The sequence below is a fragment of the Mauremys reevesii genome, linkage group 20 (assembly GCF_016161935.1).
Source record: "Mauremys reevesii isolate NIE-2019 linkage group 20, ASM1616193v1, whole genome shotgun sequence".
In the NCBI taxonomy this organism is placed as follows: Eukaryota; Metazoa; Chordata; order Testudines; family Geoemydidae; genus Mauremys; species Mauremys reevesii.
Window position 1 is genome coordinate 24,098,419 of NC_052642.1, and position 103,250 is coordinate 24,201,668.

Genomic DNA, 103,250 nt, shown 5'->3' on the forward strand with positions numbered 1-103,250 from the left:
CCCCTGGAGACCCTGCATAGCACCCCCCTGCTCCTGCCCCTGGGGTGCCCCCTGCATAGCACCCCCCTGCTCCTGCCCCTGGGGTGCCCCCTGCATAGCACCCCCTGCTCCTGCCTCCTGGAGTCCCTACATAACACACACCCCCGCTCCTGCTCCTGCCCCTGGAGACCCTGCATAGCACCCCTGCTCCCGCCCCCTGGAGACCCTGCATAGCACCCCCTGCTCCCGCCCCTGGAGACCCTGCATAGCACCCCCGCTCCCGCCCCTGGAGACCCTGCATAGCACCCCCTGCTCCCATCCCCTGGAGACCCTGCATAGCACCCCCGGCCCCTGCCCCTGGAGACCCTGCATAGCACCCCCTGCTCCCGCCCCCTGGAGACCCTGCATAGCACCCCCCCCGCGCCTGCCCCTGGGGTGCCCCCTGCATAGCACCCCCTGCTCCTGCCTCTGCCCCTGGGGTGCCTCCTGCATAACACCCCCCCTCCCCGCTCCTGCTCCTGCCCCCTGGAGTCCCTGGATAGCACCCCCCTGCTCCCGCCCCCTGGAGACCCTGCATAACACACACCCCTGCTCCTGCCTCCTGGAGTCCCTACATAACACACACCCCCGCTCCTGCCCCCAGGGTGCCCCCTGTATAACACCCCTCTGCATAGCACCCCCCTGCTCCTGCCCCTGGGGTGCCCCCTGGAGTCCCTTTGGCTTCTCTAGAGGGTTTTTAACTTTCTCTTTATCCAACAGATAGTCCCAACAATCATAACAAACCAAATTGTATTATTAAAATAAGACAAATGAGTGAATCAACACACTCCATGCTTCCTTGAAGTTGGTGGGACTGAGAAACAAGCTTCCCAGCAGTGTGAGAAAGATGTCTCCCTTTGCACCCTTTTGAGAACCTTTTCTAGCTTTTTAGTGGAGTGGTGCATGGTGACCATCACATTTTTACCTTGTGCCTCCACCTTTTAAGGTGCTGTCTTAAACTCGGGTGCACTATTCACTGTTTTAACCCAGATGTGTTTACCCTCAGAATGATGGGATTCACCTTTATATAACATGTAGGCAACGTGAACAGCTTGCACAGAAATATTTTTAAACACAAAGTCGATGTTACGCCCCAAACTGACCTGGGAATGATGCCTGGCATTACAAAAGGAATTAACCAAGGAATGGGGACACCAGCTTCGAACACATGGGCATAAACAATGGCTGAGCTATTATGACTACTTGGCTGAAGACTAGTGACATGTTCCTTGGTCCATATTTACACAGATACAAGGACCCTCAATAAAACCTGTGGTACATGTATAGCCAATACCCGATTCCCAATTGCAGGAATTTAGGTTGACACTATTATATCCTGCATCATCTCTGTGCACCCATGTAGGACTATTGGTACTAAGGGCTACACCCACCTTTCACTGGCATTGAGTATAGTTAGTATCTATGTGGTGGTTATGTGGGTTTCCGGGTCATGCGAAATTGACAGCCTGCCACCCTGCCTGGTGGACTGCTTCAAAAGAACTAACATTTCTTAGCAGTAGTTGCTTCAGCTCTGAAGGGACGATTCCATTGAATCCATCCTTGAGAATGCTGCTAGCCGTATTGAGCAGCCAGGATTGGGCTTGAGCACAAGTTAAAGCCCATGAGAGGTTGCCCTGTAACACCCCTACGGCATCTATAATTTGTTTATGATCCTCCTCTTGCAAACCAAACCATTTTGGTAGGGTCTTAACAACTTCATATTCCAGACTGTTCAAGAGGTTTAATGAGGAGGTCACTGGCTGGCTCAGTCATCACATCATGCCCCATACTACTGATTTTTCCAGCCAGGATACTGGCATCAATTGAATTTAAAATACCTACACTGGTATCAACTCCTCCTAACACCTTTGCCACTGCACCCCTTTTGACCCTATTTGGCTTGGGCAAGATGCTTTTTACTGAAGCTTCCCATCTGAGATCAGTGTTTGGACCTACAGTGCACACTTAGGGTCGATGCTGCTTACTGCCACTTCCAAGGCACAGTGATCTTCTTTAGAGAAGAGACTGGCTGGAATTATCCTGTCCTAGCACAGGACTTACATTGCTCATATCAGGCTCCAGTACCACTGCCACTTGTCTGACCTCTCTGGCTCCAATTACAACCCATCTGCCTGTGTCACGTATGTTGACATTCATATTGCTGATACTGTAACAGTTGCACATTTTACATCTACTACATTAAAGAAACTAATTACTAAATGAATTAAACATGTCCTTGGTGTTATTGTAACAATCCAGACTTCTGCTATACACACATTAGAAGAAGTATGTATCTTTATATTTAAAGCTTTTCCACAAATTGCACTTGCATGGTTACCTTTACCTTAAACACTCCCATCTTTAATACAAGGGAATATTTGAACTGATGCTGACACATCTAGATTCACCTCACACTCTTAACACCTCTGAACAATTGCCCAAGTGGTCATCATTAAACTCCCAGTTGCAACCCTTTTCCCATTTGTGAACCAAGCTTGTCTGGTCAGCGTTTTTTTGTCAGCTACTACAAAAGGGGGGTCACACTCATAAGTTTGCTGTGTGAAAGGGGTCACCTGTACAAAAATTTGAGAACCACGGCTGTACCCCACATAAGGAAATGTCTCAGTGGTGGCGTTGGCGGCGGCCAACAGCACTTATATGGTAATAGCTGACAAAAACGGTGACAAAGATCCCTCATTACTTCTCCTATGAAGCGGGGGCCTTGATCAGAGTCGATCTCGTCGGGCAATTCAAACCTTGAGAAAGTTTGTTCGAGAAATTTCTTGTGGTGGTGGTGGTGGTCGTATTATTCTTAGCAGGATGCACTTCTATCCGTTTGGAGAACGAATCCACAATCACTAAGCAGTGTTTATTGCCATTCCCAGCGATCCTATAAAATCTGTAGTCAGGACCATGGGCCCAGATCTGGATTATTCTCTGCGCAATTCAAGCAGTTCTGCAGGTGCTTCTCCACATCTCTGGTTAAACTGGGCCACCAAATCCACAGTCAGTCTGCTCACCATCTTTTCTAAGCCAAAATGGCCTTGACTGTGAGATAATGCAATGAGTTCTTTCCTTACGCTTACGGGAACTACTAAAACTGGGTTTATGTTGTTTAGGTCTTTTCTTAAAGCCAGGGTTAGTTCATCCTTGGTCTGAAAGATGCTGTAATTTTGATGCTGTTCCTTGACTAAGAGATCTTGCAACTCTTTCTCCTGTTTCTGCAGTGCAACAATGTCCTTTTGACCTTCTATGTCAGGTTTTTTTCCTGAATTTGATATGCCCTTAAATCAGATTTGGTCCACAGTTACCCTATACCTTGCAGTGCGGCCTGTTTAGCGAGTCTGTTGACCTTCTTTAATTTGGATCCTTCAGCTTGCTCTGTCTTATGGGCTTTTGCCTAGAACAGGTAAGTATCCCCCTTGCTGGTTGTTACTCATTGCCATGCATGCTTCAGGTATCGGCATGTGCTATTGGCTTCCCATCTGCTGAAGTCACATCCCTAGGTGACCCAAATGGGCATCTGTTTGGTAAGTGCCTTGACCACGGGGTGACCAGATGTCCCGATTTTATAGGGACAGTCCTGATATTTGGGGCTTTTTCTTATACAGGCTCCTATTACCCCCCACCCCCATCCCGATTTTTCACACTTGCTGTCTGGTCACCCTACTTGACCACCCAGTCAGAGTGTGAACAAATAAACAAGCTTCTGAGGCAGCTGCATCCAGCGTGGCTAGGCAGCCACCACCTCTGCAAAGGGCACTCGTGGTCTTCCCTGGGTTAATAACGCACAAGGGATGGTGACAGATGTGGTATTTTGCTGACTTCAATATTTTTGTTCAGTAAATTTAGGGTCCATCCTGCCAACCTGGGGTTGGAGTCCCTTCCATCATTAATCTGTCTGGATAGAACATACACCTGTAAAGTATGTGTTGTCTTGAGCATCACTGGTGATGTGCCTCTCAAGTACCCCCAATGGTGCATGGCCCAGATCAGTGCCAATACCTCACACTCACAAGGGGATACCTTTGCTCAATGTCACTCAGTGTTTTTGCCATTGGTTTGGGTCCATTCCCATTATCTCGAAGAAGTGCAGCACTTAATCCTTTCAGTCTTGGCTAACTGTAGCTGGAATGGTTTGTCCCACCTGGGATAAGCAAGTGCTGGTGCTTAGTTAGCGCCCGATTAAGTTTGTTGAAGGACTCCATGTGTTCTTCATTCCATTTCCACTCTTGGCCTTTTCGCAGCAGTTGGTAGAGTGGGCGGGCGATCTCTGAGTAGTTCTCCATGAAATCCTGGGAGAAAACCTGTGAGTCCAAGCAAGGATCTCAGAGCCGAGATATCATGTGGGGCAGGGAGCTTATATATAAGCTGTATGTGTTGGACATCAGGTCTTCTACCCTCTACTCCAAGTTCCACTCCTCAGTAAGTCACTTTTTGTGAGGCCTTTATAGGCTTTATAAGAAATCCTGTTGGCTTTACTTTTTCTGGGACTACATGTAACAGTTTTAGATTTTCTTCCATGGTTGGTGTCACAGTAAGGATGTCATTGACGTAGCTAATTATTTTATGCTTCTCTGGAATGATGTTCCACATTCTTGTGACACTTGTGGCAGATGGAGGGTGCATCGTAGAACCCTTGGGGAACACAGATAAAGTCTATTGTTTATTATCAAAGGTGAATGTGAACTTGTATCATGATTTGGGGTGAAGTGGGATAGAGAAGGCGGTGTTCAGTACCACTGCGCTCCTGTTGAGGTTGCCAAATACCAGGACATCACAGCAACAACCACTGGAGTGAGCTTAGGTGTCACTTGCTTGAGCAGTCGATAATCCACAGTTAATCGCCAAGTGTCCATAGGTGCGTCCCTCTTGGTGGGGCAGCGCAGCCTAATGGCTACAGTCAATTTGCCCCAGTGAGACAGGGCCAAAAGGCCTAGCAGCCAGAGTCAATAGATTTGCCCCTCTTGGGGGGCAGTAAGGCATAGCGGCCACAGTCAGTAAAGTCGCCCTTGTCGGCAGGGCAGGAAGGCCTAGTGGCCAGGGTCAGTCAGGATGGGGGCCACCATGCACAAGAAAGGGGATGGCAGCCCGGGTAGGGGGGTCAGGGCCCTCCCTCTGCACCAGACCCCAGCCCAGGGCCCTGGTCGTGGCATTGGCGTGTGCCACTGAGTCAGTGGGAGAGGGGGCGGTTCCGACCAAAACACTGACTCAAATTTCCAGTTCACAAACCAGGCCCCTATCAAATACTCCTAGGCTGCTTCCTACAATAGTTCCCGCTGTCACAGTCTGAGCATCTGTTATCTTTGGGTTCTCTGGTCTATGCTGTCCCTGGGGACTCCAGACTCAGCAAGGTCTCTGTAGGTACCTTGGCATTGCCTGGCTTACAGCGTCTCCAGCTCCCATAGTCTTGGGCTTCGGCTGCTCCTTGGATGGAGCCAGCGGGTGTGTGGGCGGGCGGGCGGGCAGGCATGCGTCCTCCCTGGTGGGCAGCCCCCAACTGAGCTAAGCTGCTCCCTTTTATACCGGTGCACCTGGAGCAGGCCCAGTAGAGTGAAGGGGGCGTGGTTTCCTCAGCCCACAGTGTAGGGTTAACCCTTCCCCGTCCATCACACTCCCCACATGTGCCCCCTGCCCATTGCTCCTCCTGGCTGCCTCCTCTCGCCACTGACCTGGCCTCCTCTACAGAAGTGGAAAGAGTAGTAGAAAGAGCTAGAAGCCTCAGGGACAGGACTGGCACCCTGTGCCCCTCCAGAGACTTCTGAAGCTGCAGGTTATCCTGGCTTCCCTAGTGTAGCGTGCCCAAGCCTTTGCTACTAGCACTTCCTGGGACTCCAGAAACTTGGTAGCAAACATGGCCAATGCTTTGTTGGCGGTGTAGTCGGGCAAGTGGTTTTATAACGGTGCTGGGCCCTGTCTGGGCTGCATGGGCGTCTCCCCACTCTCTGAGGGGATGTGTGTCCATAAGGCCAAAGGAACCATTAACAGGGATGGCAATGACAACACCTTCAGAGGGTCTGGTTCTCAAGGCCCTGCTCAGAGATCTGCCTCCAATGATCACTCCAGCCTGGTTTAGCTGTTTGTCAGAGGAACGATCCTGCTGTACGCTTGGCACCATGTGTTGACAGAGAGGGTTCTTTGCCCATAGGTGTAATAATTACAACAGCCCCTCTCCTGCATACTCCACCCTGGAGTGGGCCTCCCATCGCCGCAAAAAACAACGTCTGTTCTAGAGGCTCCCTCACAGTGAATGGCTTCCCCTCTCCAAGGCTGGGCCACACGGCAGGTTACCTGAAAGGGACCACTGCTAATGGGTGACTGAAGGTCCCCCCTGACCTGCCAGTTCCCTAGCACCCAAAGATGGGGTGTAGGGTGACCAAATACTGCCTGAGGGGGCCCCCTTCCTTACATGAGGCTGCAGCTTTCCTTCACCACACACGACTCTCTTCATACCTGCCCTCGGGTCCCGACCCCAAAGCATGTGCCAGGACCTACTTGCTCTCAGGGCACGTTGTGATTTCAAAACAAGTTATGTAAGTGCATAGACAAGGCTGCTTCTCCACAGCACTAAACGTCCTCATGGCCTGTCCTCAGCCCCAGCCCCGTCTGAAGGGAAAGCAGCTCTTCCACGACTGCCCTGGCTGGAGCAGAGACGTGCTGGGCACATTGTCATTGTGTGGCATGTCACACCAGTTGGACAGAGTAACTTCCTGCAATCACCAGAACCCAGAGTAACCTGTCTCATCCTCCTGCTATTTAGAGCCCTAGAGAAAGGTGGACCTGCGAAAGCAATTCATATAGCCCTAACCAACTAACCCTCTCCCTCAAACCCCAGACGGCAGCCTGACACCCCCTCTCAGCTGTGCGCCACAGAGCTCTGCTGGAACAAGCTGTCTGGGAATGTTCTGATCTCGAAATCCCTGGATCAAGCGCTCTGGGGCAATGGACCAAAAACCCCATCAAGGAGGGTTTCAGGACCAGCTCTGGCCATTGCTGTGGCTGCAGCGCCCCCAAGCCCTTCTCTCTCATCCCCTCCCTTTCCTTCCCCCCCCCTTAGGAGGCTGCTGTTTTGACACAGTGCACTGACAGGCATTCAACTATCTCTGTCTGTCAAGCTCAGGATGAGGTCAACATGCTCAGCAGGAGCCCTCCCTGTCTGATAAAACCAGGCAGGTGTCAGGATCCTTCAGCCATGGGACCCTGATCCACGTTGGCTGGATTCAGTTAATCCAGCTATGTCTGTGACATCAGCATCCAGCTGTAACCTCACAAATGGGAGTGTGCTCCAGGGAGGCACAAGGGCAGGAAGAAGGGGCTCCCTGGAGACCCACTTCACCACACCCCGGGATGCAATGTCACTGAGCGACTCAGGCAGCAGGAAGAGTTTGGCTGGAAAAGAGAAAGATTTACATACAGAGCTCCTGGGCCGGCAGTGATGGGGCACGAGAGAGAGAAAACACAGGCCCGTTGGGCAGGAGCTTTGGGGCTTGATCAGGGTTTGCTGAAGTGCACCAGGGCCTCTGTCACGTTCCCCACCTGGCTAGTGCTCAGGGCTCTGCTCCCGAGCCCCTGACTGTTATCTCTAAGGCCCCCCTCACAGTTCTCATAAAGGGGCCCCAGTGGGCTCTGCTTCTTGCCTCTCCTAAGTCCAGAGGCTCCACTCTCCTGCAGATCATCATGTCAGGGGTGCCTTAGCCTACATGCTGGGCCCGGCAGTGCACTCTGAGGACACTCCGGCTCAGCTTCCTCTCCCCGTCTGGTCACTGCACAGGTGAAGGGCCGTCTCTCTGGCTCTCAGCCTGGGCACTGGAGCTTCACTGCCCCAGAGGAGCGGAGCTGTCCCAGGGGATCTCCCTGCTGGAGCCCCGCAGGCCTGGAGCCTCTTGCTGGCGTCACACACTGACACACTCGCTGCTGCATTTGGACTTCTCTGACATTTGATTACAAACTAATTAAATTAGACCTTCCCTCCCCTACACAGGTTGAGTGACAGCTGCACCACACACTCCCTTCCCTCTGCACTCTGTCTTACTCAGTGCTTGAGTAATCAGTGCCTGCCTCACTCTGGACAGACTTTGTCCAACAGTGGGCTCATCTCACACCCCCATTTCACACCATCCCACCAATGTGCCCAGTCCCCTCATTCTCCCAGGGCTGCGGAGGGGTTTACATTTCAGGCGAGTACAGTCACTGGGCTGCTCCGTCTTTGGAAGCATTCCCAGTGTGTGTGGAAAGAACAGTAACCACACGCGTGCTGTTCACATCGCAGACTCAGAGACATGTGGGGCTGGAAGGGACCTCGAGAAACCATCTAGTGCAGCTTTTGTGCTGAGGCAGAACCAAGTAACCCTAGATCGGCCCTGGTCTGTGTTTGTCCAACCTGTTCTGAAACCCCCGCTGATGAGAATTCCACAGCCTCCCTCCATAACCTGGTCCAGAGCTCAACTCCCCTTAGAGTTACAAGTGCTTCCTCATATCTAACCTAAATCTCCCTTGCTGCAGATTAAGCCCATTACTTCCTGTCCTGCCTTCACTGGCCATGGAGAACAATTGAGCACAGTGCTCTTTAAAAGAGCCCTTAACATATTTGACAACTGTTTTCAGGCTCTGGCTTCTTTTCTCAAAACTAAACTGCTCAGTTGTCTCAAGCTTTCCTCACCGGTCACGTTTGTTACATGCTGGGTCATTTGTTGCTCTTGTTTGGATTCTTTCCAGTTTGTCCACAATCAAAGCTGTATAGAAGGCAAATCACCCCAACTAGTTGGCCAAAAACTCTCTTAGCTTTTGGGTTGACAGAGACTTTATGAAGCTCCCAAACTCTAATCTGCTGGCCCCGGCTCCCTACCATTCTCCTCAGCAGGCCCTTGGTGGAGAGAATTATTAGTGACTTACAGCTTCCAACCTGAGGCCCAAATCTATCTTTCATTCTTTGGTGTCTGTGTGCTCAGACATCTCCTGGGAGGCCTGTGCCTGCATCGCATTGGGGGTGTGGGGGGATTCCCAGCTGCAAACAGAGAGAGGCTCTGCCATGCTCTCCACTCTCTTGGCTTCAGACTGAACTTGCTCCAATACTCAAGTGCAAAAATGCCTCTGTAAGAACTGTCTGACTTGCAAGGTGGAATGAGGCTGGTGGGAATGTGCCCTGTGTTCTCACTGATCACACCCCAGGCTGCTGACTCTGGTTGGCTCTCACATCTAATTAGAAAGTAGTGTGGAGAAAACGAGAGGGGGAGACAGAGCAGTGGGGAATGGGCTAAGAGAGGGAAAGAGAACAAGGGAGGAGAGAAAGGGATAGCGAAGGAGACGGGGAAGGGTGGCACAGAGAGATCTACCCAGGTGACACGCCCCTGCGCCTTTCCCTGCAGACATGCAGACTGGAGCCTGGCTCCCAGCTGGATCCAGGGACCAGCAGGGGCAGGTGACACTGGGCCCAGGCGACGCGCAGTGACAGGGATGCAGGGAGGGTGCAGCGCATGCAGGCGCTGCCAGGCGGATTCCTAGCTTAGCGCTTAGCTGCGGTATGACCGCACATGGTGCAGGCTCGGGCCCTCCTCCCTGCAGCCATGGGGAGGAAATGCCAGGCGCTGGGGGGCCTCGGGGTGTTCGGCCCCATCCGCAGCTCTGGTTTTCCTGAAGGGTCCAGATCACCTGCCCAGGGGCTTCCCCCTAGTCTGTCTCCGCCGCCGGAGGCAGCCCCGCTGCCCCAGCCCCACGTCCCGCCCTGAGGCTGTTTGAAACGGGCCTGGCTCGTGCCTTGGAGCAGCCCCGCCCCGGCTCCCAGCACCCGCGGCCGGCCCGGGGCTCCAGGCAAAGGGCTGCAGACAGGCCTGGCGCGCCCGGCTCCCCCGGGACTGGGCGGGGCGGGGCGGGAGCGGCGCGCGCCAGCGCATCCTGCGTGCCGGGGGAGTTGGCTCCTTGCGTTGCCATAGCAATGGGGAGAGGGTCTTGCCTGGCACGTTGTCATGGTTACAGCAGCTGTCAGTCAGCGCGAGGAGCGCCCGGGCAGCCCCCTCCCCATCCTGCAGCCCCTGGCCGGGCGCGCAGCCGGGACTCGTGTCTCCCGGCCCGGCCCTGCGCTGCGCTGCGCTCCCCGGGGCCGAAGCTCCCCCGTAGGGAGGCAGAGGCTCAGCCCAGGGCACCGAGAGGCAGGTGCTGCCCCCCTCGGGCCACCCCGAGCCCCCGTGGCCAGAGCCAGGGGCAGAGCTCCCGGGGCAGAGCCGAGGAGGGGCAGGGTTCGGGTCTGAGGCCCCTGGGGCGGGGCAGGGGCCGGGTCCTCCCGGGGCAGAGTCCGAGGCAGGGGCCGGTTCCAAGCCCCTCCCCGGGGCAGGGTCCGAGGCAGGGGCAGGGTTCGGGTCTGAGGCCCCTGGGGCAGGGCAGAGAAGGGGGCAGAGCCCGAGGCCCCTGGGGCAGGGCAGGGGGCAGAGCCTGAGGAAGGGTCCGGTTCCGAGCCCCCCCTCCGGGTAGGGACAGGGGCAGAACCTCCAGGTCAGGGTCCGAGATCCCCCCGGGGCAGAGTCCGAGGCGGGGCAGGGGCCGGTTCCAAGCCCCTCCCCGGGGCAGGGTCCGAGGCAGGGCAGAGCCCGAGGCCCCTGGGGCAGGGCAGGGGGCAGAGCCTGAGGAAGGGGCCGGTTCCACTCCCCCCCCAGGCAGGGTCCGAGGCGGGGCAGGGGCCGGTTCCGAGCCCGCCCGCCGGGTCAGGTTCCGATACCCCCGGGGCAGAGTCCGATCCCCGGGTCAGGGTCGGAGGCGGGTCAGGGTCCGATCCCCCCCGGGGCAGGGTCCGATCCCCCCCGGGTCAGGGTCGGAGGCGGGGCAGGGGCCGGTTCCGAGCCCCCCCCCCGGGTCAGGGTCCGAGGCGGGGCAGGGGGCAGAGCCCGAGGCAGGGGCCGGTTCCACTCCCCCCCCCAGGCAGGGGCCGAGGCGGGTCACGGGCCGGTTCCCAGGCCCCTGGGGCAGGGCAGGGGGCAGAGCCCCCCCGGGTCAGGGTCCGAGGCGGGTCAGGGTCCGAGTCCCCCCCCCGGGTCAGGGTCGGAGGCGGGGCAGGGGCAGAGCCCCCCCGGGTCAGGGTCGGAGGCGGGGCAGGGGCAGAGCCCCCCCGGGTCAGGGTCCGAGGCGGGGTCAGGGTCCGAGCCCCCCCCGGGTCAGGGTCGGAGGCGGGGCAGGGGCAGAGCCCCCCCGGGTCAGTGGCCGGGTCCGAGCCCCCCCCCCGGGTCAGGGTCCGAGGCGGGGTCAGGGTCCGAGCCCCGGGTCAGGGTCGGTGGCGGGGCAGGGGCAGAGCCCCCCCGGGTCAGGGGCCGGGTCCGAGCCCCCCGCCCGCGGGTCAGGGCCGAGGCGGGGCAGGGTCCGAGCCCCCCCAGGCAGGGGCCGGCCGGGCGGATGTGGGAGCTCGGCAGCGAGGCACTTTCCCAGATGTTAGGTGGGAGGCGGGAGCGACGGGAGGGGAGCGGCCGGGCTCGCCCAGCCCAGCCCAGCCCAGCCCAGCCCGCCGCCGCCGCCGCGGGAGGAGCCGGGAGAGCGACCCGGCGCCGCGCAGCCCTTTATAGGCGCAGCCCGAGGGGTGGGGGCGGCGGCGGCTCCAGGCAGAGGGGGGCGGCTCCCCCTAAAAGCCGCCGAGGGGAGCGAGCGCCCGTCACAGGGGAGGGAAGGAGGGAGGGAGGCAGCACAGCGCCGCCGCCCTGCGCGCTCCGCAGCCCGGACTCGGCTCCGCTGCCCGCTCGCGATGCCCCGGCAGGGGCTGCCCCGGGATCCGGCTCCGCGCTCTGGGATTAGCTGCTGCCGCCGCCCGCCCGCCGGCCCCGGGCTCTGATCGGCGCCGCGCCGGGGCTTTCGCCGCCTGCTTCCCAGCGGCACCGGCTCCAAGATGCTCCGCAAAGGTGAGTCCGGGCAGGGGCCGCGCCGCTCCGGAGGGCCGGGTCCCGCGCCTGGTGCCCGCCGCCCGCCCGCGGGGCCTCAACTTTGGCACTTGGCTCCGTGTCACCAAACTTAGGAGCCGCGGCGGGAGCGGCGGGGACGCGCCGGGGCTCCGGGCCGCTGTCCAGGGTGCTGCTGCCGGGCGCGGCGCTCGGGGTCCGGCGGCTCCCCAGCGCCGGGGGGGTGGGGGGGTCGGAGCCCCAGGCAGCTGCGCTCCGGGCCGGGGAGTCGGGGGCGCATCGCCCCAGCCTCAAACTTTAATGCGAGGAAGAGTTGGGCGGGGGGGGGGGGGCTCACGGGACCGAGCTGGGGGCTGGAAACTCGCTGGCTTTGTCTCTGCCCCTTTGTTCCTCGCGGTCTGTGCCCCCTGCCCCTGCCCGCTCCCCGCCCGGCCCGCCGAAGCGTCATGTTCTGATCCAAGCCCTCTGGGAGGCCGAGAGCAGAATCAATATTTCACAGCCCCAGACGCGGGGATTATAGGACTTGCCAAGGTAGCTCATTAATTTTCCAAAGGCTGGAGAGTTGGGTCTTTTCTCCTTAACTCCTGAGGCGCCGGGAGCCGGGCTGCGCTCCCCACCGGCCAGGAAGGGATCGCTCAGTGGTTTGAGCATTGGCCTGCTAAACCCAGGGTTGTGAGTTCAATCCTTGAGGGGGCCACTTAGGGATCTGGGGCAAAAATCTGCCTGGGGGTTGGTCCTGCTTTGAGCAGGGGGTTGGAGGAGATACCTCCTGAGGTCCCTTCCAGCCCTGACATTCTGTGATTCCCCTTGGGGAGCCGCTGATGATGTAATTCCCTGGGTGCTGGGCGAGGCGATCGGCGCCTGGGCACGGTGCTGCTGGAGCTCTTGCTTCCAAGAGGGGAAGGGGCGCTCGTCTCAGCACGCCCTTGGGCCTCCTCTCTTCCCCCCGGGGAGCAGGGGAGAGGGCTCTGGGACTGGCGGGTTGCTTGGCAGAGCTGTGCAGATCCTTGGCACAGGCTGGTTTTTAATCCTAATGACTGGCCCGGGGGGAGGGCAATAAAAGCACAGGAAGAGAGGGCGGGGGGGGGCTCTGTTGTAAGAAGGGGGCTTCTGGGACTGGCAGTGAGCTGGGGGAACCTTCCAGCTAATGCTAACGTTTGGTGTTATTCAAGGGAAAAGTCTCAGCTCCCCTCACATGTCCCAAGAGTCCCCCCACAGCTGCACCCCTCTGTGCCTATGTAATCCTGCAGTTGTCACAACTCTGGGCAGGTGACATCACAACTATTTCCATGGCAACAAACTAGGACATCATAGGGCAGGATTTTTGACATCACTACAAAGGAAGAAGCCAAAGTCAGGGTCCTCTCCCTCCTCACACATGCACCAATGCCAGCCACTGGCTATGCAGAAAGTAGTGGCTGGGCAGGCTGTGTGGCATGGTAGAGGCCTGGGACAGGCCAAGACTTGGTAGCCAGGAGGCCAGGAGCTGGCCAAAGTCTGCACCAAGCCCTGAGGCTCTGAACCAGGCCACGGGTGGCCACTGAGGCATCCTGGGGACTTGGGCAGGTTTCCAGGGGCTGTGGCTCCACTCCCTCCTATTGGTCCCCTCTTCTGGGAGTTCTTGGCTGCAGCTGGCCCACACTGAGCAATTGAGCCCTTCCACTAGGCGCTCTCGCCTGCCCTGTCCGATGCAGGGGGAGTGTGGAACAGGACAGGGCAGTGGCACCAGGAGGATTGGTGCTGAGGGGTGGTCTGTGCCTGCCCCTCAAGGTGCCCAGGATCTGATGTGTAGGTTAGATATGCGCCCGGGGTATCAGGAATAAAGGACACTGGGCTTGTCTCTCAGTGCATAGCTGGTGGCACCAGCACTAAAGCTTGCCCAGGGTGAGGACTTCCTGGAATGCTGCACAGGTGAGAACTTGGGATCCCACTTGGAGAGCCTGGAGCACAGGAAGGAGTTCCTCTGCTGGGCCGTAAAGGCACCTTGCAGTTGCAGGGCCTTGGGTTCTGAGCCTTAGTTCTCTGACTTCCAGGTGGACTTTGTGCAGCTTATTAGTCAAAACAAGTTTGTTGTTGCCACTGGGGTTAGGTGCTCAGTGTGCTGTGTCCTCTGGCGAGCACCGTCTCTGCAAACAGACCCCATCAGAAAACAAAACTTGCTCAGAATCCCAAGTGTGCCAGAGCTGCTGACAATGCTCAGAGCAGAGAGAAATAGCAGCTGCCCTGGTTTTCAGCCCCTCCATCCCCCAGGCACTCCTGGGGATAGCAAAGCACTGCCCTGGTCTGAAAAACGGAGAGGAAATGAGATGCAGAGACTAGGTGGAGCTGCTCCCCGCAAACAGGAAGGAAGGTCTGGTAAAAGGGTTTCATTTCACCAGGACTAGCCTGTTAAGGTCAAGATCTACAGCTCTCATTTTCAGAGCTAGAAAAACAAAATGCAAATCAACAGCCTCTGGGCTAATACAGAACCTATTCTTAAAGTTTTTGTCTTGTTAAGCAAGGAAATAGAGTGCCAAATAGGCTTTGTTAAGTGGCAGTCTAATTAATAATTTAAAATCTTGTAGCTGTCTTTCATTAGAATTTATCTGTACATCAACCACAAAATCAGTCAAACACACTCATTTATAAGTTAATGCCATCGCTGAATAATTCAACAAGCAGCTAGATTAAGGCCTGCATTCCTGCAAGATGCATTCCATTCTCTGGGTTTCTGTAGCCAGATGGTCCCTCTATGGCTGCTTGAATAGGCCCAATTCCTTGGCAAGTCTGCAGTGCTGTGGCACAGGCAGGCTGGTACATGTGTACAGTCCCGAGTGCTTCCCTGGTGAGGCCATGTAATTCTTCTGGAAGGAATGAAACCAAACAGACCCCACGAGACTGGTTGGGAGTGTGTGCGCAGTGCGCAGGAGGGGCCAGTCTGCCCATCCCCACAACAAGAGGGAGTGAGGAGGCGACTCTCAGGCGCTCCCTCCCTGTGGGGAATGGCTGAGGGAAGCAGGGAACTTTCTGCAGAGCACTAGAGCCACGCTGATTTCCCTAGGGCATCAATGCAGCTGGGAGCTGGTCGTGCTCCATGTCAGAGGAACGTGGCAATTTGGAGCTGGCGTGGGCTGTGGCCTCCTCTGGGTTCCCCATACCCACTCCATGGGATGTCTCAGGAAGCAGCCAGCAGGCTGTGGCCAGGGACAGAGAGGTTTCTGGAGGCCATTCCAGGGGCCAGGAGAGATGCGCTTGGGCAGTTTCCCTTGTGTGTGAAGAGGGTTAAATGGTGGCTTTTTGTTTTGCCTCCCACATGACAGAGCTGGTTGTCACTGCTGGGGTCCCCTGGGGATGCCAAGGTGGAAATCCCTGGGAGGGAGTTTATTCCAGTCCATGACAATGCCCCCCAGTCTAGCACTGCTGTTCACAGTATCCTGTTCCAATGTGTGCCTCCCGGAGGCCTTGCTGAGAACAGCCTGGGGCAGATAGCGGGGGATGAAGGTTTCCAGCTGAGATGCAGCAGAAGAGACACAGCAGGTACCAGGAGCAGGAACAGCAGAGAGAAGGCTCTCCCCGACTGGCCAGACTGTGGGCAGGGACACTGAGGAGGCCAATGCTAGGGGAGAGGTGGGTGAGGGGATGGGCTGGCACAAACCTATCAAGGGTTTTAAACACCCAAAGGGAGGTTATCAGCTGGCTCTTACAGTGAGCAGGAGCCAGTGGAGAGGTCTGAGGAAGGGATGTTGTGTCATGTGACTGCACATACGTGAGCAGGTGGGACAGTGTGTATAGTGGGGGAACTCAGAGCCATTGAACCAAACTGTAAACCCTGCGTATGATGGAACCACTTCAAGCCGGGGGGGGGCAGCACCCCCCGCACCCCTAGTTCCAGCACCCCAGTGGGTGGCAGCATTCCACACAGACCAGAGCTTGGAGCTACAGAGCAGGGAGTTACAATTGTCATGGCAAGAGGCGAGCTAATCTGTAGGAGCATCTGAGCTGCTCTCTTTGCCATGGTGTCCCAATGCCTGTGAGCTTTTTGGAGTAGGGACATTGACAGCGTTATCAGTCTGTAAAGGGCTAGGCACTGCAGGACTAAATCATAGTAACAACGTAACGAAGGCCTGGTGAGCATGTCAGGAGAAGTGGAGCGAAAGCCATGCTGTATCTGTGCGTTCTTCCAGAGGTGGCAATAATCAGATGTGCAGACTAGGAGACTGGGGAGGAGAGGTGAGTTCAAGGTCAAGGAGGATGCCAAGACCATGGACAACAGAGTCCAGGGGTTGAAGTTGTTCATGTGGCTCGTTCAGTCCATTGACATGTCTTTTTAGCTCCTCTCCTGCTTAGCTGAAAGCTTCATGCGCCAGATGAGCAGCAAAATGACATTAAGTTAATTTCATGTTGTTGCTCAGCTGGTACATGGAAGGGAGCCAGGAAGACGCGCAGGCTGGAGTTGCTGGGGTAGGGAAGGCGCTAAAGGGGCCAATCTGAGCTTCTGCCCATTTCCCTTTGCAGAAGGCTCTTTTTGTTAATAACTTGCAGAGAGAAAATGACTAGGATCAATCCTTGTTCATTCTGCATCAGAGGGCCTGGCTGCAAAGGGGAAGGGACCAGACATTTTAGTCAGTTTCTCTTTACAGCCAGCTTCAGATGTAAAGAGACTGAAGGAAAAGGGATAATCCTGGGCAGTTTTCCTCAAGGAGGGGAGAGGGATGGAGCTGAGCTCAAGGGCTATTTTCTTGCCTGGGACCTTATTTAATAACAACATTTTCATCAGAGTAGAACATAGGCCTCATTTGGGATCGGGGACCCATTGAGCCGGACCTTGGACAAACAGCTACTAAAATATGGTTCTTGTATGAAAGATTTCAGAGATCTTTCTGCCTAGGAGAGGTCAGTTCTGTTACGAGAATTGAGAAGAAGCCACAACTTTATTTGTTCAATGCAAGCTGAAGCTTGTCAGGTGGGAGTCATTAGAGGTGTCGGAATGTGCAGAGTGGAGGGTCATCACTGTGAAGTGGCCAAGAAGTTTAACGGTAGAGCTTAGGTGAGTGTGAGCGAGAACAGAGAATTGACCCTTGGGATGTGGCTAGCTAGTTCTACAGGGCAGCAGTAACATTCTCTGCTCAGACATTGCTAGGGATACCTGTAGTCTGAAAATAGTCCCTCAGCTGCATTTTGTGTCTCCTCCCTAGATGTGGCACATGACACCGGCCGGTTCCCACCATGGCCCTTACACTAAGAAGCATCTACAGCCATTTGCTCTGCAGAGCACAGGCTGCTCGGAACAAAGGCCCACTGTCCTGCAGACCAAAGGTAGCTGTATTTCGGTAGATCACCTATTTTGCAGCAAGATCCATTTGCTAGATTATGCAGCATGTGTACCCACGGCCATCTCACCTGCACTCAGCCCACTCAGCCATTACTGCAAGACGATTTAGAACACTCCAAACTTCTGAGTGGGATCAAAGAGCTACATTAAAAAATACATCAAAATAAAACCTGCCCCATGCCAGAGAACGGCTTCTCTCTTTTAGATGTTTGCTTTACTCTTTGCTTCCAAGTGATTTTCAATACACCTTCCCCTAGCATGCTGGTCTTGGAGAATGAACGCCTATTATCCATGGAGTAGGTACAACATGGGTGTTTGCGGAGCAGACCTCCCTCATGGCTCTGTCAGGTGTACAAGGGAGTACAGTCTCTGTCCGATCCACTCAGTCTCTAGCTCTTCTGCAGAGATGTGGATAGGTGGATGCACAACTGGCTGAAAGACCATACTCAAAGAGTAGTTACAATGGTTTGCAGTCAAACTGGGAGGACATATCTGATGGGGTCCCATAGGATCGGTCCTGGGGTCAGACTATTCAGTATTTTCATTCATGACTTGGATAATGGCGTGGCGAGCGTTCTGATAACATTTGAGGATGACACCAAGATGGGTGGGGTTAGGAGCACTTTGGAGGACAGGGTTAGAATTCAAAATGACCTTGACAAATTAGAGAATTAGTCTGAAATCAACAAGATGAAATTCAATAAAGACAAATGCAAAGTATTCCACTTAGGAAGGAACAATAAAATGCACAATTACAAAATTGGGAATAACTAGCTAGGTGGTCATATGCTCAAAAGGGGGTAAAGTGGATCACAAATTGAACATGAGCTGCAAACAAGGCTAACATCATTTTCAGGCGTATTAACAGGAGTATCGTATGTAAGACATGGGGGGCAATTGTTCCGCACTACTCGGCACTGGTGAGGCTTCAGTTGGAGTCCTGTGTCCAGTTCTGGGTGCCAACCTTTAGGAAAGATGTGGACAAATTGGAGAGAATCCAGAGGAGAGCAACACAAATGATCAAGGTTTACAAAACCTGACCTATGAGGAAAGGTTAAAAGAACGAGGCATATTTAGTCTTGAGAAAAGAGGAGGACCCGATAACAATCTTCACATAGGCTAAGTGTTGTTATAAAGAGGATAATGATTTATTGTTCTCCATGTCCACTGAAGGTAGGACAAGAAGTAATGGTCTTAATCTGCAGCAAGGGAGTTTTAGGTTAGATATTAGGAAAAACTTCCTAACTCTAAGGGTGGTGAGATACTGGAACTGGTTACCAAAGGAGGTGTGGAATCTCCATCCCTGGAGGTTTTTAAGAATAAGTTTGGACAAGCTCTTGTCAGGGAGGGTCTGGGTTTATTTGATCCTGCCTCAGAGCAGGGGTCTGGACCTGATGATCTTTTGAGGTCCCTTCCTACATTGCTGTGATTCTATGACGTGTGCCAGTTCTGAGGTGGACATTTGTCCTCTAGGAACTGCATTGGGACTTCCTCTTACACAAGCCACTGAACAGCCTTTGAATGATAACAGCTTTTGACAGCTAAGAACTTGAGCCACATTTGAAGCAGAAAGCTGGAGCTGAAAAGCTGGAGCTGTAACCCATTATCAATCCCCTGAGCCATCCCGTGTGCAGACTTGATTGTTAGATATGCTCCTTCACTGCCTAACCAGCTACAGGGACCCACCCAAGACACTCAGCTGAAATGTGGGAAGAAACCATCAGCCTAGACTACACGTTTAGTGTCCCGAGATTACTAGGCTTATCCCTGTGTAAACAGCCTGCCCCTGAATAGTACAGTGGAAAAAATTATTTAAAAGAAGGGAATGAAATAAAAAACTGAACAAAGGAACAAGCAATGTCGTCTGTAGGAATGAGCACTTTGCTGGGAGCCAGGATACCTGGGTTCTTATTCTGCCTTTGCCACCCCTTGCTGTGTGATCTTGGGCAAATTGCTTAATGCCTGTCTCTTAGTCTGTAAAATGGGGATAATCATTCTGACCTACCTGCCCAGGGTTCAGAGTGAGTTTCTGTACAGTGTTTGTAACATGCTAACTGGTTCGTGTCTTGCACATTGTCTGAGGCACACGGTATGAATACCATTGGTCTGAGCACCGCACTGAGCCGGCAGCTCCTAAATTCTGGTTCCAGCTCTGACACTGACTTAATGGGGGGCCTTGAGTAAGTCACTGAATCTTCCATATGCCACCTCTGTGAAACAGGGATAGTAACAATTACTTTACCTGACACATAAAGGAGCTGAGACTCTGTCAGTGTTTGTGAAGAGCTGTACAAGTGTTTAATATTATTAAACATATAAATCAACTAGAGTTGTCAACTCAAAATTTAGAAACTATATACGATTATCAACTAGAGATTTTTCCCTTCCAGCTGTGTGATCGATCAGTGGATGGCACTGAGGCAGTGATGGGTCTGTGGCAGAGTGCACAGTTCATTATTATACTGTATTTCTTTGTATTGCGGATTGGGGCTCTGGGGCGCTAGGTGCTTTACAAACATACAAATACAAACAGGCCCTGCCCTAAAGAGGTTACAGTCTAATTTAAGACAAGATGCAACAAGTGGATGTAACAGTGTGGGAGGGCGGAGGAGGGCAGCAGTTATACGAATAGCTGCACAGGCAAACGGTGTGAAGCCTGGTGATTTTACTGTCTAATCACTCTGAGTACATGGAGAAGCGAAACTGAAACCACCCAAGTTATAGTTTGTTTAGAAAAACAGCTGCTAAGTAAGGATTTTGGCACAGTGTGTGTGAGCGTGCATGTGCCGTGGTGCCCATGGGAAAGGTCTGCGTAGAGTGGTATATTAGTGTAATGCACCCACTGCGAGCACAGCTGTTGCAAGGTACTGAGCGTGTGCAGAAGGGTGTGCATACACAGCTGGAGCACTGGCCAAGGGATTTCATAGGCATGTACAACAGGCAGACTGACACATCACAGCAAGTGCAAACCTGGTGGTATTGGTGAGCCTACAACACCAAGGGTAAGCTCAGAGGGCAGGTTAGCACCACTTCTTGTAACAGCTCCGTTTGCCCCATGCATGACTCAGAAAGGGAGCCTCTGAGTAGCCATGACCTCACAGTGCATGCGGGAAAGGTGCGAGATGTGGATTTTCATGCTGGATTGTACCTCCAAAGAAACCACCCTGGCCAGATTCCCAGTTAAGGATGCTTTATGGAAACTCACCATCCTTGTGCATCGTATCAGAGGTTAGCCGTGTTAGTCTGTATCCACAAAAACAAGGAGTCTGGTGGCACCTTAAAGACTAATAGATTTATTTGGGCATAAGTTTTCGTGGGTAAAACATAATTTCTTCAGATGCACCCTAGGGTCAAATGGACACTCCCAGGAATATTCTGTTCACTGATCACAAGTGACTAGGAAGCTGAGGTTCCATTGCTGATCCAGGCCGGGAGCCTGGCTCTGGGCAGACATAGCTCTGACAAGCAGCTGGGTTTTGTTCCATTCATGGGACGGCTTGTGAGGCCAGGCCAGCAGAATGCTGATCTGGGCAGTCTTCTGAGCTGGTGCTGAATGCTTATGGATGGGTGTGACATGAGTGGCGGATGCAGGGCAGCAGTGGCAGGGAGATATTAGAAGACAATCTCCTTTGCGCAGAGCAGGATTGAAAAATTATGAAACAGAAAATGCTCCATTTGGTGCAGAAGCCTCTTTTTTGCTCCCTGTATTTTTAAGCACCTACAGCTGTTTTCTGTTTGCTTCCCAGTTTGTGCACCGGCATCATGGGCTCTGGAAACGGTCTACCTGGCCTGGCTGATGTTTCTGAGCTTGCCTTGGCTTCACAAGCAGCTTCTTAGGAGTCTTGCAGAGGAAGCCAGGAGGGCTGTTCTGCCACCAGATTCCCAGCACGGACAGGGAGGGTAAGCATGGGGCTGCATCACTGGTCCATCAGTGCGGAGCTCCATGTAGGTGAGCAGGCTTGGCTGCTGCGCAGTAGAGAGGCTTGTTGGGTTTGAAATGGAGCAGACAAACCCCTGAGGCCTATTTGGTACCTGCCATAGGACTGCAGGGGGCTTTTGCTCAGGTCATCAAGTAGGAGACCCTGTCTACTCCTTGTGTGTGCTGGAGTGGAGGTTTATCAGTGCAGAGGCACTGCCGGTGTCCGTGTGTGTGTGTGAGATGCAGGCATTGTTCCAGCCAGCAACGGACTCTAGGAAGAACAGCACCTCTCCAGCACTGCTTGGTATTTAGAGAGCAGTGGTACCGACCGAGTCCTGCAGGCTCATCGGGTACAATGTCGGGTACAATGCAGCTGCCAGGGGGTTCGTCCCCTTAAACCCGACACTGTATTTAAGTCTCTAGTTAGAGGGTCTCAGACCACTTGCCTCCGTTCATGATCTCATAACATCCCTGTGGCAACTGCGGCCGTTGTTTACATGGGAAGTTAATATTAGGGAATTATTTAACGAGTTCTAGCTTCTTTCAGTGTGAAGTAGCATTTGAAAACAAGGAGGAGGAGCCAGAGCCATGTGATCTGTCTCCTTTCCGTGGGTACACAACACATGTTGCATGGGCTGCAGTTTGATAACCTGGGCACTGCCAGGACTGCATTAGTGACAGAAATAGCAAGTCGGGTTGGAGTTTTGGTTTTGCTGGTCTCATTTTTATAGACTCCAGTTCACGTCATTGACCCAGTGGAAGGTGAAAGCCTCTGGAAGTGTGTGGACCTTGTAGTAATTCCTCACTTATTTGGGAGTGAGCACTCAGCTACCATGGTGATAAGCGTAGCCAGAAAGCCCAGACAGATCTACCTGGAGGTCCCAAGGCAAAGTGAGAACTTGCGCTGCGGGGTTATCAGGTGGCACCCACACCCGGGGACGCTGGAGCAGGCTTGGACTCCCCTCACTGTGGAGCTACCTGCTCAGGGGCGCAGGTTCCCTTGCTGTTGAACTTAGCAAACGAGAGACGTGTGACTTCACAGACACACAAGTTTGTGTCTTTGTTTTATAATTATTGAGTGAATTTTAATACTCATGGAAGTGAGAGACTGCAGGCAGATGCTGAGCAACTCCGTGCACAGCTCTGTTAATCATCTCCGTCCTGACCTGCACTCTCTGGCTCCCTAGCCCTGCTCAGCCAGTGCACCCCAGTTCCGTACTGAGCACCCCCGGCTATAACTGCCCGGCCCATTCTGAGCAGCAGCTCTTGCTGTGATGAATACAACCATGCTGTAGGTTGGTGGTTCTCAATGTGGGGTCTGGGGGGGAGGGATGACACGACTCAGGCTGTCTTGGTCACAGTGGTGAAGGATGCGCAATGGAAACAAGAGACAGTCCTGCCCTGCTAGACTATTTCAATCGTGCATGTGCCAGTCTTCAGGCAGAGCTCCCTGCCCGCCCGTCACGGCTCCCTTGTGTTCTCCTGCCTGTTTGGGTTCCTGAACAGGCGTAGAAGCCTGTTAATGAGACTCTCTTTATTGGGCATCTCTTTGGTGTAAATTTAACTGATCAGATTTGCTGACAACAGCAAGATGGACGAGGTAGCAAACACACAAGTGGCAAAACCCGGCTGCAAACGGACCCAGAGAGACTCGAGTGGATGGGCTGCGAGTAATGAGGGGAGACTTGGACCAGCAGCCAGGGAGTGGAAATAAACAGCCCAGACCCAGAACAGGGGCACGTAGCCAAGCAGCTGCACTCAGCACAGCGAGGCTGTGTATTTTGATCTGTCCTAACATGACTTTATGTAACCAAGCATTAGATATGCCACAGGGAAGCTACAGAAACGGGAAGTCTCTGTCTTAAGAACTGGCCCGCACCAGGAGAACGTTAACAGCCGCTGCACAAGGGAGTAGGCTGCTGAGTCCATAAACTCGCCTCTTATAGGAGGTTTTTAAATGTAAGCCCAGGTCTCTGGAGGACAGAGGTCTGAGCTCGAGTTTCTTGTCACTCCCCCTTCGCCGTCTGCATGCAGACTGGGTCCCTTTTCACTTCTCCACAGGAGGGTGCTCTCCTTGGTGGCTCCAAGGGTGCCACTGATGAGTGTGGAGACCTTCTGTCCGCTCTGCCACAGCCATGCAGCTTTTGCCATTGGCAACGGTCTCCTTGGCAGGTTTTAGCCCTTACCTCATCAAAACAGAAAATGGTTTCTGGTCGAGCTCCGCAGCAGGGGCTAGGAATTCCCGCTGTCTTTTGCCAGAGCAACTCCCTGGAGGCAGGGAAAGAGGGGACCTGTGAGATCAGTAGGGTAATTAACAGAACAAACCATCACCCTGGAAATGTGAGAGCTTCTTAGAGAAGGACACAAATCAGCAGCAAGGTCTGGAGATTTATTTACTTGTGGACAGATCCTGCTCAGTGTCCCTAGTGTAAATCCAGAGTCACTCCAGGGACTTCCCAGAGCAGATCCCTGTCAGTCCTGTCTCAGCAGCCTGAGTGCAGTACAAGTTAGCACATCTGGAGTCTGGGCATTTCAATCTTTGCCCTTTTGTGATGGACTAAATCAGTTCCTTCCCCAGACCAGGTCCTTCCCTCTCTGTTTGGCTGAGGCGGGAGGAGCTGGTTTCGCAGCCCCTGCTGGATTCAGGATGGGACTTCCAGCTGTCCAGTCTCTCACGCTGGGGACGGACGAGGCTGTAGATTTTCCCTATCACTCTCTAGAGCAGGGATCTGGAGGGATCAGTAATTCTCTGGGTATCAGGGTTCTACACTTCTTCCATCATGGTCCCTCTTTCTGCAAGAATTTGCCGAGTGTTTCTGCTAACAAGCCCAGAATATTATAATTTCAATTGGGATTTAAAAAACAAAATAGTCCTCACACAAATTACTCTGCAGTGCCTCTGCCAGGCCTAAGATCTGCTGCTATCTATTTTTTAATAATTGAGGGTAATAAATATGTATTTCTTTCTCCTTTTTTTTCCGCCTTCCGCAGCTTGTCAGCGCTCTGCGTCTCTCCTCTGATCAGACCGCATCTTTGCTGAGAAAAAAAAATCCTTTAAGCAAAAAGGATTAAAGCCTTGAAAGTAGGTCTGCCTGAGACTCCTCTGCTCACCCCCTCTTGCATGCAGTGATCCTCTTCCAGGGCAAGGGAGGGGCCCACTCAAAGTGTCAGAAACCAGGGAACCACTGCAGAGGAGGAAGGAGGGGAGAGAAATGGGAAGACAGACAGAGAGAGATGCAGAGAGTGGAGGGGAGACAGAGAAGGAGAGAGGGAGGGAAAGAAGAGATGTGGGTCCAGTTCTCCTCCAACCAAGTTTTGCAGCAGTGGTGCTGCTCTGACTTCAGTCCTGATTCACATCAGGATGAGCTCAGAGTCTAGCCCCTGAAGCAGGGGAAAAGCACACACTGGGTAAGGGGGATTATGGAGATGGGCCTCCTCTCTCTTCGATGCACTACCATCCTGCCAACTTGTTGAGAACACATTGAATTGGCACTGCGAAGGGGCAGGGACTGCCCAGAGGGATCAGCTGCTTGTGTTGGAAGAACCTGGTAGTAGCTGGCGACAGGAGAGGAGGGTATAATACTAGTTAATCAAACCCCTGTGCTGTGAGTCTTGCCAGGCCTAGGGAAACCCTGTCAATATTGTGTTCACACAACCTGCGCACTAGAAACGTCCTGCGGAGGCATGGAGGGTGAGTGGAGCTTTCATTGCTGATGCGTAGGGCTATTCAATAAAGTCCGTGAAACCAAGTGGCTTTGTGACCTGGCTTGTGTAGTTGCAGGGGCGCTCAGGTTTGGGCCGGCCACCCCTCCATCTCCACTGCTGCTGTGACCATGTGTGCCAGGTTTGGAGCTGGAAGCTGGACTCCGCCCCCTATGGCAGGACCCCCCAACTGTGGGGCACGTGAGGGGTGGGCTTGCTCTTCTTCACGTGATTTATCATTTCATTCCCGCACCTCTGCCGTAAAATGTACTAAACATTTCTGTGCCAGAATCGTAGCTTTACTGCTGAGCAGCGGGCAGGGGGGCGCCACGGGCTCCAGCCCCATCTGGCCTTGGAAGTGATGCCGGAACTGTGAATTGGTCCAGGTTCCACAAGCTGGAAGCTTCAAGCTGCTGCCTCCTGGTGGCCCTTCGCCCCATCCTACCGCAGCTGTACAGAGAGGGAGCGGCATGCACTGCAGGCTGCGCACCCTCAGAGCTGCTCGTCCCCAGAGGGAAAACGCTCTGTGTAGAGACAGAGCAGCTCGGGCTGCGCATATTGCTGCCGCTTCCTGTTCCCTTGTTCTTTACTCCTACGGACATCGGCAGGAAAACAGGATCTCAAGAGTCTCATCTGCTCTTGCTGCTCATTCCCCACCTGCAGCTGGCTCTGTCTGGACAGCTCTCTGCTATCAGATGTTCCCCGACACCGGCCTGAGCTGCTCGCTGCTGTCTAACAGACACCCCTGAACTGGTCTGATAAGGAAGAGCTCTGTGATGGCCACGTAGGGGGGCAGCCCCAGCTAGCACGGGAGCCTCTTTCTCCTCCTAGGGGAGTGCGGCTGCTCAGCCTAGAGTGGTAGCAGCAGCAGAGCCAGGGTATTAGAGTGAGAGGAGCCAGTGTGAAGGAGGATGCTATTTATAGCTTCTTTCAGCTTTTGTTCCTTTTCCAGTGGAGCTTCTCTTTAAATAGAAACCGAGTTGGCTGCACCAGTCTCCCCTGTGCCCAGCCATCCACTGGGGCATTGCCCATCCTTTCCCCTGGAGAGACACAGAGGCCACAGCGAGCCCCTCGTGATCCTGTGCATGTGCCCTGCCCATGGGGCTGGGAGCCCTGAGCTGGGGTGCCCAGCTCCCTCCCTGTGTGCTTTGTGCCAGGGCCCAATGTCCTTGGGGGCGGGGGCCCTGTCTGAGCCAACAGGGATGGATGGAGGTGCCTGATCGCCCCAGCTAATGAAACTGGACACAGCCCAGTTCAGTCCCTGCCTGTAAACTCTACTCCTGTGATATCCCTCCCTGCACTTGTCCCAGGGGCAGAGACGGGGCCCAGGGAGGTGGCTGCCGTAGATGTGGGTGGGCAGAAGTGTCTGGGAGAGCCCTAAAAGCGGCAGTATCCCCAGCATTTTGTGTTGCTGCTCGGCATCTTTTCCCCGCTATTCCTCTCCAGCAGGCCTGCCCAGCATCTCCTCTCCAGCTCTCTGATCGATAGGCCAGGGAACAAAACAAAACAAAACCCAGTAAATATTTAATATGACCCAGAGAGCCAAGGAGAACACTCCCCCATTTCCCCGTCCGTCTCCTCTGCCAGCCACTCGCAGCAGCTCATCAGCGATAATGAGGCCGAGTGCAGCAGGAATCAATAGCAAAGCCAACGTCAGTGAAGGGGTCAGCTCCTGCCACTTCCTCAGCACCTGCCCTGCTGATGGAGCCCAGGCTCACCATCCCCTCTCTCTCACTGTCATTTGTAGTCAGCACTCCTCCATCTCCATCTCCATCTGCCTTGTCCGCCTAACACCAGTGCCCACCAGGCATCAGTGCAGCTAGTGATACCAGCATATGTCAGCTGGAAACAAGGCCCGGGGGTCTCTCCCTCAAGGTCTGATTCCGTCTCCCTGCATTCGCTCTCTGCCCCCTTTTCTCACTTTCTATCTCCTTTTCATGGAGAGTTCTCTGAAAACATCCGCTCAATGTGCAGCGGCAGTCAAAAAAGCAAACGGAATGTTGGGAACCATTAGGAAAGGGATAGATAATCAGACAGAAAATATCATATTGCCTCTATATAAATCCATGGTACACCCACACCTTGAATACTGCGCGCAGATGTGGTCGCTCCACCTCTAAAAATATATATTAGAATGGAAAATGGTACAGAGAAGGGCAACCAAAATGATTGGGGTAGGGAACAGCTTCTGTATGAGGAGAGATTAAAAGGAGTAGGACTATTCAGCTTAGAAAAGAGACGACTAAGGAGGAATATGATAAAGGTCTATAAAATCATGAATGGTTTGGAGCAAGTGAATAGGGAAGTGTTATTTACTCCTTCTCAGAAGACAAGAATGAAGGGTCACCCATTGAAATCAATAGGCAGCAGGTTTAAAACAAACAGAAGGAAGTATTTCTTCACATAATCAACCTGTAGAACTTGTTGCCAGAGGATGTTGTGAAGGTCAGAAGTATAACTGGGTTCAAACAAGAATTAGATACGTTCCTGGTCCATCAATGGCTATTAGCTAAGATGGTCAGGGATGCAACCCCATGCTCTGGGTGTCCCTTAACTTCTGGCTGCCAGAAGCTCAGAGAGGATAACAAGGGATGGATCACTCAGTAGTTGCAATGTTCTGTTCATTCCCCCTGAAGCATCTGGCTTTGGCTACTGTCAGAAGACAGGATACTGGGCTAAATGGACCACTGATCTGACCCAGTGTGGCTGTTCTTATGTTTGCCTGTGTCTTGGTTGCCCTCTCTCTGGTTCTCTCTCTCCTTCTCTCTCCCTCACCCCGCTGCTTACCCCAGCACATATTTCCCAGGAATTTGAGTGGAGGCATCCATTGGGTTAAGGATCTGTTCCCCTTTTGTGCCTGGACTGGCCTAGTCTGACCTCCTGCACATCACAGGCCACAGAACCTCGCCCGCCCGCTCCTCTAATAGACCCCTAATCACTGGCTGAGTTACTGAAGTCATGGAATCATAGGACTGGAAGGGACCTCAAGATCTCTAGTCCAGTTCCCTGCACTCATGGCAGGACTAAGTATTATCTAGCCCATCCCTCACAGGTGTTTGTCCAACCTGCTCTTAAAAATCTCCAGTGATGGAGATTCCACAACCTCCCTGGGCAATTTATTCCAGTGCTTAACCACCCTGGCAGTTAGGAAGTTTTTTCTAATGACCAACCTAAACCTCCCTTGCTGCAATTTAAGCCCATTGCTTCTTGTCCTGTCCTCAGAGGTTAACAAGAACTTTTTTCTCCCTCCTCCTTGTAACAACCTTTTATGTACTTGAAAACTATTATCATGTCCCCTTTCAGTCTTCTCTTCTCCAGACTAAACAAACCCAATTTTTTAAATCTTCCCTCATAGCTCATGTTTTCTAGACCTTTAATCATTTGTGTTCCTCTTCTCTGGACTTTCTCCAATTTGTCCACATCTTTCCTCAAATGTGGCGCCCAGAACTGGACACAATGCTCCAGTTGAGGCCTAATCAGCACGGAGTAGAGCAGAATTACTCCTTGTGTCTTGCTAACAATACCCCTGCTAATACATCCCAGAATGATGTTCACTTTTTTTTGCAACAATGTTACACTGTTGACTCATATTTAGCTTGTGATCCACTATGACCCCCCATCCCTTTCCGCAATGCTCCTTCCTAGGCAGTCATTTCCCATTTTGTATGGGTGCAACTGATTGTTCCTTCCTAAGTGGAGTACTTTGCATTTGTCCTTATTGAATTTCATCCTATTTACCTCAGACCATTTGTTCAGTTTGTCCAGATCACTCTGAATTTTAATCCCGTCCCCAAAGCATCTGCAGCCCCTCACTGCTCGGTATCGTCCCCACACTTTATGACCAGGAGGGCTCAGGGGTTCTGGTGGCAGGAATGTTAGAGGATATTCCTGTTGATATTGTACGGAGGCAGAGAGGGATCTGTCTCTGGACAGGGGACAAAGGATGTCTCCGAAGAAGGAAATGGTTTCCTCACAGACACTTGGTGCTGGGGTGGGGAAAGACAGCCTGAGAAGGCATGCCAGAGCGGAGGCCTGAATCCCTTCCTCCCCGACAGGTATCCTCTGCCTGCCCTCGGCCTGGTGGGGAGATTGGGGGCTGCTCTCAGCCCTCCTCCCCTGCACCACGTGCAGGTGGAGAGTCTGTTCCTGCACAGCTCTTGGCCCATGTCTCTGCCCCCAAGACCTCCCGCCCAGGGCAGATGGAGAGTCTGCACTGCAGGTCCTCACAGCTGCCGCCCGGCTCTTACCATTAGACCCCTGTGCAGATACAACATTTTTATCTGCATCCGTGATGCAGATAAAAGCCCAGGAGTTACAACTTGGATAAGAGCAGCTCTGCAGGGGGCCAGGCCTGTCCTGACCACTCAAACTACTCCAGGGGGCACTGCCCTCCCCGCCCCACCGGGAGCGTGCAGCCTTGGCAGCACACAGCACAACTGGCTGCCTCACTCCCTAGTGGGCAAATGGGAGAAGGAAGTGGTGGGGTCAGGTCCCAGCCTCAGCCCCTCCAATTCTTTGAGGTCACGGGGGCACATGAGGGCATGTGAAACTCCTCGGGTTCCCATCCAGTGTGATCTAAAGGTGGCAAGGTGATGGGCTGGGAGCTGCTCTGTAATGATGTATGAATACTGCCTCTTGGCTTGGTTATAGGATGTTCACTGTATGAATATATGGGTTTAAATCAATAGGGAGCTGTCTGAAATACAGGCAGGGCAGAGGGAGATATGAGAACTTCCCTAGGGTGCTTAGGGGGTGCCTCTGATCCTTTCATCTTTGATAGGGGTGAGATGTGACAGACGGGGGATATGCCTGGCTCTAATGGTGAACCCCACTGTATTTCAGGGTCTCTACTTTGTATTGTAACCTCCTTTGTGAATAGAACAGCCATTTTGTAACTAGTAGAAAGACTGTGTGTTAGGAGCTGTGGCAGAGCCATCGAGGGCCATCAGCATCGAATGATTCTTTCCTACTGGGACAATGAGAGCTGATAAGGGCGGGATTGGAGCCTATAATTCCCCTGGCTGAAGCACATGGGCAGAAAGGGGAGCAGAGACTATATTTAAGGCAGAAAGCTCCCTGTGAAGGAGGGCAGACCACTGCCACATGCAAGAAAGCCAGGTGAAAGCCGGAAGAGTCCTAGCCTGTGAATGCTGGTCAACCCCCGGACTCACAGAAGGAAAGAGATAAGATCTGGGGCAGGGTTGTGTCCAGGATTTTGTTTTTCATAGAGCTGTACCTCTAGTGCTTTCAAGTAAAGGGTCTTTGGTTAAGAAAAACCCTTGATAATCTGCATTCCTTGTTTTCCTGACATGTCAGGTTAATGAGAAACCAGAGCTCCTGGATTCTGGGGAAATGTGTCTACGGGACTGGGGCTTGGGAGAGCAGAGGGACTAGATTCAGAGTTGAGGTAGCTGGATTGTGGAGTCCCACTGCCCAAGAAGGGTGTCAGAGACCTGGTCTGCCCCTGGGAGTGCCTGAGAGACCCTGAGCTAGGCACAGCGACCAGCCACTACCCAGCCCCAGGGTGTTAGAAGCTTGTGGATCTGGTGGTTGTATCCACTCACAACAGACTTGTGTCTGTCCAGAGAGCGGGACTGGGCCAGGTTGTGACACTTGGATGAGCAGTCTGTGTTATCATTTAATTCCTGTGCATGCACCCAGAGCTGCACATGGTGCATGCAAAATATTAAATCATGGAAAACCATTCCTTTGAGTTAAGCATTAAAGCCCTTCCAATTGCATCTCCACCCCCCCCACACACATTATCCACGTTAGGGATGTGCCACCCATAGCAATAAGTGTCCAAAGAGCCTGAATACTAGCCTCATTTGGAAAACTGAATGCTTCCAAACACTAGGCTGAAAACACCAGCTTCCAGAAGTTCAGAAACCATGCCACAACCCTTCAGAATCTGCCTGCCTGTTTCTAGTTGCAATTTTACCCTATTTCCAAACAATGTTTTTCTGAATGCAAATAACTCTCCCTCCTACCCCCAATCTACATACTGGTGCATTTGCTCATCACGGATATATATTCTCACACAAAAAGCTTTGTTAACTGGAGGTTGCCAGACTGCATAACCCCCCACCATACAGTGTCCAAAGCAAAGAAATAGTAGCTATGACTTTGTCATGACTAGAAAGAGTGGGTGAGGGTAGGTCAGGTTTAGCTAACACATACTAGCTAAGTCCCACCGTTTCCACACTGTAGAAGCCGGGTAACACCTCTACTTCCATTTTAGCTAGTTGTGTCCAAGCCTGGGCACACCCTAGGTTACAACATAAGCAGCTAAAATTGAACTAGAGGATTTACCCGACCTCTACACTAGGAAAAAAGTGGAGTTTAGGTCAGGCTTAGCTAGCACTTGTTAGCTAACCCGGACCTATCTTCACCCACTCTTCCTAGTCAAGACAAAGTCCAAGTCTGTTCACACCCCAGCTGTGCTCCACACAGCAATTCTTCTTATGCCCAGCCACAGCCCAAGTATCGTCACCCTCCTGACAAAGCAGCAAGCACCCTCAAACTCCAGCGTGAGCACTTGGTACATATTCCCATGCTTAGTAATGACCACAAGTTGGTGTGGTTTCCATCCTGTACAGGGCACATCATTCTCTACATGGCTGTGTGTTGGGCCATGGAAATAAGGGAGGTAGTGCCACTGCAAGACGTATTTCTGCAATGTTCAGGAAACATTATGTGTATGGATGAGCTATCTCGCTAGTGATGGCTCTTAACTTGGCATTGATTTCTATGCAGAAGTTAAAGAACTGAACTCTCTGTCTGTGTGTACAATAGCGTATTGTACTGATGACCAGAGTTAACACAGCAAGTGGGTGGTTGTGAAGCATGGCATTTGTAGGGATTGTGTCTGTTTCCTAGAGGAACTTCAAACTGTGATACTGTCAAAGTAAAATTTCCTAAAGGTGCATTTATAAATGTTTGTTCTGCAAAAGTTAGTCAATATTTTTCCAAAAATGTGCATGGAAAAGTCAGTTGTCCTCTGAAGTGATTGTGCTAAATCTGGTGACCAAATACAATAATGAAAGTGACAGAGAGGGATTTTAGTCCTGCTTTACAAGTAAATAGCAACACAGCCTTAACTAGGAAGGTGCTAGAGCCTCCATCATTTAGCTGGCATTGCACTGATGCAAGTGTAAACAGAGATGCAAGCCTTGCAAGGAGAGGTGTGTGGTGTGAGTGTGTTAGAGTGTGTGAGGGTGGGCGCAGCTGCCAGGGATGTAGCACTACTTCCTGCAAAAGTGATCTTGAGTTAGTAATTCTGTCTCACATGAGATAGATTTTCGAGACTATCTTCTGTGTTATGTCACCATAAGATAAAGCATCCACATTCAAAACCCAGCTAACATTTTACCATTTACATTTATCTAATTGAAAAGCTGCACAACAGCAATTATGATACTTTGCACGTTAGTAATAAATACACATATTATACCTGATACAACAGAAAACATGCATAACTCAGCTTTTATATGCCAAACTTTAAACTAAGTAGCAAGGCACATCCAAAGCACACGTGTCGTTAGTCAAAAAGCCCATTAGCGGCACATGTAACGTATTGTTTTTACAATATTAATATTCCCTGCAAACTTCAAACAAGGGTAAGATTCACTGGGATGCGACAACTACTTTGGGGATATTCCATAAACCCAGTTAAACTGGCAGATCAGATCAGGTTGACAATGGTCCCACTTATCCTGACAGTATCCTAGCAACCCTGACATACATGCCACTCATCACAGCCCCCAACACCTCAGCCCCACTGGCCACAGCCTCCAACATGCCCCACTCACCCCCAACATATGCACAGAGCCCACAGTAGATGATCTAGAGTCTAGACAGACATTGACACAAATGGCCCCTTGTAGGGCCTCGGCCAAAGACAGTGCAGTGGAGGGTTCTTGGCAGAGAAGGCTAATGGTCTGTCTAGTATGAAGCAGACATCATGTGCCTGCAAGAAACACGCAGAGAGACGACAGCACCAAACATCCCTGGCGTGCATATTGATGCGAACACTGAAAGCAACACCTATGGTAGCTCGATAGCTGTACGTAACCGTAGCGAGGCGACGACTCACCGGCGTGGCGCCTCCTGCTGGTCGTCTAGGGAATTAGCTTTTCCACCCTCTGCCGGCCGGTATCCCGCATGCCTCAGGCCCCTGGGTCCCTCCCGGACCCCGGTGCCCCTTTACCTTGGGTGCTGCCCCCTGGCAGTACCCCCGCTCTCTGGGTCTCCCCACCCAGGGGAACCCCCCCCCCAACCCTCTATCCCCACCTTGCCTCAGTGGCTACTGCCAGTCACCATTAGCCCTCGCACACTGGGGCGGACGGCAGTCTGTAAACCACGCATCATGGGCAAGTGGGGGTTGGACCTGCTGCCTTGGCCTACCCCTGGGCTGCCCTCTGCAACCCCAGTACCTGCTTTAGGCCTTCAGCAAGGCCTCAGCCTGGGGGATTTCCAGCCTGGAGCTCCCCAGCTCCACTCTAGGGACCCTGCTGAGCTCCCAAGCAGCCAGGCCTGTCTCTCTCCACAGCTAGAGAGAGACTCTGAGCGCCTGGCCCACAGCCTTTTATAGGGCCAGCTGAGGCCTGACTGGGGCATGGCCCCAGCTGTGGCTGCCTTCCCCCATCCGCCCAGTCTTTGGCTCGCAGCCCCAGCCCTCTCCCAGGGCTGGAGCGGGTTGGTTAGAAATACTGCTGTGAACACAATGGTACAATGGAACCTGTCATGGCTGAACTTGAGCAAATGGCAGTAGTTCCTGTTTACAAACCACCAGGTGAACAATTTGCATGGCCAGAAAAAAAACGTGCCTTGTGACTTCGACAGTCACAACCCCATCTGGGGATACCCCACCAATGACAACCATGGGGCAGACGTTGAGAAAAGGGTGGCAGCAAACAACTTGACCTTGCTCTGAGTCTTCAAGGAGAAATGTATCTTCCAAAGTGCATAGTGGAGCAAGGGATACAACCCTGACGAAGTCTCTCGGGAGGTAATGGATCTGATGGCATTCAAGAAGCATAAGCTGAATCCTGATGCCTGGACTGTGTCTGTGAGATCTGTAACCCCCAGAGATGCAAGCAGTCACTTAAAGATGGTATAACCATTGTTCTGTAAAATGTATCTTTCTAAATATTTATCTGTTCATCAACAAACACAGCAGTCACACTGTACCACCATTCTGCACTTGCTCAGCCTGTAATTGAACAGATCCTGACCACTGTCAGTGCTTGTCGCCCCACAGCAATGGATAGAATCTGCCCCATTACCATCAGGATCTGATTTTTGCCCCATCAGGCACTGGGATCTCAACTCTGTCACCTCTGAAAACGCAGGCAATGTCAGAAGGGAGGTCATGGCAGCAATCCCAAATTGCAGGACAGACCAGTGCAAGTGACAATACAGGCTGCAGTACAACCCAAGAATACACAGCACCTGTCGACATCCAACTTCAGGAAGGCTGACTGGGACGGCCTGACCTCTGAGCTGGATGAATCCATCCGTAATATTGCTCTGACACAAGCACTATGGAGAATTTGTCTCTCTGGTGTGGAAGATGACCCAAAGCACCCCCCTAGGGGATGTTAGACCTTATATGTACTTGGGCTTTCAGAACAGACAAGCCAATAATGTAAGGGCTATTCAGAACTGTTTGACCTGCATCCCTTCAGTGAAGGAATCACTGGATCAGGGAAATGCTTATGAGAGAGATCGGAGAGGAGCAATGTGACCACAGATGGGAGCAGACTGAAATACCGAACCTGTACCACAATAGCAAAAAAGCCTGGGCCGCCATTTGTAAGCTGAACCCTGATGGACAACACCCAAAGCACATTGCCACAGTGTGTCCCACCTACTCATCCTCAATGGCAAACCAGTCCACAAAGCACAAAACAAAACAAGCTGAGCAGGAACTTTGCTCGCTTCCCAGGGCAGCAAAGTCCACAATGAGCAGCTTAATGTGGAGGAGCTGACAATAGCCATGAAACCCCTGGAAAGTGGAAAGGCAGCTGGACTTGAAGGCACATTCAGTGAACTATTACTACACTTCTGACCAAGAACAAAAAGTGGCTACTTAACTCCTTGAATTCTTGCCTGGAAATAATGCAGACACCCAGGTGGTGGAGACAGGCCGAAGTGATTGCCCTACTCAGATACCCTAACTCTGCAAAGAGCTACCAGCCAATATCCTTACAAGCTACAAGCTAGAGGAGGGGATAACGGGTAGAACAGCGCCAGTAGTGGAGGGGCAGCTGACTGATGACCAGCTTGGTTTCTGTTCAGGGCATTCATGATGTGGTCAAGTTGTAAACTGAACTCAGTACATCAAAGAGAGCTTTGCAACCTGCAGAATTACAGGGGATGTGTTTGTTGATCTGTTGGCTGCTTATGTTATTCTGAACCATCATGCACTTCTGAAACGGGCAAGAATTTTGAGAAATAGCAAGCTGGTCCAAATCATCTAATCCTTGCTTGAAAATCAACATTTCTTTGTTGAGACAAATGATCAGAAAAGTTGATGATGTGCTCAGCAGAATGCATTGTTCCAAGGTTTAGTGCTATCACACTTGCTGTTTAACATCTATGCAAACGATGAACCAGAATTCCCCAACATGCAAAAATTCATTTATGCAGATGATCTTTGCACTGACATCCAATCAGAAAGACTGAGGACACAGAGCACATTCTAACTGGTTCCCTGAGTATACTTGGAGAATACTATTGCACATCGTTCCTGAATGCCAACCCCAGTGAGACACGTTTGCCCCTTCCGTCTGGAACACTGTCAGGCCAAGTGAAAACTCCAGATATTGTGGGATGGTACAATCCTTGAGCACTATGAATATCCAGTGTACCTTGGGATCACCTTAGATTGAACACTGACATTCAGAGAGCACATCCAGAAGCTGAAAACGAAACTGAACTCCAGGAATTGTGTACTCAAGAAACTGGCCAACTCAAAATGGAGAGTTGACCCCAAAACACTCTGAACTGTGTACTCAGTCTTGCTGTGTACTCAACCGTGAAGTGCTGTGCCCCAGTATGTCACACTCAAAACATGCATACGAAATTGAGACTGAATTTAATGACTCCTGAAGGATCACCACTGGGACCTTGAAACTGACTCCCAACCTGTCGCTAGACTGCCTGGCCAAGATCACACCTCCCTCAGTGATGGGATACTTTCAGTAAAAACGAGAGACAAAAACAGGTGTATGATCCAAACACACACAGCACGGACACATTCCACCACCCAGGGCACTGAAGTTCAGAAAAAGCTTTGCCTCTGAAAATCCCTTACCCCAAAATACCACTGTGGAAGGCTACTGAGTAACACGGTGGGAAATGCTGATGATCCTGGAAAACCTGGTTCCTTCAGAACAACTCCCTCTAGGCACTGACCTCAAATGAAAACACTGGTGCACTCTGGATTGAGCAGGAGCTGGGGTGACCAAGACTGGTGACAAAATGACCATGTAGAAACTGAGGAATGACCCCAAGTGTGAATGTGGGAAGCCTAGGCAAGCCTGACATGGTGTCTCTTGTCAACATCCTGTACTCCCAAGAAACTATTAGAGAGAAATTATAACACCGGGTCTTGGCTGCCCTGTTGGAGTGATACGCTATGCTGATGATGACCCTCAATATCCTGGCCCTCAACACTTCCACTCACCACCATCCTGCAATCCTGGACTCCAAGTCCACCAATACTCCCCAGTCACCCCATAGCCCATCAACAACTCACCCCCAGTTCCTCATTCAGCACCTCTGGGATCTTCCTTTCCCCCCCCCCTCCCCCCTCCCCAACTTAGCACTCTGCTCCCATCCTGGGCCAGGGCAGCAGCTCCGCTTGCTACCATCACCCACCCTGCACTCACAGAGCCTGGGCCAAATTTGAGTGATGAGTGGCATTGTGACCTGGCACGCAGGATTGCAGTGCCACTAAGGTTTGGCCCAGGCTGCCAGCCCTCAGTCATGACAGAGGGATGGCTGGGCCACATTTGAGTGGCATTGCGACCTCATGCACCAGGTGAAGTGCCAAAGCACTGCTCCATCCTGGATTTCGGGTTCTGGAGCAACACTCCAGATCGCCCCAGCATCACTACACTCCTGGTAGTTGCGTGCAAGTGAGGACTGTACACGAAGCACTAGAAGAGGCTTTGTTCTGAGATGATTAAAAATGGAAGTAAAGGTGGTTAAGGTGAGGAAACAGAGAACATGCTGGGAAAGGAATAGCTGCTTTCTGAGGTGACATGTTATGCCACAGTCATCCTTGCTGACTTCAAGAGGTTGCGTTGTCTCTCCAAGCTGATATTTGCCACCGTCTTGCACTGCAGGTGCTGTCTGTGCAGATAGAGAAGATGAGTAATCTGGGCACAAGATTCTCTGGTAGGAATTCATTCTGGACACCAGCTGAGGGATGGGCGTGGGGACGGCAGGCCCCTTGCCACAGCTGCAGGTTTGTGGCAGGGCGCTGAGGAAGTTTTGCAGCAGCAGCATTAGAAAATGTTGACATGTTTTTTGAAACAATTTCAGATCTGATATCTGCACCAGATTGAGTTTGTAACCAGCTTTATTGTCTAAGCCTGCTGGGATTTCATCAAAGGCGTCTGCTGTTTACCCAGAACCATTTCATTGGAGAAAACAGCAAACAGACCCGCATTTCTATCTGATTTCACTTTTTCCTTTCCCCATGAATTTAAGTGCTTGTGAAAAGCAGACCTGATAAGGCAGAGCAATGTGGATAAATCCTGACTGGCACGGAAGGGACTCCAGCAGCTGCTTCCAGGTTTATTAATAGACTGAAAGTAATTTGGGGTGCTGCTGTCAGCCTCTAAGTGTGGAGTAATGAGCCCTGCCCTGTGTGGGGCCTCAAGTGGCCCTCAGGGAGGCCTGGCACTGCCCCAGCAGCTGCTGACCCACCGCCTGCTGGCAGGATTCCGAGGGCAGGGGGGAGAATCCATTCAGCCATTTTAGATCCTTTTATTTTTTAAACAGGTTTCAATACAGTTTTAGATTTCTGTCCCTCCACAATGAACAGCAGTGACCCAGTCTGTAGATCTGCTCAGTGATACAGACACACCAAGGAAAACAGAGTCATGGGAAACAGATAAAGATGAAGGAGTAAACTACCTGAGAAGGGGCCCCGGGTAAATAACCTTAATCCTTCTTACCACTTTGCCTAGAAGGCTTGCCAGGGACACCCCGGCCCTGCAAAGACTTAGCCAGGCTGTTGCATTTGGTGCTCAGCCATGTCAGTATCCCACAAAGAAGGGAAAACGTGGAATGAGAAGACAGAGGCTGATTAGAACCGTTTGTGGCTCCAAGCTCTCAGAACCCAGACACAGTGTCCCAGGGCAGAGGGTCCCTGGCCTCCCCAGTCCAGTGGGAATTCTTTCCTCTCCCAGAGTGTGTGCGCAGCCTTTGCCAGGCTGGGGAGCAAGAGAACCCTTCACAGCAGCACAGAGCCTTATGGAAAGATTCCCTGGGTGGGGTCTATTTCCTTGTCTCCAGGGTCTTGTTTGCCAACACCAGCTGCAGGGATGTCTTAAGAGGAAGGGGAGATGATGTCTGCTCCTTTGACATTGTCTTTCCAGAGGGCAGGGGGATCGGGCTTCTCTTCCCTACGGGAGTGACAAGTGAAGGCAGAGTTTGCTTTGTCACTTGCTTGCTCTCGGGAGGGTCCTGGTTGTGAGGCTCCATTTCCTGGCCCACTCCACATCATAAAGTCAGCTCGCCCTGTGCAATGGAGCTTAATGATGGGAAATGTAGTGACTCCACCGCAGCCTGTAGATCTCTCCAGTCAAGTCCAAGGTTGGAAAAAGCGAGATCTGAAATGCAGTCATGATATAACTAGTCACACAATAACCCCAAGCTCAGATCACCAGGCTGTCTCAGTGAACTCTGAGGAGGCGCCCCCTTTCCTCTGAAGGCCCAGCAAGGGCATGGTTCCCAGAGGGTGATGGTGGAGCTGCCTCTGCTCACACTAATTGACTCTGGCCAGTCTGGAGGTGAGCACATCTCCCCATTCATCCCTGGGCCTTGGGCTCAGTGCTTGTCCTCGCCGCTAGCTGGAGTATGCCTGGGATCACACGGTGTGGTCCCCCGGGGTGGGGCAGGTACTTAGAGCACTCTGTGCTTTAGTGACTCAGTGACAATTGCCACGTTTCCACGCTCTCCTTGTGAAGATCCCAGCAGCAGCTCATTCCCCGGGCCTGGGGCTCCTCCAGGTCTCATTTAGTGGAGTCTGTCAGCCGGGTGCTGCCTTGGAGACCGGGATGGCTTGTCGCTTACATCTATCACACCTGCACTGTGACAATGTAATTTTTATCTCTGGTTGTTTATTTCTCAGATGGAACTACTTGTAAATTCCAACAAGAAAATATATCCCTGCATGTGACAGAACCAGCACGAGACGATTAATCTGCCCTTTTAGACTGGAATGCAAACCTGTGCAATGTCACTCTGGGAATCTGGAGTCAAGCAATCAGCCTGGCAGCTGAGGGTCTTGCACTCAAAGGGAAAATTCTACACTCCGTTGCACCAGTGTAAACCCTCTGACTTCAGCAGTTGCTCCAGATTTACACCCACGTCACTGACAGCAGAATTTGGCCTTGAATTTTAGGCACTTTATGTATCTATTGGTTCTAAAGTCGGAGATAGATGTGAGTGAGCCACAAGGCGAGCATCATTGGTGCTACACCTGGTAGAGACATAGATCTGGGCAGCTCTCCAGGAGATGCATAGGGCAACACAGACAATGGGCACAGGCTCCCGAAGATGATGGGCTGATCCTCAGGCCTGCTGAACCAGCATAAAGCAGCCACAGATCTGACTTAGCCAGCTTCTTAAGGATTCCTCGGGGGTGGAAATGACCCTGCTCTTTGCCCCCAGCGTAGGGGGTGCTACTAGGGGAAAAGGGCATGGCCAGGATATCACAATGCTCCAGTGATCTCTGGCTGACAGAATGGACCTCTTCGGCTTTAGGAAACTAGGTGTAAGCAGAGCAGCCCTGAGGCTGCTTTTCTTTACGCCAAAGACTGGCCCAGTGGCTGGATGGCCCCAGGATCGGGAAGATGCAAATGTGGTTCAGTGCTCATTGCCGCAGGCCCTCTGGTTCACATAACGATTCCTGTAGCTCCACTCCCAAGCCAGGACGTTCCAGCAGCCCACTGGCAGGAATTAACACAGCTGATCCGTCAGTGGCTGTGAGCTGGCTGCTTCGTTTTTTAACAAAGAGATTTATCTACAAGTTTCTGAAGTGAAAAGGCTACCAGGGCCAGCAGCTCTGCCCTGCCAGCAGACTGCGCCTGTGACAAAGTGCAGAGTATTCTAGGTCAGGAGGGAAATCTCTGAGGCCACCTCTCCTCACGCTCACCATAGGTGCCAGGCAGGGGCGGCTCTAGGAATTTCGCCGCCCCAAGCAGGGCGGCACGCCGCGGGGGGCGCTCTGGCGGTCGCCGGTCCCGCGGCTCCGGTGGACCTCCTGCAGATGTGCCTGCGGAGGGTCTGCTGGTCCCGCAGCTACGGTGGAGCATCCGCAGTCATGGCTGCGGGAGGTCCACCCGAGCCACGGGACCAGCGGACCCTCCGCAGTCATGCCTGCGGGAGGTCCACCGCAGCCACCTGCCGCCCTCCCGGCGGCATGCTGCCCCAAGCGCGCGCTTAGCGCGCTGGGGTCTAGAGCCAGCCCTGGTGCCAGGGCAGGATTGTTCCCTTCAGTCTATTGTCTCCAGCAATGGGGCTTCCACCACTTCCCTGTGGAGACAGTGGCACAGCCCAACACTTCTCACTGTCAGGTAGGTTCTCCTGCCTTTGAGCCAAAGTTTTCCCTTTTTTAATTAAATCCAATTACTCCAGTTCCACACCCTGGCACCACTTTCAAATACTCCTCTCCCTCCGCAGCGTTACCACCACCACGTGCTGTATTTACAGGAGTTTGGTGCAGTCTGTCTATGCATGAGATACCTGAAGGCTGGACTCTGGAGCCCTTACTCACATGCTCACCCGAGCAGTCCCACTGGCTTCCAAGGGAACCTGCTCTGAGTACCTGCTCTCCAGTCTGGTCAGTTCCACACGCAGGCCCTTAGTCTCCTTGCAGCACGTGCACAGTACTCCCTTCGCAGGGACATTTGTGGTGTGATTGCACAGAGTGGTGAAGGGGAAGAAAGGGAGGGATGAATGAATGGGAGAGCGGCACAGTTCCATGCCCCTGGTTTGGCAGGGAAGTCCCAGGAATTCCTGAAGGAGATTTCCCACCAAGAGCTTGAATCCCTGGGTATGGAGAACACTGACTGAAGATGCCCTCTAACCCCAGCAGCTGATACTTGTTAGCTAAGAGGACTTCGACAGTTTCCCCCTCTCTTCCATTTGAATTTGCAGTACTGACCACGGCCGCCCAGAGGATTCAGGGGGCCTGGGGCAAAGCAGGGGAGCTGCGGGGCTTGTACTCACCCGGCGGCGGTCCAGGTCTTCGGCGGCATTTCGGCGGCTGGGGGCCCTTCAGTTGCTCCATGTCTTTGGCAGCACTGAAGGGCCCCCGCCATCGAAATGCCGCCAAAGACCCGGACCGCCGCCGGGCCAGGGCTCGCGGGGCCCCTGTGGGGCCCGGGGCAAATTGCCCCACTTGCCCCCCACCCCCCTGGGCAGCCCTGGTGCTGACATAGCGGGGGTGGGAGGGGCTTTGTTCTGCATCCCACTGGACTGCAGCTGAGCAGTTATTCCAGTGGGACGGACAGAAAGCTTGGCACAGGCTTTCCAAGGTCAGGAGCTCAGATGAGTCTTGCGCTAGGTCCCCTCCAGAGACACACACAACTGCTGGTAGATTCGGCTGACACAGTCAGGGACCTTCCAGGCACTTTTACTGCCCCTTCTCCTAGGGAGGAACTGCTGGAAATGTCACCGTCCTAGAGAGGGCCTGGGACTAAACGGAGACAGCAAACACAAAGGCACTTCCCTCTCACAGGGCGCTGCCCATGCGCTGCTGGGCTGCAGGGAGCTGGGGATGCGCCTTGTGACAGCAGCTGAGCCGCAGCGGCCACACAGGAGCCAGCATCTTGGAGCTTTCAGGAGGTTTATGCAAATGAGGATTTTCACTTCCTTTCTGCTCCCGGTCTGTTGTGCCCCAGATAGGAGAAGTGCTGAAGAGGAACATTTTTGAGGTCTTGCAGTACATGGACACAAGCCATCTGTGTGGCTTCCGAGGGCGTGGGGAGTAGAGAGACAGAAACTAGGTTTGTGGGGAGGGGCAATAGGGAGAGAGAGTTGGGCAAAGGGACGCAGGAGAGAGAAAGGGCATCGGGGAAGTGAGCTCGGGCCAAAGGAAAGAAAGGGAGGAAGGTCGCGCTGCCTCTTTCAGCCGCGTTTGGCACGCTGCTATCTTTGCAAATGTGCTAATCGCATGGATGCGGGTGGTGGGGATGTGATGTCACATTGACACTGGGCTGTCCCCAAGCTGAGCTGAGAGGTCCGGGCAGCAGCGCATGAGAGGGCAGGACTGGGAGTGTTGAGTCAATCTTCATTATGCAGAAACCTGCAGCCTTATAGCAACTCCTCCAGTGCTATAAAGCCGTTTAGTTACAGCCCCCACTCTGGGAAGCGGAGCGCGTCGTTGGCCAGAGAGAGCAACGTGCTGCATATTTCAGTGTCTCTTGAATTTTTTAGGTTTCCCTGAACTGTGCTAATGGGTTGTTTGTGGGGCGGGGGGAGCAGCCCAATACCCAGGCTCCTTTGCTGCTCGCAGAAACCGCTCTGCTACACAGCCATGCCTGCATTGCTGCTCTTAAAATATTCAGTGCTGTTGGCCACTGATTTCACAGCAGGTCAAAGCGTGCAGAGGCAAAGTGTGACAGTGAGATTAAACTCGGCCCAGCAGGCCCCGGCCGCACTCCGGAGGCTAAGCATGAAGCAGCTCAGCTTATCCCTCCTGGGGAGCAGGCGAGGGGTTGGAGAGAGATTAATCAAATAGGGCCAGGCGCAGGTGCTGGAACTAGCGGTTCTGGGGTGCTGCAGCAGCCCCGGCTTGCAGTGGTTTCCATCACACCCAGGGTTTACAGTTTGCTTCAATGGCTCTCAGCACCCCCACGATGCAAATTGTTCCAGTGCCCTGGGCCCAGGATAGTTGGAGGACCTGGAATAAGTGAAGTTGGCCCGTTTGGTGAGACGCCTCAAGTCGCTCAGCCTGTAGCTTGGGTTAGCTCACCTAGGGCCCTTTTTACTGGAGAGCTACACCTCCTGCTGGTTGCCAGGCAACGGTGACAGGGTGGTAGCCGGGCGCTGGAGGGTCTCACACCCTCTTGGCGCTGCCCCCCTCCAAGGTTCAGCAACAGCATTGCTCTTCCAGTGACTCTCTCCCCGGCTTGGAAACTGCTTCCTTTCTCCCAGGCAGCTCCCACTCCGGAAGGAGCCCAGTGGACTGCTCCAGCCCCATGGCCCACCCAGGGCCCAGTGTCTGGGGTGCTGATCAGCAGGGGGGAACCCACATTGTGTCTCGCTGGGTCACCGGAACGAGGGTTGGAGATTTGTAAAATGTCTCGGAGGTGATGACGATAATCCTCTGCCCTTCTGTGCCCCGGCACATTATATTTCCAAAGTGTTGCAGAGACACTAGTTAGTGCTAATGGCAAAATGGTGGATTTAAGAACCAAAAGGGGGTGGTTAGAACCCAGAGAAGATTATGGACTGGAATTTAATAATTTGATGATAGGTCCAGGATTTGGCTTACTGATATTTGGCTGCCTGTGGTCTTTTAAGACAACACCCTTGGCAAAAAAAAAGAGAGAGGGAGGGAGGGAGAGCAAGCAAGGAGCGGACAGCACAGCAGCTGTGTGTGTGTGAAATCCCACAGACCTCTCATCCCACCACGCTGCTAACCCCCCCGATCCCACAGTGCCATGACAAAGCCCAGGCAGTCCTGCAGAGGTCATGAATTAGAAGCTGGCGCATGCCTAGGAGGGCGAGAGCTGGCTTCTGGGCCCTCCTGAGCACTGGTTCCACTTGGTTCCAGCTTGCGTCTGGCGAGCGCTCGTTGTTGTCTTTCTGTTGCAAAGGGTGCGTGTGTTAATTACTCTAGACACACCATGTGACCTTTAGCCATGCCCAAAATATCCCCCATAGCAACCAAGTGCTGGGAAAGACCCTGCCCAAGGCTCCCGACCCCTACCTGCTCCTCATGCCTCTCCCTGAGTGAGTATGGGGCCTTGCAACATGCCCAGCAGATGAACAAGCCTGGGCTCCGTCCCTCAGTGGGAAATGAAATCCAACGCTGAGGGCTCTCCCGCAGCTACAGCCCAATCCGTTGTGTAGCTCTCAGGATTGTCAGCTTTCATGTGCAGGGGTAAATCTGATCTCTGCGACACCTAGGACCCAAACCACCCAGCGGTCTGTAAATCAAAATCAGCCCTTTGAAATGGGACCTGGAAGTGATCAGGGAGCTGCTGCATGAGCCTGTGGCGTATGAGTGTGCTCCATGCCCTGGGACAGACTGCCTGGCAGGCAAGCACATGCATTCTGTACTAGCTGCAACTTCTGAATGGCCTTCAGGTATTGCCCCTAATAGAGTGACTGCTCCAAAGCCCATTGAAGTAGAATGAAAGACTCTCATTGCTTTCAATGGGCTACAGATCAGGCCCAGGGAGTGTTGTGGGAATCCAGCCAGGAGGTAGCAGAGGCCTGGAAACTGTCAAGATCAGTGTCTGAGAGGAACAGCACTGTGCCTTAGCCAAGAGCAGGTAGAACGAAGCACTCAGAGCCACCTCTTCCATCGGGGATTGCCAAAACCGCTAGGGTTCCAATACAACCCTGGGCCTGGAAACAGAGACAGTTCCTAACTGTCAGGGTGGTTAAACACTGGAATAAACTGCCTAGGGAGGTTGTGGAATCTCCATCTCTGGAGATATTTAAGAGTAGGTTAGATAAATATCTATCCAGGATGGTCCAGACAGTATTTGGTCCTGCCATGAGGGCAGGGGACTGGACTCGATGACCTCTGGAGATCCCTTCCAGTCCTAGAGTCTATGAATAATTGGACAAACCTCTCATGTTAGTAGTGGGGACTAGAGCTGACTAAGTACTGCAAACATTTGTTTAACAAAGCACACAGTGTATGTAGCCCTTTTACTGGCTTGTTGTGAGCGTACTGTGATGGTGGACATCACCAGATGACGCTGTTACACAGAGTTTCACAAATTCTTTATCTTGGCATATCAGCACTGATCAGCCTTTGACGAATTGCTGCATTGTTAGTGGTGTGAAAGAGTATCATTTTGGGGGAGCTGTAGCAGACGCACGGTATTTTGCTCTCTGCCTTAATCTCTCTAACTAGAGTCAATTCTTGGGGCAGACTCAGAGCTGCTCCAACATTGATGTTCTGCCTGAGATTCCTGAGAGAGGAGTTAGCCTGCATGCTATTTGACCACCTCTGTTCAAGGATGAGTGTACAGAGTTTGAAATAAAACAAGTTACACTAAGAAAATATCCAAAGTCTGCATCACTGATTTCTCCTCCAATGGAAAACTGACCTGCTATACTACAAAATCTACTGTTTCTACTAGAGAGGCGACACTATATATGAGTCAAATTTAGGTTTCAGGACAGATTGCAGTAAGGGAGTCATAAATATCCATATGAATAAGGATTTGCAGGTGTACTTGTGTTAGAAGCATTCACATGTCCGCCTTGAAAGTTCTCTCAGTTTGGGAACAATCCAACTGGAGAGCAGAAATAATATCATGAGACTTAGATGACCAAAGGACTCATTAAAATGGATCTGCAGGGGTCCGTGTAGTCCAGTGTCCTGTCCCTGAGAGTGAACAGTCATAATGCTTCAGAGGAAGAATCCCTGTAATGGATAATTATGGAATAATGGGCTGATGGGAAATGTTTCCCTTGTTTCTGGCAGTTAGAGGCTATCTCATGACCTGACATGGGGATTATTATCTGTAATTTTATTTGGGCTAAAGTAACTGGAGATGTTCACATGATCCCTAGCAATGTACAATCCTTTCTTGACTCCTGCTAAACTCTAGGCCTCAATAATACCCTGTGGTAGTGAGTTCCACAGGTTAATTATGCATTTGTGGTTAGTCGCACGGCACAAATAGTGACTAATGAAGAACACGTTCAAAGCTACAATGACTGTGATGAGTGGGTGAGCAGTCCACAGCCAGGACTACAGTGGCCCAAGTCAGTCACTGAATAACGAACACACTCATCAAAATCCTAGTCTGTGGATAATTCATGAACAGAAAAAGGGGCTGCATTAGCTGAATAAACTATCAGTTGTGAATTGTTCCCCCAAGCCCTTCTCAAGACTCTGTCTCAGACAGTAGTGCCAAGGGAGTCTCTGGGGCTGGCACTCTTGCCTTGGAAAGCCTTAATCGAATTCTGAATTGAGTCTGATTCACAGCGTCTCCTTTAAATGGCCTGTGTTTCTTCCCCTGGAAGTGCAGTCTATCTCCTACCAAAATGAGAGAATACATTTCTTGCACTGAAGCCATCTCCTATCTGGAAGAGAGCGAGAGTATTGGACGGAGAGGGAGGAAAATCATACGTTATTTTTAAAGGGCATTTTGAGTGAATGCTGAACGGGGTTTGGGAAAATTGCCTCAAAGGCCTGTTCTCTGCAGGGAAAGAATTTTTCATGGAGCACAAGTATTTTGAAACTTAATTGCACATTTGCATGGGCTACTGTTTTTATTTCTCTCAGGTCTCCGAGGTGGTCTTTGAAGATTGCTGTCGCTCCGTAATGGTTTTCTTTATCTCAAATAAATTCCACACACCTGTGAGGTGGAGCTGCTTGAAAGAAATTATGTTGAAATTGGCTCTTGATTTAATAAATCTGGAAACGGAGCTGGAATGCAGAGAAATGATGTGACTGATGGGGCTTGTTACTCTTCCTCTCCTCTTTCTCCCATTCCTCTTCCATTCTCCTTTCCCTGTCAGATTAACTCAGTTTAATCCTCTCCCCCCGGCAAGGAGGGATCTCTGGTGCTAGGTGACTTCTGCAGGAGTCACAAGCAATAACACAGGCAGCCCCACAGCCACCTCTCTCTCAGGGCATGATTTCTCAGACTGACCCTCCCCACTTCCTGTCCCAAGAAGTGGTTTGTTTGAGGCTGCAGGCTAAACAGCACCAGCTGTGATTATACAATCACCTGCCCTTTGACAGCTTTGTCTGCTTAGGAGAGTTTTAGGAATGGAATATTCTATTTCTGCAGGCATTCCCCTTTGGGCTGCTTGCCTCACTCTGACCCAGAAAGTCTCCAACCACCCCGAGACATCAGGCTTTGCAATCTAGTCTTTTTAATTTTCACAGAGATGCTTTCTAACTTTCCCCAGCATGTGTTAGCCCAGCAAGGGAAGGGAAGGCCTGTGCCCCATCCAAGGGAAGCAGGGTGGTCCATGGGATACTAGGTAGCACTGGGAGTCAGGAGGTCTCGGTTATGATGCAAGCCCAGTCACATGGAATTGCTTTAAAATGTAGTCTCTAATTTCGGGCAGCTCCCTTCCTGGGAGCCCACCCTGAGACCCCTCAGACCTGGTTTCCAGAGAGCTGAGCACCTGCAGCTCCCACTAGCTCAACACCTCTGAAAACCGGACTCCAAGGATTCGATTTTCAAAAGAGCTCAATGCACTGGCAGGGGTGCTAGAACAACGTGTACAGTGGAGCGGTGGAGAGCCGTTGAATCAAACTGTGAACCTGTCTATAATGGAAACCACTTCAAGCCAGGGGGTGCAGCAGCACCCCTGGCACCCCTAGTTCCAGCACCTGTGTACGCTGGTACACAATGGTGCTGAGCCCTCTTGAAAGCCAGGCCATAGGCCTCACATGGGAAGCTCTGGCTGATAAGGACTTTTGGATCTCAGGTTGAGCACCTAAAACTGAAGTCACCCCAAATCAGTGGTCACTTTTCAAACCTTGGCCTTAACCTCTCTATGCTGTAGATTTTCTATCTGTAAAATAGGGATGGCGACATTTACCCCCCTCTGTAAGGGCTTCGAGAGATCCTTGGCCGAGACGCAGTATACAAGGGTGAAGTGTTATAAAGGGAGATGGCTCAGGTTCCCTGTAGCAGCTGAGGTTCAGATAAGGGATTGGCACAGATCCCCTAAACCCAGTCTGTGTAAGGGGCCCTGCCCCCTTTGTGGGAGTGGGTAAAAGAATTACTCTGTGGTTGAGGAGGGATAGCCCCACCCCCACAATAGCTCCAAGGGTGGTTAAAGCTCCATAAAAGACCAAATGTTTGACTATGACCCCATTGGCAGATGCTGAGAATTGTCTTGTTTCTTCTGTAGGGCCCGTTTGCGTAGACAGAGCTGCAGATGGAGATTCAGAAGCATCTTTGCTGGGTTTCTTAGTCTGTCTAAATTAGGAACCAGTCAAGCCTTTGATTTTTAGCTAGTGCTACACAGAGATTGAAAATAACAAAAGGCAACAATAAAAGACGCCATGCTGTGCAAGCACCGCCCGAGGGGACTAGGAGCTGGCAGCGACTCCGCTCCCCCAGTGTAGTGGCCAGCACCAGAGACTAAACTGCACTGTGAGGGGGGAGACCTCCTCCCACCCCCTCATTCTGCAGCACTTCTTTCACCTGGTGCAAAGCTCTGATTCTCCCCTTTCTTGTACCACGTGTCGTCATTTACACCTGTCCAGAGTGGGTGTAGAATGCCACTGCCAGTGTGAGCCTGTGGAGAATTCTGAGTTGATAAAAGTTTATGCTCACTTTGCACAGGCACAAATGACCGCATAAGGGTGCCAGACAGTGGAGAATCAGACCTACTGTATAGGGGAACCTCGCTTGGTGCCAGCACATTCAGACCATATGAGGAGCCAGTGCACATTGCTGACACAGGTCCTGCCATACTAGAGAAATATGCTGTGGTGTAAGCACATCCATGTAACTAAACTGGTGCTGACCTTCAGGTCTTGACTCAGGCTGTGTTTCGACTACAAGCACTACACTGGCACAGCTGTAACACGGGAGTGCAGACATTCCTTACAGCGACAGAAGGGGTTAGTCCACCTTTCTGGGAGGCAGTTGTTATGCTGATGGCAGAATCCTTCCATTGACCTTCCTGCATCTACAGCAGAGGTGAGTTTGACCTAAGTATGGTTCTCAGGGTACAAAGCCTTTTACAGCCCTGAGTGACATAGATAGGTTGATCTAATTTTTAAGTAAGGACCAGGACTCAGACAAGTGGTCAAGGTAAGGTCAGGTTTAGCTCACACATGTTATTTAAGCTCCACCTAAACTCCACCTTTTTCCTCATGCAGATGCAGGTTAACGCCTTTAGGTCAATTTTATCTGGCTAGTAGAACTTGCCCTTCTAACTCCCTTAAATTGACATTCAATTTACAGAAACAACTGCAATGATGCAGTTACACCGGTGCAACTTTCTCTAACATAGGAAAGTCATAGCCTGAGTGGTCATGCCTGGCGCCTTCTGTCAACAAAGTGTTACTCTGAGACAAATCCCTGTGATCTTTAGAAACAATGTAGTACCTGGAGTGGTAAAGTGCCTTTAAAAGAGCATTTAAAGGTCTGTCGTGAAATGTAAAATCCACGTCTGCTCTGCTGTTCTGTTCCCCTGATTCTCTGATGGAAGCTGCTGTGCTATTTGTTGAATTCCATCTGCACTGGATTTGCTCTCTGTATCCTGGTTTTCACATCTGGCTGTATAATCCTCCCAGAGAAGCATGATGTCCTCATTACATTGTCTTCTTTCCTTATTTTAAAGTCTTTCTGATCTGGAAGGTGCAGGAGGAGGGCTGTTTGTCTCCTGAATGAGTCTGGAATATGCTGAGATGTTTGGAGCTTGGAGCTGTAATGGAATGGAGCTCACAGCATGGTGATTTGCTAATACAGTTACTCTTGAAGGAGCCTGAAGCCTGCTGCTTCTAGCTGTTTTCCAACAGTGACAGTTTATCCTGCTAAGCTAAGCCATGCTGTGGATATCCAGTTCACCAAGGTATCTGTTTAGCTAGCTCTCCATTTTGGAGCCAAGGCAAAGTATCAGAGAAATGCCTATAGCAGAATTCAGTCACTCCATGGTGTGCCACTGCAGCAAGAAGAAACAAATCCCTTTATGCTACGGCCAAAGCATGCTCAGAGCAGTCCCAGCTGTCAAAGGGAAAGAAATGGTCAGTCACAGAAGTTCATAGACAGGTTAATGGCAGCTGCAGCAGCAGAATGATGCACAACTGGATTTCTCCTTTTCTACCTTGTTTCTTCAGGGATCAGCATCTCTCTCTTGTTCAGAAGCTCAGAATGGAACTCTCTGAGCAGAGGCTGGGCAGGTGGCTTCAAGACTCAGTTCATTATGGGGAGCAACATTTGCAAAACCAAATGCCTAAGAGCTGTGGAACGGAATCTCTAGCTTGTCAGAGACATTGGCATTCTGCCTGTGAATCTGAATACCTGTGACTACAAGGTATAAAGACTCCATTCCAAGCTCATCAGTGTTGCCACGCACTGGAGGTTTTAGTACATAGGGAAAATAAGGAAGTGGAGGACAGGCATATGGACAGGATTTGGTGAACCAGGCAAAGTCAGTTTGGCCCATGAAGGCCCCTTCCCTTTGCAGAGGTCCAGACCCATCAGCGTAAAGGAATGACGAAGATAGCCTCCTTCCCCACTTCCGCTTCCCCTTTGGGGAACGTAACAGGTCTGGCTGCCTCCTGCATCCCCCCGAGTGGCCAGGGTGCCTCTGCAGCACCCTGCTTCTGCCTCCTCCTCTTCAGGGCCCCTAAGGACTGCACACAAGGTGCTCTCTGGATTATCACCACCCCAGTGTGTGGCCAGGTTAATAACAGAAATGGTTCATAACAGTCCTTGGGGTAAAGTCTGTCACCACCCAGACAGTCCATATTTAGCTCTGGTGTTTTCCCTCACAGCCAGAGCAATTCACCTGTCCTAGCCTGTTCTCACAGCCCATCCTCCCACCTCTTCCTAGCTGGAGCTCAGCCTTCTGGAACTGGCCTCTAGCCCCTCAAACTTCTAGGCCGAAACCCCATCTGGGTTTCCCCACAGGAGCGTCCTGCTCCCTTGGTGTCAGGGTTTTCCCTGCAGGAAACCCTCGCTGCAGTTTCTCTACAATTTCCTGAGCTTCCTACCCTTCATTGCAGCCTCATCATTCATTAATTCTCTGGCTTGTGGAGCACAGAGAGCATACTCCAGATAAATACCCATCTGAGTCCAAGCTGGTATGTGGCATTGATGCCACAGAGCGTCCAAAGAGCATGCATAACACTCAGTCTTCCTGATTTGATGTTTCATGTCAGCAAAGCAACACTCAAATGAGTTAATGAATTTAACTTCCTGCCCATCACAGTTACAATGGGTAGAGTCGAGGTCCATCGGCCACTCCCATCAGTTTGGGTTTTTTCCAGTTGACTGAAGACCAAGCTTACTTCCTTTTTCTGTAAGTATATTCAGGCATTGATGAGACTAGTTTGTGAGGATGGGAATCCAGCCATATCAGCTGCATATTCCAGGGCTGTTATGCGAAAGTCACGTCACATCACCCCCAGTTGCGAACTGGTCTGTTCTAAGGCCTGGCAGGAGACCAGGCTCTCTGGAAATGGGTGATCTAGTGCTTTGCAGGTCATCCCTCATTTGAATACCAAGTCCATGTGTATGTGGTGTTCTCCTGGAAATTGGTGTCAGACCCATGGAGTCTGGTTGTAGCACAAAGCTTGAGGAGTTGCTCACTGTAACTGTCTGTGGTCACATCCACAAAAAAGTGCCCAAGGCTTTCGGGCCAAGCTGTCCTAGCATCGGCTCCCAGCATGACAACGGCATCCCAGAGCACAATGATAATGTCAGGGGTGGATTCTCTCACGATGATGTCATACAGGCTCAAGCATATTGTTCCTTTCCTCGTCAGCGAAGCTAGTGTTCACTCAAGGGGCTCCATGTGAAGCATGTCCGCTGCCCCCCCCACGCCCCCATTGCAGCCTCCCGCTGCTCTTTATAGGGCAGTTACCCTGGCCTCTTTGAGGAGTGGCTCGTTCTGCAATCAGGATTAGCTAGCCCAGCCCTCCAGCCCCCCAGGCGCAAGTCCCCCTGTTACAGGCAACCTTGGCCTGGATTGAGGGCGGCCAATAGGGTCATGTTTCCGTTCATTGGCTGGGTGAGGAGGGTTCCTGAAATGATGCAAAATGTTATATGATTTTCCCAAGTTAATGCTCATGCTGGTGTTTTTCAGGTGAGGTTAGTCCAGCGTAAAAGGCTGTGCTGTGCCGCTAAAACCCACTCCATTTAAAATTCAGAAACTCTAACAATTTTACTCCTTTGCCATTGTTCAGACCATTTCATTGTTTGGAACTGTTGAATTTGTTGCTGTTGTGGCACCAGCCAGCCTAGCCCCATTCCTTTTAGTCAGGCTTCTCTTCTGCTATAAGTTACTGTCTGGATGACAAGGCTGTCTTAGTGTCAAATGTAGGACTTTCCTGGATACTGCCTACCAGCTGTGGGGTTTTCTGTTCTCACTCTCTGCCTCCCCTGGGAGTCTGTAACCGTCGTCCACAAACTTTCTTATTTCCTCCCCCCTTCACATTCTTAACTAGAATCTTTTACTACCAGCCTCTTTATTGTTGGATGTGGCCTTGCAAATGGTTTTAAATATAGCACTAGCCTTTTCCTTCCTCTCTGTCTCTGAATTGATTGTATCCATCCACACTCATCTATACGTTTTTATGCCAGGCTCATCACCATGGTATCTGAACACCTCACAGGAGTAGAAAAGAAGGTTTCCATTATGAGAATCCTCCCAAGTTTTAGTCATGCTCACTAGATCATCATGTCAATTATTAAACAGCACTTCATGCTCTTGTTGCTTGTATTCTGTGCACTGTAGATTTATGTAAAAACACTTGGATGCATTAAGACTCTTCATAATCTTCATCTTGTGTCCTCCAGAGCCCATCTTCTGCTTATTTTGAACACTGGAACTACACACCAGATTATTTGTGTTAACTGAAACTCCCTTTCTCCTTCTTTCCCATGCAGTTTGAATCCCACTTTATGTGGTCTGTCAGTTGTTAACATAGGAGATCAAAATCACTTCAGTTTAAGTGGAGACCATTTCACATAAGCAGTCCCCAGCCACAGAGAATATTCTAATTCTCCATAAATTCCAAACCCTCCTCCTAGCTGCCCCCACTGTTTGGAATCCAGTTCCAATCTGGGACTCCTTCTCCACTCCCGCCTCGCCACCCCTCTCCCCTCTAGGCTGGTGCGTCCACCCGTTGTGTTTCCTCGGGACACCGATGCACAAACGCAGCCATTTCCTGGCATTTTTAGTAAAGTATCAGTTCAGTGTTTAGCTCCATTAAATAATCTCTATTTATTATCAGTACGAGTGTCTGAAAGGAGAGAATTGATTGGAAAGGCGACTGTATACCCAGTATGTCCGTATTGATAACGACAGTTCTTCTCACTGTGACATCATCTGAACCCCCCTGATTGAATTACAGGTTTATAATCTACCTCCCTGTCTGTGTCTTCCAGTTCTGCAGTTTTGGTCCATGGTGTGTGTGAGGCTTGGCTGGTGACCTCGAGCTCCAGGCAGGCACATGCTCAGATAGCCAGCAGGGTCTCTGGCCTCTCGCCCCAGCTGGCAATGTCTGATTTAAGTCTGGGTGCTGGGAGGGTAACCTTGACATCCTTGCTTGTGTAGACGGGACCTGATACAGGATCTGAATTGCTGCTCTGCTCATTCCCTTCTGAGAGATGTCAGCACTGGCTTTTTGACATGCCCCTCACAAGAGCTGAACACGTTTGCATTGGCTGCAGCTGGTCAGAGTGGGTATGTTTACATTAGTTACTCCTGATGAAATCTTAATTATGGCCCATAAAAGTCTTAAATTACAGTGTCCTCTCTGCCTTTGGGTGCGATGAGCAAAGAACAGGGTAAAGGAGCAGAAGGGAACTCGTCGTCCTAGTAGGTCCATCCTCTGCTTGTTCCGCTGCGGCTGAGTGAAAGGACATGCAACATGGCAGCAGCTGTGTTTGATCTTGTGCTCTCCTAGTCCAATGTATTAAAAGTTGCAATTAGTAAAGCGTTCACGGATGAGAATGTTCAGTGGAAAGAGAGGTTTCAGAATGGAACACACAGACAGGAGATATTTATACATACAGAGAACATGAAAAGGTGGAAGTATGCATACCAACAGGCAGAGTCTAATCAATTGAGATGAGCTATCGTTAGCAGGAGGAAAAAAAACTTATTGAAAGTGGAAAGAGAGGCTCTAAATGAAGTCTGAAAGGTTATTCCAATGAGAGGCAGCACATTTTCCAGTGTAGCTTGGTTCTTTGGGAGTTTGCGGGATAAGACTCAAGTGATCACACAATTCAGCATGTGAAAAAAGGGAGGGAGACAATGGAGAAAGTGGAGACAGTGGGCTAGAAATAGGAGGTTACATGTTGTTAAAGGCATCTCTGATGCCGGAACTGTTATGCTGATGAGCCATAGGGTTTACACAGAAAACATGGCTCTTCTGTACCTTCCCGGGAAACTGGCACCATCAGAGACTTTTGTAACTGCACCAGAATCAAACATGTCTGATAATAACAGAGGCTCAATATTTACTGGAGTGAGGATTATCACAGGGGATTTAAAGTGAAAGAGGGACAGGGTCCCCAGCCACTGGTCCGTGTACTGACTCTGTGCAATGGTGGTACTGTCCCATTGGGGACCCTACGAAAGAAGATTGTTAGGGGCCCCCTCCCCCTTCACCCACCCTGTAAAAATATGAATCGCAGTCTTCTCACAAAGCAAGAAATGCCGGCACAGCCCAGGCTCATGCCACTGTTAAAGGATCCATGTTAAATCAGAGGAGCGGTATTTTGAGTTGGGGGCCCCTTGAACTGCTTGGGGCCCTAAGCTATTGCTTAGTCTTCTGGTGCCTAGCACCACTATTGATTGTGAGCACGGAAGCCTAGAGAGTGAATGGGCAAACCTATGCACTCCCCTGCTTTCCATGGGAATCAGGCACTGCTGCACTCCCAGACCGCTAGCATGACACAGGCTCAGCACACTGCTTGTATGGATTATAAAATGTGAACTGAGTTCCGTGCTATACCCCAGAGGTTCTCAGATTGTTCACACGATGACTTTAAAACATATTTATTCTGCAAATCAGGAAGCCGGCTTGTGCACGGAGGCATCACAAAACTTCTTTTCTGAAAACAATTCTGATTTTTCAATGGATCCTTGTAGTTGTGGAGAATCTGTCATGAGTCACAGCAGGGAATTATAGGAGGGAGCTCAGAGCTCTTCCAGTCCCAGCCTCTCTAGGGAGAAGGGGTAGAAAAGCCGGCAGTGGAGAATGCTCCACTAGACCAGTGCTAGCATCTCCCAGCATCAGGCACAACAGGGATTAGGGCAGGACATTTCTTTTTCAAAGGAAGGATCAAAGCTTTAGCAGGTGGATTTGGTCACTAGTGATGTCATTGGATGTCTCCAAACAAATGTAAACGCATTTGCTTCCATGCTAGAGCAATACTATGGTGCTATTATTAGACTCCAATAGCTCTCTGTGGGTAGCTGTAAACCGCCGAGTGCCTTTAGTAAATTAGCAGATAACATTTCATGGTGGGATCTATCAGCACTGATTGCGGATAAAGCACTGATTAACTTCCAGGTCTGACCAGTACCAATAAGCTGAGAAGTCTCCCCAAGCCAAAGGCAGAGAATGCCCAGAGATAAGTTGTGGGGGTTAATGGACCTGGATGTTTAACAACATCCTGGAAGTTTGAACAGCAGCAGCAAAATTTGATTTGTTTTCCAAAGGAAGGAAGGAGGTTTGGCTAATTAGGAAGTAATGAAGCCCCTGCAAAGAGAGCTATTGATAAAAAGCCAGTAAGTGTGTTCTTGGGACAGGTGAACAAACACAACTCAGCAGGGCTGAGTGACTTTGCACCTCCCAGGGTGTCAGAAGAATCGGCTAACAAATGTACAGAGTCTGCACCTGAAGCAGAATGCAAGGCCACTCCAGGGGAGCCCTGGGAATGAGCTCTGTGTGTTTGTGTGAAGGAGGGGGGGTCTTGCAAAACTGCTTTCCCGGACAAAAACAAATAAACAACAGTTCTGTTTTTCATTGGATCCTTGTAGCGTAGACAATCTGCCACAGATCTCTGCAGGCAATGTCATGAGGGACATCCTAGCATCTCCAGAATCAACCATCACCAACAGCAGGTGCTAAAGGGAATAGGCTTTGACAGAGCTCCCAGCTACTCTGTTCCCAGCCTCTCTTATCTGGAGACACTCTGGGGAATCATGTAGGAATGCTGGCTAAAGAAGAGCTCACAGCTTCTCCACTCCCAGCTCCTCTCACCAAGGCTGTTTATAAGCAGTGGTGTTTAAATGCCTTTTATGTGGTTACTCAAATGATGAAAGACCTGAAAATGGGACTAACAAAGACAAGTTGTACTTCAGAATAAAACACCATGAAAGCAGCACATGCTGTCATAAGAATAAATTGTATCAACAGGGATCAGATGGAAAGTGAAAAGTTAGACTGGAGCTGCTCCCTCTTTCCTGTTTCCAGCAAAAATATCTGGGTCCATGAATTCAGCTAACATCAGGTAGGATGAAAGGCTTGTCTGACAAGGCATTTCAAAGCTTCTCAAGAGCCTCTGGAGATGCTGTGGCCACTTGGATAGGAAAACAGAGCCCCTCAGTTTAATGAGCATTTCAGTTATTTTCCTTTCTGCTTTTGCCAAGATTTTTCCCTTTATTTTTTAAATAAACTATTTCTGCTCTTTATAATTTGTTTTAACTTTGTAAAATGTGTAATTAAGCACCAGGACGTGAGGAGGTTGGGGGTGAAATGTCCCTGGTAGTGGGTGTTGCTTGTTGCCATTGCTATAAATATATTTCTGTTGCAGTTGGTGCTAGATGGGGACTGCGGGGCTATTAGGTGTACTCTGTACTCTGCACCACAAACCCTCTGACAGGCACAGCCCTGGCAGACAGCGCATCAGGTTGGCTGGCATTAGCTCTCAGTCACACTCAGTCCTGCAACAAGACAGCAGGGAAGGGAGAGGATTAGCCCTCAGCCATCTAGTCCACAGACAGTCCCACCGCAGGGCAGGGGTGGTTGGGGACTGAGTGGGAATCACTGAGTCCAGTGCTGGGCTCTGATTTTACAGAGAAGACAGGCTGAACATCATTTCCCAAGCACTTACATTTCCTGGGGAAATGAATTACTCCTGAAATGGAGAGATTCTTTTCCAGATGGGTTGTCACCCTGTCTCCAGAGGGATACTGGAGAACTGGAGGAGGTTCAGAGAAGGGCAACAAGAATGATCCAGAGCCTGGAAAGTTCTAATATTAAGAGAGAGCTTGAAGACTGGGATTGCCATCTTAGAAAGGAGATAAATACGAGAGAACATGTCAAAAGTATATAAAATAATGAATGGGATAGAGAAAGTAGATCAGGAGCTTCCATTCTCCCTCTCACATAGCACAAGAACAAGGGGACATTCAATGAAATTAAAAAGTAGCAAATTCAAAACTGATAAAAGAAAATACTTTTTCACACAATATGTAATTAGACTGCAGAACTCATTGCCACAAGAAGTCATTGAGGCCAAGAACATAGTGATATTCAAAAAGGGATTGGACATTTATATGGATAACAAGAGAGTCCAGATTATAATAGTTAAGGCTATACCAGGGGTAGGAAACCTATGGCACGTGTCCAAAGGCAGCACGCAAGCTGATTTTCAGTGGCACTCACACTGCCTGGGGCCTGGCCACCGGTCCGGGGGGCTCTGCATTTTAATTTCATTTTAAATGAAGCTTCTTAAACATTTTTAAAACCTTATTTACTTTACATACAACAATAGTTTATTTATATATTATAGACTTGTAGAAAGAGACCTTCTAAAAACGTTAAAATGTGTTACTGGCACGCGAGACCTTAAATTAGAGTGAATACATGAAGACTCGGCACAGCACTTCTGAAAAGTTGCCAACCCCTGGGCTATACAGTCTTGGACAGGACATAGAACCTTCTATTTCAGGGCTTCAGCCAGGGTCTAAAGTGTCAGAGATCTGGATGAGACCTAATGTGGGGTGCAGATTACCCCACATCTGCTACAGAGGGTTCTTACAATTTGCTGCAGATGGCCCTCGGGTCTGATCCAGTACCGGAATTCTTAGATTCCTAACCACATGGCCACAGCTGCTCTTTGCACTGACACACAGTGCTGGTGTAAATCCAAAGGAGTTGATGTGACAGCTGCAAACATAATCCAGGTGCACAGGAACTTCTCCCCTTCCCTGCAGGGTAAAGCTCCCTTTCTGGGTGGGAATGAGCACGCCCGGTTGTATGTTTTCATAAAGCAAAGGGCCCATGTGTCTCTGTGTCTCCACAGAGTGACATTCCTATTGAGGATACAGACAAGGAAGATCAAACACTCTTGATATGTTGGGTCTCATCCACCAGCTTGTCTGTCCCCAGCCAGGACATGTATAATGTACAGGTGTTTCATGATGGGAACCCTTTTGCACCCAGACACACACGCACACACACACATACACACACATGCACACACACATACACACACACACGCACACCTCTTTTGTTCACCGCTGTGAATTATTCTGATATTCCTAATTTCCTGCCACACCATTTATCAGTCTCAAGGGAAACTGATCTGAGAGGGTCTGATGTGTGACTTCAGCATCATGTTGCTAAAGTAGCTGAACACTGGTGAGTTTGGTTTTACCCCAATCCCAAGTTTTCGTGTGTTTTGTACCAACTGTTATTACCTGGCGAAAAGGGATCATAATAGGATTTACAATGGCACAGTAAGAACAGACTGGTGAGCTTGAAGGAAAGTGATTGAAGTCAGGTGAGCTGGGTTCCTATGCCTGGAGCGTACTGCAGAATCCAGCATCTCAGGGATCAGGGGCAATGCTCTAAAGAATGGGGGCAAAGGAGGAGAGTGGGTAAGTCAGAAGCCGCTTAGATGTTACATTCTGAGGGGCAGTAAATGGGGAGTTTGTCTGTTCCTGGGAAAACTGGGACAATTTTTTTATTTCCAGATTAAATACAAAATCATAGAACCCAGAGATGGGAAAAGGCTATTGAGACCCAACCAGTCCTCTTCCTCCTGCCCTTGGCCCAGTGACGGATTGTTCTCTATGTGCATATCCTAAGTGCTTCATCTAGCAGAGCTTTACATTTCACATTCAGCACCACCCTCCTCCGCCAATTACTCCCTCTCAGTCTCTCCTGGGATTCTTCCCATCCATGCCAACTGTGCAGCTATAAGAATCGTCAGTGCAGGCTTTGGTGGTGCCCACTAGGTCACAGTCATTTCCAGCACCACCTTCATTTGTGTACAGACCCTCCAGTGTATTAATACTTTTCTTAACCTTCTGCTTTTGATTCAAAGCAATGCTCTCTCCTCTTTGTGGAGTGCATGCCAGATTGTGCGAGTTCGGGAAAAGTTCCCCTTCTCCCTCTTTTCTACCTAGTTACAACTGCCTAAAGTGCCATTTTCCCCATCACCCACCTGGGTCCCTGATGTCTCTCTCAGTGCAGGCCCTTGTTTATGGGCCTGTCCTACTCCCACTGAGGTCAGGGACTGAGGCCCCATTGTACTCAGTGCTGCATAAGCACATAAAGAGACGATCCCTGCCCAAAAGAGTTTACAGTCTGAGACGAGAGACAGCAGGTGGGTGCCACAGAGACAGGAGAGCCTTAGTTATCAGTGAGACCATTCGGAGCAGCCCGATAAACCGTGTCACAGCACAGCAGCTGCCCGACCATCAATAACAATAACAACACTGTGGTACAGTCCCAGGACCTCCACCCCATGTGCAGGCGTTCAATGTAGCCTCAATGCCCCAGTGAGTTAGGGAAGTGGCATTATCCCCATTTTACAGCTGAGAAAACAGACACAGAAAGAAGTGATTTACCCAGGGCCACATAGGAAGCTTTTAAACAGAGCTGAGAACAGAGCCCATGTCTCCTAACAGCTTGACCTGTGACCCTTCTGTTCTCTGAAACACGGGTACGAGGTTTCACAGCAGTAGGCAGCTCATGAGACAGTGACAGATTCAGAAACTCAAGAACAGGTTGGCACCTCCAGGAAAGGCACCCTGACTCCCAACTAAGACAAGGCCTATGTGTGGGGCTTCTAGCAGGAAGCCTGACAGGAGGGGCCTGGGGAAGGTCATAGGCAGAAGCTGCACAGGCAAGCAGGGAGGCAGAGTAGTTTTAATGATAATGCTGTTTTCTAACACAGGGCTCATTCTCATTTACACCACACATCCACTTCACAGCCTCGTTACATTGCCGAGTAGTAGAAATGAGACTCAGGATATGCACAGTGCAATCACAGGGTGTGACTGTAGCTCGTGTAGACAGACTCCAGCTAGGATTAAGCTAACTCACTCAAGTATCAGGGCAGTGAAACTGCGGCAGCACAGACTACACAAGACCACCCAGAACCCTGGGTAATTACTCAGGTATCTAGCCCATGCTGGAGACAAGGCACAGGCAGCTTTTACTGTGAGGTATCCAGGCAAGGTCAACACTCTACCTCCCACCTGCAGTTGAGCTCACCTACTTACATCATGGTAAAAGCTACTGTGCTTTGCTGCCACAAGGATTTTACAGTGAACTAATGTGCACTAGCTAGCTATCCTGCTTAACACCACCTTTTTTGGCAGGGAAGACGTAGCCATAGTGTCACTGTGCGTCTGTCCCATAGTTCCTTGTGCAGTGCTAGAAGAAAGTGACAGTTTCTGAGATGCATAATAACAGTCACTCACATGACAGAAGCATTAGGTGGGAAATTCTGAAAGTTCTTCTGTAGCAACCAAAAGTGCCAATTCCCATTGGATAATAGGCTGCCTGGTACACGCTGCCCTCCCAAAGCTCTGTATGAAGGTGGTGGCTTGATTCTCCTCTAACTTCCACCAGGCTCAGTCAGGAGTCAGAGGAAATACACCATTGCACAACTGGTGTGAGAGGAGAGCTCTGAGACTCATGCAGGGAGGAGGATAAGAAAGACACTCTACACTGTACTGGTAGGAATGAGCCTCACTCATTCCTGCGTGCACCTAGCTGGAGATTTGCCTGGGGTTGAACCCCAACATGATGCTCTAAATGCCTACAAGGAGGGCCCCTTTGTTGCAAGATTCCCTGTCTGTAGAATTTGCTGGGAAATCCCCACCCTTCAGAACTGTACTCATAACCTGTGCTTTCGTCAAGTCCACATGGCTGTGGAGAATAGAGTATAACTGATGCAGTGATGCCTGCCTGAGTCTGCAGACAGCCTGAATCCAAAGTTCTGAGAGGGATGAAGTGCCCTATCTATCTTAATGGTTTGTTCATTCTGAAACCTAATGCCACAAATACAAATTTCAGTCTTGTTAACCATTTTGCTGCTGATCATTTTAACAGAAACGGTCTCTAATGTACTTATCCCAAGCTGCCTCCCATGATCCCAGGTGCCAAAAGTCCCAGATGCCAAATCTCCAGCTTCTGCTTACTGCTATGATGCAGCTATCAGTCACTACAAAAATACACTGAATTTAATATTGACACAGGCATTTCTGTACTGTACTGATTATGTTAATCATGTTCGTATTTAAGTCACTACACTCCTCCACTCATTTATCGAAAGCTGCTGCAGAATCTCTAGCCCACCACAGAATTCAGGGACTTTGCAAACAATTTACATCCCACTTGCTGTGCACTACATCGGTCCTTATCTACAGGGCATCATGTCGCCTCGTGCCCACTTCTCACAGTGCCAAGTAATCATAATGATGCTTAGCACTCACCTAGCACATTACATGCTCACACTAGTTAATTACACCTCACAACAGCCCTGTGAGCTAGAGGAGTATTATCCCTATTCTATAGGTCACAGAAAGAGCACAGGGGCCAGCTGTTAGCATCCCTTTGCTTTGTAACATGACACTTTTCTGAGGCTTCCTTTTGCTTCAAAGTTGAGTGCAATACAAAGAGAGGCCTCCTACATGTGCTTATGTTCTGTGGTGATCAGTGCTATGTCGATGCAGATGGACACCCTGTCGCCTCCTGCAAAGCTCATGTCAGGCTGAGGAGTCCCACTATATTCACAGCTCTGAGTGAACAAATACCTCTGCTGCAGCCGGGTCTTTTGCTGATGTCTGAGACTGTCACTTCTCTGCTGTGGGATTTGCTAACTGTAGTACAGTGCTGGGCTGGCTCCTTCTCATTAACCAGATGGACTCATGTTTCACACTCTGTTATGGCATCATACACTAGCATTCAAAGGAGACCAAAGTGGGGGAGAGGGAATGTGCCATCCGTTCAGGGCCTGGATGAGAAAGAGACTGGGGATTCCAGACTGAGCTAACAGCTTGACAGATTCTCTCTAAACGACACAAGCTCTTTCTGAGGAAGGAAGATGTCACCAAGATTGATGCTTCGATGCCCCACACACCACTCTCCTTCATCCCCATTGTAGACAGAGCTGGACACTGCTGAATGGTGTAGAAGGTAGACTGCACACTCCTATTTGCCTTCTCATCATACTAACACAAGAATATTTAATAAAACTGAAAGGCAGAAAAAACAAATACAGAATTTACCCAGCATATAATTAGCCTGTGGAACTCCCTGACACAAGACACTGTTGAGGTCAGGACCTTTGCAGGATCAGACATTTATAGAGATAATGCTCTCATTATTAATGACATTAGGTAGGCTAAAAGCCCTTGTATAAGGACTAAAACCCTCCTGCTTCAGAGCATGAGTCACTCATTAACAGATGGGACTAGGAAAATCTTCACTTGGGGGCAGGTTATCCCACACTTGTTCACTTTTCTGAAGCATTTGCCAGTCTAGAACTGGTGGTCTGCTGGTCTGAGCTATGATGGCAATACCTACTATGCTCATAGTGCAAGGAGCACAGCAGTGTATGCGACTCCTGCACACAGGAGCTTTGCTCTCAGACCTTACGCTTTCCTCCACTCTGAAAATGTTTCTAACCAAACAGAACAAATTTGGGAGTCCCCAGCTAGTGTCTGGCCCAAGAAATGAGTTGGTGAATCTCTGCTTTCTCCATATCTTAGCTTATTCAGTGCCTGATACTGATCTGACGTGTGTTAATCTTGGATGATTTTTGTCATTTAATTGCGATGAACTTTCTTCTGCTGAGGGCTGTACACGGGTCCTCCTGAGGCTCATCTCTTCTGCCTCAGCTGGCTAGTTGGGCTATAAACACCGGGACACTGTCTCCTCTTAAGGCAGAACACATTGCGCCACCGCAGCCCTCCCAGCACTGATGGCCCAGGACTCCCAAACACCAGCTGCTGGGAGGTCACCATCTTAAACACTGGTTTGTACGCTCATGCTTAGAGCTGTAGACAGAGTCCAGACTCCTGGGTTCTATTTTTGGTTCTACCACAGACTCACTGTTTGACTTTAGGTGAGTCACATGTCTGCTGTGCCTCAGTTTCTCCTGTCTGTAAAAGGGGGATGATGATAATTGCTCCCTCCCGGGGGGGTGTGAAGTGTCATTAGAGTCTCCACGGCATTTGGGCAGCTCTGCACAGCAGGTGCTAGCTGGAGAAAGATGATACATTTGTTGTCAATTCCTCTTACGCAGCTGTGCTCAGGTAAAGACTAACTCAGACCTGCCAAAAGCCCAGAAGTAGCTTAGTAAAGAATGTTTGTTTTCCCTCGAAGCTGGGATTGTCTCCTGTTGACCATATCTCTGGATGTGACCCTCCCTCATGCCATTAAGGAAAACCTTCTTAGCTGCTCTCTGCACTTTACAAAGCTTCTTAATTTAGGAGGTTGAGAAGCATATTTGAATTACGGTTCAATCTGCTAGTTGGATGCTGTCCCAGTTGTGGATTGGCTTCTGCTTTGACTCTCCAGTCACTAAGAATCAAGAGCTCTACTTTAACTGGTTGAAAGCAGGTTGCAACTCATGCTGGTGTCACCAAGCCCCGTCTGAGTCTCACGGGTCCCTGCATTGCTCACCACCTCCCTTCTAGCTACCTCTCTGCTCTCCTGTGGAATCCGAACCCTGAAGGAGAGGGAGATGGAGGCAAGGGCAGCGTGCGGGAAGGACCCAGGGCATTCTCTTGGTAACGCCATCCTCCCCAGAGACAGTGGGGCAAGTGATGGGGAAGCACTGTGTCCTCCCCAGCACACAGGATTGCAGTCAGGGCAGGGTGGAATGATCTGCCTGTCCATAACCCCAAACACCCTGCATATCCCTCCACTGTGGTTTTGTTCCAAGAGAGTCCAAACAGCATTTGACAAGGCAGGCCTTCATCTCCCTACATCCATAATGGGATGAGTCACTCAGAGCTGCAGTGGGCTCCCCTGCAGCTCTTCCAGAGGAAGGTGTTCACTGGAGCGAGCAGAGGCAGAGGTGGAGATCTGCCTCCCAGTCCCATTCTTCACCCAACCAGCTGGCCAGGCACTATCTGTACTCAGCATCGGCTGAAGCAGTTTCTCTGTTCTCACACGCGCACCCTTGTAGCAGAAGGTGTATTCCAAAATGGGGTTAAATGAAGAGAGAAGACTAGATGAAGAAAAAACAGCCTGCGTTCCCTCCATTCTCCGCTTACATTAGTACTGATGCACGTTTTAAATTAAACAAGTTTCCGTATCTGAATTTCCAATCCCAAAGCTGCTGCTGCCACTGGGTTTATTTTTTTCTATTTACTTTAGCTTGAACAGAGAGTGAGTGAGAGAGAGCTAGAGCCACATGGACAGAGAGGAGCGCTAATTAAACAGGGAGTTCCACATTCGGGTACAAATCCTTTGGACCTCCAGCCACCTTGTCAATTCCTGTAGTTATTTATTATTTTTCAATGCAGTTTGTCATTCCTAATGGAGCCCCCGCGTGAGGCGAGGGGTCAGGAGCTGCTCGTCAAGTGGATTAGTGCACTGGAAGCATGATTGCTTTCTTTCGCTGTGAATTTGGGAGCGATTCCCTGATGGCTGCACTCTATATAGAAGTGAATCGGTGCTAATTTGTTTCTGAGGATCACACATCCAGGAAGATGTGAAAGACAATCCTGCCTTTCAATGCATATGTCAAGCCAGTGTGATGGCAAACAATGGAAAATAAACAAGTGAGTGAGACCAGACCTTCCTGTCCAGTGTGCCAGATGCGGAGAATCAGTGCCAGGCACACTGGACTTTAATTTACATACCAAGGACACTTATGCCACCCACCTCCAGAAACGCATGTTTTGTTCTTTGTGTCCGTGTGTCCAGAGGCAGCGGGCTCTGTGTGTTAGCACCTTGACAATCTCCAGCAGAATGACAGCTGTGAGCCTTCTCCCAGCAGCGTCTCTGTGCTCAACGGGCTTTAGCTATGTATGCTGAGGATGCTAAATTTTATTTCAGCTGGATTCTGAGTACAGTGCCACTGAAATCTTTCAGGAAAGAGCTTCAGCTACACTTGTGCTGTGACAGGCTTATGACATTGATTGAAATTGCCTCACTGATAACTTGTGCCCCTGTGTCCAGTTGTCAAGTCCAGCTCCTGTCTCTAAGAATACTGGGGCAGGGACCACCCCCTTGTTGTTTGTACGTACGCATCTAGCACAGTGGAGCTCTGGTCTCTAGGTGTTACTGCAATACAAATACAGAACTTCTGTTTCATTTGGAAACTCTCAGACTGATGTTCAGGGCGTTTGAACTGGGTGGGCAAAAAGGCATTTCCGTGGGCACTAAATGTGCAGCCCAGCCTCCCCTCGACTCCTCTAAGCTACTCGGAGGGGCACAGTAACATGCAACCTGGGCAGTTCAGAGAGTGGAGACTCTGGGATCCCTGAGCTATGAGGAGCCCCTTTGCTGGTACGAAAGGCCTGAAGGGTTCATGTTTGGGCTGAATGTCAGAGAAGAGAATGAGCATAAGACAGCTCCCTTCAGAGGAACCTGTCCCATACTGTCCTGGAATTGTACAGCACTGGGAATAAAGAAATAAGTCCCATATCACTGAGAAGCCCCCACATGTGGTGAGGGGAAGCAGCCCACACACTCTCCCACGTTAGTAATTTGTCTGATTCAGAGGGACGGAGTCTGTGGGGAGGCATTGGGCCCTGCTGAAATGAAAGATAAAGCTATTGTTCCAAAGAGAGCTATTGATTTTTGCATTATTACACTAAGAAATTTATAGGCCTCTGGTTTAAAACTGCAATAAGAGGAAATGTACAAGTTCCAAAAACTTCCCACTGACCTTGGGTTTGACCTTGAGAAGGGGAGAGTAGGGTAAATGCCTCCTCCACCCCATATGCAGGGGGACCCTGGAACTTGTGCCTAGATGACATGTCCCAGGCATACTCCTGACCACAGGAGTCTGTTCACATTAAGATTTGCAGAGGAAAGGGTTTTACCTTCAGGTTAACTCCAATCAGGCTATTCCCAAAGGTAACACATAGGCGGTGGGGGTATCTACCCAATACAGCCTGAGCTACCCAATACCCATGAGCAAAGTCAATTTCTCTCCTGCTGGTCAGTAGAATTTCTTTCCTGTTGGTGCCTCCTGCCAGAACCACCACTAATGTCCTCAGAGCTCCTGAACCTGCTTCTTTTTCATTTACTGCAAGCCTGGACTAACAGTAATGCACCCCAGAAGGCTTATGTTGTCACTTACAGCAGGGAGAAGCATTCATGGCACTGCTGCAAGCAAGCAAGCAAATAAACAGGCTCAGGAACTCTGGGTGCATAGGAGGCTGCTGCAGTGTTGCAGGAACACAGGATGGGAGGCATTTAATTTAGAGCCAGAGGAACTCTGTGGGTGGGAGGGAAGAAGGCAACGCTAAAGAAGGAGGAAGCATGTTTGTGTGCAGAGAGGCAATAATGATCCTATGAACCAATTCACTCTTGTGCTTGTTACACCTGGGGAGTTGTATTTTTTATTCCCATATATTTAATTGTTACTGAAGCAGCATCAGAGCTCACTGAAGGGAGACTCGCAGGTGTCACCAGAATGGAATGGGGTGTTGCTGAGGGATCCTGGAGGTTACTAGGCTACAACTGTTGTTGTGACCCCAGTTTTCTCCTGACTCCTGACCACATGCATTGTTTTATACCATTTCTTCCCGACGTTTTCCACAGCGACATTCCTTCTGCATCCCCTTGTGGGCTATTGCCTCCGGGAAGAGCATTCTCACTTGTGAATGGACAAGGGACCTGAGTTAGAACAGTGCTGAAACTCGCAGTTTTGAGCAGTTGGTAAAAAGGGTTCCCTCTTGTCCCTCCTTCCCCCAGAATAACTGTAACGGTCCCTCCGGCACCCCGCCCCCAAAGCTGTGTGGAGACACTAGCCTTCCAGCTCGTCATCTGCCTTCGAGGTCATAATAGCTATTAAATCACAGCTTGCCTCACCAAATTAGGCAAAAACAAAATTATCTCCAATGATTTTTATGTTCCTGAAATGTTCCAGAACTGCCGGAGTGATTACTGGGGGATTGGAAGCAGCTGTCACTCTATCAGAAACCATAATTCTAAACAGCTGGGATCTGTCAGTTATTTATGACACCGTTTGCAGGAAATGATGAAGGTGGCTGGCTCTCCCTGGCTGAATCGCAGCGGCAGCAGGCTCACCACCCAGAGAGCACACGCTCCCAGAACTGGCTCCAGCATCCAGGCGCTGAAAACAGATGGCTGCAGGGAGTGAATGAGTAGAGGCCGCTGGCCTTCCAGCAGCAGCGTCAGGCCTCCCGCCCCTTGAGCAATGGGGATGGTGTGGTGCAAGGCTGTTCCTTTGCCTTCATCCCAGAGAGGCACCTGTTGCTGCTCTGTGGAGGCCAAACACAAAGCGGTGGTTGCTGGGAAATGTAGTGTGTGTCCTGATGTAGCAGAGGTTTGTTTGTTTTCCTCCTCTACACAGCACAGATAGGTCCACTAAGCCCAGCTCTGAATACGGACTTGCTGAAACATCCCACCTCTGATCTGCAATGTAACTCCTTGTTCCCAAAGACAAGGTGCCACTGCTGCTCAGGCTGCCTTTTGCTGCCTCTCAGATAGCACGTGGAATTGTAACCGTCTGTTACAGATTGTTTTTTCCTGCTAAAAAGCAACTCCCGTCTATCAGTGTGCAAATGTGACATTCTGAGTTAGTTCCCAAGGTTCAAAGTAAATGCCCCCTAGGGTTTTTAGCCTTGTCTTTGTGCCTCTGTCTCACATGGGCTTGATGCAGAAAACTTAGGTTGATAGAAACAGGGTGTTACTGGGGCAGCTCCATTACAGGCAGTTTGTGGTGTTGCGCTAGGTGTGAATTTGGCCTCGGGAGTGAGTGATGACCAAGCTTCTACCTGCTTGATAACTTTGATGGTGAACAGGGGCCAGGTGCTTTGCCCCCACTTGTATCCTCCTCTGATTAAATATTATTTACATTATGAAGTAGCTCTACATGGGGTTTTACAGCAGTAAAAATCAAAATGGGAGTCAAGCAGAACAGCCATGCAGATAGCGCCAACGGAGAGAGGTAATATCTTCGATTGGCCCAATGTCTGCTGGTGAGAGACCAGCTTTTGAGTTTGCACCGAGCTGAAGAGGAGGATATTACCTCACCTTGTCTCTCTAATAGCCTGGGACCAACACAGCTACAGCTACATTGCATATCAGGGGAGAATGGCATTCATTCTTCTAGCATAAATAACTTTTTCCCTAAACTCAGTGTCAGGATTTGGTTATATTCATGAGACAGGCCAACAACAGTAATTCACATTCCCAAATCAATATATTGCTACCCATCTCTTGAAATAAGAGTTAAAATATCCTACTTTATGTGCAAGGAAACCTCGGCAGAGAAGCCCCCACTGCCCTGGTGCAGCACTGGCTCCCCCTACCTTCTACAGCAACCCCAAGCACAAAGGGCATCCAGGACCTGCTGCAGGCAGACCTGATCCCTACAAAGCCCCCTAACACAGGGGGACACACTGATCCCTGCAGCCCTAGGTTGTCCACGCAGAATAGTTTGACGTGCAATCCGCGGTGTGTAGTAGCAGGATGCACACTCTGGGATGCCGCAATCTTTACCCAATGGAGAGCCGAGGCTCGATGGTTGAAGGGTGCTGCATCTGCCCTGCAGTGCCTGCCAACTCGGCAATGTGGCTCCTGCCATTGTCCAAGGAGGGTCCTCCACCAGGCACCTGGGGCTTGATGGCCGTTGATCCATATTAGCACTCTTCCGCCCATTTGAGTCCTAAGCATTGGCCCTGCTGCCGATAAAAGGTGTGCACCTAGATTCACCAGTCCCAGATCCAGATTCTGGACATTTAGCCCAGAGGAGAACCTATAGCAAAGGTGGGGGTGGCCTCGGGGTGAGGGTCGAGGTGGGGGAATTTTCCCTCTTCCCTATGCAGCCTCCCCTCTATCTCCATGCTGGTGCCACCACACAGACAATCTGCCCTAAAATGGACAGGAAGGAAAAGATCTATTTTGTCTGGATAAGTGCACAGACTCTGTCCCCTAGAAACCAAATCCTCCTGAGCGCTTCAGCTCCAGCACTGGTTAAGGTAACATTAACCATGTAATAGTGTATAACAATAATCCAGTGCTGCATAGAGATAGTCATTCATTAATAATGCATTCAGGAGGAGTGATTTTCACTGCCAATAACAAGGCTGATATGTTGGAAACTAGCAGGTAATGAAGAACATTTATAATGATGTTAGTCTAATAATGAGTATAATGCTGATATAAGTAACACTGCAAGCTGGACACATCCAAAGATAAATTATTTCAAGCAGGCATTAACTAATGCCTAATTAATGCCTAATTAGAAAGATGCTACATGGGAAATAATTCGGCCAGCCCAGTGAATTCACTCCAGTCAGTAAGAACACAGTGAAAACCAAGTGAATGCAGAATGGCCCCATGAAGGGAGGGTGAGGAGGAAACAATGCCTTACCCATGTGTAATAACAGGAGTGTGAAGCACTAACAGGATCCTTGGCATCTTTACCAGTGTCAACAGTGCTGCATCTTCTTAAAGCAATTAATTAAAAGGCTCCCACCAGCATTTTTCTGTTCAGCTTTTGCAACTCTCCCTCCCTGGTCAGTTCTGACACACGTACCAATGACACTCCATCTGCCTTCAGCCTTGGCTGCATGAAACTAAACACTTTGCGCTGGAGATAATAGAATATTTTTCAGCACATTAATCAATTTCTGGCTCTCTAATGAGGACAGCAGGCTGGGCCCACAGTTCCCAGCAAGGACCCCTGGTTTCCAAACGGAAGCTCTTGGAAGGCTGGCGACTCAGTTTTGGTGAGCTGTGCCCCTGCAAACTCAAGAGGGCTAAAACGCTCAGGATTATATGGTACAAACAGAGTCATACTGCAGGTCACCCCAGTCTGGCAGTATTGATAAGACTAAGGGCCTAACAGTGGCTTCTGTTCTAAATTTCAGCTTCAGTGGTATTGGGCCATCCACACCTCTGGATTTGTATATGAGAGAGAACCTGCAAACTGACCAAAACTGAGACTATCCCTCAACATAACATTCAAAGTGGTAGATAATCAGCAAATTTTATGGGCAGAAGTTACTTACATCCTTGGCTAGAGTATTGTGTGGGGTCACTAGAGAGTTGCCTAGTTTATTCTGCTTTACCAATTCCCTCACCCAAAATATCCATTTATGTTGGCATTTATACTGTGTCCATTGCCAACCTCACACAATTCCCTTCACGCCTGGATATCAGAACAAACTCCTTGCTATGGCAATTTCACCATTGTATTCCTGGGAAGCTGAATTGGAAACACATCAACAATAATCTGTATCATAACCACCTTCCATTTTAGCCCGAGACCCAAATTTCGCCTTCAGATAGTAATGTCAGACAACATGAATTCATGTGTTTGTTGATTACAAGGAGGGGCCTGATTCTCCCATGCCCTGCAGCTTGTGCAGTCATTCACCCTGTGCAGAGTGAGTGTGAAACTCTGCCGTTCGGCATTAGTGGTGTTTCACACCCGCTCTGTGCAGAGCAGGGAAGAAGCAGGCCCAATGTGTTCATCGTCACTGTGTGGCCTGTGTCATTAGCACCATGTACACGTAAATCACCCAAATCATAAGACTTCTACCAGCCTACACATTCTCATCAGCTATCCTGTTATCATGGTGACGAACGTGCCATGGAACAGTATGTTAAACTGTTGGTGGTGGGCATTGCACACACTGCTTCTATGCTGCTCAGAAGTGGGAGATGGTTTATTGATTCAGACCCTTCTGTTTAGGCATTTGTGATAACAGGCTTCATGTAAAGAGAGAACATCCCAGTGATCAGTGCCTGGGGAGACTTTGCTAACAAGTATCAATCTCTGTACATTAGTTTCCCTAACTGTAAAATGGGATTAATGATACTGACACACCCGTGTAAAGGTTTTTTTGATCCATGGATGCAAAGTTTTGTTTTTCTTACATGTTCACAGTTGGGAATGGGAAGGACTTGGTGACTGGCACTTTTAGGTATCAGTGTTTTTGAGGCCACAGCTGCCACTGCTGATTGTGGAGACAGTGGTCCTTGCCCATCAAGGGACCAAGAGGTCATGGTCAGCGTGAGGAGACTTACAATGAGTAGGTCTAAAGGGGCCACAATCCTCTCCCTCTTGAAATTAAACCCATATAAGAGCAAAGCCAGATGTCATGTTAGTGACTTAAAAAATGCTTCTAATAACAAACATCAATCATCATAACATCTTTATGTATTAGGTATTCCTGACACAAGACCATCCACATCTGCAAATGCAAACCTGTAACTTCTGAAGGGCATGACTTGACAGAAGTTCTGCTACACTCATTATACAGGAATCTGACTGTTTGGCCAAGCTACTTTCAGGCACACTAATTTTTATTAACAGTACTTTCAGATATAAGTGCCCTTTGCTGGTAATTTATTGACAGTCTTTGTGGTGCAATCATTCTAAAAACATTACAACTTTGCATTCAAAGAATGGAACCAAATGGACAGGACTCACAATTAGCTATGTAGTGATATCTCACACTATACTACATGAGAAGCCAACTGCAGAATTACACTTTTAAAGGAACAGAATCAAAGACAAGGAAGTTTATACTCTCTTCCTGACATGTGGTCTAAATACTGAACCCTAGATTCATCTCTGAGTCATGGAAAAGGGGATCATAAAATCTCAGATGGCCCAGCATAACCCAGGATGTCTTGTGATAGCCTGGCACCAATACTGGTGAACTTCTCTTTGCAGTCTTTTTAGGAATATTGTAATCCATCTGATATGCCAGGGTTTAATTGACAGGTGGCACTCGCAGATGTATGTTACTCTGATCTGATGCCCGTTTTCTGTTATGTCCAGCGCAGAATGCATTAGACATGGGTGAGCGTTTGTGGATGTAACAGAAGAAGTGGAATTTGAATGATAAATGAAAGCCTGGTGCAATGAGTTTGAGAGGCAATGGCCTGAAAGAAAGCAGGAAGATAGGAGTGAGAGAAGGAAATGCACAGGACAGTGAGGCTGGCAATACAAAGGCTGACCGCAGGGAATGATAGTTACTGCTCCTTTTTTTTTTTTGTCCTTTATTCTCTGCTGTAATAAAGCCCTGATCAGAAGTACTTTGTTTGGTAGCAGAAGTTGTAATATGTTACACCACAGGAGATCTATTTAAATATATTTGAGCACCCACTTCCAAATTTAGTTTTCAACTCAGCACCTTCTCCGCTGACTGCTGATAAAATAATATTTCCTGTGAGTCTCTTGTGCTTTAAATCTGTATGTTGCTGTTTAAAAGACCTTGAGTGTTACAACTCAGTAAAAGAAGGACTATTCTAATTAGAGTGTCCTTTCCTTTCAAGAGATTTAGGGCTTGTTTCCAAAGGCGCTGAGCACCCAAATTCCAGCTGAATCAGTGGGAGATGCAAACACTCAGTGCTTCTGTAAAGCAGATGCCTCCTGTGTGCAAAGCAGCCTGAGTTGGGGAAATCCCTCATTCCCCTTGGTATAACTGATGGGGGCTCAAACACTGTCTCTCATTAGGACTAGAAGAGCTGGATGAAGGGTGAACTGTTATTCGTGAGCACTTTTGTCACACTTGCTACCCTTTCTGTTTGCTTTGCCACAAACTTACAAGAGGGCTTTAAGCATATGAACATTTTGAATGATTGCTCTTCAGGTGAACAGTGTGTTTTGACCAGGGCTGGCTCCAGGCACCAGCGAAGGAAGCAGGTGCCTGGGGCGGCCAATAAAAAGGGGCGGCGCTCTGTCCGTTATTGGGGCGGCACATCCGGACCTTCCGTGGCAATTCGGCGGCGGGTCCTTCTCTCCCTCTCTTCCTCTTCGGTGGCACTTCAGCAGCAGCTCAATCAGGTTTTTCTTTTTTTCTTCACCGCTGGGGTGGCAAAAAAGCTGGAGCCGGCCCTGGTTTTGACACCAAGCCAGGAACTCGTTCTTTGCACTGCAAGTGTTTACCCTATTTATACAGTTTCAGTTGACCAATCAGAGGGCAGCCACAACACCATGTGATTAAGGTGGCCATTCATACACCACAAACAACAACCAGGGAATAATCAAAGCAAACAGTTGGCAAACACCCCATAGGCTGAAGTAAGTTTGGACAACTACAAGTAACTAACCTACTCATCACAATCTGTTTGTGGATAATTTATGGACAGAAAAAGCGGTTGAGTTAATTGGATACATTTTTCACTAGGAATAATCCTCACAGCTATAATTACTAGGCAGGTGGTTTTGAATGATTTACAAGACATCGTAATTCAACTGACCTTGTTTTCTCCCTTTTTTGAACAGGGGGTTATGTGGAGCTGCTCCTGATGCTGTTGGGACTTGAGATTCACTTCACTGCATGCTGCCCTATTGACTGTATATGTTACCCATCACCTATGACTGTCAGCTGCCAAGCCCACAACTTTGCATCAATTCCAGAGGGGATACCAGAAAACAGCGAGAGGATTTTCCTCCAGAACAACCAGATCACATTGCTTCTGCGAGGTCACTTTAGTCCATCCATGGTCACCTTGTGGATCTATTCCAATAACATCACCTTCATAGACCCAGACACCTTTGATGGGTTTGTTAATCTAGAAGAGCTGGATTTGGGGGATAATCGCTATTTAAGGGCTTTAGCAGCTGAGACCTTCCAAGGGCTGGTGAAGCTCCATGCCTTGTACCTGTACAAATGTGGGTTGAGCTCTTTACCCAGTGGGATATTTGGTGGCCTCCACAATCTACAATATCTTTATCTTCAAGATAACCACATAGAATTCCTTCAGGATGATATTTTTGTTGACCTAGTCAATCTCAGCCATCTTTTTCTCCATGGAAACAAGCTGTGGAGCCTTCATCAGAACACATTTAGGGGACTAATAAACTTGGATAGGTTACTTATCCATCAAAATCAACTCCAGTGGGTCCACAGACGTGCTTTTCACGATCTCCGAAGATTGACCACCCTTTTCCTGTTCAATAACAGCCTCTCTGAGCTCCAGGGGGAATGCCTCGCCCACTTGGGAGCCCTGGAGTTTCTCAGGCTGAATGGCAACCCTTGGAGCTGTGACTGCAAATCCAGGTCACTCTGGGATTGGTTGCGCAGATTCAGAGGTTCAAGTTCCAGCGTGATCTGTGAGTCTCCTGAGCAGATGCATGGCAAGGACTTGAAGGTGCTAAAAGCAGAGGACTACAGGAACTGTTCTGGGTCTGAGTCCCTCCATCAGATCAAAACACACACTTTCTCCACAGCAGACAGAGGAGCCTCCAAAGACCACCACCCACACCACTCCTCCAAGGAGAAGGGTAAAGAGAGAGGGGTCGAGCACAGTTTACACAGCAGTCAACCAGTAGCACCTCCCGGTTCACGTCCAGGTTACAGAAAGCCCAGCAAGAACTGCACCAGCCACAAAAGCCGCAACCGAACCTCTAAGCCAGTGTCTCTGGGGCCACGGAAAAGCATTCATGAGGATCAGGACTATGTGCCTGACTACCAGCACAAATTCAGTTTTGGCATGATGCCAACTGCACCACCCAAGCGGAAGGGTAAGTGCACCCGGCGGACACCCATCAGACCCCCCAGTGGAGTACAGCAGGCAGCTGGGAGCTCGGTGATCAGGGCCTCTCGTCTAGTTTTTATAATGGTTTTAGTGGTCATAATACGCTGAGCTAGCTGTGACTGATAGTGTCTGTACTGCCACCAATCTACAAAGGACCAGAGTTTCTTTTCTTCTTCTTTTTTCGTACATGGAGGATTTGGCCTTGTGAAGGAAAGAATGTTGTTTAGGCTTTTGATGGTCTCCATACATGGACGAGTGGATTATAAACATGAACTGTACAGAATGCGCACAGCAGGAGTGGATTAAAGGCATTATCACATGCTTGTCACAAACAGCCCCAACTGAGCACCTACAGAAAAGTCAACATAACGAAAAAGGAGCTAAGCCTTCATTAATAACAACTGGACAAACACGGACAGTAGCTGTGCTCTATGTGAAACCCTGTTAATTTGAGAGAGCTCTGAAAGACCCTGTGATTACTGAAGGGAACAGAATTGCTGTAAAAATGATCACCAATTAAGCCTACACCATCTATCTGAAACGGTGTGCAAAGACACTTACCAAATGTATAATAAGGACATTGGTTCTCCCACATTTTAGCCCTTTTGGCTCCAAATCCCACAGGCCAAAGCTGGCCAGAATTCTCTTAGAAGACAATCTCAAATCCCTGTATATCTCAGGCACATAGCAAACAGGGCTTGCCTGCTAGGCTAGGAGTAGCCAACTACCAAAGGAAAGACTGATTAGAGGTGGATATTAAAACTTAAACGAAATGAGATTCCTACAGAAGGTGCGTTTTTTGTAACTGTGTTCACATATAAAATAAACAAATGCACAGGTTCCCTTCCCCTCAATTATCCATATGTATGTCTTATAATGTTTATAAACTATATGGAAACTATATCTTCAGATGTAAGGATTGTATTGTTGAATTTATAGCAGAAGAACAGTATATGATTTTCTCTAGAAAACAATTGGCAGCAGTGCCTACAGATGCTGGGCAGCCATCCATCAGACTCAGCGTGTGCCGGGGGAACCACAGTGGACCAATGTTCTTAGCAACTTAGAGCACTAGATTTTGGGGGATTTTTTGTATGCAATATAACAAAGTCAATATCTGAAGAGCCAAAACTCACTCTTATGACCTAATTTCTAACCTGTCACATGCCAGGAAGAAAGGGATTAATTAGAAGTGTTCAGACCAAACATACACAGCTATGGAGCTCTGTCTCCTAGATAGCATCATGAGGCCAGGGCAGACGTTTCTAGCAAGAGTGAGAAGCAGTTCCCAACAGTGTTAGCCGTGTGAGGACCTTTATAGCTGGTCTAAGGTTTTCACTCAAGTGGTGGAGTAGTGCAGGGACTCCAGAGATAGTCCTGACAGCCTGGGAAGTGGTGCTCCTTAAAAAGGAAGATCTCATGGGAGACTCAGAAAGGGGCTGCAAACGATTAACTGGGAATCTGATAAGCGCCTGCAAGGAACAGAGTGCCCAGGACTTTCATCCATGATAGAAAAAATGTATAAAGCAGCCATACAAAGGGAGTTGTGGAAGGGAGGGGTAGAAGAAGCAGGTCTACCTGCCCATCTAACCTCTATCCTGACCCACTGGCAGTAACCCTGAAGCTGGAGTGCTGGGGAAGGGGGTCGTGTATTCTGGTCTGGATCAGGCTGGTGTATGGTGGAGATGGTAGTGTTATTGACTAGAGATGATGTCTAGATGTAACACAAACAGTACACATTAATTCCCTGTCAGAGTGGATATGCGAGAAGAAAAACACTGAAGTTTATGAAAAGAGGGAAATAAAATTATCTTGGACAAGCAAAGCCTGTTTTTCATTTCCTAACAATACTCCAGCTGCAGTGACACATGTCTGGCCTGTAGCTGATGTTTGGAACCAGACAACAGTGCTAAGGAAACGGCTCTTTTTCTAGCATGTAACCAACTGGTTGCGCAAGGATGCGCTGACTCATGGAAACCTCAGGAAAATTCCTGTTCTCCAAATCATTAGCCTACTAGGGATAACTCATGTTCCATATTTATCCTTCTGGGGGCATCTTACTGCAGGGTACCCTGTTACGATCAGCCTGCCCTCCATCTGAGATGTTTGGTGCCAGTGTGGGGGGGGGGGGAGGGGGCTATTTAAACTTCAGTATTGAGAACTTCCTATTAAATATAGTAGGCCCCTGTTGGGTAGAGTGGTTCATAGAAGTCCCTGGAACTGGAAAGAGAAACCCCCTAATCAAATTGTTTTGGGGGCAAAAAATGTCTATGTAGTTTCAAGGATTCACCATTCAGTCTTGAAGTGAGGCATCTAGAGTTTTAATAAGAAACAAGTGCAGAGTCTCCTGCTTGCCTCACAAACTTGAAGAGGCACAGGAGATGGGACGCCTTTCAAAGAGGGAGGGAGTGGGGCTTGAGCATGTATTTTTCAGAACAAAGTTCCTGGGTAATGACAGGAACAGTCCCAGAAAGAGGGAAGAATAGATTACTCATCTAGTCCTCGCTGTTCCAGCTCCTATCCAAACTTTTCTGTCTACATGGCTCTAAACCTCCACTAAAGGGATGTCCAATGCAGCCAAAACAAATAATCTATGATCTGAAATAGCTCCCTCACGTCCTACACACTATAACCAATAGCAGCTGAATGTGTCTGGCACTGTCCCTTAGAAGTCTCAGAATGTTGTTATGTTGGTTATTTCGTTTCATACTCTGGAAATCAAAGCTCTCAGTGGGAGAATGAAGAAGAGAAGCACTTTATTAATTTTTTTTTAAGTCTCCATGTAACTGCTATAATATAGAAGAGAAATGTCAGCACAGGAGATGCTAATGATTTATAAATGATTTGGGTGCAGCAGGCACCAAGGATTCTGAGATTAATTATATTAGAACAGACTATGCCTGGCCCCAAACCATACTTGTATTTTTAGTATCCTTTTCCTCTAAGATGTACATGTTGCCTCTAAAAGGCAACTCCACTGTGTATTACATCCTGTGTCAACCAAGTGATCTGACTCCTGGCAATCAAGGAGGCTGTTCAAAAAACAAAACTAAGACATAAAAAAATCACTAGACAGGAAAAAACACTTGGTCCATTATGGCTTGTGGGATTCTCTCACCCTCCCTTAATTACTGTCCGCCTCTGTACCAACTCTTCCTCTATGGCCACATCTGCTTGAGCGTAAACTCATTTAAAATGCTTGCTTCGATGTCTGCCCGCAGTACCCAATCCACATTCACTGCTCTTTGAGTGAGACAGTTCTGCCACAGCCCCTTGTTTGCTCTTTTGAGACAGTTCCCCACCCACTCAATTTCCATCCCATCCCCTTAACTATGTTAAGAGTTTGTATCTGGCTTCACATTGTCAGACATCTTCATACATTGTGAAGGCTTCTGTGTCAGTTCAGCATCACCTCTTCCCCTGAAGAACCACCACTACATCTCAGAGTAAAGGGCTCTTCAATCTAGCAGACAAAGGCATAACAAGACCCAACAGCTGGAAGCTGAAGCCAGACAAGTTGAAGCTAGAAATAAGGCACACATTTGGACCAACTTACCAAGGGACATAGTGAATTCTCCATTACTTGGAGACTTTAAATCAAGATGGGATGTCTCTTTCTGAAAGGTTTGCTCTGGCTCAACCAGAAGTCACAGGCCTGACATAGGTGAAATGCTATGACCTGTGTTATACAGGCCAGACTAAATCGTAATGCTCCCTCTATGAGTCTCTTCACTCATTCAGCTAGGCCTTCCAGCCCCCATCTAAGAATGCGGGGGGGGGGGGGAAGCTCAAGTCCCCTACCCTTTTGGTCCCAGTGGTTGAGAGAGAGAGGAGCAGGTCAGTCCTTGAGATAAGTGTCTTCTCAGGGCTCCAAGCAGATGATTGTGCTGCTCAGGCTTAGGACAACCCTAGCTTTCCTCATAACAGATAACCTTGCTCCCTGCTGCTGCCCCCTCAACAGGGCAAGAATATTGCCCCAGTGGAACGATGAGTAGAACTGAGCACCAGCCCACACAGGGTACAATAGCAAGCTCACCTCTGGATCGGCATTCAGTCCTCTTGGTGCTGGATCTCAGAAGGCAGTTTGCCTACTTCGTGCAGTGGGACTGAAACCTCCAAATCCCTTCCTTGGGCAACATTTAATGTGTTTTCCTTCTCCAGTCTGGTTTACCATCTTCATCGTTTTCTATTCACTGTTTTACTCACATGCAAGATCCAAACCCGTCCCAGTCTGGTTGCCTTGCTCCTCATTATTTGGTTGCTTCAGCAAACTTTAATATCTGAGCTTTGATTTTCTCACCCAAAACCTCTGCACAGACAAGCGAACCCTGAACAGATCCAAGATTACTCTTCTGGAAATTCATTCACAACTACAGAGTTCCACTTCCATCCACATGCTGTTTTCTGAATTTGAGCCAATTTTCTAATAATTTTACTTCCTTCCCATGATTTTACCTTTTAGTCATAATCATTAGCATGGGAACTTATCATATGCGCTTTGAATACACAACATATGACACCCTCTGTTTCTCTCATCTTCCCAGGCAGGAATTCAAAGTATTCAAGGAAGAAAGTCAAAAGAAACCCTTCCCCTCATCATCCCAAGCTGACATCAAATTAAACAGTTTCTAGTTTTTCCCTCATGGCTAATATGGGGCTTCTTGGCCAATAATTGCTTCATGCACTTTGTGGCCTCTTGTTTAAGATGAAAATTGTTGTGTCCAACTTTCTGGTCCTGAAGAATTAGACCTGCTCTGACAGGGATGTCCACCCCTGAAGAAGGCCCACTCAAGACCTATGCACCACTTAAGTCTCACTTAAGCCAACACAAGAAACTCTATGCTGCCAGAGTTCAGTCATTTCTAACCTTTCTGTCTCTGGATCTGTGGTGTGCTTTCTGACACTGGCTTAGAGAACCTCAGCCAGACACATGGTAGTGCAATGGAAAATGTAATATTTGGAAACATTCCCAAGAACATTTCCTTTTTTCTATAGTTTACTAACTACCCCAGGATTTTGTATGTTGATAGAATTTTTCCCCTTCGCTCAGCCTCCTTCTCCAGCTCAGATTATTCAGTGACACCATAATCATAGGTATGGCATCACAATTGTTTCCATGTTGATGAATTCGGATATCATACACACTGGATTATGAAGATATTGATTGGAATGGACAGGTTAAACAGAAGGTAGCTTTTGCCACCCAAAAATATCTGGGTGATTAATAACAACATGAAAAGGAGTGGAGACAACTCAGGAATCTTTCATGAGGTTCTGATGAAAAACCACATTGTATGTGAATTTAGTTCTCATGAAGGTGTCATATTGTCAGCCATGGAGAACAACAACATCTCTATCCACATAACAGGTACAGCATGAGGAACAGCAGTTCCAGGATCCCCCACACATCCTCTACCAATGTATTCAGCCTTTCCCCATCTTGGAGAGACCACCCGTAAGGGCAAAAAGGACCTTTAGTCTCTGAGGCCGATTCCATCTCTGGCCTCTTACCCAGACTGCCAAAAGGGGGCCTAGTTAGTCCCCACTGAAGGTGCATTCTTTGTAACGTAAACTCCTGGGAACTGGACTGAGATGCACCACCCTCATTACACTTTGGAGTCACTAGATAAAATCTATTTTTACTGTTTTCCTGAGTGTGGCTGAGATTTTGAATACGTCCAGTCATTCCATAACAATTTGCATATTTCTCTACATTCTCTTGAGCTCTTCCCCTACCTTATCAAGAAATCTGATCCCTGTCTCAGTCAGCTCCCTTTCCTCTTCTGTAAAAACAGAATCAAAATAACTGTTAAACGAATCAGCCATTACCTTCTCCCATGTCACCAATTCCCTGATATCATTTTGTAATGGACCAATTTTCTCTTTTACCTTCTGTCTGCTCTGAATATATCTCCAGAAGCTTTGACTATGCGTGAAAATATCCTCTCCAATTCACTGCTTGATATCTTTCTGCTCCTCTAATTGCCCTTTTCACTTGCTACTAAATTTTTGTACAAATCTCCCAATCCCCCTCCTTTGCAGGTTGTTAATATATAGTTTATAACTTATATTTACTAACAAATTATTGTTTAAATAACACATGGCAGAACATAACTGCTGTATGTTAGCTCTGATTTCTCACTCTCTTTACCAAACAAGTCCCATTTTAACCCCCCTGATTAGCACAGGGCCCACTTGCTCTTACTGCAACTCGCTAGTATTTTTTACTTCTCTTGCAAAACATTAACATGACTAATTCCAGCTTTGCTAGAAATCTGTCTTCTGAAAAATTAGCGGGATAAAAGGGATTGTACAGTAACATTCCTGTCTAGCTTCTTCTGGGCCATGTGTAGAGGAAACAAAACAGTACTGCTATACCAAAGAGAGCTGGGGCCTAACCTGAATAACAGTCAACACCAAAACCAGGAGCTCTCGTGACCTTAACTCTTTTAGAATCGTGAACAACTTACATTGCTCCTCACTCCCACAGAGCCCTTGTGCTATTGGGAACTGCAGGGTAATGTGCATTGTTCACCACACACAGCTTTTTAAAGGACTTGCTAGAATTACTCACAACTTCCATTTTTTTCCATTTCTTCACCCAATTTGTTTATTTTCGTCTCATAGCCTCCCTGACTCAGAAAATATTCTAGCTAAGTACTGCAGTAACTTTCACAAGTCCTGAATTGTATGTTTTCCCAGATAAAGTATGAACTAGAAGCAGGAGGCTTTAGGGTGTTATACGTATTATTAGAGTCACAAAAGCTCCCCCCAGATTCTAAAGGCAAAGCTCTCCCTGAGGTCAGCGGGAGCTCTGCCTCAGTGAAACCTGATTGAGCACTTCGGGGTTTGGCCCTCAGTCTGGACTGCAAACTGAGCCGACTCCTGCTGGGCTGCAAGATCCGTGACACAGAAACTGTCTCTCTATATTTGTCTTGTACTGAGCTGAGCACATTGCTATGAAATAGCACTTAGCCCTAATGAAGCAGTATCCCTCCCCAACATCACTGCCAATGTAGATGATATCCTAGCCATTGGAATACAGTCAGGGTGTGGCTACTGGATCTGTGGAGTCAGCAACCTGCCAACAACACAGCAAGCCAAACCTCCAGAAGACACAGCTGCATAGCCACATACCCCAGAGCTTCGCTGTACCTGGAGATTATAGCTCTCTCCATACCTCAGCACAGAGAGCAATATATCTGATTTAACCAGTGCAAACCTATCTTCCCTGGAGACAGGTGTTAAAGAGAAGATACAATTAAGAGAAAGAGCTGTAGCTAGAAAAAGCCATTAACTAACAACATCCCAAACTCTTCAGTCAAGGGTTAAAGAAAAAGGCATCAGGATTCCATTCAAGAGCAAACTGTCATTATAAAACAGACTATAGATCTCTGAGGCTGACAGAGAAAATAAAATGTCTATCAGTCATTCTCTGACTTGTCTGAGAACATATTGTAATTTCTTCCCCACTTCATACCTTTTGCTTTCCAGAAAGGTGGATGCCTCTTCTGGCCAGCCAATGTTGCTTTTTCTATTCCACAGAATAACTTTGTTTCGACTTAAGCAGCATGCACTTCAGCTGTACTTCACCCGTCTTACTTCCCCACAGTAGGTCTCTGGGACATAGAATTCCAAGCCAAATTCCAGAGGGGATTTTGCATTCCTACAAAATCACTTTTCTTAAAGAACTTGTGTGGCTTCCCCTAATATTTATCCTAAGGAGTCTAGAGCCTGTACTTCAAAGCTAACAATGTAACTCTGTTTATCACACACATCATTTTCTACAGGACTAGGTGCAGAGTAACCTGACTGCTCTGTTTCAACAAACTGTAGGAGACAATTCTATACTCTCGCCAGAAACAGTTTGGTGTAGAGGTTCTCTCACTCAATACCTCCGTGATTAAAATATCCAGTGAACAAAGTTCTTGGGTTCTTTATAGGTCTCATCTATGAAAGAACTTTTGGATCTACTTTTTCACAACTGCCTTCAGGTCTGAAGTCTAGAACATCTAGGAGCTACCCAGTTACCCTGATTGTTCCTATCTTCTTAATCATCATCCTAAACATGGAGGAAACAAAGTGGCACTATTACACTAAGAATCTCCCATTTTGATTTCAGGTCATGCCCGTGCATTATGCTCTTGGTGTGTATATTATGCAGTGTATATAGTGCAGTGCAACTGGGAAGGACCATGCAGCCTTCAAAAACTCAGTTTGTTTCCTGCAGACTACCCCACCTCAAATCTGCTGTGTATCCTCAGTCCATTGGAAATATTCCTATTGTATGAGAAGCTAGTATCACATTTTCATCTGATTTCTGCTATGAAGAGACCCTGGGGCACCCCCAGTTTCCCAGCTCTTACATAAATGCTATTTCAAAGCATAACCTAGGAAAATGCCTCCATAGAAGAGCAGAGAATGCAGAACAGTGGAAACCAGATGACAACAGTTAGCCAGACAAACTGGTCATACAGCCCTCTGCGGCAGCAGGAAGACTCCTCAGCTCCCAGGCTCATTATTGTAGCAGTTTCGCATGGATAAAGCAATGAAAAATCAGAGAACATACGTGTTGGGTCCTTCCCTACAAATTATAGTAAATAGAAAGTGAAGTGCCGACAGCTTGGCTCCACTATCTGGGTTTTCAGTTTAGCTCAGCAGGGCCTGATACATTCAAGTTCATGGAATGGCTGAAATAGGTTCTCTGCAGAGCAGGCACAGGCAGACTCTGAAATCCCTTCTTTACTTGCCATCATTAAGAGCTGTCAGTATGCTAAGTGCTCCAGGAGAAGCCCTGGCCCCTGCACTGAGAAGGTAATGGTCTAAACAGTGGGACAGCACAAACCCATAGGAAGAGGCAGAGAAGGGTTCTGCCTTAGATCATCTTAGTTTTGGCAATGTCTGTCTTTCTAGGAACTTACATGGCTCCTATCACTGTAGAGTCTGAACACCCTAGGTGGGTAGCAGCACTTTTATGACAGGGGATAGCAGCATTTAGGGGCTGCATGGCAGAAGTGAGCATTGAGCAGACAGTGAAGTGAGTTAGAAGGGAGCTTGGTGCATTGGGATCAGAAGAGTGGTTCTTTCCAGGTGCAGGGGCCAGCATGGGAGAGTGAGGCAAGAGCACAGTGGACAAAAGGACTGGTCAGAAATTACAGGTTGAGGTGGAATCATGCAAAGTCCTGAAAGTAAGAAGGATACACCTGATTCGGAGGCTGAGAGGAAAACTAGAGAAAGGATTCCAGTAGGGGAGACTATGGTCTGAGCACTGGCCAGGAAAGATAAACTTCGCTGCTGTGTTCTGAATGGACTACAGGGGACCGAGATGAGATTCAGAGAAGCCTGAGAGGAGGATACAGAAGTAACAATTATCTGGTTTAGAGATCCATTTCTTCCTGCTCAGGTGCTGAGATGGGACAGCATTCAGTGCAGATAATATTCATAGATTCCAAGGGCAGACGGGACCATTGTGATCGTGTCTGACCTGCTGCATAACACAGGCCAGAGAATGTCCTCATAATCAGGGCCGGCTTTAGGCCGATTCCCCCGCATCGGGCCCCCACGCCTAAGAGGGCCCCGCGCCTTAGGTGCCTTTTTAATTTTTTTTACATACTCGGCGGCAGTCTGGGTCTTCGGCGGCACTTCGGCAGCTGGGGGTCCTTCACTCGCACCAGGTCTTCGGCGTCATTTCTGCGGCGGGGGGTCTGGAGCGAGTGAAGGATCCCCTGCCGCCGAAGTGCCACAGAAGACCCGGACCACCGCCGGGTATTCAAATCGGGCCCCGCAGTTCCTAAAGCCGGCCCTGCTCATAATATGCAAAGGACTCTCCTCTGGTGGCACATGTGACTTATTGTCTGGTCAACGGTAGCATGTCATGCACATGTATGTACTGTAGTGTTTGGGAAACAAATATTTGCCTTAACAGTCCACACAAATTCAAGTGCAAACAATAATACAATTATTACTATCATGAAATATTGTTCTCTTTTCAGTGTTCCAGTGGAACCATGTTTTCTAATAAGATACACTACACTGTCCCTTTGTGTGAATGTTTGTGACCTACACCAATCAGTTTATTTTCTATTTGCCTTCTTGCTTTTATTTTTAAAATCTTTGGAAATAAAGGCTATTCCATTGTCTGTGCTGATTTTCATCATTTCATCTCAAGTGCTAGAAACCAGATTCCTTTAACAGAGGTTTTCCAGCTATGCAACTCTGTTCAAATTAACTACAAACTGAAAACCATCAAAGGCAGCTTTAGGCACCAGAGAAAGCAGAAAAAGGGCAGTTAAGTCAACACAGAGCCAGTTCCTCTGGACTGCTAACAAACCCCAACACAAGCTAGAGCAGAGGGGCAGTAGGGCTCCCAGGGCCCTTTTCATTGGAATACCCTCTGGCTCTGATCTTGCAACACACACAGTGGGAGTAACAGGCCCTGAAGAAATGCAGGGGCCGATGCCACACAGACTACCATTTCACATCTTGTCTGTTGGCAGAGTCTGATTTTATTTTCTTGTGTGTTACAAGGCCCAGATTTGCTTCCATTGAAGTTAATGGCAAAACTCCCATTGGCTTCACCGTGAACAGGAGCAGGCTCACAATGCTGACATTAACCTGTTAATTTTGCCTGTGTAGCAGCATCACCGCTGACATTATCACAGCTCTGGGAATTGAGCCAAACAGTACCCGATATAAACTGCGGCTCTTTAAAAAACTCAATTGATAAGTTGATTGTTTATTTCCAGAGGACATTCCCCACAAGACTGCAATAGTTTGTGAAGGTGGGTCAGATTTTGGACACAACTGTGTAACATAAATTAAAAATAAATAAAATAAAGCAAACATTTCGGAAGTCCAGGACATCACCATTTGGATCTCAAATACTGCAGTCATTGACAAGAGTTTGCTCTTATTAAGATAGCGATTTGTGACTAAGTAAAGCTCACCAGTCAGTTCTCTCTGCGGACTTCCAGCAAGCTAAGGCCATCTCTGAAACCAGCTTTATTAGGCTCCATGACAAAGGAAATGTGCTAAACGCCCTACCCTGCCCATCAAAGCTGCAACAGCACTTAGCCTGTTCATGGATTCGTATGACCAAAGTGACAGACACATGAGTGCTCTAGCTAGGAGCAATGGAACTTGCCACTGCCCAAGTGGATAGGATCTGAGGTTTACAGAGATAAAACTATTACGATTATTATATTAACAGAAAAAACCCTTCAATTTTATCTCCCTGCAAATGTCCCTCCTGTTACAGTTTTGACCACTGCACACTGATTGTCCATACTTGACTCCTTGTGGGCAAAAACAGCAGCAAGAGCCAGTTTCTTCAAAGCTACCAAAAAAAAAATAAAAAAATAAAAATGTCCTGCTGTGTTTATAAAGAGCTGTTTTCTTCCTGAGCTATACAGCATGGTGGTTTTAATCTGAAACTTCTTTTTAATCATAGCAGGAGTCCCAATTAGCACATTGGATAATCTTTCAAGTAGAACTGGAGTTTCGTGGTCATAGTGAGCAAAGGAAATATACAGCAGCAGAATAACAGGGTAGAGAGAGTGAGCGCACACGCATGCAGGTGCCAGTGTCTGCTTCACAGGCTCCCAGAAGCACCGCTGCACTACAGCAAAACTAGGGCAGCTTTCCTCTGCAATATTTACATTCGAACAGGTCTCCTGACTTTCCAGGCATCACGTGTCTGACACTACAGTAAGGATGGGTGGGGAAGAAGTGAACATTATGGTACACCTTTACCTAGTGAGCTGTAAACATCAAATCACATGCAGCTTCCTATGGGAAAAATATTGTGCATATTCCTGCTTCAAACTGCAGGCGTGTAATTCAACACATATGCTTCTGATGAGGCAGTAGAGGGCGGACTGGGGGGGACCTGCCAGTGACCTACTTTCTTTTGTTGTTGAAAGTGCTGATCTCTATGCAGAATTCAGCAGAGTGCAAGGCAGAGATACTGAGAAGGGGCCCAATTCTCCTCTCTTCCACCAGTTTTTACCTCAGTGTAACTACTGATGTCAGCCGTTACTCCTGATTTACACCCATCTAAGTTACAGGAAAATCAGACCTAGTGTTTAAGAGATTGCACAGGTGTAACAGAGCAGATGTTGGCCCCAGATTGCCATAAATGAGATTTACCCGCAATGCAACTCCTCAGATATTAACCTTTATCCAGAGGATGCACTGAAAATACTGCGGTCAGCATGCCTTAGTGGCTTAAGACAAAGGAAACACTTGAGGAGCCCTTACATTACATTTTTGTTTTCATTCACAAGGCAATCACGCAGGTCTGGGTTAGTCACTGCACTGACCTGAACAAAGCAAGGCTGTCTAATAGATTCAAATGCATACTTGTGTGGTAGATTTCAAACGCACATATTGTATAAATAACACAGGCAAGCTTTCAGGAGCACTCCTGCTCCAGCTATAGTAAGTACAGTGGTGTACATCCAAACCCCTACAGCTGTCTTTGCAGTCCCAGTGGTATCCTATGTTAGAATGCTGAGCTGCAGTCCTGAGATTTGGGAGTTAAAGGCTCATTGCAGTCACTGGGGCTGGTATAAATTGGTCTTCAGAGAAAAAGAAGTCAGTTGCCTTATGCATAAACACTCCTTGGTAACCTACTAAAGAGTCTCACCAGAATTTCTCCTCCTGCCTTCTCAGGTACCATGGAAAAAGAGATTGTCTGGATTTGCAGATTTGGGGATAACGTGCTTTTATCTTTAGCTTACATCCTTCATGCTACATAATGCAGTTATTCTAAACATCACTTTCCTTTTGCAATGGTTTAAGAATGGACCATTTTAATTGATTAGTTTTCCCATTATGGATTATAAGTGGAACAACATTGTTGGAACTGAACTTAGGTCCTTGAAATGCAGAAAAACATTAGCCTGCAGTGCATTTGTAAACCGCGCAGGCTAATTTCTGCCCTTTCTGATGTTTCACACTCTCACTGTGGGATTTACCTAAGCGCACAGGATGCAGCTATATATGGCTGGTGGGTGGAATTGCTTTTCATTGACATTCAGTCAACAGATTCTAATGATAAAACAATTTCAAATCCACATTTTCATTAAAATCAAAGCTACGGGAAATCATGCTAAGGTACATCTAATGAATTTCCCCTTCCAGGACTTTAATGGAAGCCTGCCAGGGGACTAAATCCAGTGGGGCAAGGAAAAGTTGGATAGACTTAATTTTCACCCCAATTCCTAGAGCAGGCTTCACAGCACAAACAAGTCTGGCCACCAAGAAAATAATCCCTTCCATTTGGCAGCAACATCAGTCTACTGGGGAAAGGATAAAAGGCATCTGAAGATGAAAACCCCCGCAACAATCTCAAACTGTATATCCATGAAATTAAAAAGGGATCTAGGTAATTAATTGTCCAATAAAACAATCCAATCTATATTGAAACAGGGCCATAAGATTTGGAAAAGTCAGAGGTAGATACTTAAGTCACCAAGTCCAGCTCCTTGTCAATGTACATCTTCTAGCATTTTGTCCAGTGTATTTTTAAAAGTCAGTGAATCAACATTTTTGGTATTCGGTCCAACCCCCACCAACAGCTATTGGCATTTGCTGAAGATGCATACAAATTACCAACACTGTTGCAGACTCCTGAGACATTCCAGAAGGATGAGGAGTAGCTTCCACCAGCAAACTGACCCTAGCATGGAATGGTAGCTTCAGAGAGATCTACCTAGGGCACAGTATGTTCTGTAGCAGCTGAAACTGGACACGTAGGGTTATCAGTAACATCACAGCCTAGCATTGTCCATTGAGGCAGTGGGTACTGGCCTCTGTTAGCAAAAGGACTAGATGGCCCCCATGTCAGATCTGTCTTAGAAGTTTGTCTGTTTTGGGGATAGCAAAATCCTGGTTTGTACCTTTAACCTTACTCTGCATCCATGTGGCTGCTGCAGTGGCGGATTTAGAGTTAGTGGGGCCCTATGCACAGCTTCATTTTTGCCTCCTCCCCCTCGGGACCCAGCCAAGAAAAAGAACATTCTCTCTTATTGCCCCCCCGCCCCTTTTTCTCTTCATTCTCCTCCTATAAGTAATGGGAAGTAAATGAAAATAAAGTGAGGTACCTTGATTGGGGCAGGAGGAGGGGGTGAGAGGTGCAGGCTCTGGGAGGAAGTGGGGTGCGGGCTCTGGGCTGGGGTGCGGGAGGGGAACGGTAGGTAGAGCTTATCTTGGGCGGCGTGGCTCCCAAAGTGACTGGCACACCCCCCCCTCTGGCAGTGGCTCCTAGACTGGGCGGGGTGGGGGGACAGGGGGTCTCCGTCTGCCACTGTCTGCAGGCACCGTCCCCCAAGCTGCAGAGTAAGCGCTCGGGGCGGGGGCCGTATGCGGAGACACCCCTACCCTCCAGGGGCCGCAGGGTCATGCCAGCCACTTCTGGGAGCAAAGCGGTACGGAGGGAGAGAGGTAGAGAAAGCAGGGGCCCTGCTGCTGGCACGACACTGCGCCCCCCCACCAGGGGGCATGCAGAGACATGCTAGCAGCCAGTCACTACTGTGAGCAGTGTGGGGCTACTGGCCACAGTATGCAGGCAGCCTGTCTGCCTGAGCCCTGCTGCACCGCTGGCCGGGACATGGGGGCAGGTTGTCAGATATTTGTCCAGTATTTTGGGGGCCCACCTGTTGTTGGGGGCCCCACGCTACCGTATGGTTTGTTTCATGGTAAAGCCGCTCCTGGGCTGCTGAGCATGAAGGAACAGAGAGTGGGACAGGGAAAGAAACACCAACAAAAGTGACCAGGGACATTCTGAAAAAAAACCACCACATTGCTACACTTGTTGATTTAGCAGCTTCTACCACCAAGAGTCCCACCAGAGATGTGGGTGTCCTGGGACAGACTACATGGCATTGCAGTTCTCTCCTTGGGTCCCTTCCTCTCTTACTGTAAAGCAGATTGCTTGGTCTCACAGAGTGTGTTCCCGTGTTCGCCTGGAAGGAGCTTCACTTTTTATTTTAAATATCCATACGCTGGTGTATGTGAAAATTCCAGCCTCAGGATGACAGTTACAACAGCAAGCATCCTACAGTATCTTCCTGACTTAAACGCTGATGACTGTCTCATTCCTCTCCCTTGTCTACAGAGATTCTTTGCCTGACTGGGGCAGGGATGTAACTGGGAAGTGATGAAATTGAGTCATGCTCTTACAACCACCCCTCCCTACAAACTCGTGGCGATGTCCCTACATGAGAATACTTTAGACTTACACAATCATCTTTGTAAAGCATTTTGTATTATTCTCCTTTTACAGATGGGGAAACCGAGGCACAGTGACAAAGCAACTTACCAAAGGTCACACACCCAGTCAGTAGCAGAAATGTGAATAAAACACATGGCTGCTGCCTCCAAGTGCTACGCTCAATCCACTAAATCAATCGCCCCTTCTTTTGGAGCAGGCATACCCAACTGCTCCTGAGGGAGCCATTCTGTCACGGATGTTGAGACAGACAGTACCACGAAGGGACCGTGCCCCATCCTGAGTAGCCTGCATGCTGTGGGATTTCCCCATGCATTTCATGGGTTATGGGGGCCTTAGCCCTTGCCCCACAATGCAGGAGAATTTTCATCCACCCAATGGCATAGAGTTTTCCACATAACTGTGTCAGTCGTGCAGCCTTTTCTGAAGAAGGGAGTGATCCGGCCCACAGAGCTCTCATGCGTGTGTGTAATTTTGGACGTTCTTGGAGCCAAAAGTCATGATTTTCTACATGGACTTGGAAGCTAACTGCTCCGTAATATAGTTGCACACGTTCCTAAAGATGCACACTAATCCTAGTTAACCTTTTGGGGATGCTGTTCTGCCTTTTGCCCCAGCCCTCCCTAAATGGCAAGAGGTTTGTTTTGAGAGAACTTGTCTCTCCGAGTTATTCTTGCTTCACTGTTCATAACCTTCTGTTTAACATCACAATCTGTTGCAAGAAACTGGCCTGGCTTGGCATAAACAAAGGGTTGTGGAACCACAGCAGGAAGAAGGGGAAATGGCCTATTCTCTAAAGTCAAATGCCTTCAATAATTAGGAATAATGAGACCAAAACATACATGAAAGTGAAAAGCGATGGTGCTTAAATGTTGTGTTATTTAAAGAGTAGCCTGGTGTTAAAAGTCCCTCATTACCATACAGGTATGCAGACTCAATGTAATTGGCCAGGGAAAGCACAGCGCCACCTGCTGTGGACTAGGGTCACACGCTCTCTTTCACTTCTGCTACTGCTGGGGGTAGCATTTAATTTCTCTTCGCTCTTTATTTTTTGACAACACCCTTCACTGTGGAAGCATACATCATTAACTGCGTTCACATCAAAAGCGCTGAAAGGTTCTTATTATTTCTAATGCTACACAGAAGAATTAAGAGGCAACTGCACATATGTTCTGCTCTGCCTAGAAAAGTATATAATAGAATGGTATAAGCTGTACTCCAGTAAAACAGCAATACACCTTGGTTATACTGTGGTCAGATAGGTGCTGATAAAGTGAACACATCTATCCACAAAGCGCTTGCTGGTAATGAAATGGCGTCTATCTTGTTGGTCTGAAAGGAAGAAGTTAGAGGTCCCACAAAGAGTAATGTGTACATTTCTTTTGGAGCTGTCAGTGCATTGATAGAGACTGTCTCGTTGCAAAAGGCGAAGTGGGGCTCTATGATCTCACTCATCTCCCAGGTGGAAGGCATAGAAAAACAAATGCGAGATCAGCACTAGCATCACACCCAGGAGCCTTCCACAGTCACTTTATGGTTTGGGAATCCACAGAGCGCGTACAACTCACCTTCCACTCACAATATACCTCAAGGACTTTCAGGGTCAAAGGCCTGAACTTGTTTGCTCAGGGACTCATTCACCTCAAGATACTGAGCATGGAGCTAACTCCATCAAACCCTCTTTCATTTGTGAAAAGCATTGCCAAGGAGAACTGACAGTCAGCTGCTGCAAGAGAGATTAAAGATGAAAAATCAGTAAGGTTATGGTTTATATACCCCAATAGGAAAAGCCACTTAGTGCCGCTTACAAAGGGGCCAGGCTGTCACTAATTCAGCCTTCCATGTAAAGGAGCAGCAAGTGATGTTACTCACAACCAGCACCTGGTTTAAACAAGAGGAGGGTATTGGCTGGGTATTTTCCGAAGAGGGTCTTCAACAAGGAGATTCACTTCCCACCCCAAAAAATCATGAATGTGTTGAGCTTCAGTGAATACTGCAAAGGCCACCTCATTCCCTGGGCTGCAGGTGAGGCAGGAAGGAGGGGCTCTGGTTTTCACAGGGAATTGCCCAGTTAAGTGATTTGTTCGGTTATGGGGGCTGGGTTGGTATAGGCAGAGTTTGCCTTTCTCTTTCTTGGTTTTGTATTAAACAGATTATGCAGTACAAAATATATTAAAATACTCCGAGTTTGGAAGAGATTATCCCAAGAAATAAGAAAGTTAAGCAGCAGTGTGTTAGTGCCTGATTAGTTCAACTATGTGTTAAGATGAAGAATTTAGACACTAACACACAAGTGCACTGTGAGCATGGAGATGTACAGTGCATGAGACCTGCTTACAATTCATGACCTAGCAGCATACAAGCAGTAAGTGGCTAAGGAGATTAGGAGAAGTAATGATGAAGGCTGAGAGGGGTGTGAAGCAGTGCAGATAGGTATGAACCCAACTTCCTCAGGGTTGCACTAATGCCTGAAGTAAACACAACGGACTATATTTTGCTTGAGGTGCAGTGTTTTCTCCCCCCTAATGTCATCCTAAGACTGCAAGGTGGGAAGGCACAGTGAGCAAAGAGCCCCATGAACAAATACTCTGGAGCTGTCTGTTATGAATGGTACACATCTAAAAGTGTTCTACAGCTTACACGCCTGCTGCTTGTACTCCATGAAAGGGGGTGTCTCCTTCACACATGAGCGAAGGACACTGCACTTTTCCCCCATGCACACGCAGACTGGGGTAGGTAGAACCTGGTTCTGTTTACATCACTGCTCAGAGTACTGAAATAGCACATTAACAATTTTCACTTCAATAGCTCCTTTCACCTGACGTTCTCATAAGATTTCAGATGGAAAAATTAGAACAATGTCCCATTCATTGATACACTGCCCCAGCTACTGTGGAATGCAATAGCCACAGTGCACAGGAACGCTATGGAACATTTATGGCAGGAAGTGAGAATGGTTCAAACAATTTTTCATAAAGCAAAGATGCTTGCATAACATGGGCCTTTGTTCGGGTGGAGGAATTCAACTGCTATAATTTATTTCCCTCGTAAATGCCACAGTTATCACACATTTTACCACAGGATTCTTGGTCTCCTAGTGAACTTAAATGCAGTGCCATTATAGCAGCACTTTAACATGTAAATATTACATTCCTGGTCCTTTAGAAGACATTCATTTAGTAAAATAAAATCCTGCTAGTAAAACACCTGATCAAAACCTTCCGTTAAATTGGCCCAGTAATTGCTCTAGGACTGGAGGGAGTCCAGTGACTGGTTGCAATTTATGACCACTTTGGGGGGGGGCTGTTAAATCCATCCTGAAGCATCTACTAAAGACTGAGTTGTGGTGAGATCAGAGCACATTTACATTGCAACTTTCTGTAGCACTAAGTGGTCACTAATTTATGCTGAATTCCATTGTAATTCTGATGGAATCATATTTGACATTCATATAAGTAACAAAATTCCTCAGGAATAAAGTTACTACAATAAGGAGCAAAGGGAAGAAGAATGATTCATCTTTCATGGAGAGATATGTGCCCTTTTCTATAATCTCTGCTCACATAACATGATTTGCCCAGCCCAAATCTCACAGCCAGAGGCCGACAGAATCCAAGTTGTAAGGTGGTCATTTTCATGGGAGCCACAACCAAAATGCAGTTATGGTTTATCAGAGAAATACAGTTAAGGATGAAAGCTGTGAAAAAGCATAAAGAAAATTAAGCACTTGAGATGAGCTACTGTGGGGCTACAGAAAAACACTGCTCTACAAAGGGGCATGAATTAGATGACTCATCTTAGCTAGGAGCTGTGGCTGGAGCAGACATAAGGGAGCTAAGATGACCATTTTAACCCTTTCAATTACACACACACAGGATTAAAAGAGCCAAGACAAATCCAAGAAACAGTGAAATCAGAAATTTCAGACTATTAAACACAGACTCTATGGAAGCTTCATATTGCAGAATGGCAGTATGAAGGTCCAGCACAGAGTTTCCCAAGGAAAGGCATGTCTGTCATGACATCTGCAAAGACCTGAAGGGGTTTGGAATCTCTTCCCTTCTCTAGTGGGGCCGAGTCCCACAGCAAGTTGGGGTTGGGAGACAGACATGTCCCCGTACAATGGGCTAGAGAGCAAGGGCCTGCTCCAAGGCTGACTGCATCATTTCCCCTGAAGATACCACACATTCAACATTCAATTTTACACTGCAACAAGAACTCTGCACCTGAACTGCTTGCATCACACCCCTCAAACAGGCTTACAGGACACCATAAAGATTGTTCAACATTTCTATAGGGCTTTACCACCAGGGCAACAGGCACCTTAGGAGAAGCTAAGAGTAAGAGCCTGAGGAAAGAAACGAAGGAAGGCACGGCCATGCAGATGAAAGAACTCAAAACTCCAAACAGACCTGAACTCTGGGGCCTCCAGAAGTTTGCCTAACTTCTCCCAGATCGTGTTGGGTGTGGTACCCCTCTTGGTTCTGCTCTGCTTCTTGAAGCAGGAAGTACAGTACTAGAAAACTCACAGCAGTCTATTCAGGAGATGTCTAGCCTCACTCTACAGACCCAAGAGGCCTAAAGAGTGCCTCTGACTCTGGTCAGAACCTAAACATACATACATAGCCTGTGAAGTCATCATCTAATGAATTAAGGTAACAGCTAAATCATGAAAGAAAGGGCAGCAAGCTTTACTCTGCTGCTTATTCTTAAGCAAATACTTCAGGGACATCTCTACTAGTTAGTCAAATACTGTTAGTATGATTGGAATGACATCTGGCTGAAGCCCCAGCTCTTTGGGAGACACAAATACGTCCGTCTACCATGAAAGGCCAACTGGAACATGCCTGATGCAAAACAGCAGGATACACAGAACTGAATTTGCATTTTTTTAGACTCCCATTGGGTCTAGTAATCACTGATACAGAACAGCAGCATCTCTCCTCTTAAGGCAATTTGCCAGCTAAGCCTATTCCTCTTTCCTATAGTCTTGAAGAGATCCTATAGCAGATTCATCACCTCCACTCTTAAATTCTATTTTTGGAAGGTACTGAACTTTTGCATATGTTGAAATGAAGAGTATATTAGCACAGCTACTTTTTCGTTACAGTAATGAGAGCCTTGAAAACACCACCAAGAGAAACATGCCTTTTAAGAGCTGAAACAAATTACAGCAACTGAGTCTTAAAAGGAATTTTCGACAAAAATATAGTATTGCATGAAGTTGTTATGGCAACTGATGTTGTAAAAGTAACTGCATTGGGGCAAGTTTTCTCCATCCGTTTTGCTCAGCAAAGTCTCAGAAAACTTATAAATACGGCTTATCCCAAAATCCTTAACATTCCAGCCTCATGCCATCTGTGTGCAGTGAGTCTACTAATGAGAAAATATATCTACTAAAACCCACTAACCATTAAAAAATCCCATCCAATATTTTTCTAATGTAATTTATCAATTTAAACACATTGCATAATATAATAATGTAATTCTACAGCATTTCATTAAAATGATAAATAGCTGTAGAAAAACAAGAGATTAAATATATTGTAATGCAACATAACAGTATTTAAATTTAAATAAACCTGGACATGGAAGGGAAAGTGTACTGTGTTCGGGAACAAGAACAGTGCAAATTTAACTGCAGATCTACGAATCAGAGAGTATTAAGAGGACAGAGGAAGAGGAGCAATAAGAAATGACAGTCAACTTCAGAGGAAATAAAATTTCCATTAGGCTTTGTTATAAGATTACATCAAAGCAGTTCATATGTTTTAATCTGGGGAAAGAGAAAGCAGCTACTTGGGGTTTGTGCCTGGGGGCTGCCTCTGCGTACTGAACCAGACAGTTTGCATAATGAACAATTTTTATTCAATCAGGATTTCAGCACAGATAGCTCCCACTCAGTGGTCCCTAGCACAAACGGAGTTTAGAAATGGTTTCTATTCTTAAAGCTCCACCTGCTGGCTCCAGGATATACGCCATTAATTCACAGAAGGTTCACATTAGCCAGTTATTGTCCTAAAAATATTAAATTAAATACCCTTCATGCTAAAAGTTAAGGCTGTGACCAAAAAAGGCCAGAAGAAAGAAAATCCTGAGATTGGGCATGGATTTTTTTTTTAAATAAAATACTAAATGGAAGAAAATGAATTTTTAGCCCAGAATTCTGCCAATATTTTAGTTGATTTAGGCATGTTCAACTGCCTAGTTTGTCATCACAATCCAGGGTCTGTTTTGAAGCAGTGAAGATCCATGGGCTGCCACATGGCTGTAAGTCTACATGATTCGAAGGCCCAGTCAGGACAGCAGGGGAAAGATGTGATGTGCACACAGCAGACACAGACAGAGCATCAAGACAGAAGAGGGATCTCTGTTTACTGCATACAATAACATTTTGCACATTAACCACTTACCGGTTATTTTTGTTCTGTTGCTGTTTGAGGTATAAGAAAATGCAACATAAACTGAAAGGATTTTATGCAGGTGTAAGAGCTGAGCCAGTAATTTTGAAAACTGGTGCAAAATGAATATTGCCTCCTAGGAGAGGCAGCTTGTCTGAGACAGCTGAGACAGGGAAGGTTTATGACCCAAACCCCATTTTCCAGCGGTTATTCCAGTGGCTGCACTGCTGATTACCTTCAGCAATAGTGCAGGTTGTGGCTGTTCTACCCTACTCATCCTGATTAGTCACTAACAGCTTTATGGAAAAATCAAACCAAGCTGCATGAAACTGTTTACTAAATCCTAGGATGATAATTTAAATGTTTAAAATATGCACATGGTAATTCAGAACTAATTACCCTGAGCACATTTGAAACATTTATGCCATCATCTCTGGATCCTGTCTATTGATTGTGCTCTGCTGCTACACTCTAGTGTTTCTATAAACTGCTTCAGTAAATTTAACTTCCAGCCTAATTCAAGTAGGCTCTGCCTGTTGTTGACTGGTGCAGAAACCCATTTCCCTTACTTTCAGAAGCAGAGCCTTCTTGTACTTCAATCCAGCTCTTTACAGAGCCACAAATGTGCTCATGTAGTTCTGATTACCCAGAATTATTGTTTTCTTCACTGTTTTTACTCATAATTTCTATGGTTTAAAATCTAGATTGCTACATGGTACCACTAGTACCTCTTGACTTTTAATCCAGAGAGATTCCTTCTCTCTCCTCAGTTCCTGCAAATTTTCACTAGTTGTGGAAGAAGAAACTTGACATTCCTGATTATTTTGCAGTTTATTTTCTCCAAGTTTACAACTTCTTTAAAAGGATTAATACCACTGCCAGTTATTGAGGCTTCTAAACCTATGTCAGGACATGGGTATAAAGGAGACAAACTCTTAATGCTGCTGCCCATACAAATAAATTAGACAAAATCTGCCTTTGTGAGAGTTTACAGAACCAATGTCATGCATTGGTATCCTGGTGGGACCTATAGCCAATATGCCTATAACTAAACTGGCTAAAGCAAAGGAAGATTGACATTACTTCTCCAAATTATAAATTCCATTTCTCAATCTATCTGGGTGGATTAACCTCAGACATGAGATCGGGAATTTAAAGATTCAGAATCCAGAAGCTATGATGAGTCAAGAGGAGGAATTAGCATTTGAATTATAAATATGCTCCAACAAATTGTCAGGAGTTGGCGTGCTGCTCCTTCGCGTTTGAAGATGGTGGCATCAGGCTTCCGGCACTTAGAGAGCGAGTACAAACCTAGGAAGGATTTCCACAGCCCAGCTGAAGTTTGTTTTTCCAACTACTATTTCTATCATTCTTCATCCCCCCACTGTCAAATGAGGAGAATTAAGAGCCTGTAAGGAACTGAGTGTGGGTCATTCCAGTATTATCCCCTGCGGGATCTCTACATCCAGTTGGATGAAGGCAGATAGAACCACTAGAAGATAGACAAAATATCTTTGCGATGCTTAGTTGGGTAAGTAGAAGCCTCTAATATCGAACACTCAATGCAGTAGGTAATGAAGGTAATAAATAACGATACTAGCTACTCGGATTTTCTGCCAAATAGTCACTGATTTAACTGGTAACAAGAGGCATCTTTACAAGAAGAGAGAATTTCTCTGAGTACCGACTTAAAAGCTGAAGTTTGGCAGGAGACTGCAAGAAGGATGAAGAAGAGGTAAAAGCCAATTTTATCTGGTAATCTGCTATGCTATTTTTGTCCTATCTGCCTCATGCATTAATAGTACCCCACCTTCTTCCTCCTGGGTGCTAGCTCTTCGATAGCACCCAGGAGCTAATGGTTTCTATTATAGGCATGTGCAGAGGGTGGTTGCAGCACGCACATCTGTCTGCAAAATTGATGTTAACCCAGTAAAATGCCTAAACACCTTCATTCTCGAGCAAATGGGGATGGCAGAGGTGCTCTTCAAGCACCCTCCCAATGTGACAGCCATGGGATTGACAGAGCTCTGTGCTAAGAGCCTGCATGTACTCCTATTGTAAATAGTAACGCTTCAGAGCAGCCCTAACAGACTCTTTCACAAAGTTATACCCTTAAGAGTTACTCTAATGAGTATTTCTACACCCAAAAAAAACCCTCCAACAAACCCCTATACAAGTATTCCAAGTATAGAAAAAGCAACAAAGAATCCTGTGGCACCTTATAGACTAACAGACGTTCTGCAGCATGAGCTTTCGTGGGTGAATACCCACTTCTTCAGATAAGAAGACATCTTCTGAAGTGAAAAGAGTATTCCCTGCAACCACTGAAATCTGTTTCTATAAGCTGTCTCAACTTGTGTTTTTGTTAGACAACTTATAGAAAAACACCAAAAAAAACCAACTGGTGGAGCAAAATATGAGGTTAGAACCGCTCCAATTCAAGAGAAAATTATTAAGAATAGCTATAAAGATAGTGTTGGCATCTTTTGAAATGAGTGAGTTAGATTCAGAAGTGGCAGTTTCACATGGCAAACCATTCTCTATTTAATTAGAGGGCTCTGTGTGGAACACTTCCAGGCAGAGGAGAGGAGCAGATTGTGATATAGCATCTCAATTATCAGGACAGCACCTTAATGTTTCCATGGACAAACATTTTCAACCAACCACAAAGAGAAAAGGGGTTTTGTTTGGCTGGAGCAATGTGGGAGTAAGAAGTCTTTTCAAAGGCCTTTAGTAAGAAACCAGCAAAATCTGGGCCTTATTACAATAGGCATCAGGGCAGGGCATTCTCTCTCCAAAAAGGATGGTCTTTGTTCCATGACTGGCTGAAAACACAAATAAACCTCTACAGGGGAAGCTATGACAAGCTATGACCAGTTCGGTCCTTGGGTAAAATCTTTAACTCTTAACTAGGTTAAAGGGTGCTACGTTCACACAGAGAAAAGTATCCAGCTATTCACCCCACGACTCTGGAATAAGCGACTACTGAAAGGAAATTCTAGATAATACAAGTTAAATATAGGTTACGTTAGCTGCATTTTACAAGCACTAGGAATGTTATTGGAGAAAACTGTCATTTTTAATGACAGCACAAGCGCCAATTACCAGAAAGCTGATACACTTGGGAGTGGAAGAATTTTTTTAAAAAACTGCTTGAAATCTAAAAAAAACCTTAGTTATCAGCTTCTGAACTGGATGTAAATAACTTCACCTGGTCTTAAGAAATTTAACCATTTCACATGACACTGGAACAAACTAAAACAATTTTTAAAATGGAGCTTTATTTCCCTGCCAAATTTTACACAGGCTTTGTGACGTAACACCAAGGAGGACATATAAACCTAAACTTGGAGGCAATATTGTCACAAAGAGAGAAGCAAGGCTGAATGTGTCTCAGAGTATTAGTAGGGTCTGGTTTAACAAGCCAACCAAGCCAGTGACACTCCCATCACCCTTCAGTCACATGGGCAGTGCCACTGAGCCCATGAAACAAGGCAGGCATGCACCCATAAGCAAGATGTCTCTGTTCTTCAGTGGCAAGATGCCGAGCCTTCTTTCCTGAATTATATTAAAGGCTACCTTGGCTTGAACCAAAACCACGCAAAACTGACCACCACTCTCATTCATTCATCATCATTCATGCCCGTCACCCCAACCGGGGTATGGGCCGCCAACCACAGATCTCCAGAGTCTTCTATCCTGGGCCATTCGCTCTAGCTGGTTCCAGGTATAGCCCATTTTTTTGCTATCAACCTGAAGGTCGCGTCGCCAGGTATTTCTTGGGCGGCCTCTTTTCCGCTTGCCTTGGGGGTTCCACCGCAGTGCCTGTCTGGTGATGTTGGTTGGCTGCTTGCGTAGTGTATGTCCTATCCAGCCCCACCTTCTCCTTCTAATTTCTTCCTCTGCTGGGAGTTGACGGGTCCTCTCCAAGAGGTGGATGTTACTGATGGTGTCTGGCCAGCGGATCTGGAGAATCCTTCTGAGGCAGCTATTAATGAAGGTCTGGATCTTCCTGGTGGTTGTTTTGGTTGTCCTCCAGGTTTCAGCTCCATACAGTAGGACTGATTTCACGTTGGAGTTGAACAGTCGAATCTTTATTGCCAAAAACAGCTCTCTGGAGCTCCAGATGTTCTTGAGCTGTAAGAAGGCTGCTCTTGCCTTACCAATCCTTACTTTGATGTCTGCGTCTGTGCCACCCTGCTGGTCGATGATGCTACCTAGGTAGGTGAAGGACTGTACTTCTTCCAGGGGGCGTCCATTCAGTGGACCACCACTCTGGTTGAGCCTAAATCAGAACGTCTGTTATTTAAGTGTGGCTTTTTCATACCAGATCTGCTTTAAAAAGGGCAGAATTGGTTATGTTGTACTAATTTATCTTAAGAATTTACATAACCCAAAGTTAATTCGGGGTATAGCTGTTTATAGGAAATGGAAAGCTTTTTGGAGACCTCTGACCTGATAAATTTGAAGAAAAAAATAGACCTATATACTAGCAGAATAGCTTGGTATTAAGAGCTAGTACAACAGATGTAAAAGCTAAATGCTAAAAATTTTAGTCCCCCAAAGATAAATGAAAATCTTAGAGAGTCAGTAAGGGGAACAGGAGCTTTCTAGTTTGTGGCGAGTAGAAAGTAGGATTGAATCATTACCTGAAGAGGAACCTGTATCATTTTCTATAAATAAAACCTGCAAGGCACATTGCCAAGGCAGCACAAGTCAATACAGCTTTTCCATAAGTGCTGCCAAACTTCACTTTTAGACAGTATATTAATTATATAATCAATAACTGTGGTTTTCATTAGTGTATTAAATACCTCAATCAATATTTGTATCTTTCAGAAACAGTCCTTCCAAAAAGGGGCGGGGGGAATTTTTGACCAGGCAGTTCAAAAAGTTAGTGCAACACACCAGAGACTAGGAGGACTTTAACAGAAAGCACAGAACAATGGAAATAGACAGAAATGAGATGATTATTTTTTCAAAAACAACAAGGAGTCCTTGTGGCACCTTAGAGACTAACATTTATTTGGGCATAAGCTTTGTGGGCTAGAATCTATGCATCTGATGAAGTGGGTTCTAGCCCATGAAAGCTTATGCCCAAATGTGTTAGTCTCTAAGGTGCCACAAGAATTCCTCATTGTTTTTGCTGATACAGACTAACACAGCTACTACTCTGAAACCTGTTACTATTTTTTCAGTCTCTTGCACAATAAAATATGAGGGGAGTTCTAGTACTATAAAATAAAGGCAAGATTTTTTTTTCTTAATTGTTTAACAGAGATGTCAAAGTGGCTATGACAGAAACATTGATCCATAAGTGAAAGATATTATGCAGAATAAAATAATTGGCCTTTATTGCTGTTATACTTCCAAAAAAATATAAGGTCCAAGAGCCAGAATCTATTTACAAGATCCTCTGGGAACACAAACTCTTAAAAAATAAAAAAACACTGACACCTGTTTTTGGTGCGTCTCCAAAGAGAAATCTAAAGTGAAGCTTTGGCAATTTCTTTCTCACTGGAACACCCCAGTAAAAATGTGTCCACACAACAGTTGTGCAATAGCTATGTGTCACCTCTTCCCCCAACTTGAGAGCAAGAGAAATAAACTCAAAGGCTCACCACACATAGGAACATTTCACGTTAACACCTTGTTTTCAGTGCTCCCAAATTGGGAGGGAGGTGAAGTATAAGAGAGGAGCAGAACTAAAAGACTGGTTAGCAGAGTGGAAAGACAGATTATCACTCCTAACACACAATTTGTCAATCCAGAACGGTGTTGAAGACTGTAATTTTCTAGTCAATGCTTTACAAGCAAGGTCAGAGTGAACAACTACTTCCATAAAAATTCTGAAGCATCAGCAAAAACCAAGTGCAATCTACTCACTACCTTTAGAATCCAAAAAGGGAAAAAGAGTTGTCCATGCATTTAATGGACCTGGGAAAATGCCATTCATGTCCATTATCAGCAATGGCATTTAGAGCTCCTGAACATAAAAGGACCCACAAACTGAAGGACACAAACAGGACATCTCAGGCAGTAAAGAGTGTACCAATCAAGCACACAAGCTACAGTTCTACAACAAAACTCAGTTTTGCTACCACAAACTGACCGCAATACTGCCTGGATGTTTGGAGCTGTGCAGCAAATGCCAAGCTGTGAGCTGCAGCCAGGGAACACATAATTAATGTCATTAGGAGCACACACAGCTAGCATGCTCTGCTGACTGAAAAGCCCAGTAGCATAATTACTGTTTTCTGTACTAGCTCACTGTCTGTACAAATCTCAAAGCCTGGTTAGCTTTAGACTGCTGTGTAAACGTCAATAAAAATCCCCAAAGTGCCAGATCATCAGCATTCGCAGGCACAGAAATGGTAAAAAAACATTGCATTTCCATTGCTGCCAACATCAGGCAGACAAATCTCCATTCCTCAGTCTAACCTTAGAGTTTGAAAAAAAGGTAATGTTTCCCCCAAGTGAACACTTATTATGAAGCTAATTAATTGCTTTCCAGTAATGAGAAATCTTCAGTTCAAAGAAAGCAGAATTAACAACACAGGAACAAAACAAATCTTTGTTGTTTATTGTTATTGTTTATTGAAACAGTTTTAACATAAAGTGCCCCCCCATTTAAAAACTTGTTTCTGATTAACACTTTTACAAACAAAAACAAAGAAATTAAACACCAGCACAAGAAATATGTATAAGGCGGGAAGTATGTGAAGTGAAAACTAAAGCAATGCTTTG

General features: G+C 48.3%; 1 protein-coding gene across 1 annotated transcript; it reads left to right on the forward strand.

Moving 5' to 3' along the window:
* The first annotated feature begins 11,671 nt into the window (after positions 1 to 11,671).
* Positions 11,672 to 76,686, forward strand: RTN4RL1 (reticulon 4 receptor like 1). The gene is made up of 2 exons (XM_039507282.1): positions 11,672 to 11,891; positions 73,615 to 76,686. Exons 1-2 carry the CDS (start codon positions 11,879 to 11,881, stop codon positions 74,976 to 74,978), a joined length of 1,377 nt encoding a protein of 458 aa, XP_039363216.1. The 5' UTR covers positions 11,672 to 11,878; the 3' UTR covers positions 74,979 to 76,686.
* The last annotated feature ends 26,564 nt before the right edge of the window (positions 76,687 to 103,250 follow it).